This window comes from Pan paniscus, chromosome 8 (assembly GCF_029289425.2).
Source record: "Pan paniscus chromosome 8, NHGRI_mPanPan1-v2.0_pri, whole genome shotgun sequence".
In the NCBI taxonomy this organism is placed as follows: Eukaryota; Metazoa; Chordata; class Mammalia; order Primates; family Hominidae; genus Pan; species Pan paniscus.
In genome coordinates this window covers 83,341,992-83,468,688 of record NC_073257.2, presented here as the reverse complement: position 1 = coordinate 83,468,688, position 126,697 = coordinate 83,341,992, and the positions used below count along the sequence as shown (strand labels likewise).

At 52.2% G+C, this 126,697-nt stretch overlaps 1 protein-coding gene and 2 long non-coding RNA genes across 4 annotated transcripts; 1 reads left to right on the top strand and 2 right to left on the bottom strand.

The window, feature by feature from the left end:
* Positions 1–15,687: 15,687 nt before the first annotated feature.
* On the bottom strand, positions 15,688–106,041 carry UNC5B (unc-5 netrin receptor B). Of its 2 annotated transcripts, XM_003815956.5 has the most exons (17): positions 105,538–106,041; positions 38,471–38,695; positions 33,651–33,794; positions 33,085–33,188; positions 31,649–31,829; positions 30,752–30,919; positions 29,785–29,949; positions 29,527–29,559; positions 27,410–27,604; positions 26,698–27,087; positions 25,965–26,052; positions 24,946–25,114; positions 24,586–24,819; positions 22,552–22,701; positions 21,770–21,934; positions 20,468–20,649; positions 15,688–19,438 (listed from the first exon to the last, which is right to left on the bottom strand). In XM_003815956.5, the coding sequence occupies exons 1-17, from the start codon at positions 105,614–105,616 to the stop codon at positions 19,273–19,275; spliced, it is 2,838 nt and encodes a 945-aa protein (XP_003816004.3). In that variant the 5' UTR covers positions 105,617–106,041; the 3' UTR covers positions 15,688–19,272. The 2 variants fall into 2 exon arrangements, with proteins under 2 accessions (XP_003816004.3, XP_003816005.3); XM_003815957.5 differs by lacking the exon at positions 29,527–29,559.
* On the bottom strand, positions 44,005–48,549 carry LOC129393220 (uncharacterized). Its single transcript, XR_008619951.1, has 3 exons — positions 48,478–48,549; positions 44,924–45,059; positions 44,005–44,052 (listed from the first exon to the last, which is right to left on the bottom strand). It is a non-coding gene; the product is annotated as an uncharacterized LOC129393220 (long non-coding RNA).
* Positions 84,907–101,375, top strand: LOC117974629 (uncharacterized). The gene is made up of 3 exons (XR_004664707.3): positions 84,907–87,897; positions 95,306–100,602; positions 100,964–101,375. It is a non-coding gene; the product is annotated as an uncharacterized LOC117974629 (long non-coding RNA).
* Positions 106,042–126,697: the final 20,656 nt, after the last annotated feature.

The following is a 126,697-nucleotide window of genomic DNA, read 5'->3' as shown; positions in this document are numbered from 1 at the left end:
CGTCTCTACTAAAAATACAAAAGTAGCCGGGCATGGTGGTGCGTGCCAGTGATCCCAGCTATGTGGGAGGCTGAGGCAGGAGAATCGCTTGAACCCGGGAGGCGGAGATTTCAGTGAACCGAGATGGTGCCACTGCACTCCAGCCTGGAGCCTGGGCGACAGAGCAAGACTCCATCTCAAAAAAAAAAAAAAAAAAAGGCGGAAACCTTCCTGACTCCCGGTCCTGGCCCAGTTGGCCTATTCAGAGCAGGGATCTGGATGCTTCGCAGGGCCTGAAGATCTGTGACCATGGATAGTAAATTCTTGCAGTTGCCATCCCAGGGCTCAGGGGTGCCACAGAACCCATTGAGGCTGTCAGTGTGTGGACAGGTTCTCAGAACATCCCCACTCCCTGCCCCAGCCTCTCATTTTATAACCACCATTCCCCAAACACTGGCCTGATCATAAAAGTCTCTTGAGTACACATCCAGATTCTGGGGACCTCTCCCCAGGAGGGTTGCTGCCACTCCCCAATCCCTGAGGGTGGGGCTGTATCTGCTTTGTTTGCTCTTCCCTCATAGTGGGCACATAATTTGTGTTCAATAAATACCTGGATTAATACAACCCATCACTCAGGGGGTGCAGAATGGGGATCCAGAATGGATCTATTTAACAAGCTCCACCAGCAGGCGAGTTTGGAGACTAGCACCCTAAATTGTCAGAAAGCCCCCCGGCCCAGGAGAGGAAGGGGCTTAGCTCCAGGCTTACAAGCTGAGGGATAATGGTAAAATTACTAAACCTCTCTGAAACCCAGGGTCGGCTTACGACTATCGGGAGAATTAAGTCAGGTGATCCATGCCAGGCACTCAATGCAAATTTCCATCACTTCCAAGGAAGACACTCCCCACCCCCAAAATGTGATAGTGTATATGTTAGTTTAGTCATCAGGCCTTATTTTTAGCCTCTTTACGTTGGAAAAAAATCCTCTAATATACAGAGCATTTTCATGAACAGTCTCCCATTTGATCCCCCCCCCACCCCAGTACCCAGTGAAATGGGACTGTTGTCCCCATTTTACAGATGAGGAAAGCCAGGCTCAAAGAGGTAAAGTGGCTTCCCAGGGCACACAGCTGGCAGTGATGGAGTGGCAGAACCCAGAGCCAAGGCTCTTTTTGTCATGCCCGGTTACAGGCAGGCAGGTGAGGCTGAGGGGAGCTGGGACAGCAGGAGGGACAAAGCCGTAGGATTCAGTGAGGGCAGCAGATCAGGGCTATTTCTGGTCCAGCCCCAAGACCATGCCCCATGTCTGTGAAGCTCTGGTGCTTTGTCACTTGATTGCTTTTACTTCATGCAGAGTCCTGAGTTGTTTGTAGTCATTGTTATCTTTATCTTTGGAGAATGTGCATGTATGTGAGTGAGTGAGACAGTTTCAGGACACCTGCTTAGAGAATCAGAGGTGCCAGGAGCCCTCTTCCAGAGCTCTGAGGCTGAGGTCTTTCTCCAAATGGAGGAGGCGCCAGCCACTTGGGGATTTGCTGGTTGCTAGGGCTGAGTTCAGGAAGGGGCTCTGGGGATGGCCTCCATCATGAAAGCAGAAAGCCGTGGGAGGAAACAGTTTGCTAATGCATCCGTGGGGCTGCTTCCCGGACAATGTGGGCTTGTCTTCTCCTCCAGGATCTAGGCGGATGGCGGTGGTAATGTCTAGCTTGGGGACAAGATGAGTCAGGTACTGTTGGGCACACAGCTTCCCAGGGAATGTTTGAGGCTGTGGGGGATCAGGGAAGGAACAGGAGAATGGGGGTCCAGAGCCCTGAGCTCTGAGTCTGCCCTGGCCCCCTGGCCAGCAGGCCGGGCCCTTCAGTGACCAGGTAATAAAAACATTTACCCTGACAGATGATCAGAAAAGAGGGAGATTGGGTCAAGAAAGGGAAGTAGAGAGGAAACAGAATAAAAGTGTTTTCACAACACCCACTTCATAGCAGCGGACTCCAGGGAGGGGAGGGATGGGGAGGCTGGGGTGGGCAGGCCTCAGAAATTGGCGGGGTTCCTGTCCCTTGCCTGAAGTTATCCTGAACATTGTTTTTGATAAGTGCTATAGGAGCGGAAAGGTAATTTTTTCTAGCCTTCATGAGGTAGGGTAGACACCTGAAACAATCTTGAGATTGAGAAGAGAAAAACAAACAGAAGTTTAGTAATGTGTATATGTCATGTGCACTTGGGAAATACTCAGAGAAATAAGTAAATCTCCAAAAAACACGGCTTTGAATTCAGGCTTAAATGCCATCTTCAGCTGAAACAAAGAAAGAAGGCCCAGCTGTGGGGATGTGGGCAGGAAAAGCTTAGTCAACAAGGGGAAGGTTGGTCTTGCAGACTGAAGTCCGTGCCTTCTCCATTGGTGTTTCTAGTGATTAGAGACATCTTTCTCTTCCTGGTGCAGATAGGGAGACACCCTGATGTATGATTTCTTTTAAAGATGTAAGTTTCTCTTTCAAAGGGTAAGTTTTCCTTTTGTTCTTAGAGCTTCTCCTGTGTCTGCAGTTTCTCAAAATAACCAGCTCAGAATTATTCTTATGCCAAGGAGCCATATTTTGGGTGGCCTATTCTGGTCTCCTACAGTCATAAGTTTGGGGTAGTGTGTCCTGAACCCCATCTGTGTCTAGGAATGCAGTGGCCATGCTTTTCTGCCTTGATAGCTCCCAACTCTGTATTTGGCTGGGGCATATGAGGCATTGCAACCGAGTGGATTCAATGACAACAACCATCTATGCTCAAGTATTGTTGGAGAGGGTCAGGGAAAATATTTGTAAATGGTAAAGTACTACATCCATTAGGCATCTTTATTCTTATACATGAGGAGAAAAAGAGGAGGAGGATAAGAAGGAGAAGAGAAGGAAGGAAAACTCCAAATGGCCAAAGCACTTTCCACTGGATCGACATTTTACAATCCTTAATCCTTTGAAAAAGCACCCTGGCCGGGCGCAGTGGCTTGTGCCTGTAATCCCAAGCGCGATTACTTTGGGAGGCCAAGGCGGGCAGATCACGAGGTCAGGAGTTTGAGATCAGTATGGCCAACATGGTGAAACCCCATCTCTACTAAAAATACAAAAAAAAAAAAAAAAAATAGCTGAGCATGGTGGTGGGCACCTGTAATCCCAGCTACTCAGGGTGCTGATGCAGGAGAATTGCTTGAACCCAGGAAGGCAGAGGGTGCAGTGAGCCGAGATTGCGCTACTGCACTCCAGCCTGGGCAACAAGAGCGAGACTCCGTCTCAAAAAAAAAAAAAAAAGATAGAAAAAGAAAAAGAAAAGAAAAAGCACCTTGTTTCTCCTTGGTTTGGAAATGCCCTGAAAGGTTCTGAGTGCTGGCAGAAGTCATCCCAGTATCACAAGAGGACCAGCTCCAGGCCCAGGGAACTGGAGGATGAGATGCCAAGGCTGGCCAGGGTGGCCGATAGGGAAGCCTCTTGGCTTGGTGGTCAGAACTGGGCCCTGGAGCCAGACAGACCTGGGCTAGGATGCTTTTTATGTGGTCCTACAAAGTCAAGCCTCAGTTTTCTCATCTGTAAAGGGGGTGAGAATAACAACCTAACAGCCTTCTAGGAGGCACAGAGTAGGTGTATGGATTGCTGTTAAAGACGGTGAGCCAGAGGACACAGCTCCCGCTCTGCCTCCAGCCCCCCGACGGCCGCCCCCATCCCGTAGAATCCACCACACACCATGAGGTCGGTGCAATTGTCAGCCCCGTTTAGCTTATGCGGAAACTGGGGCACAAAGAGGTTAGTACCTCATTCAGAGTCACACAGCTAGTCAGCGGCAGAGCCAAAATTCACATGGATGCCTTTCTGCCTCCAGAACCCACCCAGGAGACTCCATGAAAAGTGGTTGGGAGTGGGGGTCACACAAGCCCTCATCTTTAAGACTGGAGCCCTACAAGCTCTCCTCTTCTTCTCTTCCCCAGGGTCTGTTGACCTGCAGGCGACATAACAATCAGGAAGAGTCAGAATATTTTTCACAGGCTCCTTTTGGGGGAGGGTGCGGGGCGTTGGGGGGGGGCGGTGCGACGGGGGGAGCGGAGAGCGCCAGGCATAAGGCTCATGGGCCGATGCTGCCATCTCGTGGAACTTCTCTATCACTGCAATGCTCACAGATTGGGGTCACTCACTCACTACGGTCTTTCTTTCCAGGGTTACTGGATACCCATGCGAGGCACGAGGATTCTGAGAGATAGGGTTAGTAGTTATGGTGATAAAGCCATAACTACGGACTCATAACTTCTCTGCTTCCACATCACTAATTTATTTTTTAAGAGCCAGGGTATTGCTCTGTCACCCAGGCTGGAGTGCAGTGGCATGATCGTAGCTCACAGCAGCGTCCAGCTCCTGAGCTCAAGTAATCCTCCCGTCTCAGCCTCCCCGAGTAGCTGGAACTACAGGTGCAGGCCACTACTCCCGGCTAATTAAAAAAAAATTTATTTAGAAATGGGGGTCTCACTATGTTGCCCAGGCTGGTCTCAAACTCTTGGCTTCAAGTGATCCTCCCACCTTAGCCCCCCAAGATGCTGGGATTACAGGCGTGAGCCACCACGGATGGCCCACATCACTGATTCGAATTCCAGTCCCCTTTCTGACTCTAGCCACCTCTCCTTGCTATGTGCTGGTCAGTGGCTCCCTCCAGGAACGTTCTGGACTTCCGGGAGATGCCAGCACTGACTCCTCTGTCTTCCCTTCATCCATCAAGCATGTCCTTCCTTCTATCTTCAGGCAGCTTAGATCCCAAGGTTCACCATGTCAGTAATATCTTCGCAGTACCCTAAACTCCCATGTCCCTCATCTCCCCGTGGCAGCGTGGGCCCACCCTGGGGGAGCCCAGCTACAGCTGACAAATGATCCTCACTGGAGAGTCCCCAGCAGACCAGCGAGTCTGCTTGGAACTCACAGTTATCAACGCCAGATGGGCCTGAGGATTCCCTGCAGTTCTACCACGTGTCTTGGCTCCTGCTTGCTGTAAGAACTGTTGCCATCTTCCTCCTCCACTTGGCCCAGGGCCCTGAACACATCCCTCCCGGAGATGGTCTTTACGGAGAAAACAGAGGCCACCAGTTAGGGATGTTCCCATTTCTCAGCGCCAATCTATCTCTTGCTCCACAGTTACAACAGGGAAATTGCTCCACGTCCCCTCCCCCTTTTTCTTTGGTATCCTTGTTTGAGTTCTTTTTATGGAAGACCACCTACATAGAGACTAGTGTGCAGATCGTAAGTGTAGAGTTCATGAATGATCACAGAATGGTGACGTCTGTTCCACCAGCACCCGGAACAAGAAAGTGAACGCTCTTAAAGCCCCAGAAGCCGCTCTCCTCTGATTACTATGTGTACAAAACAAACGACCCCCAAATGTAGTGGTGCCAAAAAAAATTTGTTATGGCACAGATTCTGTGGGTTGGGAAATGGACAGGGCAGGATGAGCATGCCTTGTCTCTGCGCTGCGCCCCCACTCGCCCCCCATGGCTGTGGCCTCGGCTGGAAGACCCAAAGGTTGGGAGTTGGAATCATCTGAAAGTGTCCTCCCTTTCTTGTGTCTGGCAGTTGATGCTGGTTGTTGGCTGGGCTTCCACTGGGATTACTGTCCACAGCTCCTTCAAGTGGCCTCTTTCTGTGGCTTCTTAGGCTTAAGGAAATACAGGGTGTTTTTAGGATCCAACCTTGGGAGTTATGCATGGCCACTTCTGCTGTACTCTGTTGGTCAAGGAGTCACTGAGGTCCACCCAGGATCCAGGGGGAGGGGACATAGACTTCAACTCTTGATGGAAGAGTGCCAAGGTCAAGTTGGAAGAAGAGCATGTCAAGTGGTACATATTATTGCAGTGATAGTTGGAAAATATAATCTGCTATGATGGTCATATGATCTTTGTCTTTATTCTATTAATGTGGTAAATTTACATTAATTGATTTTCAAATGTTAAATCAGCCTTGCATTTCTGGAATAAACCCAGCTTGATTATGATGTATCGCTTTTTAAAAATATTACTCTGGCCAGGTGCAGTGACTCATGCCTATAATCCCAGTGCTTTGGGAGACTGGAGAAAGAGGATTGCTTGAGGCCAGGAGTTTAAGACTAGCCTGGCAGCATGGTAAGATTTTGTTTCTACAAAATAAATAAATAAATAAACAAACAAATAAATAATTTAAACAATGTGTTGCTTAATTCTACCTGTTAGTATTTTGCTTGGGATTTTTGTATCTTTGTTCATGAGATAGTTTGGTCCATGGCTTTCTTTTCTTGTAATGTGTGTTTTGTTTTTGGTTTTTGCCTTAATGTGTATTTTCCTAATTTTAGTGGAATTACACTAGCTTCATTTTGAATAGTGTTTCTATGATATATCTTTCTTCATTCTTATAATTTTATCAGATATCCTTATATGTAGGGCGTGTTTACGGTAAATGGGGCATATACTTAAGAAAAAATCCACTCTAACTATCTTTACCTTTAACTTGAAGTCTTTTGTCCATTTATATTTAATATAATTACTGGTAGACAGATATATTTGAGTTTAATGCTATTACTTTTTTCCCAATAGCACACCTTGTCTATGTTCCTTTTTTCCCCTCCTTTCTTGTCTCTTTTTGGATTGGTCAATTTAAAAAACTATTTCTTTCTCACTTCTATAAGTTAAATATTCTCTAGAGCTTATATTTATCCATACATGATTTACTAGACTTTAATATCAATTAGTACATTTCCCACTTTCCCAGGTGTTGCAGGTACCTTAGAATACCTTAACTACACTCACCCTGACCCAACTTTTGTGTTACCATTTTAACATAATTTAATTTACATTGTTTTAAAACTCATAAGATATTACTTTTTTTTCTTTTTTACAGTTCATATTAATTTCTATTTACTCACATATTTACCCATTCTCATTGTTTCTCATTCCTTCCTGCATTTGCTTCTTCCTGGAGTCATTTCTGTAAGCCCAAAAGGCTCCCATTAGTATTTCTTTTTAATGTCAGTCTTTTAGCAATGAAGTTTCTCAATTTTTGTTGGCCTGGAAATGCCCTTTGCCCTATTTTCACCAGGTCTGGAATTCTAGATTGATGCTTATTTTCTTTTGGCACTTTAAAGATCATTTCACTGCCTTTTGCATTCCATGGCTTCCATTAAGAAGCTAGCTATGAGTCTTACTGTTCCTTTGAAGGTAAAGTCAGGCCAGGAGAGGATGCTCTGGTGCTGGCCCTGCCGCCCTCCCGCCTCCCTGGAGAGAGAAACACAGTTTGAGGGGCACTGGGAAGGAGGTCGGCATCCGGGACTCTAACCAGCCTGGGGAATTCAGATCCTTCCTGGTCCCAGTCACATCAATTTTCAGATGCCACGTGGTGGCTGCTTTCATATTGTCCCACTGGACCTGTGGCCACACAGCATGGGATCCGATCCTGCTGCAGTGCCCAAAGGGCAAGAGTTCCAGGAGGCTGGTGGGTGACCTCTCTTTCACCCAAAGGTTGACCAGCTGTCTGGACCCTAGACTCTTTCTCCACCTTGTCCCCAGCCCCATATACATATGGTCTCAGATCAGCCAGATTTTGGGTGGAAGTAATGCTCTTGTCTGGGGCTCTGGACTCTGTGTGTCTAGGACTTGGTTCAGGTATGTGTGAGGATTTCATGTCTCAAGTGAGGTGGGTAGGAGGACTCATTCTCTGTCCTCATGGGAGTCTGAACCTGCCAGTTCTTAGACTTTAGAGTCAATCAGGGGTCTAGACTTCCAGGGTCAACCAGATATCCGGTGGGGGTGAGATTCAAGTCTAGGGCTCTAGTCTCTGTGTGGTAAGGATTTATTCTTCATGTGAAAGTGGACTTAGCGTCTGTGACAACAAGGATCTTCTGTCCAGTGTCAGGCTTGGGATATAGTCCCTGTTGTCAAAGATCTGGAATCTCTCTCTCTCTTTCTCTGGTCAGGTGGGGAGAACTGGGTCCTGAGTACACTAGGTGTCTGGACTCAGGGAATAAAAAGATGACCAGAATCAGGGCTCACTCAGATGTATGTATGTGTAGTTTCTATTATCTGTTATTTTTCTTGGTCCTGTCTATTGGGATGTCCAGTAATTTTTTACTGAACGTTAGACATTGTAAATGAAAACTTAGAGGCGTGCTGATCTTCCCACAAGGAGAATTACCTTTAGCTTCTGGTAGGGATTGGAGTGGGGATTAAGAACGGCTGGATTTCAGTCTTTTTAAGGCCTGATCTGCTTCCTGTTTGCTCTTATCCTAGGCTGTGGCCATTCTGAGACCCCAGGCCAAGGGCTGGGTTGTTGGCCAGGGCTCCCCCTTCACTCCCAGCGTTGCGCCCTGTAGTGGTGGGTCTGTCAAAAGCTCTGCTTGGCTTCTCAGCCCCTTAGCTGCTGCTTTCAGTTTGGCACTCACTGGTTAGAAATCAACAAGTGGCTTGGGCAGAGGGGCTGGGGTGGGGGAAGAAGGACAGAATATCAAATTTCTCTGAGCTTCCCTTCTCTCTAAGATACTGGTTTCTCAGTTCCCCTATCTGTTTTGGTAGTGCTGAAGTGATCTTCCCCTGACTTCCCCAGCTATCCTCACTCATAACCTGGCTTTATTTTTTGTGTATCTTTACATATCACGTTTTTAAATTGTCTGTCTTCCTTCCACCAACATGAGAACTGTAAACGTTTGTTTAGTGGAAGCAGGATTGTGTTGAGCTGAGATTGAACCTGGCTAATCATCTACGCTAGCCCAGATGCTCTGGAGTTCTGGTTCTGACCCAGGTGGGCCAGGTACTAATTGTCCTGTGCTTTTCCATCTGTGAGGCCAAGAGGAGGGTCCTGTCCTGACTATCTCCAGTGGTGTGGCAGTGGGATTAATTCTGGTAATCAAGGAGAGCATTGGTATGAAGGTGCTTGGGGAATGCCACAAAGGTACGTCAATGTCAGGGGCAGTACAGATTGTGGAGGAAGGGCTGCAGCTGGCTTGTGTTTCCCACTGTGTGGGGCTGTAGTGGGAGCACTGGACTGGGAGTCAGTGCTCTAGCCACGTGGCTCACTGGCCTTCTCCTAGCTACATAAAAAGAGAAAATGTGGGGCACATGGTGCTTTGTAATCTCAGGTGTCTGCAAATGCAAGGAGCATATTCCTCCCTCTTATCTTCATCTAATGGGAGAGAGGTGATAGTGATCATCCAGTGACACACCTGCAACTGCTATTGATCCCGATGATGACAAAATGGAAAGAGATTCATACTGATTACTCTCTTAATATTTACACATATTACCTCATTTAGTCCTTACAGGAAGTCTATAAGGAAGGGCTTGTCATCCTCATTGCTGGAAAATCTGAGGTTCCAGGAGTTTAGGCAATTGGCTCAAGGTCACATGGAGAGCAGATGGTAGAGTCTGGCCATAAACCAAGGTCAGGCTGACCCCAAAGCTTGTTCCCTTAAACCTGCAGCTGAGCTGGAACTATGGATAATGTTAGCTTCATAATTACCCTGTGGGAATTGAGGAAAGGGAGGCAAGCCACCAGAACCCAGAGGGAGCACCAATGGGCACATGGATGCTGAGCCCAGCCACGCGAGAGACTGGGAGCACTTAGGAGGAGGAGAAGAGGCAGTGTGGGCCAAGAAAGCTGTTTTCAAATATTTGAAAAGGTGGCATGGAGTGGAAGGCTTAGGCTTAACTCCCATTGATTCCTGTGGGTAAAATCAGCCCCTACAGTGAAAATAAGTAGTCATTTATTAAAATGCCAGCTATTATTACAATTAAGAAGTAGAGAGTTCCTCATCTCTGGAAGTATTCAAGGAGAAACTGGGGAAGCCCTTGTCTGAGTCACTGTGGAGGGACTTCTGGAATCAGATGAGGATGGATTAGATAGCAGCCAAGGACCCCCACCTCTGCCATCCTAGAAGCCTATGAAAGAGACCCCAATGAACCCCTGCAGTCCTTGGCCATAGCCTGTGCCCGGTGTACCCCCTTTGGGTAATTGCAGTATTTACTGAGGTGGGTGCTGGGCCTCTGTCCCTAGGTACCTGGTAGCAGGAGAATTGCTGCAACCTGAGGGCCTGGTAGCCAAGCCCTGCCCTGAGTTTCATCAGGCATAGAAGAGGCTCGTGTGGAGAGGACCAGCCTCACCCACCATCCCACAGAGGAATGCAGGAGGGAGGTAGCTGGTGTGGGCATCATGGTCCCCTGATGCAACCCAGGGAAAGCAACACCTGGGCAGGGGCACCTGGTGATCTCTAGAGAGGGCCAGGGGCTCAGGACCATGTCCCAGCTAGCAAACCCCTGAAGCTAAGCCTGACCCTCCGCTGCTTCAAAACCTTCCCATAGCTTCCCATTGCCCAGCAGATCACAAACTGGATGGATCTTGTTTGGCCTGCAGTTTACAAACAATTTGAGCTAACAGTTACAAATAGAATGATTTCACATACGTTTCTGAATCCTGGTTTCTGGTTTCTAAAAGCAGGAGGTTGGAGCAGTCCTGGGCACTCACAGATTTGAGTAGTGAGGGCCTACCCCTTCCAGTGCACTCTGTGGTCACCATTTGGCTGTAGTCCCCACTTCTCCCTATTGCTTCCCTATAGCACTGCAGCCAAATGTGAGAGGCCACTGAACAGGACATCTATCCTCTATTTCACTCAAGTAGAGACCCGTGCTGCTAAGAGAAGTGAGAAATGAATGATATGCTGAGACAGCCTGATGTTTCAAGAAACAGCTGAGCAGGCACATTTCTCTGTGAAGTGAATTGCTGGTTTGGCGGCTTCTCTCATTCACATGACTGAGCGGCCTGGACACATTCGTGTTTTTGACCCTTGGTCTGTGGACAAACTCCTGAGGACCAGCTTCTGTGAGCGGACCCCAATACCCAGAAGCACATCTATGTGAACCTAGAGCAGGTGACCAATAAGGAGCCACACCCCTCTGTCCTTCCCAGACCCCAGGCTGCTCCTGTCCTCTCTCCCCATGCTGGGCTTCTCCACACTGCACCCAGGATAATGCTGTTGCCTGCATCCCTGCCCCAATCTCCACCTGCATACACATCACCATCTCTCGAGGTGGGGCAGCTAGAGGGACCCCTTCCCATCTTCCTGCTCCCACACACTCTGCTGGTACCGTCTCAGGGTGTGTGGTACCAGCTATGTGAATTCAGTTTGTATTCTACTGTGAGCTGCTTGGGGGCTGAGTCCAGGCCTGATGTATCCCCTTCCCCCAGTGCTAGGCCCATCTGGGGATTAGGGCTGTATTGATTGAATTTCTAGGTATTGAGGAGCCTCATGTTGAGGAAGCCTTTTAGGTTGAGAAACTAGGCTGTGCAGATTCGAGCCACCCCCAGTGGGCCTGGATGCCCAGCCCCTCCTGATTGCAGGAAAGCAGGAACTCACTTGTGCCCCTCCCCACATTCCCCAGCTCCTGGGTTGGGGTCACTGAGAGGACATCAACTTACATTCATATAAACAGGCGCGAGTAGGGCCTGTGACCATCTGAGCACCTCCGGCAGACAGCAGCCTTCATGTCTAGCCTACTAAAGGGACATCAGCATCTTTTCTTAGTAAGAAGGGGTTTTTGTTATTTTTTTTAGAGAGAGGGTCTCAGTCTGTCACCCAGGCTGGAGTGCAGTGACCCCCTTATAGCTCACTGTAGCCTTCAACTCCTGGACTCAAGGGATCTTCTTGTCTCAGCTTCCCAAATAGCTGGGATTACAGGTGTGTGACACCTGGCAATTTTTTAAAACTTTTTTTTGTAGAGATGGAGTCTCACTGTGTTGTCCAGGCTGGTCTCCAACTACTGGCCTCAAGCAATCCTCCTGCCTTGGCTTCTCAAAGTGCTGGGATTACAGGTGTAAGCCACCATACCCAGCCAAGAAGTTTCCTGAAAGAAAGCTATTGTAAACTTTTGCCTACAAGTGTCTCCCACAAAATGCATACCTGAGAAGCTATGTCTCAGGGAAATCAACCCCAGTGTTGGAAAATACCGTCTCTTCCAGAAAGGCTTTCTGGACCCCCAGGCTTGGTCAGGAGCCGCTCCGAGTTTCCAAAGCCCCTCACCCTGTTTATGTGTCTCCTCTTTTGATTGTAGGCTCCCAAGGGCATTGTGTGCGACTTTTGTCCTTTACCCCGGAGGTGACCAATGCAATTGGCTGAATGGGTTGTTGAACTGGAGCACGGTTGTCCCCAACACTATTTGTGTTTTGAAAAATCAGGACTTGGGCCAGGCGCGGTGGCTCACGCCTGTAATCCCAGCACTTTGAGAGGCTGAGACGGGCGGATCATGAGGTCAGGAGTTCGAGACCAGCCTCGCCAACATGGTGAAACCCTGTCTCATTTAAATACAAAAATTAGCTGGGCATGGTGGCAGGCACCTGCAATCCCAGTTACTTGGGAGGTGAGGCAGGAAAATTGTTTGAACCTGGGAGGTGGAGGTTGCAGTGAACCCAGATCGTGCCATTGCACTCCAGCCTGGAGGACAGGGCGAGAATCCATCTCAAAAAAAAAAAAAGGAAAAAAAAAGAAAAGAAAAATCAGGACTTGGGAAGTCCTCATCTCCAGGTCTGCCTGTCCCTGGAATGTTCTATGCAGGCCAGGGGTTATGGTAGAAATAGCGTCTTGTTGGCCGGGCGTGGTGGCTCACACCTGTAATCCCAGCACTTTGGGAAGCCGAGGCTAGTGGATCACCTGAGGTCAGGAGTTCGAGACCAGCCTGACCAACATGGTGAAACCCAGTATCTACTAAAAATACAAAAATTAACTGGGCGTGGTGGTGGGCACTTGTAATCCCAGCTACTCAGGAGGCGGAGGCAGGAGAATCACTTGAACCCAGGAGGTGGAGGTTGCAGTGAGCCGAGATCGTGGCACTGCACTCCAGCCCGGGTGACAGAGCAAGACTCCGTCTCAAAAAAAAAAAGAAAAGAAAAGAAAGAAATTAAAAGAAGAAAAGAAACAGTGTCTTGTTGATAACAAACAGTCACTGGATTCTCCAGGGCCTAGTTCTAAGGAGGCTGGGGTCTTGGTGTGAGATGCCTGTGCTGGTGCAGGAGACAGAAGCGTTTTGATGGCAGCTTTTCCTATCAAATGATGAAGGAGGGAGACATCGCTGTTGAGGGAGGGGAGGCAGGCAGCCCCAGCCTTCAGTGGCCTGCACTGGGGCTCTCAGAGAGCTTTAGTTAAAGGTGACGATGGAGTTCCAGGATGGCCTGGTTGAGCCTTAGCAACAAAATGAGACCGTCTTAGTAACAGCAAGCAAGGGAAAAGCCAGGGACCTCCACATGTCCTTAGGGAGCCTGCTAGCCAGTGGGAGGGATGGCGTCGACAAAATGAATTTCCGAGCAGTTATTGGAAAAATAAAACTGTTTCATGTTTATACCTCAAGGGTTTGAGGCTCCTGGATCAAATCCATTATATTTAAATATTTACATGTACAAATACGTGTATGTATATGCACAGATCTTCCTAGGAGGCTACAGAAGAAATGTAGCAATTGCCTCTATGGGAGTGGGGTGGGGACTAGGGACAGGGGTGGAGAGGAAAATGAAGTAGAGACAGAGGAAGGAGGGAAATCTACTTTTCACCGATTCTGTTGTACCTCTTGTTTTTTTTTTTTTTTTTTAACTATAGGCATGTGTCATTTTCAATTAAAATGGACAAAGGTTTTGAAAATTTGCTGGGCAGTACTGTGTCTGACCTCAAGCTGTCAGCTGGAGTTGGAGTGGATTTCCTCTTCTTAGGGTCCCTAGTGGAGAAGGGGGTATACTTTTATGAGTGACAGGCCTGCAGTGTGCTGGCTGTGCCAGGCTGGCCAGTTGGGAGGGTCTTGTGCCACTGGCTCTGACCCCTCACTGGGCACCCGCACAGCCCCAGGCTGCAACCAGCCCCTTTGCTGCCTTCTCCTGGTTGTCCCTCAACCATCCCCTGGGCTTGGCACAGAAAGTAGGGTTCAAGGGGTGTAGCTGTCACACTCCTGCCTAGAGCCAGGACCCCCCACCCCACACCTTGCCAATTACAGAATTACACCAGCCAGAGGGCTCTCACAGGGTAGCAGATCTATGCCCCACATTTCACAGATGGAGAAACTGAGGCTCAGGGAAGGATAGTGACTCCACAGCATCAGGGCTGGGACCCAGGACCCCTACCTTCAGGACCAGAGCTCTTTGCACCCCACCTGCTGCCCAACCTGATTTTAGTTGAGATTCCAAGGGACAGTGGCAGGTAGAGAATGAAGTTTAAATGGGTCGCCTTGACTCCTGGGGGACCCCAGACTGTCTGCCTGCTTGTAGGGGCTACTTGCATGAAATAGCTGCCCCACACCTGGCTCTGCCCACCCCTTAGCTGGGCTGCTGCCCGCCTCCTGTATCCCTCCCTTCACCCCCCATCCTCATGAAGCTGTCCCTTTCCTCTTCTTCTCCCTTATAAATCCTTACCCCCAAATCATCTCTGCTAGGAAGGTCATGCTGAATGTGACCGCTCCAGGTCTTCTGGGTCCCCAGGGAAAGATGATGATCTGAGCCTGGGGGTCTGCATGCAGGTGGGTGCCATTGTGCCCTACCTGCCCCACCTCCTCCGCCAGAGGACAGACATGGGTTTTCTCTTGTCTCGGTAACTTTCAGTCTCAGACCCAGCCCACAGGTGCTCCCCATTCCCAGGAGGACAGCTAGGTGATACAGCCACATAGAACCCAGAGCCACAGGTCCCAGAAAGTCAGGGCTGGCAGGGCCTATAGGCACCACATAGTCAGGCTGTGAAAACAAGTTCCAAGGCCAAATCTATCCGGGATGTCTGTGTTAATATGAGGAGACCAGCTGCTTCCTGCAGGGCTTTTCAGAGCCTTTAACATGCTGATTGGGCAACATGACTGTCCAAGCTGGGGCCAGAGGGTGCTCTCACCCCAAACTTAAGACACCACAGAATCTACTCATGGAGCAGGCAATCCATGCTGGGAAATTCTCAGGCCAGACTCAACTCATACAGGGAAAGACTTGAGGTCCACAGGGCGGAGGGGACCAGCTGAAATGGGACCCTTGCCAGTCTTCTTACAGCACGTCTGTGCACATGAGAACAAGGCACCCTCTCCTCAATAGCAAGGTACTGCTTTTATGAGCACAAGACCCTTTACTGCCATCTGCTGGAAACAGCTCAGCAAATACACAAATCTACAACATACATGGGAATGGAGCCACCCTCCCCTTTAGATATGGTACTCTTGCCCAGTGCGTTACCTGCCCAACCATGCCTGGCAGCCTGGGGCGGAGTCATATGATCCCAACCTGCCCATCACTCCCTTTCAGCCTGCACAGTAGTCATATATCCTAGGTGAGGTTTCTGAACTGACCTCACAGCCTCAGCACCCTTGGGGATACCCCCTTCTGAACTCCTCAGAGACGGACAGGGATGCTGGGGCTTCATCTCTGTGTCATCCCTCTCAACCATTACCTAGCCCCTGGCAGACTCACATGACGAACTCCTGAACAGATCCGGATGCACAAGGACCGGGATCCAGATGCACCACAGGCTCCTCCTTGCTTTGTGACTCTAGGGAAGTCGTTACCCCTCTCTGAACCAGTTTTCCCTTCTATAAAATGAGGCAGTTGGGCTTGCCCATCTCCTGGGGGTCAGATAGCTCTGAACTGACAGTGACACCTCCACCTTCCATGGAATTTTGAGAAGAGCAACGGAGTCATTCCCAATTACCAACAGGAAGACAGCCAAATGCAACCCGGATTTTATTAGACTAGGAAATATAATTTATTTCATAAAAATTAATTTTGTTACAATAGGAATGCTAAAGGTTATTTATAGGTTGTAGTTTACAGAATAAACAGAGGTGGGATTGGGGGCCATCCCTGGGGCCCTGCACCCCCCTCTCCCGGGCATATAACCATGTCCACAGACCTGGCAGGGGTCCAGCCCTTTGCCCCACCAAGAGCTCCCTGCACCAAAGCTCCTGGTCACCTCCCCTAAGGGACCCGGCTCAGCTGCCTAGGAGCTGGGGAATAGGGACCAGAGTGCCCTGGAGGGTCCAGGAGATGAGAAGGATCCCCTGCACCCTCAGGAGAACCCCTACCCCTGAGCTCTGGAGCCGGGGGCACTGTGAGAGAAGGCAGAGGGAGAGGCACGTAGAAGATACATTGACTGACCCTGTGGGCTCAGGGAGGGCAGAAGACAGGCACACCAAACTCTAGACGTCCAAACCTGGGACGCAGAGGAGCACACACACACGCTCGCTCAGGTGGGGACACGTGCACATGCTCTCCGAGGGGCATCCTGATGTGCCCACAGAGAAAAGCATAGGCACGCACACGCGCACGCACACACGCACCCCAGAGAGGAGAGAGAGAGAAATACCTGCGTAAGGGCCCTGCAACCCCCAAGGGTACCTGAGCTGCTTCCCACCAGGTACATGCCCTCGGGGGCTACCTCTTGGGTCTGAATTGGAGGAGAAACCACCCATCCCACCCCGGAGGCAGGCAGCCTCCACAGACGGATGGAGTCGGCAAAGCCTTTCTGGGCATTTCTCATAGAGCTGATGGTTTGAACCCTCCCAGGAGGCTCCAGCCAATGGGTCTGTGCTCTAGGACATGGTGCACATTTCTGGAAGTCAGACTGGAAATGGCACCTGGGTGGCTGGCTGCACCTCATCCGTCAAGCTCCTGTCCTGGGGGCAGAGCAAGCAGCTTCTGAGGGTGGGGCGGGGAGGACAGAAAAGAACAGGGAGGAGGGGCACGGCAGATCACAAGGTCCCCTACAGAAGCCTAGAACAGTGTGTCTGAACCCAAAGAGCCTCAGACCACAGACTTCTAGGTATGAAAAGGACACTGAAGCCCAGAGAAGGCAGTGATATGCCTGAAGTCGCACAGCAGTTTAATGGCAGATTTGCAAGTTGATTCTTGGTCTTTGGACTGCCAGGCTACATGTGGGCACATTAGAGCCTGCGAGGGGAATGGCACCCCCTGTCACGGCATGTGTGGTCTAGCCTGGTCAGACTGCCCTCAAAGCCACGTGACCGAGGCCCACACGTGTTCATGGGCTAACAGTGACCCGTGAGGCCGAGCCCATGGGATGGGCACTTTGGCAGAGAAGGCTCACTGCCTTTGTCTGAGGCAGCATCCACATGGAGGCACCAGGGTCGAGAGCCTTAGTCTCAGCCTCCGGGCCCAGCCAGATCCTAGCCCCTGATGCAGGCCTGGCCCCTCAGCAGCCCTGGTAGAAGGAATCTTCTCTCAAATCTCCAGGCAAGTCCTCCTTTGCCCACAGCCAGGCCGCACCCCAGCGGGGCTGGTGGGTGGTAAGAAGCCCCACGAGCTACTGAGTCCATGGCAGGGAAGCCAGGCTGGGGACGCTGGCTGGAACTGCGGCCCTAAAACCTGCCCTCCTCTCAGGATATCAGACTTTCAAAGGCCAGGATGTGCTGAGACGGGTCCCAGTGGCTGCTCGGAGACCTGCTGGGGCATGCCCTAGGGTCACTGCCTGGAGGTGTTGGGGAAGCGGGCACCTGCCTTGCCTGGAGTGCCAAGAGGGAGAGGCCTTTGAAGAGGCCTCTGTGCTGGCTGCAAGATCCTTGTCTGAGCCACTGCCAGGCAGCTGCACAGGGCAGGGACTCATCCCGTGCCATGCAGGGCCCCTGGAACAGGTTGGGTGGGGGTGGTATGTGCTGTCCCCTCAACCCTGGCAACCCTGCCCACTGGGAAAGGTTATTTCAGATCTCTCAGACCGTAGCGGGGTGGGTGAGATGAGGGTTATAGGAGGTGCCTGTGGAGATCAGAGCTGGGAAACCAGCTTCTCAGCCTCCTTCTCCACTCCTGGGCATATGAAGCACAGCCAGGCCACCTGCCTCCAAGGCTCCCACGTTGCAGAGCTGACTGACACCGGGAAGCTCAGGCTTCTGCAGCTAGAGAGGACTTCTCAGCCATCACTCTGCTTTACAGAAGGAGAAACCAAGGTTGGGGAAGGGCAGATTCTGGATTCCTGGCCATCAAGAGAGCACCATGCTGCTCTAAAGGCTACTGGGCTGAGGAGGGGATGAGGGTGTCAGGGCTGGCCCCACCCTAAGGTAAAGCTATCCAGCCGCCAGGAGAGAGATGCCCGTGGAGGACTCCCCTCCCCTACTTCATCTCTCTGAGTCCCACTTCTGGGCCACATCCCTTTCTAGGAGCCACCAGACCAAAACCAGACTGGAACATTCTCCCTGGCTCACAACTGGCCTGAGCAGTCCTCCTCTTTCATCCCAACTTTCTTAATCCAGATTCCCAGGAGTCCAGATGTATCTCCCTGGGGCTGTGGGAGGGAGGGCCCACCCACTCCAGCCCTCAGCACTCCTTGGCTTTATGGATTCAGCATCTGCTTAAGATTTTAGAGGAAAATCTAACCAGCTAAATCTAGACAGTGAAAACCCTGTCTGACCTACTCCCTGCACAACTGGGGAAACTGAGGCCTTGTCAGAATTTAGTCCAAGATGGATTCGTTAGCAGCAAAGTACTCTCAGTTCAGTCTCTCTCTCCTCAATGCACACGCGTACATGTACACACACACACACACACACACACACACCCCGAGGCACATTCACTCCTGGCCAGAAGTGTGAGCGTGCCCATTCTCATCCACACTCAAGAAAAGAGTTTTCTATTTTTTTTGTGTTGTTTTTCATTTTCTTTTTTTTTTCTTAAAAAGGACTTATCCAAATAATCTGGATAATAAATCGTTTGCGTTTCCTAAGAAACTGGGTTTTTCTTTTCCCTTGTGGTTTTGGTGTTTTTCTTCTTCTTTGAGCCTTACTAGCGGTCTGAAGCTTTCTTTCTTTCCTTTGCCTTTTTGCTTTTGGACAGGAGAAAGCAGTTTGTCTGAATTGTACTTGACTCTTCAAAGAGGAAAAGGGCGTGGAAGCAGAAGGGGGCTTAGGGAGAAAGGAGAAATCAATAACGGAGGAAGAAAACGAAGAACGGAACTAAAACCCATGGAACCCAGAAGTTGCCGGGCTGAGGGTGGGGGGGTGGAGGGAGGGCCTCCTGCCTGCCCGCCCCCAACCAACTGCCTCCAGAGGCTTCAGCCCCATCTTGGTTCCTGCACAGAGATCTCAGGCCAAGAGAGAGAGAGCGGGGGTGGAGAAGGAACTCTGGGCCCTCTAACAACAGAGTACATGGATTTTCTAAGGCTGGTCATGGTCTGGGGGTTGGGGAAGAGGAGGAGGAGAGGCAACTCTGGCTGTGAACTGGGAGGAAGCAGAGGCCAAACATCCCCATCAGGAGGCTGCCCCAGGCCTCCCTGCACCTGCCTCCTGCCAGTCCCTGCCAGCCCGCTGTCCCAGGAGGCTCAGCAGTCCCCGTCGGTGGCCACAGCCACCAGCATCTCACTCTTGCCCATCTCCTCCAAGGCACTCGCCAGGCTGTTGAGGTCCCCATCGTCCTGCTGCAGAGCTTCCCAGAGGTCCAGGATCACACCCGTGGGGCTCGCTTTGGTGGCAAAGTAATTCAGGTACCTGGCAGAGGGAAGGAGGGCACTGAGGTTCCCAAGCACTTAGCCCCTCCCCGGAGCCTGGAGGTGAAGGGGCACAAGGGGAAGTGGGAAGGCTGTGAGCTTTGGTGTCCCACTGTCCTGGGTCTGAATTGCAGCTACTGTGCTGCAGTCTGTGTGGCTCTCGGCAATTCAGAACCTATGGCTCAGAATCTCAGTCTCCTTGTCTCTAAAATGGGAATAATGCCAGTTACCGCTCAGCAAGATCCAAGATCATATAAAGTAAGGGTCTAGCGTTGTCTCTAGCATGTAACCATCTTGTTCATCATCATCATTATTATCATTGAAAGACACTGGCCCCAAGAGAGAATGACCACGTCTAGCATGTGGTCATTCCTCCCACCCGTGTTCCCTCCTGCTCCCATGAACTCCCCTGATAGGAGGAATAAAGCCTTAGCCATCTTTGTAAGTCCTATTCATTTCTAGTAAAATGTCTTATCTAAAGCATATTTTATTTATTTTTTTTTTGAGACTCAATGCAGGTTTATTACACATCTTTCAATAAGTATAATATTTATTATCATTGGCCTTATATTTATCCAGCACTTATCCAGCATTTGAGGTTCTCCAAAGGAGTTTTGACACCAAAGTGTATCTTGGTCAGTCAGCAAGCATCTCGCAGCACATTCTCTGTCCTAGATACCAGGTGCTGACAATGATGGCACCAAGCTGATGCCCTGGCTTTGAGTCTCCTGCTGTTCGGTGAGATGGGCAGGTGGAGCATTATCCCCACACAATGGGAAAAGAGCAGGGTCTGAGAGTCTGCCTGGCTCAAGGACCAGTGCTCTGAGCATGATGCTCCTCAAGGGAGCAGTATTCTTGAACTTTGCATATCCAGTCCTGAGTTGCTGATTTGCCACAAATGGTGGCAAAGGGCAGCTGGTCTGGGAGATGGTCTTGGCTGTCAGGCTGCCTGCCCTGCCTGCCCTGCCTGCCCCTGTGAGACCTTGAGGACGAAGGCAGATGGGGATGGGCTGTGGTCTGGGATACTCACCGGTCCATAGAGAGCTTCTGTGCTAACATCCGCCAGTCATTGCCCCGTGAGTTGGGGGCATCTAGGCTGTTGCATATCTTCTGGCGGATGGACAGTGGGATCTTGAAGGCATAAGGTCCCAGCTGGGTGGTGACAGTGCTGCCAGGGGCAGAGCAGAGAGTGTCCAGGGAGCCAGCAGGTGTCTGCAAGGGTGGGGGCCAAGAGTGAGAGGGGCACAGTGCTGGGCATCTGCCCTCCAGCCTCCCTCCCCTTGGACTGTGAGCTCATTGAGCCTTGAGTCACTCCCACCTCCTCTGGACAGACTCCCACTGTTCAGGCAGGGGCTTCTCCCTTGAAGGGTCGGTTCCCAAGGGCAAGGCCTGCATGGCCACCCTTCAGGCCTCAGGGGGTGCACCATGCTTACCTAAGGCCCCAGGCAAATGCAGATGCAGCCTCATGGTTAGGAAGCCCCAGGGAGCCCCAGCCACAGTCTAATCCACATGCACCCACTTGTACAGGTGGAAAGTGAAGTCTAGAAAAGGGGAGTGGCTTGCTCATGGCCACATGCCAAGTTAGTGGCAGACCTGGGTCCAGACCTGTATCCAGTGCTCTTTACAATGCCCCAAGAGGAGGATCTAGTGTTGTCACCCTGGGTGGCCTGGGTTTTTAAATCCGGATTTTTAACGGTTGAGAACCACAGGCCTGGTCCTTGCATCAACCTGGGTTCGAATCCAGTCTTGCCACTGGTGTACTGTGTGCAAATCCTTGCCCTTCCTAAAACCTACTTTCTCACCTCCCAGGTGGGGATCATATCTGTCATGCATCTCCCGGTGCTTGTGAAGATTTAGTGAGATCATGTAAGTTTTTTGGTATATGCCAAGCATGTGAATGGCACTCAATCAATAAATGACACTTGTTAGAAAAACACGACCAGATACCCGCTCAGACTTGGGAGGTGAGAGGGAACTACAGGGGTCTGTGTGCTGCAGCCCAGCCCCAAACCCTAGAGGTATCCTCTGGCCCTCACCTCCACCAGCGTGGTGTGCAGCTGGAATATCTGGCCGCCCTTCCCTCACCTCTGCCACAGTGGTGTGCAGCCAGAATATCTGGCCACTCTTCCCTCACCTCCACCAGAGTGGTGTGCAGCTGGAATATCTGGCCGCCCTTCCCTCACCTCCACCAGAGTGGTGTGCAGCTGGAATATCTGGCCGCCCTTCCCTCACCTCTGCCAGCGTGGTGTGCAGCTGGAATATCTGCCCCACCCTTCCCTCACCTCCGCCAGTGTGGTGTGCAGCTGGAATATGTGGCCCCGACTTCCCTCACCTCTGCCAGAGTGGTATGCAGCTGGAATATCTGGCCCTCCCCTTCCACTTGCCGCACGCAGATCTTGCAGGTGAGCTCTGTGGAGGCCAAGCTGTGCCTCTCCAGGGTGAAAGTGCAGTGGAGGGCCTTCTGGCTGCCACTCCAAATGTGATAGAAGGGGATATCCTGCAGGAGGAGGGGGTCAGGACCAGGCAGGCAAGGCCAGCCTGCCCTGTCCTCATAGAAATGGAGGCTCAGGGAGGGTTGGGAGCTTTGGGGGGCAGTTCAGGCCTCTCCACCCAGATGGGGAGGGGTCAAGTGCCCTAAGCTAGCCAGCTGAGTTGGTGTCAGGCCCTCAGTTCCAGAAGGGAGCTGAGGGTGGGTAGGTGGGGGAGGGAAAGGCACAGGTGTGTGTGTGTCAGGGGCTAGGGGGCCTTGTGGTCTCAGGTGCTGCTGGGTGGGCAGCGGGCTGTGGCTGTCAGAGATGAGATGGACAGTCTGCCAGGAGGGCATGCCCTGAAGGGTGAGGAGCCTCTGTGAGGATGAAGGGCATAGGCGTCTGTGCGTGTGAGGGTGTGACAGGGCAGAAGTGTGCATGTGGCTGCCCATTGCCCTGAATTTGGGGACGTGCCTGGGGATGGCTGAGAGCCTAGAGACTGGGGTGGGAGGAGACAGAGACAGTGAGAGATCCAGGGAGGGGTAAGGCCACAGGACAGAGCTAGGAGGCAGGGCCCGGGAGGGAGCTGGGCTTCCCGGGCAGCCCTTAAGTGGTGCCCCTCCCCATCCATCAGCCCAGCCCTCACCTGGTATTTGGCCAGCAGCTTGCTCCTCCAATGGGCATGGGGGAGGTCATGGAGGGAGAGGCGCAGGTTGTGGTAACTGTCCTTGAACATTAGCGGTTTCGGCTCCTCCACCAAGTATCCGCCCAGAGTCCGCTCCAGCTCCAGCACCTCCTGTGGGCCAGGGGCATGGGGAAGGGGAACCCATCACACCTGGCCAATGGGCCTCTTCTGTGGCACTGTGCGGGGCAGGGGGCAGGGGCCCATCTGAGTGCATGGCTGGGCATTTGCAAGAGCTCACAGAGGGCTTATGGTGTGAGAAGATGAATGGATGACAGATGGATAGACAGACAGTGGGAAAGATGACTAGATGAATGAATCTATAGATGACCGTATGGCTAGAGGGACTAATAAATGGACAGATGGATGGATAAACGGATTGATGGCTAGAAAGACAGACAGATGAATATACAGATGGATATACAAGGATGGGTGTATGAATAAAAAGATGGAAGAAAAGATAAATGAATGGATAGACGAGCAATGACTGGGTAAACAGATGGGCTGCTGACTGAATGGGTATATGGTCAGATGAACAGAAAGACAGATGGATGGATGAACAGATGGACAGATGGATGGATAATGGGCGGAGGGTTGAATAAACAAAGAATGCCATCAGGCCCAAACCTGGTAACTTCTCTCTTGATTTCTATACCACTCTCTGGCCAAAGCTGGCCATTAGCCAACGCCCCAGGACCAAGAGATCCAGCTGCAGGAGCACTTCCCAGGCACCTTGCACCCATCACAGGGCCACTGGCATCTCAAGCCAAGGTCCTCCCAGCAGGGGACACTCCTTCTCCCATGGGCCTTTCACCTATGTTGTCTGCAGTGTGGGCTTTGGGACAAGTCCCATGAGCCTGGGAGATGAAGGAGCTGGACGGGGCCAGGGAGCAGGAACAGAAAGTGCATGGAGCCATGGGAAAGGACCATGAGGCTCTGAGGAGGGCAGATGGGAGGAGGGAGGGGAAGGGGCTCACACACGGCCAAGTGTCTGTATGCTTCCAGGGTTACATCAGGATGAGCCTGAGCTCCTGAGAATGGGAGGAGAACTTGGGGGAATGCACAAGGGCTCTGAGGCTGGCAGGGGACAGTGGTGCTAACACGGGGCTCCATACCTGCCATCATCAGGCTCTAGGTGCTAAAAGACCCTTCCCTCCCCTTCCCTCCCTCCTGTCCCAACCACCCCTCATCTGCATGACCCTTCCTTCACTTGGGGCACCGCTCTCCATCCTTCTGCATATGCTAGGAGCCTGGCTGTCAGCCTTAACTTCCCTCTCCCACTGCCCATCCCATCAGTCACCGGTTCTGTCCATTTGACTGAGCACACGCAGCATCCAGCCCCGCCTCTCCTGGCTGCTGCCACTCCCTGTGGCCCAGGGTCCAGCCCCAGCTTCCCAACAGGCCTCTCCACCTCTCATCTACCCACCCAAGTATAGCCACAGGGGCTTTCTAAAGAGCACCTGTGAACAGGTGTCTACCAGGTCCATTCCCCTTCCTGCCGGATGGATTCCAAATTCCTTGGCAAGGGGCCCTGAGGCTTCTGGGAAGCTGAGCCCTGCCCATCTCGCCCGCCCTCACATTCACACATTCCTTATGCCTTTTAGTTGGTCATGCTGAAACGCTTATGAAACGCAGTCATTTCTGTCGGTCTGGAATGCCCTTCACTCCTTTCTGCTGAAACTCCTACATGTCAGCCTTCTCAGAGTCCCTCCCCACCAGCCCAAGCCCCTCCCAGTCTGATGCTCCCTCAGTCCTGGGGCAGACCCCATCAGAGCCTTCAGGGATCCCTGGTCTGCCTCCCACCTCTAACCTGGATCTTGGTGAGGCAGGCCCTGTGCCCAAGGCTGTTTCAGTGTGTGAGGGCCGCAAGCGGGACCTAATAAGGCTGGTGGCGGGGAGGGGTTCCTGGGAGGGCCCATGAGCCTGGGGTGGGGGATTCTGGCAGGGATCATGCAGCTGGCCGGCCAGGGCTGTGTGGGCACCTGCAGCTGGCCCTACCTTCAGTGCTACAGGCATGTCCTCCAGGCAGTAGACCCGGAGGCTGTACTCCAGGGAGGTGCAGAGGGCAGGGGCGAAGACGGCCAGCTGGAGCCGCTTGACTGCTGAGCGGGAATAGGACTCGCCCGTGAACACGTAGGTGCCCAGCTGGTCCAGCAGGATGTGACAGGCCCTGGGCTCCAGCTGGCAGTAGCAGGGTGTGTTCAGGGTCTCCTCATCCAGGGTCACCACCTCCTGTAGGGGACAGCAACGGTGGGGTAGTGGTCACAGTTATTCAGGCTGGGCCAGAGGAAAAGGGCTTTCTTTTGCCTCCCTGGGCAGGTTGGGAGAGCTGGGCCAGCCTTCACTGTGGCTCCTCACCTCCCAGTGGCCCTGGTGGGCCTGGGTCTTGAGCTGAAAGATCCAGTCACGGGCACTGACTTCGGCACAGTGGGGCATGGTGAGGATGACGGGGCGGCACAGCAGGAGGCCTGTGGGTCCACAGGTCACTGAGGGGCTCAATACTGTCTGGGTCCCTTCTGAAAGCGGGCTGGAGGAGGACACAGGGTAGGACAGAGGCAGTGAAGAGCTCGGCAAAGGTGCAGGCTCCTGCTGGGCTCCCAAGTCTGCCCAGGGCCCGGGAGGTGGAGGGCAGCTCTTTGCCACTCAGGGCTCTGCATTCCCAGAGGTCATGGGGGCAAAGGAGGCAAAGAAAATGGCATGAACCTTGAGGTTGTTTCCAGATTTTTGCTATTCCACTGCAACATTATCATAGCTCAAAATTCCTGGCTTAAATTTTCCAAGGTTGTGTAATCTTGGAAGGTTTTCAATAGGTCACGCTAAAGTGCCCTCCAGGGAGCTGGTTCCAATCTATACTCCCGGCCACGTGCCACAGAAGGCCATGTTCCCACCCCCTTTCCAGCAAGAGGGTATTATCATTTGGGAAAAGGTCCTTGCAAATTCCTTAATAATAATAATTTAAAAATCCCAGTATACCTTGTGGTGGTTTTCATTAGTTTTCTCTGCAAATTAGACTAAACATTTTCTCATAACCTACTGGCCAGTGTGTTTGTGTGAGACAGTGTGTGTGAATCACGTGTTCATATCCTTTGCCCATTTTCACAGTGAGATGTTTACTTTTTCTTATTGATCTACAAAATCTCTTTACATAGTAAGGATATTCAGCCCTTTGTCACACTTGTAGCCAGCTTGTCGACTGCCTTTGAGTTTTACAATTTACGGTGTTGGTTCTGCAAGTTTTAAATATGGACACAGTAAGATTAATACTTTTCTTGGAGGACTGTTTGGTCTTGGCATCAGGCTTAGAAGGGGAGCCACGTGTGGGCAGGCAGCAAGGGATGGGAGGAAGAAAAAGGAGCAGCGGCTGGGGCTCTACTCACAGGGTACTTTCTGCCTTGTTGATGAGTAGATACATCTCGTAGAACTTGCCCTGGGGAATGGCTCCATTGGGCACCAGCAAGCTGACCCCTAGGGGGAGAGGGAAGTCAGCAGGGAGTCCAGGAGCTTAGGAGAACAAGTGTTTGGGAAGTTGGCCCCAGCTTGGGGCTGGGAGAGAAAGATATCTCCTGAGCTCCAGGTAGTCCCCAGCCAGGGGTGGGAGACAGGGTCTGGGGACTGGATGCAAGCAGAGGCCAGGCCACTGACCAGTGCTGGCTTCTCTAGGAAGAGAGGCGTCTCTGACATTGCTATGGTGTCTGGAGGTCCAAGTGCCAGCTCTACTCCTAGCTTAGTATATGATGCTGGGAAGCTGTTAATTGCTGGCTTTGCAAACTAAAACAGGCGCCCCTGTCCCTCTGCTGCTAGTTCCAGGACAGTGCTTTGTAGGTCTGCTGAACTACGTAGGAATATTCTCTCTCACACAACAGAGACACTGAAGCTTAGAAGGTGGCTGGCCCAAGGTTCCTCTGCCCTAGTGAGGGCATAGGCAGGCTTGAAGCCTAGCTTTTCTAGTCAGACCTCTCTATTTTATACTCACTTCCTGCCTTCAGGCCTCCCTTTCCCCATCTGTGAGATGGGATTAGGGCAGCCCTATCTTCTGCTGGATGGGTGTTGGGGCAGTCCACAGAGGAGGTGCTAAGGCCAGGCTGACGCACAAGCAGGGCAGGGGCTCACCTGTGCCGGGGATGCTGAGCCTCCCACCCAGGCAGCCAAAGGTGCCGCTGACGCTGCTCCCTGGGTCTCGGGGCAGGCCCAAGAGCTGCTGGGAACCGAGGCTGGCGCTGCGCAGGTGCAGGAAGTGGGTGTCCCGGGCGAAATCGCTAGGGTATGTGCCAGGCGGCAAGACTCCCAGCAGGTCAGCCCCGTCTGCCAGGCCTGGCCCAGAGCCCGTGGTGCTGGAGCTGTAGACCTTGACCTTAAGGCTGGGTAAGGGGTCCAGCAGAGGAGAGTTGGTCATGGGGATTTTGTCGGTGGAGTCCTGCAGGGCATACACGGGTCCGCGGTAGATGCCGGCGCTGGCTGTCAGGTCAGGAGGCACAGAGGGGTGTAGGAGCTGCGGGTTGCCTGCAGGAGTAGGGGCTATAGTCAGACCCAGCTGTGCCTCAGCTCACTGGCCCAGCTCCCACTGCAAAATCCCACCCAAATGTCCAGCTGTGAAAGGCCCAATTGCTGCCAGCTGCAGGAAGCTTTGGGAATCCCGCAGCCTGGGTCACTCCCTTCCTTCTCCGTAGTTCTCTAATCCATACCCATCCACATAGTTACCTCTAGAGCAAACTCTGGAAAAACCCTGCGAGGGAGTCAGGAGCCTGGCTCTGGTCTGGGTACCACCAGAGCCCTCTGGGTATACTGCCTCTGCCAACCACCCCAGACATCCTCGGGTTCTTACTGGGCCTTGCCGTCTTAAAGTTGACGGGGTGGAAACCACCAGTCAGGGCAGCAGATGAGTCAGTGATGTCTGTGTCGAAGTCACGGCAGTTGCGGCGGTACACCACCACCCCCACCGCCATGAGGATTGCCACGACCACGAAGACGGCCACCACGAGCCCCGCATACAGCGCCGCATCCCCTGAGGCCTCCAGCACTGCGGGGACAGGAGGACCACATAAGGGGCAGCACAGAGACCAGGCCCTGGGGCAATCAGGGAGGCCCTGGGTCCCTGGAAAGGGCAGGGCCCAGGGCCAACCGGCCCGGTGCTGAGTTCCAGTCTGAGCCCTGCCTACACAGGCTGGCAACCTCGGGCTAGCCTTGAACCTCTCTATCGGTAAAATGGGCTCGAAGTCCCTGCCTTACTGCCCTCCTAGTTGTGGCATGAGAAACAAAAGAGCAAACATGTTCATGCCATGTGTTAACTCATTGCTTGCTGCTGATGAGACAGGGTCTGTGGCTCAGAGTCACTGGGGCTACATAATTTGCCCTGTGAGTGCTGGGGCTGAAACCTCTGAGTCTGTAGCAATTTCCATAGGACCAAAGGTCCTGGCTCTGTTATCTTTGTATGTAGATAAGGTCTTCTGGCTCTGTTATCTTTGTAAGTAGCTGTTCTGAACTCTTGTTCCATTCCATGCTCTGAGGGTGGGAAGTGGAGGGACGGGGAGCTGAAGAAGTGGAATGAGATGCACAACAATGCGGTGGAGAAGAGGTGAGCATGTGGGAAGAAGGATGGGCCCAGGGAGGCAACCCATGGCTACACTTTCCTCCCCCAGGCAAACATGGCCAGGCGGGAAGCCTCAAGGTCAAAGTGGCAGGGTCTGAAGTAGGGCTGTCTGGTGGAGCTTTCTACAGTGGTGGAAAATCCTATGGCTGCACTGTCCCGTATGCAGCCACTAGTCACATATGGCTCCTGAACAACTCAAATGTGGCCAGTACCACTGAGGAACTGAATTTAAAAATTTATTTAATTTTAATTAAGCTAAGTATAAGTTTGAACGGCTTTCACACTGGGCAGTTCAGGGAGAGCAAAAATGGCGGCCAAGATGGCTGCTCTTCCCCTTGCTTCCTTTGGGAGCTCCAGGAAGCACCTGTCCACGCGCTTCCTCCCTGGGGGGCCCTCAGAGAAGTAGCCCTGCTTCCTCTGCCTGGAGTCCTCCACACCCTGCGCTTGGCGTCAGCCTGAGGCTTTCAGCAAGGCAGGGCATGGCTCCCAGCCCCGGATGTCTGCCCACTTCCGACTTCTGTACCCCTGTATCTCTCCTCAGCAGCCTTCACTCTTGGCCTCCCCAGAGGACCCCTCAGGGCTGGGCTCCTGGTTCAGCAGAGAAATGGTTCCCCCAGCTTGGCTCTGCCTCCTAATGCCCTCACTGACACTGGGGCCACTTGCCTGGTGACTTACACTCAAATCATCCCCAGCCCGACCCCCAGTGAGCTCGGCCGAGGGCCTCACTGATTTTATGATTCCAGAACTAACTGGAAATTGTGGTTTAATTACCATGGGCCAATCTGCTCAAGTGGCTTTGCTGCTCTGATATGATTGCAGTGGTGGCGCAGCCTCTGGGGCTGGAAGGTGAGCCCTCCAGAGCTGACGCAGGGCAGCGGGCATCAGAGACAATTTGGGAGGCTTGGCCCAGCTGCTGGGGCAGAGAGGTACAGCAAGGGGCATGAGGGGGGACTGGAGCGGTGATGTCCCGGCCTTGGCCCAGAGAGGAGGGCCAAGGGCATATGGTTAAGAACAACAGCTTTGGCTATAAAAATATTTGGGTTCAAATCTTGGCTCTACTATTTCTTGCCTGTGTCTCTGGCCAAGTCCCTTCCTCTGTGACTCAGTTTCCCCTCTTATGAGAGGAGGCTCAGTAGGGTGCCCTAGGGCCTTTCTTTTCTGTCAGCCAAGGGTTTGCCTGTCTGCCGGTGATGGAGATGCAGACACATGCAGTGTCAGGTTTAGATGATCCCGTCGGGGGTGGGTAGGCACCTTCAGCTCTCCCTGCCCTGCACCCTGATCCCGGGAAAAGCCAGCCAAAGAGAACCAGGGATCCCCCAGAGGAAAGAGGACAGCCATGAAATGGGACTTACGGTGGCTGTTGGGGTCGCTTAGAGTTTTCTTATCTGTCAAGGGAAATAAAGGGAAAGACAATGACATAGGTGACAGGGAAAGGGTGGCAGAGAAGGCAATGGGAAGGATGAGATGAGATGATGGATGTGGTGGGGGGACAGAGGCCCTGAGGACTGCCGTGCTGCAGGCTGGGCACTGAGGCATGGGGCCGGGTTTGGGGGACCCTTACATGGCTCCAGAGTCCCCACCCCCAGGGCCCCACCTTCCCTGTGACTCACTTTGCATGCACAGCCCATCTGTGCAGTTCTTAGAGTCGAGCAGCGTCCCGCTGCAGTCACGGCCTCCGTTCTGGGGTGGGGGCGCCATGCACTCGCGGCTACGCCAGTGGGCACACTCAGTGCTGCAGGCTGACCACTTGCTCCACTCCGTCCACGCCCCATCGACTGTAAGAGCATGGCATACAGGAGCATGTGCACGCAGAGACATGTGCACACACAGTTATGTGTGCAGAACAGAGCAATGTGCCAACACACATGCATGCATACACAACATGGAAGGAAATGAGGAACCCAGAACACATGTGTGCCACACAGAGAAATCCACATGATATCCACATAACCCCATGCCAATGAACAGCCAGATGCACCTGGCAGGTGGACAAAGAGGGTACAGATAGATGTATAAGGTCATCAACACGATATAGCCCAGTGCACGATTTACACACACAGACACAAACCCAGGGTAAAGAAAAACAGTGTAGGCACAAACATACAACCCAAGGGAGAGAACACAGCACATGTGCGGGGGTAGGGGAGCAGAGGGGCTGCACAGAGGATGAGAGGAATAGGAGGACTGTCAGTATGAATAGGGTCTGTGGCCACGGTGTGTCTTAACAGTCAGGAGCAACAGGCTGTCCCTGAGGCCGGGGAGCTCTGAAACCTTGGCCTGGGGCTGACACGCTGACAATGAGAACCCTCAGCTTGGAGGGCAGAAGAGCCCAGGCTAGAGGGTCAGGGAGAAGGGGCTAACCCTCAAAGCCTCTGCCTCCATCTCACCAGCAGCCCAGGGCAGAATAAGAGGTCAGAGATCAGAGCATCTAGTCAGCCTGGGCAGCCGGCTGTGGGCTCGGGACAAGCACCTTCTGCTCCCCATGCTGGGGAGAGAATGACTGTCCTGGCTCTGGCACACAAAACAGAAGGTGGGACAGGGTTCAGGGTGGGGCTGGACATGGACAAGGCTCCTTACCTGGGCAGATGGTGGTGCAGGCGGTCTTCTGGAATGCCTGGCCCTCGCAGAAGGCCCCTCCGTTGAGTGGGGCGGGGTTGGTGCAGGTCCGGGTGCGCTTCTGCCAGCCTCGGCCACAGCGGTTGGAGCAGGGCGACCACTCTGCCCAGCTGGACCAGCCGCCATTCACTGCAAGGCGGCAGCTGTCAACTGGATGGCTTGGCTCTGGAACCCTCTGCCCTCCCCCAAACCCGTCCCTCACCCTGACGAGGCCCCTCTGCTGAAGCCTGGCCTTCCTAGTGAGACCCCTTTTGCCTACAGTGTAGGGACTCAGAACTGGCAGATAGAGCTGGGCTGTAACCGTCAGCACCAGAGGGGATCCAGGAAGTCACTGTCTATGCCCCACCTCATTGTAAGATGGCAAAGAAGGTCCAGAAAGGGCTGCCACTTCCCCAGGGTCACCCTGGGAGTGATGGGGGCCTGGGACTGCCTGCAGCTGGAACCTAGCACAGGGTTCTTTCTAAAACTCTGTAAAGTCACCTCAGCTGTGGCTCCACTCCTCCCACCCATAGGGCCCAAGGGGGCAGCAGAGAATAGCTCACAAGCCTGGGCAATGGTCCTTAACTCTACCAGGACAACAGCTTTCTGGACATACTGACTGGGCCCTGCCTCAGCCCCCAGACTTGGAGAACTCCTTCAGAGTTAGGCAAGGCATCTTGAGAACTGGAGAGTGTTCCTGGCTGGGAACCCAGGAATGCCCAACTTGGCCATGAATTCTGCTGTGTTGTGATCTTGGTCAATTCACTTCCCCTCTCTGGGCTGCATCCTCCCTACCAATCCAGGGGTCCCCCCCTACCCCCAGGCTCTCTCCTCCCTCCCTTGGCTGTGTCTGCCCCTCCCACTCCGAAAGGCCCGCACCGTAGACGATGACGGTGGCAGTGGTGCTCCGGCGTTTGGCCACGATGTTCTTGGCCACGCAGGTATAGTTGGCAGTGTCCGACAGGCGGGCCTGGCGGATGATGAGGTTGTGGTCGATGGTGAGCAGGAAGTTGGTGTCCTGGGTGGGGTCGATGACATCCTCATTCTTGAGCCATTCCACCTGCAAGAGTGGGGGTGAGGGGGCAGTGAGGGCCCAGGACAGGTTTGATCATAGAAGAAGGGCAGTTCTACCTGGGTCCACGCCATAGTCGTGGCAGTGAGGCGGGGCCTCGGTGGGACTATAGCACTGGACACTGTACAGCTCTGGGGTTAAGAGCACCATTTGCCAGCTGGGTGGTCTTGGGAGGGGACTTACCACTCAGGGACTCAATTTCATCAACTGCAAGATGGAATTGAATAGCACCTACCCCATAGGGATCCATCGCGAGGATTACATGAGTTAGCATGTGTAAGGTGCCGAGAACAATGCTCAGAGGAAGTTGAGTTAAACTAACTAAATAGGCGCTAGCCAGGAGTATCTGTCTTCATCATTAACTCCTCCCAGCTCTGCTAGCCAGGATGAAAAGCCTGGGAGGTGATACGAAGAAGGTCCCCGGGTCTGGCAGACCTGGGTCCAAACCCCAGCTCTGCCACTCACCAGCTGCCTCACCCTAGGTGGCCACTGGGCCCCTCCCAGCCCTGCTTCCCTGCTGTGGGATGGAATGGTAACATCCACTTTGCAGGGTTGTTGCAGAGACCAGCGTGCTAAGTGCCTAGCATATATGGGCCAGGGGTATTTGTCTGAGCCCACTACGCAGAGGAGGGTTTGGGCTGGGAGAGGCTGAATGATGAGTGCATGGTTTTGGGATCAGAGAGGGCTGATCCCAGGCTGGAAGTCAGGGTCCTGACTGCCCCAGCCGTCCACTCTGCTGGGCAAAGCTGAGATGCAGCTCTAATCCCTGGACCACCAGTGCAGGGAGTATGTCTGGAACATAGGTAAGGATGGCGAGAGAGGACAGCAATCCAAAGACTGTGGTTTCAGGAAGGGGTGATCAGCTCGTGGGGGAGAACACACTCACACACACGCATGATGGGATCCTTTCGCATCCAGAAAGCTGGGGCCTTGGGTTCTGGGTGGGGCAGGAGATAGAGACTGAGCTGGAGGTCTACCTAAGGAGCCCCTGAGTTCTGGGGATTCCTGCCTTAGCCACCCCATCCCGTGGGGTTATGCCTGTGGCAGACCCAGCTGGGATGTGGCATTGCTGCGTTCGACAGAGGTAACAGTTCTCTTCTCTGTCCTAAGCCTCGATCTCATCTGCGAAAGGGGCAGGGCTCTGGGAGACTAGCACCATGGCTGGTGGTAAATACCATGCCTGCCTGGCTTCTGCAGGCATGGCCACAGGGCCGTGCTCAGTGGTCCCTACGTCCCCGCTCACCTCGGCCACAGGCACCCCCTCCGGCGGGCGGCACTGCAGGAGAACCTCATGGTCCAGGGGCACCTCCTTGCCCAGGGGCTCCTGATCGAAGTTCTTGCGCAGGTCTGGGAGAAGCGAGAGGGTCCCAAGGCAGTCAGGTGCGGGCAGGATCGGAACCTGATGTGCTACACTGTAGCCACTGGGTGGCAGTGCAGACCCAGGGTACTGTTGATGGGCCCACCTGGCCTTTGCCTTGGAAATTTCCTCTTCTCCAAAGGAGGCGCCTCACTAGGCAGACTTGGGGGAACAGGGTTCCCTCCCTGACTCTGGGATCCTAAGCATATAGTGGCTCAGGATGGGGGAGGAAGCTGCCAGCTTCTTTTATACAGAAGTAGATGAAAAGAGGCCTAGGTTCTGGGTCTAGGAGCCCTCTCTGAGCTGGCATCCATGTGCTGGGATGTCTCTGCCGTGGGCATCCTCAGCCAGGGATGCTGGAGGAGGCCCCACAGATGTGAAGTTCCCTCTCCAGCATCCTCAGGGATGGGGAAGGTTCCTGCAGGGACAGGGTGGGGGTCAGGGTGGCGTACAGGCGATGCGGACGTAGGCTCGGCGACTCTTGGTGGTGCCCGCAGAGCTCCAGGCCACGCACTGGCACCAGTAATCCTCCAGCCCAAAGAGCTCCTCCACCTGCTGCCGCGACACCTCGATCTGCACCTCGCGCACCCGCAGGCCTGGGAGGAGAAGAGAGAGCCTTCAGGGGGCAGGGGCAAAGCAAGGATGTGAGGCACAGGACACCCCCGGCCTTCCACCTCGGATCCTGCTGGCTCTCTTGCCCAAGTGCCTTTCCCTCCATTCCTCTTGTCTCCTGTCTCCACCCTGGCTCAAGCTTCATGGCCACTCACCTGCACATTGCAGTGGCTAACACAAGCCCTCTGCCCCTCCAATGCATCTTCTACCTGGCAGCTAGTGTCATCTCCAAAATGCACAAGTGGTGTGTCATTCCCCCCGTTATGAGACCCTTCATGTGGGGTCTCAGTGGCCTGCAGGTGGGTAGGGTCATCCCCAGGAGTGGCTCTGAGCTGCACTGTGCATCCACCATCCCCATCCCACTGCAGCCTCACTGGGTGTCTTCCAGGCCCTCATGTTCCCTGGCTCTGCAGCCACGGGGCCCTTGCACATCAGTCCCCTGCCTGGAATCTTCTGTCTCCTCTGGGACTGGTGGCCTCCCAGTCCCTGCCAGATTTCGGATCAGCCTCACTTCCCGAGGAAAGCCCCCTCCACCCTGCGCCTCCCCCACAGCTCTCCCAGCACTGCTCGGCACTCCCAGCACTGTGCCCGGAAGTTCGTCTATGCAGCAGTCACTCCCCTCCCCAGCTTCGTCTCCTCCCAGCACCCACCATTAGCTGGACTCAGATTATTTATGGACGCATTCATGTGTTAAATGTCTGTCTCCTGCAGGAGAACAAGATGGGGCTTTGTCCTGCTTGCTGCTGTGGCCCAGGGCTTGGCACAGAAAGGGGGCTCAGCACGTGCAGAGGTGGGATGCCTGCTCTCCCTGGTCACTACTCAGGCCCTGTGGGCCTGGAGCTGAGGAAGTCCCTCTCCCAGGGAGCCCCTGATCTCTCAATGGCTCCCCGGTCAGGGCCTGGAAAACTCCCTACATAACAGGACCTACCGGCCTACACAAGGGGGTCACTCGGTTTTCTGTTAACCATCCCTCAACGAAGCCCTCCATGCTCAGGAAAGGGGGGAACCTGCCAGGAATGGGGACGTTCATCTGAAGTTCCTCCCCAAAGGTTACAGAGCCCTCTTCCTCCTCCAGGAAGCCTCCCTGACTGCCTTGTGTCTCAGAATTTCTAAAGCTGCTCCCCCTGCCACGATGTGTCCTATCTCATCCTCTCATTGCACCATGGATTGTTAAGGTATGCACAGCCGGTGGCATGGTGGGTAAGGACAGGGTTGGATGGCTGGACAGGTTTGCGTCCTGGCCCCACCCTCAAACCCCAGCTGGGTGACCTTTGTGAAGTTACTCAGTCTCTCTGAGCCTCAGATCCCTCATCATAGTAAACTCTCAAGGTAAACTCTAGACAAGTTATGGTGACTACTCCGCCACAGCGCCCGGCCCGGGCCAGACACAAATATACTCTGGCAGGTCATCTGGATCTCAACCAGCTTCTTCTGTTACCTTTGAAGAAACTGAGGCTCAGAGAGGGTAGGTGGCAGGCACCAAGTCCGCTAGCAAGCTGTTGCAGAGCAGAGGTCAGCTCCCTGGTGTCTTTCCCAGGTTAGAGCTTGGTCCCCTAACCCACAACTCCTCTCTTCTTTTTTTGAGACGGAGTCTCGCTCTGTTGCCCAGGCTGGAGTGCAGCGGCGCAATCTCGGCTCACTGCAACCTCCGCCTCCTGGGTTCACACAATTCTCCTGTAGTCCCAGCCTCCCGAGTAGCTGGGACTACAGGCGCCTGCCACCACGCCTGGCTAATTTTTTTTTTGTATTTTTTTGTAGAGACACGGTTTCACTGTGTTAGCCAGGATGGTCTCGATCTCCTGACCTCGTGAATTGCCCGCCTCGGCCTCCCAAAGTGCTGGGATTACAGGCGTGAGCCACTGCGCCCGGCCCCACAACTCCTCTCTGGACCTCTCCTGATGAAGTCATTGCTGTAACTCTCCTATTGTTGAGGAGGGTGGGGTCCTTGTGCAGGGAGTCCAGATGGGGGACAGCCCCGTCCTGATGGCCAAGGATGTAAATGGGAGGTGGCTAGGGGTATGCCATCCAGGGAAGAGGCTGCTTCAGGGGTGGGTGACAGTGCCTGCCTGCCATGGCTGCCCGCAGGCTGGCTCCACAGTCAATGATGCATGACCCAGGGAGCAGAGCCCCTGCCCCTTGCTTACCAGACTGTGAACCTGTAAGAGTGTGCCCTTTTAAGGGGGTCATCCATGCAAGAAGGTTTCAGCAGCACCAATAGCTGGATAGAAGGAAACAACCACCAGGGAGGAGGCGTGACACCTCGTCCATGATCACCAGCAAGCAGAGATGCAGGGAGCATAGGACAGGGACCTTCGGTCTCCCAGGCTTGAGACCCAGCATCAGACTGCCCTCCCAAGCATGGCAATGCCTGGCCCAGGACACCCAGGGTCGGGCTGCCTGCCCCAATCTGGCATAAGCTGGTGGGGGGCTGTTCTGCCTCTCCTGGCCCCCAGCTGTCCTCTTCTGTGTTTTCAGGCCTCAGACCAAGGCTAGAGAGTAGGAGGCTGAAGTGGAATCAGGCCCCACCACTGCCAAGGAAGCTCTGCCCATTATTTGCAGCTAATGGGGACAACAGTGCCCCAATTTCTAGGGCTGGCAGGGCCTGTGTGCCTGGTGGCAGGGTTGGTAAGGGCCATGCTGTTACTATTAGTAATAATCACAGGGTTATTATTACTATGCTAACGGCCTGTGAGGGGCCCCAGCAGGCACACTGTTCCCTCGCCTTGCCTGGACCCCGATGGCTGACCTCTGATACAGGCCAGAGGGGCTCAGTGGGCAGAGAGGTAAGGACCGTTTGAGAGAAAGAGGCCAAGGAAAGCCCGGAAAGAGGACAGAGGAAGCAGGTGTTTATCGACTGCCTGCTGGGCCCTGGCATGCTGTTCTGTGCTATGTGTACGCCACCTGGCTCTACCCTCACCAGGACCTTCAGTCAACTTCCCAGTTTACGAAGAGAAGAACTGGGGCTCAGAGAGGTTGAGTGACTTCCCCAGGGTCACTCAGCCAAAGAGTGGGGGCAGCTGGCAAATATGTGTTGTTTTGTTTCCCCTTAAAAATTCCTTTTTCTAGCTGGGTGTGGTGGCTCACGCCTGTAATCCCAGCACTTTGGGAGGCCAAGGCCAGGGGATCACGAGGTCAGGAGATTGAGACCATCCTGGCTAACACGGTGAAATCCCATCTTTACTAAAAATACAAAAAATTAGCCTGGCATGGTGGCACGCGCCTGTAGTCCCAGCTACTTGGGAGGCTAAGGTAGGAGAATTGCTTGAATCTGGGAGGCGGAGGTTGCAGTGAGCTGAGATTGTGCCACTGTACTCTAGCCCGGGTGACAGAGCGAGACTCTGTCTCCAAAAAAAAAAAAAAAAATTCCTTTTTCCATTTTTATATTTTGGGTGAGCATGGGACTCCAAATCTATTGTTTAAAATTATGTTTAAATTGTGATAAAATACACATTCTATAAAACTTAGCATTTTAACCATTTGTAAGCATATGGTTCAGTGACCTCGAGTACATTCTAGAGTATGGTTTTAAGCCTGACTGTTTCTGAAATCTGTGAGCTTTACATGACAAAACAGAAACTAAAGAAGGGGGAAAGAAGGACAGTGAGACAGCATGTCAGGGAGACAGAGAGTGAGACAGAGAGAGGGGGATGAAGAGAAAAAGAAAGAAGCAAAACAGGCACATAGGGAAAAGAGAGTGAGAGAAATGAGCAGGGAGAGGCAGGGAAATAAACAGAGCTGAAGAAGGAGAAAGCAAAGGATCCAGAAAGAGACGGGAAAAACAAAACAAAACCCAGGAAGGCTACTCGGGAGCCCCCTGAGTCTGGGGTAGGCTGGCTCTGTCAGGTGACTGAAGGGGGGGTCCCATCTGCCTGTCTTAAGCCCCAGGAAGGGCTTTTCACCCCGAGGGCTCCTGCACTATCAACAGGGACCTGGTGACAAGTGAGCAAGAGCCCCTCACTTAGACTCGAGGGCATCCTGGGGGCAGGCCCAGTTCTGGGAGATGTGGGGAGCCCCAGGGCTCTGCCTCCTCCTCTGGGAGTACCGAGAGCTCCCCACATATCCGAGAAGGAAGGGACCCCACGCTTCCTCGAGTTTCCCAGTTTCGGCTGCTCTCCTCTTTCCCTCCAGATTTGGTCTACATCCCAGCACCACTTGGATGGTTATTTACTTAATACTATCAACTTTTTCTTTTTAACCTAAAACAATTTATTTCAACACAGGAAATGCCATATCATTATTGTGAATGGAAACCAGTATCACTTTCCACAAACAGAAGGGAACTGTAAAAATAACGATTGCATTGAATTCTGGGTCGGTGCTGTGGGGTGCCAGGGCTGTGAGGCAGAGACCTGCCCTCTTTGTTAAACAGGGAGATTAGCAGGTGTTTGGGAGGGCTCAAGAACCCCCACCTGACGGGAACTTGCTCCCTAACAGAAGCAGAAGGATGGAAAGTGGAAAAGGGAGTGAGGGCTCACAGGGCACTCGGTGCTGTCCAATGCAGTGGAGATGGTCCCAAAGTCAGGCTGGGACACGTGGCCAGCACTTGGGGAAATGCTAATCCAAGGGGGCACCATGGCTGTGTGAAGTCTCACATGGAGCTAGGCCTGTGCCTCTGGGCCTGGGGTGTCCTGGGGTGCCCAGGCAAGTGGGGTGGGCTCACCGGTGGCCTCATCCAGGCCTTCCTGTGTGACGTGGTCGTTCTGGCTGACCCACTCGCCGTTGCACTTGAAGTAGATCTGCGTGGCGGGGAAGGCGCGGCAGCGGAGCTCCACAGGCTTGTTCTTCACAATGTAGGCGTCCTGCGGCTCCTGCAGGAAGTAGGGCAGCGGCTCTGCCGGCGCTGACGGGAAGGAGTCAGGGAGCACCTCGCTGCCAGAATCAGTGCCTGCAGAGTGAGTGGAGACCTCCATGAGGCTGTGTGCTGGGAGGGCCCTGTGGCACACCTCACCCACCCCGGGGGCCCACCGCAGACGAAGAGGACAGAGGAGGCAGAGGTGGGGCAGCCAGAGCCCTCCTGGGGACGTAATCTGCAACCGGGGTCAAGTCTGGCACTCCTGCGGCCTCAGTTTCCCATCTTGCCCTGCTTTTAAGAGGCTGGGCTTTATAAAGAGCCAGTTCCCACTCTGCAATGCTGTGTGACTGTACTTCATTATAGACAGAGAGGCCAAGGAGGTCCCGGGAGGGGAGGCGATCTGTCTGGGTGAGGACACCCCTTGGGCCCCCCCACAGCGTCTGCTCCACTGTCCCTGCCCGGCTTCTATCCAGTTCCTCATGGTGACGCCACCAGATGCAATGGGCTGGAAACGGGGCTGGAGCTCAAACCAGGCCAGCTCTGCCCTGGAGTCACAGCTGCCCTTTGCAGCCCCTGCCAGGCTGGCAAGCGGGACAGGAGCCAGGGCTGCGGGGCAGGGGTGGGACGAGCCGGCTGAAGCAGGCCTGGACTCCACGGTGCTCAGCCCCCTGCAGGTCTCCTCCCCCAGGGGAAGCCCTCCTTCCAGAAGCTTCCCCACAGAGCTCACCTCCCATGGTCTGTGGCTCTCACCCATCCCTTGGCCTCTTCTTCCCAACCCCCACCCCAGCCAGATCCAGCCCTCAGCACAGCAGATGAGGAGACTTCAGAGCAGACGGGGGCTGTGCCTGTGGCAGTCTCCTCCCACAAAGGGGGCCAGATGGAAATCCTGGCCCACCGTCTCCCTGGAAAGAACTGCACCTCAGGAGGTGAGACAAACAGGAAGGGGGGTGTGGCCACCGCCAGTGCCCAGAAGCGGGGGAAACCAGGCCATTGACCTGCTGGTTTACAATCCACCTAGAAAAACGAATTTTCCAGTGCCAAATGCCAAATGATCAGGTGGCTGGGCACAAGCCGTTGGGGGCTTGTCCTCTTCTGCTAACTGCCCAGAGGACACAGTGAATGAAGCTGTGGGGTGGCGCATGGCCGCCCAGCCCCTCCAGCTAGAGGCCCCACCTACAGCAGAGGGAGGGGAGAGGGTGGTGTCCCGGGAGGCCTGTGTGGCCACTGGGATCGTGCACTTGTTCTCTGGTCTAGGAGGCCACATCTGGCCCTAGGGAGTCCCCCCTACAGTCAGAGGGGCCAAGGGGACACCTGGTTTTCCAAGAACAGAATGTCTGACTATGCTTTCTCTTTGTGGACCAGGAGACCATGCTGAGACTGGGGAGCTTAGGAGAAAATGCATGAACTATCACTGGCTTGGGGCCAAGGCCCTGGGCAGTGTGTGTATGGGCGGTGGGGGTGGGGTAGCTAACAAGATGACACATGACTCCAGCTCCATCCAGCATGTTCTGTAGGGCCCAGGGAGAGAACCTTAACTCCTACCTCGTTATGTCTGATGAGCACAAGAGGTGGACACCCTTACCCCGTCTCTGGGCTGCTCTGAGGATGAGATAAACATGCATGAACACCTAGCCGGGGCCTGGCACACAGTAGGTACATGTTGCTGCATCGAACGAACAACTAAGGCTCACCCAGCATCAGGTGCTATGTTTGCAGGAATTTAAATTGTTAACTTATCGAATTCTGGCACCAACCCTGTAAGGTATGTTCTATTAGACCCCATTTTAGAGATGGGTAAATGGGAGGCTCAGGGAGGTTAAGCAACTTGTCCAAGGTCATACAGCTAACAAGAGGCAGATCAAAAGTTTGAACCTGAGAAAAGACTTCAGCGTTTGGGCTGTTGCCCCAGACTCCACACCACCTATCATTGATCTACGTAGCTCTGTAATGGTGTAGGTGTCTCCACACCCAGGAATCCTAATAGCACCCTGACAGGGCCAGAACTCCACAGTCCACAGGGCTCTCTCATCAAGGGACCTGCAAGGCTGGAAATGTCCTCATTTCAAAGCAGAGGAAACTGAAGACCATTCAGATGGTTCCCATGACTTGCCCGAGGTCACCCGGTGAGTGGGTAGCTAATGTGGGAAGAGCAAGGCAGATTCCTGAGGCCAGGCCAGGGCTCCCTGACACCTGCTTCCCACTGCCAGGTACAGGGATACATTCACTATAGGCAAACTGGTAGCCCCCTAGGGCTGCTTGGGGATTTGATGAGGAGATGACACAGTGACTTGATCACAACCCAGGGAGCTGAACATTGGCTTTCAGTGGCCTGAGAGCTGGTTGCTGTGCATGCCCTGAGATGGCCACTGAGGCCTCCCTGCCAGGCCAGACAGCTCTGAGATAGCAGGATGGAGCCAGGAGGGCATCTGGGCAGCAGAGAACCTGCCAGGCTCCATGCCCATCACCCACCACCAGCATCTTGTCTCCGTCTCAGCCCTGAGGGGTGTAGGACAGAGCTCTGCCTTCAGACTCAAGAGGCCCCTGGGTCTGAACCAGCCCCTTGCTGGCCTCAGGCAGCTCATCTTTGAAATGGCAGGATTGAGCCTCCCTCTGGGGGTAGGTCATGGCCACAGGAGAAGGGGCATGGGGGCCCATGGGTGCATGTCACGTGCCTGCCCCCATCTTCTAACCGCACCACCCCCAGCCCCGGGGTGACAGCTGCCTCTGTGCTCTGCAGCACTGCAGGCTGTATTATGACTTTGTTTTATAACTCTAATGCAGACCATTTATTAAGTGGGTGCAGACATGACTGAGGAAAGCAAACATTAGACATCCATTAGTGCAGCAGGCCCTGCGTCTGGCAGCCCCACCGCCCCACTCTTCCTACCCCGCCCCTCCTCTCAGCCCTGGTGCAAAGATTCAGCTCTGGCCTTGGCAGGGGCGCAGGCCAAGTGTCCCCTCTGTGCCTCTCTGTTGCAGCAGCACCGGATGGCTCTTGATGTAGCTGTTGCCCTCTTGCTGTGTCCCTATACCCTAGGTGTCCTGGAGGCAGACACTGCCAGGACATAAGGAAGAATGAGAGACCCACCTGAGGTTCCTGCCTGGAGGGACCATTAGTGGACTCTGCTGGCCAGCACACAGCAGGTGCACAGTGAATGCAACTTCAGTAAGGGAGTAGGCCAGGCGCAGTGGCTCACGCCTGTAATCCCAGCATTTTGGGAGGCCGAGGTGGGTGGACTGCCTGAGCTCAGGAGCTCGAGACCAGCCAGGCCATCGTGGTGGAACCCCATCTCTACTAAAAATACAAAAATTAGCCGGGCATGGTGGTGTGCACCTCTAATCCCAGCTACTCGGGAGACTGAGGTGGGAGAACTGCTTGAACCCGAGAGGCGGAGGTTGCAGTGAGTGGAGATCGCACCAGTGCACTCCAGCCTGGGAGACAAAGTGAGACTCTGTTTCCAAAACAACGAGAGCCCTCACTTCTCCTTGGCCCTGGCTTGGGCCCCAGTGACTGAGGAAGGCTTGAAAGGTGGGCTAGATGAGAGCGACCTATGGCCAGGCTGCACGGATACCAGCTGGGTGGGAGAATAATGGGGTCTCGGGGTTCCTGGATGCTTACCCTGCCAGGCGCCGCTCAGAGGGTGGTTCATATGAACTCAATGAGCTCCACAATAACCCTAGACAGAGATGCACAAACGTTTTGATTTTTAGTGCCTCAGTAATTTTTTTTAAGCTATCCCAAGGCCAAAAAGAAGTCCCTAATAGGAATGTATTAGGTAATTAGATCCAAACAGCTTTGTAAATATTTATACCTAAAATCTTAGGATAAATTGAAAGAAAAAATATATTTTTATACCATTCCTAATAGCCACAAAGACTTACGAACGGGGATGTGTGCACCTGTCGGGCACTGCACAACTTCTCAAACTTTGGAATCCAAGCGGACACCACTACTCTTACTGTTTGTCATGGGTTACTCAAGTGCCACAATCCCAGCTTTGCAAAGATATGGTGCCAAATAAAGGAAAACAGAGTGATATGATGCTGAAACTGAGCTACCTGGAGCTACTTGTTGGTGCAGTGTCTGACAGCTGTCTAGTATTACTGTGTCTCCCACATTAAAAATATCCCACAGCTTCCCTGTGAGTGTGCTGATGAACCCTGGGATAACTTGGCACATAGTTTGGGAACCACAAGCCTATGAGTTGGATATGATTATTATCCCCACAGTGCAGATGAGGAAACTGAGACCAAAAGTGTTTAAGTGACTGGCATAGAGCTATAAAGCTAGTAAGTGGCACCACTAGGGGGCAAATTCAGGTGATCTGATACTAGAATCTGTCTCCGAGCTCTGCTGAACTGGAAATGGGCATTTAGGTCTACTATGTGCTACTCCTTGCAATTCTTCCCATTTTACAAATGAAAACGTGGGGCAACAAGGGACATGAAGGGTCACCTGGTCGATGGCAGGAAGCAAGGCTTGAGCCATGTCTCTCAGCCCTGCCTCCCTGGCCTCTCTGCAGGACTTCCTGCTGCTCCATCTCTACAGAGGAACCACATCTAAGACAGGCTCCCCTAGAAGTCCTTGCCTCAGCCAGGCCGGATCTGGGTTTCCCGCTGGCAGGAAAATTCCCACATAAAGTGTTTTTTCCCAATAGTAGAACTCGTTTGGGCCTAAATTGCAAAAGTGCAGCCTGCCTTTAAAGCTGCATCCAAGAATGGTCCAGATATCCCGCCAAGAAGCTATGAAAGAAGACACATCCCTGCACAGATGTAAGACAAGACAGTCAAATGAAGGACACGAAAGATCGCTGGAGGCAGAGGCCCTGGGTTTGCATCCCAGCTGGGGACTGGCATTGCCGTGTGGCCATTCTCTCCCAGGCCCTGGAGTTTCTGTCTGTAAAATGAGGAGGTTGGCCAAGTCAGTCTCTCAAGCCCTCCTGTGCTTCTAACACTTTGAGGTTTAAAGATCCCTTATGGGGAATCTGTTCATGTGTGAAAATGTCCTGTTGAGTAAATTTTTTTCTTCAGAAAGCAAATTTGCTTAAATTAGGGTCACTTTCCTTGCCATTGCTATACGGTGGTCCTAAAGCAGAGCGTAGGTAGAACCCAGGGAAGGAGGAGGAGGAAACACTGTTGGGCTCGCCTAACCATGCTCCAGCCCACCCATCCCAGGCCTTAGATCAAAATGACCACCAGCACCTCTGGATGGGACCTCCGAGGGGTGCCATCCAAACTCTCACCTCTAATTTGCCTTTACCTGCCTCTTTATGAGGTCTCTTTATGAGGTCTCTATATGAGACCTCTTTATGAAGTCTCTATAGAAGTTACTTAAAGGGCCATCTCATCCAACGTCTCCCATCAACTCCTTAGCCAACCTTGACTCACATACCTGTGGGGATGGGGAATTCATCACTGCTTTTCTCAGCCAGGTTCTTCTTCGGACAGACCTAATAGTTAGAAAAGCCTTCCTTACTCACAGCTGCAATTTGAGATTCAGCCATTGCTAGACTTCTAATTTCTATTTTATTTTATTTTATTTTTTGAGACAGAGTCTCGCTCTGTGGCCCAGCTGGAGCGCAGTGGTGCAATCTCGGCTCACTGCAACCTCCGCCTCCCGGGTTCAAGCAACTCTCTGCCTCAGCCCCCTGAGTAGCTGGGATTACAGGCACCCGCCACCACAACTGGCTAATTTTTGTATTTTTAGTAGAGACAGGGTTTCACTATCTTGGCCAGGCTGGTCTTGAACTCCTGATCTCATGATCCAACTGCCTTGGCCTCCCAAAGTGCTGGGATTACAGGCATGAGCCACCGCACCCAGCCTAGAATTCTAACTTCTAAACTAACTAAACAGCACACTTCTAACTAAACAGTGCACTTCCCAGTCTGGAGGTTGCAGCCTGGTCCCCCAGTCTGTCTTATCCAAATATTCTCTAGAAGACACAGTTTTATACCTCTCACCTCCATGCTGGCTTCCTTATGGACAAGTTCCTCATGTCACCCACCCATTTAAAATGCAGGAGGGTGAGGTGACCAGGCTAGGGTCTAGAGGGCACCTTCCTGCTTCTGGCAAGTCTGTTTTGAGTCAGACAGCTCAAAGCCTCCTTTGCAGTTTTGGTGGCTGCTCCTGGAGGGCAGGGAACACACTATGCTCTTCCTGGTGTCCCCCATGGGCGACAGGGCGCCCATCTAGGAGTGGAGTGGAGCTTGTCCGACAGCAGGCCCTGTGCCCGTCTGTAGGCTTCTTCCCAGGGGCTGGGCCTGTGCAGTGCCTGCTGTGGAGACACAGGCTTGTATAAGAGGTGTCAGAATCTGACTCACCTGGATGAGCAGGAGTGAGGGCCCAGGAGGCGAAGGAATGACTTCAGGACAAATGTAAAGACACTGTACCTCTCAGAGGGTGTTCTCAGAGGAGGGGGTGGCTCCAACATTCCTGAGAGGGAGATTGTCACTATCCCTAGGAGAAGCCAGAGGAGTGCTGTGGCCCTTACCATGACTCTGAGCCTGGGCCCAGGCTGACCCAAGAGCCAGCAGTCCTGGTTCCAAGCCTCACCCTGCACTGTGAGACCTTGAGAGGTTGTTTGACCTCTCAGAGCCTCAGTTTCCCCATCTATAAAGAAGTGATAGCAGTTCCTGCTCTGTCAACTTTGGGGTATTGCTGTGAAAGGTCAACTGAGAAAACAGATGCAAATATCTTTCTTAACAAGCACTGTGGGCCGGGCACGGCGGCTCATGCCTATAATCCCAGCACTTTGGAAGGCCAAGGCGGGCGGATCACCTGAGGTCAGGAGTTCGAGACAAGCCTGGATAACATGGCGAAAGCCTGTCTCTACTAAAAATACAAAAATTAGCTGGGTGTGGTGGCAGATGCCTGTAATCCCAGCTACTCGGGGGGCTGAGGCACAAGAATTGCTTAAACCTGGGAGGTGGAAGTTGCAGTGAGTGAGATCTCACTATTGCATTCCAGCCTGGGCAATGGAGCAAGACTCCATCTCAAAACAAACAAACAAACAAACAAACAAACAAACAGGCAGTGCACGTGCCTGGGAGTGGCAGCAGGCAGGAGCTGTTCTCTAGCTGAACTGTGTGTGGGAGGTCAGAAGCCCCACAGACTGTTTCCTTGGCCTGGCACCATCTGAGCCCAAGTAGACCAGACACAGAAAGTCAACGTTCAGAGAGCCTGGAGCCCCTGGAGCCCCGCGTTCTACCGGATCAGAGAGGGGAAGTGACTAATGCAACACCACACAGCAAATTAACAGCCAAGCTGGACCAGAGCCCAGTTGCTGATTCAGGACTGAGGAGGGACAGGGGGCCCAGAAAGACAGCACAGCCATGGCAGGGTTGTGGGTGAAGGCTTGGGCTCTGTAATTCCCATGCCTGGGATGGAAATTCCTGCTATCCATCTCAGCCGGGTCCACTTCCGGTCAGCCCTGTTGCCCAGGGTGGAGACCTCAGAGGGAGGCTGCTGTGGTCTGGTAGGGAAGGCCTTGAAACCCCCACCGCTGGCTTTTGTCCACAGGCCTGGGACCCCCAGGCTTCCACCAGGGGTGGGCATCTGTAGCCATGCAGGGCTGTGTGTCTCCAGGGCTGACTGGCTCAGGACAGGGAGGGGAGGAGTCAGGCGGGAGGTGAGGACAGAGAAACGCCCCACACTGGGCACATTTATCATCAGCAATCACAGTCTTTCTCTAGCCCCTGGACACCGGCTAATTCTCCCCAGACTTGACCTCCCACTGCATGGAAAATCTCTCCCATTCACTGCGTGGCTGATGTGCTCAGTGGGGAGTGGGGAGAGTTGGGGGAGAGGAGCCAATTTATTATTATGTTTTAAAAACACACAACCTCACATGGATGGACCCCTCTCTGGACACAAAGCCCTTCCTCCATCTGGCCCTGGCTCCTTGCGGCTGTGGGGTTCAGCAGGGGCCCCCCTCGGAGGCGGTCACAATGGCCGTTACCGATGACAAATGGGGGCTGGCGGGCTCGGGGGACGCCAAGTCATTCCTAACAAAGGTGGCTCCTCACGCAGCCCTTTTCCCACACCCTCTGCACCCATCTGTGCCCTGACATCACTTCCTCTGCTGTCACAGGAAGTGGCTTCGCCAAGGTGGCCAGCTGGGGCAGGGGCCTGCATCCTGAAGGGGGTGTCCATCTGCTCCTGTGAAACGTCTCCCTCGAAGGACTGTGAGGCAGGTGAAGTAGTGGATGGGAGGCTGGGGTCGAGGCCCCAGGGCAGGTGCAGTGCTGGGATGAGCCCGGGCCTGGCTATGGGGGCCACACTGCTTACAGAGCTGGAAAGGGCACTAGAGTCACTGGGTCACTGGCCACCCTGACTTCCACCCCCAAGGCCCTCCCTCCAGACCCTTCCTCTGGCTTTGGGCTCCTTTGGCTCAGTCTTGGGGCTAATTTTTGGTTCCTTTTCCAAGTTTCAGGTCCGATGGGGTCACTGTGATGGAGGCCTGGGCCCTGAGGAGGGGATATTCTGTTTCCCCTTCTTTTCCCAGACAAGGAGCTCAAAACCCTTTCATCCATGCTCCTGCAGATAATAAGCATATTCCCACCACCTGGCACTGAAAATCCTGTGTGTTCCAACGAGACAGTGCACATTATTGTCAACACAATGACCTGCGAAGCTGTTCCATTTTACAGATGCGAAAACGAGGCAGAAGAGTGAAAGGGCGTGTTCGAGGTCACAGCCACCAAAACCCAGCAGGGACAGCTATTGTTCTGTCCTCTCAGGAGCTCCCTAGCTTGCTGGAGGGGACGGGGTCTCAGCTTCCTGACTCCAGCACTTGGCTTCCCTTGCTCTGTGGACCTGCCCCTCCCAAACCGAGATCCAGGAGTAAGGCCTGGGGCCAGCCTGGCCCCCCACTCAGTGACAGGTGGCGAGCCCCCTCAGACACACACGCTCACACCAACAGGCCCACACATGCCCAGCCAGGTTACATCCACAGCTATCTCTGGGGACAACCTGAGAGCCCCACCCAGGCTGGGACCGCAGCGCCTTTCTCAGGGTGGGCCTATGTTAATGCTGCTGTCCCCCTAAGGCAATGGCAGGCTCCCCACCTGTGACTCAGACCTGCTATTTTATAGGTCACCTCTCCCTGACCCAGGGTTGGCATGGGGTGAGTTTGAGCTGCAATCTTAGACTCCGCCAAGCACCCAGTTGTTCAGGTCCCACCTGGGAGGGTGCCTGGTGGCTCCCTTTCCTTCACCTCACTTTCAGTCCGTGCTGCTGGAGGGACCTGGTGCTGCCAGATGAACCTGGAAGATGTGCCTCACACTGCATGACCACCCCCACCAACCACTGCAGTCTCCAAGCCCAGGTCTTCCCGCCTGGACCCTTCCTCTCTCTGGGCTCCCTACCTTTCCTTTTGCCCCTAAAATCCACTTTCCTCTTAACACCAGAGTGATCTCATAAGAGAGAAACCCTGCCCTCTAGTGGTGTACAGCCTCCTGCGGCTTCTCTGTGACCCTGGAGAAAGTCCTAAGCTACCCAGAACCCTCTAACTTCATGGACTCACCAGTCTTCCCTCCCTCCCTCCCTGCCTCCCACCCTCCCTTCCTCCCTCCCTCCCTCCCTCCCTTCCTTCCTTCCGCAGAGTCTCATTCTGTCACCCAGGCTGGAGTGCAGCAGCAGGATCTCAGCTCACTGCAACCTCCGCCTCCCGGGTTCTCCTGCCTCAGCCTCCCAAGTATCTGAGATTACAGGCACATACCACCACGCCCAGCTAATTTTTGTGTCTTTAGTAGACACGGGGTTTCACCATGTTGCCCAGGCTGGTCTCGAACTCCTGACCTCAGGTGATCCACCTGCCTCGGCTTCCCAAAGTGTTGGGATTACAGGCGTGAGCCGCTGCACCCGGCCAACTCACCTATCTTTCACTGTGCTCCAAGCCCCACCAGGCGTGTTTTCCTGGGACATGCCTTGCTTGTTCCAGCCTCAGCGCCTCTGCTGGTCTCTTCTTTTGGAGCGCCTCCCCCAACCCCTCCCACAGACACATATTCTCTTGGCTGACTCTTTGTCATTGAGATCCCAGCTCAAATGCCACCTCTCCAGTGAGGCCTTCCCTGACCACCCAGTGAAAATGCACCATTGTCTTTCCTCCCTGTGCTATCTCCCCAATGCCATTTTTTTCTCTTGGCAGGCTCACCTCCCTCTGGAATGACCTGCTTTGTGTATGTGTTTGTAAGCTTGCTGTCTGTTTCTGGACAGAAAGGAACTTGCCTTTCTGGAAGGCAAGTTCCTCGAGGGCCTGGGAATCTTGTTTGCGGTGTAGATGGGCCCACTGAGGACACAGGACAAGCACTGGGGTGGCAGGTGGAGGGGGAGGGAGCAGTCAGAGGGGGTTTGGGCAGCAGGAGCGGGTAGGAGGGCTGACCTGGGCTACAGGAGCCCATCCCTTGGGAAATTCCATGCTGCAGGACTCCACTAACTGATGGAACTTCACAGACCATCTAATCACTGCCCTCAAGGATGGAGACCAGAGAGGGTGTGGTCTGGCTCCAGATCACACAGCACCTGAGCAGCAGAGCCAGAAACAGAAACTGCGCACCAGACACCCAGGAAAGGAGAAGTTGGGGGGGGAGGGGACTTCATTTTTCTAAACTCCTTTTTTTAATTCGAAACAGATTTTTGGGTTTATTCTGATTACAAAGGTAGTAGCCTCACTGTATACAATCTAGAAAAAAAAAAGATGAAAATAAAAGCCGCCCCATTCCCACCCCAGCTGAGTTACACTGGATGTTGATCCTCTCTGACTTTTTTAGATGCATGAATATTTAGTTACCTAAATCTGGTCTCACCATGTAAGTTGCATATCCCGTGCTTTCCCTTAAAGGCTATTGACTGAGGACTTTTGAATCATAAGCAGAACACGCTGGGCATCTCTCTCCGTCTCCCCCCACCAGCCCCCGCACGGTCACACGTGTCAGACGGGTGAGGGCCAGCTGGGCTGCCTGCTCCTGCCACGCGTTTCAGGTTGCTGGAGGAGCTGAAGGACGCAGAGTTGGCACGGGGAGTGAGCCTGGCAATGCTGTCAAGTTGGCTGTGTGTTTGGGTTCTGGGCAGGAAGATGCCCAGTGTCCTGTCACTTTCTCCCAGAAAAGTCCAAAATGCCTTGGTACAGTCTTGGGTCTAGGGGCTGCCCGGACGAGGCCAGACAGGACAGTGCTTACATCCCCATGCCGCCCTGAAAGCCCAGGGTTAAGGCTGTTCTTAGAGCACCCAGGGCACACAAATTTCCCGTCTCCCTCAGCGCCACGCTCTAGAACCGAACAACCCTTCCTTGCAAAGGGGAGGCAACTGCCAAACACATTTCCAAGTGGAAAAACTGCTGCAGTCCTTGCCTGTTGCCTGCTGTCAGCACCACCACCAGGAGGCAGCTCAGATCCTGGACTATGGGGCCTTCAAAACTGCATCCAAGCCCTTCACCTCCAGTCGGGGACCCTTCACCTCCAGCTGGGGACCCTTCATCTCCAGCTGGGGACCCTGAGGCCAGACAGGGGCAATGACTTGTGCAAGGGCAAACAAACAGTCTGTGGCTGCAGCGTCACTCCTATCTTGGCATCACACTGGCATAAAAGAAGTCACAGAAGGGACAGAGAAAAAGGAGTGGCCAGACTCTGGCCTTTGCCAATCTGTGAAATGGGCATGAGAAGGAGAGGGCAAATGGGCGAGATAAACAGAGGTAGAGATGGTGCCATGAGGAGAGGGAGAAAGAGCCCCTGAGAGCGCCTGGCAGTATAGGGGTGAATAGAAGGGGTCCTTGGAACTGGGTAGGGGTTTCCCCTTGGATTTTTCTGAATGTGGAAGCCACTTGGATTCCTGCTCAGTCCCCAGGGGTGAGGGAGGAAGGCAGCCATCTCTGGCCTCCATTCCCAAGGCAGGACTGGGGCTCAGGTTCCATGGGCCCCGGGGAGGGCAGACCTTGTAGACTCAGAGTCCCAGGAACATCCTGGGGACCTCAGAGGAGTAGTAACTTGCCTCAGATCACACAGCAGTTAGGAGGCCAAGCCAGGACTGGAATGTGGGCATCCTGGCATGCAGGCCATGGTTCCTGTGTTTGCCTCTCTGGTCCCAGTGCTGGGAAAGACCCCGGCCCTGGGTTTGGGTGAGCAGCTGAGTTGTCAGCTGGTGAGATATGGGGAGACAGGTGGCACTGGCCAAGGGGAAGGCCAGTGTGGCTGCACAGATGCACTTCAAGGGAGGCAGATGGTGAGCAAGCACTCACTCCCATTCATTCATTCATTCATTCACTCATTCATCAAACACTTCCTGGGGGCCTCCTCTTGACCATGCCTGTGGTGAGGCTCAGAGAGCAATAACCAAGCTTCAGTTCCACAAGTGGGAAGCTCACAGCAAAGTTTCAAGGTTAAGAATCCAGACATCGAGACTTCTTAGACCAGTGCCCAGTCTGCCTCCAGCCTACCCCCATAGCCATGTAATGGTCCCTTTGCCTGCCCACCCACCATCAGTGCAGAAATCACTCCATAGCTCTTTCAGTAGCTGTCTCCTCCTCGGCCAAGGAACCAGCTCACTTTCTCTAGGAAGCAGGCTTTAACTACTTCCAACTTGATGACTATAGGGATTTTTCAATCTCCAGGCTCTTATAATCCCATGCGCTTCTTGAGGTGAAATGCGTTGGTGCTGTCAGTGACTCACAAGACAACCCCTGGGCAGCCACTTCCCTCTGGGCCTCAATTTTCCTTTCTGGGAAATGGGACCACTTTTACTTGCTTTGACTGACAGGGCTGTTGGAAACACCAAAGTCAGAAGTACAAAAATATTTTGCCAGCTGGGCAGCCCTATGCACTAGCTAATTTCTATAACAGGAGTCCCCGTATCTGTGGGGGATACGTTCCAAGATCCCCCGTGGATGCCTGAAAACTTGAATAGTACCAAGCTCTAGACAGATGATTTTTTTTTTCGATCTGATCATGGAGACAGCCACTGAGTGACTAAGTGACGGATGGTGTATACAGTGTGGACACCCTGGACAAAGGGATGGTTCACATCCTGGGCAGGATGGAGTGAGACAGTGGGAGATTCCATCATGCTACTCAGGATCACACACAATTTAAAATGTGTGAACTGCTGATTTCTGGAATGTTCTCTTTAATATTTTGGTGTCACAGTTGGCCATGGGTAACTGAAACTGTGGACAGGGAGACCTCGAGTAAGGGGGGAATATTGTACTCCATTCTCAGGAAAAAACAGTGAGTGGACCTTCCAGGCTGCCAGGGTCCCGGCGAGCCCCACACCTCACCTCCACCCCTGCCCCAGCCTCCCAGCTGCTGCCTTGGCCCACTCTGTGATGACACAGAGCTGCAAAAGGCTGATGCAAGCTAGAAGGAGGGAATGAAACAGACTCGTGTGGGGCGGATGGAGTGCCATCTCCAGCCCCGAGGGACGCGCGTCCCTGCTCCCGCCTGCTTGTTTGCACCTGCTGATGTAATCGCCGGGCCGCCTTGGCTCAGGGCTCGGCCCGCTCCCCATGTCCTCTGAGTGAGCAGCAGAGGGAGGGCGCAAGGGCCAGAGGGCAGGCATCCAGCTGAGGACACCGTGAGAGGGCTCCTCCAGGAGGGGCACCAGGAAGCGGGGAGGGTGAAGGGGAGCAAAAAGCCCAAAACCTGCAGGAGGTTAGCCAAGGAGAAGGCGCTCTGGAGTGCGTGGGACCTGCTTCAATCCCATCCTGCCCCCATTTGCTGGGGGAATCACCCCCTGCCTCTGAGCCTGGTTCCCCTCACAGCTGCAGGATCTCATGAAATGAGCCTGGTACATGCCAGGCACTAAGTTTGTCAGTTCCCTTCTAGGGATTTCTTGAGGAGGGATAAGGAAGTATGAGGTAGGGGTGAAAAAAGAAAGGATAGAAGCACGGCCTAGTGACAGGAAATACCAGAACACTTTTGGGCCACCAGTTCAGTGGGTGACTCTGGGCCCTAGTCTTAGCTCCTGGGACCTCGGTTTGTTTCTCTGTAGAATAGGTGCACCTTCACCATTCCCACCTCACAGAGATAGCTAGAGGCCAGAGGTGTGAAAGAAAGTGTGGCATCACACTAAGGCATGTGGCCAGCATGGGGGACCTGGGGACAGCCAGCAGTCAGGGTGGGGTGGTGCCTCACCAAGAGCCTGGGGTTCCCAGAGGCTGGGCAGGCCCTTACCAAGCAGTGGAAGCACAGGGAAGGTGGAGCCCGTCCACTGTGCTCGCTGCCCGGCTGGCCCAGAGCCTCTCCTTAGGGAGGAAGAGGAGCGCACGGCTCCCCTGAGGCCTCCAATCACCGTTGAAAACACACGGGTGGAGGGGAAGAGAGCAAAGACATGTCCCTGGAAGCTTCCAGGCCACAGCATGCAGCTGAGGCCCCCATGAGCCCAGGGTCTGGGGATCGCCACATCACAGTCATTTTCAGAGCTGGTTTCCCTGAGAAAGCGGCGGAGAAAAGTTCTTAGTTCACGCGTCTCTCTGGTTGGCATCATAAGCTCAGGGAAGACAGGGAGCCCCTGCTAGACAGGGCAGGCCAGGTGGGGAGGAAATGTCCATCCCAGACACCCCTGATGCCCTCAGCCTGCAAGGGTTACCTCTGTTACCCGGGCCCCTAGTCCCGCCAGGTTGCCCTAGAGGGGAAGCTTCACCCCAGCTGGGATTAAACGGCTTCCCTGGCCACAAAGAACCACCTTTCCCTTTAGTACCTCTTCAGCGCTAGCAGGTAATTCAGGTAATGAGTTAACAGCTACCATTTACAGTGCTAACTAGCTCTCAGGTTCTGCGCCAAGTACTTGGAATAATTATCTAACTGAACCCTCCCTGCAACTCTTTCTGGTAGGTATTCTTATCATTAGCCCCAGTTTGCAGGCACAGGGAGATTAAGTTACTTGCCTAATGTCACAGAGCAGGGTTGTCAGCATTTGAATCTGGGTCTCTGACTTTAAGCCCATACTCTTTTTTTTTTTTTTTTTTTTTTTATAGAGACAGGGGTCTCACTATGTTGCCCAGGCTGGTCCCAAACTCCTGGGCTCCAGCAATCCTCCTATTTCGGCTTCCCAAAGTGCTGGGATTACAGGTACGAGCCATGGCGCCCGGCCAAGTCCATCCTCTTTAACCTTGGTGCCAGTGGTACTCAAACCATGGCCTGCACCAGGACCACCTGGAGTGCTCGCTAAAACCCAGGCTCCCGCCCCCAGGTTCTGATTCAGTCGGTGTGGGGTGGGTCTTGAGAATGTACATTTCTAAGAAATGTCTAGGTGCTGCCGCCAGTCCACACACGGCTCTATGCTCTCTTGCCTCCCGACAGAAATATCAAACGCTTAGTGCACATAATGGTGCTTAACATATGTCAGCTTCCTTTTCCTTAACACTTCTATGATTCAGCTGGAGACTTTTCAAAAGGAGCTGAAGGAATTACACAGCAGCATGGTGCCAGGCTTTCGCTATCTGAGCCGGAATCAGGACCTGCTGTGTGGCAATAACAATAAATGATGGCCATCACCTGTGTTCCTGCAAATTCGCCTCTCTGGGCCTCCATTTCCTTCTCTGCAGAATGGGGTAATAGTATTTCTAGCATGGATTAGACACGTTAATACACGCAATGAGCTTAGAGGAGTGCTGGGCATGTTAAAAAGACTTAATGAACAAAAGCGGCATTCTTGTTTTTATTATTACCATTGCTAATACCTATATCTTCTACATTATTTCATTTAATTGTTGCAGCAATCTTATGAGGTTGGTATCAATAGCCATCTCTATTGTTTATCTAAAGTTGTGCAAAGTCAGACAGTTACTAAGTGGCAGAGGAAAGATTCTAAGCCAGGTTTGCCACCCCAATGGCAGGAACTATCCACCATTAGCAAATAGGGATGCCCATTCTGACTGCTTCCTCTGGAAAGGATAAAGAGTTATTTTCTTATATTTCCAGCAATTTCTTCTAGTTCAACCTTCCCCATTCCCTGCCACCCATTTAGCTCAGAGTACATCAATATCACTGGTGAAGGAAGAATGTCTCAAATGGGGCAACCAGAAGCTGTGTCAGCCACCAATGCTTGGTGACTTTGGGAAGCTAGACTCCCTCCCTGTCTGTCCGTTTGTCCCCTGGTACCTTACTGGGCACCCCTGTGGCTCAAGGACTGTCTTGGTGTTGGCTAGCCCAGCCCCTGGGAGAGGGGATGGTCATTTGCTTCTCCTGAGAAGCCCTGCCCCCAAGTCCTCTGGGATTCCAAGTTCAAAACAATAGAGGCTTCAGGTTGCCCTTGATGTAAAGGTTTAGTAGGTGGCTAATTTTAGCTGAGAAATACTCGGCATTTTCCCAGCCGCCGTCACTGCCGCACTCCGTGTTGGACAAATGGCCTTGGTTTTCCTCTCTGATTGTTCTCGGCTGGGGGCTGGGGGCTGACTCTATCTAGCTCAGGACAATTCTCTTTGTGTCTGCTTCCGGGTGGCTCTTAATAACTCAGAGAAGGGGATGGGATGTCTGGAGCTCTCAGCTCGAGCTCTCTGGCCCCCTCCCCCGTGCCCTGGCTGCCTTTCAGTCATCAGGGGCATCCCGAAAAGTGGCATTTGAACAGAACTTGCTGGACTCCTCAAAACCTCAGGCTTGGGGAGGGAGGGCTTGTGGCCTGAAGGGGCCTCCCTTTGGACAGATGAGGAAACTGAGGCCCACAGAGGTTGTGACTAGCCTGAGGCCACACAGTTCCTGGCAGAGCTGGGCCTGAGCACCAAGTCTACAGACTTAGTCCAGTGCTCTTTGTATGACATGCAGGAGAAACCCCACTGCCTCCACCCCGGTGTGGGGACACCTCAGAACGTAGGATGCCCAGGCTGCAAGCCTCCATGGAGACACCTGGAATGCTGCCTTCCCACCCCTACCTGGCTAAACCCTGTTCCTTCTCCAGGTATCACCTTAAAGTTCACTTCCCCAGAGAGCCCTGACTGCACCACTCCCACCTAAACCAGGGCCCTGGCTCTTCGTCTGGCATCTCTTTTCCTTATTGCCCTCATTACCTTTTCAAGTTATATACTTATTTGTGTATTTCCTTTAATGTCTGTGCCCCCATCGACTCTGTGGTCCCAGGGCAGAGGCTCAGTGACAGCCACACATTTAACCTGCGTGGGCAGCCAACAGTCTGACAGGGTTCTGGGGGAGGGTCCTGGGGCCCTGCTGTGCCAAGTGAGGCCCAGGGGGTTCAGGGGAGTGACTGGGGTGACTAGAGGGTAATCAAGGCTCATGATGGTGGCCATTTGCCATCAATGTGGACTTCTTCAGATATTTCCAGCAGCAAGATGGCTTTAATGTGCTTTCTCCTTGAACATCATTTCTGGCTGGATGGCACCTGTTTACCCACTGCTGTAACCCAGTGCCAGCCTGGCACACAGTAGATGCTTAATAAATCCTTCGTGCATGAATGAATGAGTCTCCCAGGCGGGCTCCTCTGGGTCCTGTTCTCCCCAAGGAAGTGGCCTGGATTCGATCTATGCCCCATCCCTCCCAACGATGACTCTGAAAGCAAGACAAATGAGGAGCCAAGGACAGCCCCCCCCCCACAATCCTGGCCCTGCCCCATCCCCCCAGCCAGCTCAGAGTCTCTCTCTGCCTACACAGGCCTCCACTGTGGTCTCCCTCCCCCAACCCACTCCAGCCCGGACCCAGTATGCTATAATTAGAGTCCTCCTTCCAGGCTCCGGTAATGAGGGGGTGTCGGGTGCCAGCCGTAATTACAGCCTGGTTAGAACGAACAGGAGCCACCTCCAAGCCAAATTACAAAGTCTACAGCCAGACTCCCTCCTGCCCCACTCCCTTTTTATGGGGCTGGTTAAAGGAAGGGACCAGGAGTTTATGGAGAAGCCAGCTCAGGCTGGGGCTGCGGTCTCGGGAGAGTTGAGAGCAAACAGTCTGGGCCTGTGTTGCTTTGAAACTATCTTCCCACCTCCCCCCTACCCCATCCCACCCCCATCCAAATTCCCATCCAAAGCCAAGGTCAGAATAGGCAAAGAAGTCAACTGAGGCCTCTCTTGTAACCCTTCCCGTCAGAACCCCCATCTAAGGGCTGGGTGTTCTGTGCCAGGCCTGGGGTCACAGGCTTTACGTAGTTGTATTCAAATGGGCACAGCAACCCTGTGGACAGGTACCATTACCCCTATTTTACTAACCAAGGTTCAGTGCTTAAAATAACTTGCCCCCAGTCACACAGCCAGTAAGAGGCAGATGCAGGGCTCCAGCCAGGCCTGCACAGGGCAAGACTCTAGAGTGTAGGTACACTCCATCTTGCACCCCTCACTGCACTGGGCACAAGGAGGGGCACAAGGAAGGACTCGGTTAATACTAAGAATGATGTGTTTTGCAGGTCGAGGCAGGTCAGAGGTCCAGCTGAGTCCTTCTCTCCCTTTGAAAGATGAAGAAATTGAGGCTCAGATTTCCACTGACGTCTCAGGGAAGGATGTCCTCTGGGGAAGTCAGGGCCAGCATTTGGGAGGTCTTTTGCATGCCAGCCTGGGCTTTGTCAGCCTCAGAATCTCAGGATATTAGAGTGTGCAAGGGCTATAGAGTCAATCTAGTCTAGGGGCAAATGCACGGCCACCTGGCCAATCCTGAGGCTGTGGCAAGCATCACTAATAAATTGTGGCACATCTGGACAAGGCCTCCTTCTCAGCACAGGACTATACTCAGCCACAACCAATCAAGTGATGAAGATATTCCACCCCCTCCCCATCTGATTAATCCCTATTCACCCTCACTCAACCCAAGGGAAAAACAGGGTCCAGAGAGTTGGGGTGACTTGCCTAAAGAACTGAGGGGCCCTTATTCCATAATGACAGCCTCTAGGTACTGCCAGCTTGCCACCCTCGGTGCAGCCCTGTCAATTATGGGCTTCCCGAATGGAAAGATTTGGACTCAAGGTCCCATCCTCTCCCCATTCCCACGCTGGCCCCTAATAGCGAACCAGCCGGCTGCTCTGCTGCCCTCACCAGAAGGTGGCTTTCGTAAGGGCTGCGGGGGAGCAGGCTTGCTCAGCAGCGGAGGTGTCCCAGCGCAACAGCAGCAACCTCTCCGCAGGGCTCCCAGCTGCCTGCCCGCCCCTTCCTGGGCCTCTTGGCTGGGCTTTCCTCCCAGCCCGAAAACCTGGCTCCAGCCACCCACTGCCCACTCATCACAATTGGCCTGCAGTGACTCAGTCTCCTTGCTACCTCCTCCTCCCGTCTTCTGGCCCTGGCGTCCCCTAGCTCTTAGGAGCCTCTTCAATAGTGCCTTTGATCCTGGCTGCCGAGGCTCTTTAATGAGGACGGCCTGCTGCCTTCAGCAATGGGATGGCAGAGAGCAGCTTCTGGGAGCACAGTGACGATAACAGGGTGAACATAGCCCTGATGCCCCCCAGCCTCCCCCAGATGACCAAAGGCCCTGAGCCCAGAGGCCCTGCAGGGAAGACAGGAAAGCTGCTGAGATTTTTTGGGAGGTGCCTGCCTCACCCAGCAGCGCTGGGCCTGGACCGGAGGGCATTTTCAGAAGGGCGCTTTAATTAGGAAACAAGGCAGCTAGCCAGCGGGACTATGGGCCACACCCGGTGCCATTAGAGGCCTCCGTGCTCCCGGGCCCAGCCCGCCTCTCTCGCCTCCACCCACTCCACCTCCTCCCTAGGGTTGTGGGGAAAGGCGGTCCCCGAGCACCCCTGCTTGCCTCCCCTATCCTGAGGCCCCTGGCAAGGAATGGAATGCTGGATTTCTCAGGTGTGGTTTCTCAAGCTGAGTTTTGGATCTCAGGCTGGAGACAGCTGGCAAAAGCAGAGAAGCCACCCCCTTGGGCAGTGGCCAGAGCGGTGGCCACCCCCATGCTGGGCCACAGGAAGGAGAGGGCATCAGTGCCTCTGCTCCTGATGCTTCATGCCCCGCTACCTCTCTCCACCAGGAGCTACCATGATGAAGCTCCTGCCTGGCAGTTGGCTTGTTTGTCCCCTAGAGGCTCCAGCTTAAACCCAAACTGTGCTGTTCCAGGCACTGTCCCCAGCAGGCAGTGTTCCCACAGCCACGATGGGCAGACTCCGAGCTGCCCCTATCCAGTCCCCTCGGCTATCTACCCCAAACTCAGGAGGTGGGCAGAATGCACCCTTGAGACCCTCAGCAAGTTGGGCAGGGACCCACGCCCACTGACCTGGCTGAGCCTGGCTATGGCTGAGCTACCGAACTCCACACTCCCTCCCTGTGGGGCCTGGGCAAGTCACGGGTCTATATTTCCTCCTCTATAAAATGGGACAATCCACAGGAATCTCCCAGGGCTGTCGTTATGGTAAACAGAGTCATGTATGTGAATGTATCAAGCACAGGGCCTGACTGCAGCGTTCAGTAAACTCACGCTGACCTTGTGTAGGCTGAAGTCCTCCCCACAGTCTAACTGGCTGTGTGACTGGGCTAGCCACTTTGCCTCTCTGAGCCTCGGTTTCTTAGTCTTTGAATGGGTGAACAGAACACATTCTCTTATGGATGCAGAAGTGCTTCATAAACTATGAAGGGCTGCCCAAGTCCAAGATTAGTCATTATTATTTTTCTCTTTTCCTTTTTTTTTTTTTTTTGAGATGGAGTCTCACTATATCACCCAGGCTATAGGGCAGTGGCATGATATCGGCTCACTACAACCTCTGCCTCCCGGGTTCAAATGATTCTCCTGCCTCAGCCTCCTGAGTAGCTGGAATTACAGGCACGCACCACCACGCCTGGCTAGTTTTTGTATTTTTAGTAGAGAAGGGTTTTGCCATGTTGGCCAGGCTGGTCTTGAACTCCTGACCTCAGGCAATCCTATTGCCTTGGCCTCCCAAAGTGCTGGGATTATGGGTGTGAGCCACTGCACCCGGCCCAGTCATTACTTTTCTAATGAATGGCCATACTTCACCTCCCTCCACCCTGCCCATGAGGAAAGGCTGGGCCATTCTATCCCAGTTCACCCGATGGGACCCTGGTGACATTGGGCTCACGTGGCCTCACACGGGCTGCCTGCCCTGAGGCTCAGCTCTTCCCTGTTGCCTGTCAGCTGCCTCCTGGACAGGGCAGTACCTGGCTGGCCACTGGGCGGGGAGGACAAGAGGGGATTGGGATGCTCAGTTCTTCAGCAGGAGGGTCTTTACCCATCTGGCAGCTCCTCTGCTGGGCTGGGAATCAACTCCTCGGGAAAAGGCAATGTTGGGGCAGGGTGGGGACCTTGGTGACTCTGGAGGCAAGTGGGTGCCAGCTTGGCCAAGCTCACCCTTGGCTCCTCCTGTCCTTTCTCTGAAGAGCTCCAGCAGGGCTGCTTGGGATGTCGCTAGCTGTGTGACCTTGGACAAGTCTCTTCCCCTCTCTGGACCTTCCTCCTCTGAAAGGACGCTGCCCAAGGCCACGGCTTGTCCTGCTGCTCTCAGGTGCTCTGGAGTGGAGGTTCCAGAAGAAGCATAGAGAGCTGGCCACACAGCTCAGGAAGGGGCCAGGCTTCCTGGAGGAGCTACACGGCTGGGCTTGGAGTAGGAATGGGTGGTCTTGGAACCCTCAAGAAACAAACATGGCTGAGACCACCAGGTCTTCAGCCCAGAGTCTCCCAATTTGTGAGCCCTCTCTTTCTGTCCTGGACTTGGCCAGCAGATGGGCAGAGACAAGCCTGAAGCAATACAGATTCCTGTATCCTAGGAGGGGAGTGGGGGGCCCTGCATCTGCCCTGCCCTGGCCCAGGCTGAGGGCACCCCATGTGGCACTAGAGAGTGAGGGAACCTTACTCAGTGGAAAGAGCCCAACATCCGCAGGATAGAGTCTCGGCATCAATAGCTGTGGGGCCTTCAGGCAGGTGATTTGGTCTCCCTGGCCTTAGTTTCTCCGCCTGTAAAATGGGCTAACAGTCCCTAGCCTAGAGGATAAGTAATGCCTTAGCTCCTGTGCACCTGGCATCAGGTGAACTCTCAAAAACAGTTCCCAGTGAAAGCACGTGTTTCTTGGGCATGGCACTTCAAGCCTCTGGCCTCTGTTTTCCCACCTGTAAAGAGGGTATCAGAACATGGCCTACCTCCAGGAGCTCACATATATCAAACGGCTTTAGCACAGGCAGGTGCCTATGCATAGCACGGATTCTAGGTGTTTGTGGAAGCCACTGAGCCAGATGACCTGAAAGAGTTCCCTGCACACCTGGCCACAGCCTGCAGTGATTCCAGGGAGGGGACAGAGGTTCCTCTTTGCCCTACAACAGGCGCGGTTGTTTCCTCACTCCTTGTCAGGCCCCAGATGGCTGCTGGGCCCCAAGCCATGGAAAACATCTTCCAAACCCACACAGCACCTCCAAGGAGCACCTGGCATGTACATCTCTCCACGGTGAGAATTCAGTCCAGGCTGGTGCAGCTCACCACCGAGGCGCTCCTCGAAGATGCTGTGTGGGCTTGGCATGCAGGAGGAAGCTCACCACCCAGTCAGGGATATGCCTTCTTGCCAGGGGCTGGGAGGGGAGCCCATTTCACAGATGGGATACACTGAGGCACTAGCAACCTATGTGACTCGCCTGGGTGGGCCTGGAGGGGGAAGGGGGCAAGAGAGGTGCCAGGGGTCCTGAGACATCTGAACTGAGGTGGGCGTCTCTTCTTCCCTTCGGCTTTCTCTCAACCTGAACTTCCCTATTCACTTACCTCCCACTTACCCTTTGAGGTAGGCATAACGGTCCCATTTAAGAAGACACAGAGAGAGGCTCAGGAGAGCTGAGTGGTGGGCCATGCTGGCTGGAGGACATCAGTGGAAAGGAGCTAGGTGGGATCCGGGGGTGCTCACCCCTCAGGGCCCGGCAGAGCCCCAGGAAGCACCTGCTGGCTCACAGAGGGAACCCAATGGGGCTGTGGGTTTCCAGGTCCCCCTTAACCCTCCCTTACCAGGAGGGTTGATGCCAGCTGCTGCACCCCTTCCTCTGGGCCCCGCTGTTGGGGCTGTACCAGCCTCCTCCTTAGCATCCTCTTTAATCCCTGACCATGACTGTCGTCTTCCTGCACCTTCCCTGCTCTGTGCTCACCCTCCTGCCCACCCTGCCCAAGGTCTTCCTCTCCACTCCACACCGGCTGCCGTGTTCTTGTGACATCCCAGGGCTCTTGTCTCAGCTCAGTAACTAACATGCTGTGTGACCCTGGACAAGTCCCTAACCCTTTTTGGGCCCCTGCTTCCCCATCTATCATTGAGGGGGTTAGGTGAGAAGCTTGGATGTTCTAAGAATATCAAAACCCACACACCAAATGCACAGGCAGGTGTGCTGCTAGGCATCTGGGGCCTTGGGCTCCTGGCCCACCTCTTGGCTCCCTTCTGGGGGCCCTGGAGAAGCCAGTCTGGGGACTGGGCTGCCAGGAAGTGCCACCCTCTGCACGCCCGAGTCCCCACCTGGGCTCCATCTGCTCTCAGAGCCTTCAGCGCCTCTGTCTCTGGCCTCTGCCCAAGTCCCCTCTGTTCCCGAACCTATCCTTGCCCTGAGGCAATGGTGGTTGCCCCTGTCACTGGAGCCAGCTCCTGGCAGAATTATCTCCCTCCATTCGAGCTTCCATTAGTCCATAAGTACACTGGGCCCAGGCAGGGCACTGGGGAGACGCGGCAGCCATAAATCACCATGGCTCTCCTGAGCCCAGCTGCCAATGGCCTGAGAGCTCTGCTGGCTCAGCAGAGGGAGGCTCCCTTCCTGGAGGAGCTGGGGCCAGGGCTGGGAGTGGCTGTGTGAGTGGCAGCAGCATAGGGGTGTGGCGGGTACTCGTCCACTCACCTGGTCACCTCTGGGGTATGACATTGTGACAGCAGTGCCCCAGCTCCATGTGCAATGTCACCTGGAGATCTTCCAAAGAAGGGGCTATGGTAGGGACCTTGACAAGTCATTGCAACTCAGAGCTTACAGATAAGTTTCCTTATCTGTAAAATGGGTGCTCATACCAATCTCACAGGGTTCACAGAAGGATCACTGAGAACATGCCCCCGCCCAACCGAACAAATGTCCAGCACGGAGCCTGCCAGGGAGTATGACTCAATACATAGTCGATTTCCTCCCCACCGTGGGGGCTCAGAGCAGGCAGTGGCAGCTGCTTGCCTATGTTTAAAGCCACAGCTTTTACACTATGCTCTTGCCTTTTGTTGTTGGACAGAGACAGCCCTTTGGCTTCGGATGCAAGCTGCTGGAGGCCAGACAAATCTCAGCAGAGCTTGCAGAAGTCCAGAGCCACTGTTTGGAAAGGGTGAGAATTCAGTCCGGGCTGGTGGAGTGCTTTTGGCTTCCTCTGTGAATGAAGTTTGGTTGAGAAAATTAAATGAGATCACAGGGGTGATATTAAAAGAGCAAATTACTTTAAAGGGCTTCTGCTCATTCCAGATCTGACTGGGGGTGGATGGCGCTAATTACGAACAAGGAGTGGCCTCTCAGTAAAGCCTGTCCCTAAAGCCCGGGGGTGTTTCTAAGTTAGGGACCCTGGAAGTGAGAGCCCCAAGCTCCTTTTGTGTCAATTCACATTCCCTTCCCCCATAATCAGTGACAGCCGGTGACATTTGGAAGTCTGGGCTGTCTAGGAAATACTTCTTACCACCCTGTGGGCCCATGAACAACTGCTGGGACTTCTGAGAATGACAACTTGGTGATGACACTTGCATCAAATCCACAAAGCAATCTAGCAGCGTGTATGAATGAGGGCGTGTCTTTTTACCTAGAATTCTACTTTTGGGAATCTCTCCCAAGGAACCCAACCAAGCTGTGAGCATGGAGATGTTCAACGCAGTGTTATTTACCAGAGTAAGATACCCAACAAAGGGAGAACTGGTTGAGTAAATTAAAGTATATCCTCACTGTGGGTTCTTCTCGGGTATTAATGGCTAATTATGAAGTCTATGTAATTATACGAGAAAGATTCATGGAATAATGTTAAGTGTAGAGGCCTGAGCATGAAATGAAACCTGTAAGTATATGATGACATCATAAAACAAACCTGGGCATGAGCATGAAAGGAAACACACGAATATGCAAGTAGTAGTTGTGTCTGGGTGGGATTAAGGGTGATTATTCTTCAGAACTTAGTTCCCACCATTTGGGGAAATATGGCAACATTATCTGGACTGTAGAAACAAACAAACAAGCCACTTCCTGGACCCAGAAATAGTGGAGAAAGGGTCAGTGCCTGGTGTTGTTTCTAAGGGCGCCAGGCTGCTGTTCTGGAAGCAGGACCAATGGTGGAGGCTCGCCACGTGCACAGCTGGAACCTATGGGGGCCTGGGTGGTGGTCATCCACCCTGCTCAGTGCACCTGTTGCCACAGGAAGGCCTCTCTGGGGATGTCCCATTGTTCTCCAGCCAGGAGGAAGGTGGGAGGCGGGAGAATGGCTAGTTTTAAAGCCAGGAAATAAATCTCCCTCCCCCCAACCCAGCCTCTCCATTCAGGCCAGCTTATTGATGGGGACCCAGGGGGCCTGGAGACAGTGAGCCGACTTCCCAGGACTCGTGAGAAAACCTCCCCAAGCCAGGCCCACACTGTCGTGTGGACTCTAGGGGCCTATCCAGAGGCTTCCTCTGGCCATTTCCTGGCATTGTCAGCCCTATGCCCCCCACGACAGCAGGACGCCAGGTACCCATGGTCCCAGAGCCATTTGTGCTCCTCCTGATCACCACAGAAGGTTGGGGCCCAGGCCCTGAGTCAGATAGTGGGTAAAACAATTACCACGAGCCCTTTCAGAACTGATAGTCTTGTGACGGGAGAAGACTCCCGCCAGCCCCAGTAGGGCACAAAATCCCCTCTGCTAGGCGTAGGTAGGAAGCCACAGACATTTGCATATAATTTACATTACTTTGCATAACCACCTGCTATAGGGGAAAGAGCATTGAACCAAGAGTCAGACTTCGGAGTCCAGTCCCAACAATACTGCTGACTTGATGTGACGTTGAGCTCATTTTTATCCTCTCTACTAGGCATCCGTTTCCCCCTGTGCTGAGTTGGGAAACTGGACTGCTGGTTGGCGAGCGTGGACCTGGCTAAAGGTTGATGGAGTTGACATGATATAGTGAGCAGGAAGGACACACCTGGAACCAGAAGGGGGTCCCTGGGACCCTCCACCTTGCAGCGATCCCCATCTTAACAAATGCTCCCTGAACACCTCCTGGGAGACATGCGTGAACCAGCTTTCCTAGTGTCCTGCGGACCCCTGCTCCCCTACTGACCAGGGGTACAGTGTCCACCTCTCACTCCCAGGCTATGGGGATCTCTGGGGAGGAGGACCCTCACACCCCCACCCAACTCTCCTGCCCCTCCTCCCCTTGGCAGCCCTGGCGATGCCAACAGCTTCTGACACCCTGGAAATGCTTTCAGCCAGGAACCAGGGAGCTTGGCAGGGGAGAGGGAGACAAAGCCCCAGCTTGCCCTGGGACTGAGTGGACTTAGCACACAGACATACACCCCACCCCCACTGTGGTCAGAACCAAAACAATGCTGGAGAGCAGTGACATCAGATGCGCCTGGCCTTCCCTGCCAGCCTGCCCACCTGCTACAGGTATTTCCAGGGCAATGGACGAGGAGAAGGTGGAAAGAAAGCCTCATTCCCAGGAAGCTGCACTGCTGCTGCTCCTCCTTGGGCATGGTGTCGGGGGAAGGGAAGGACACCCAAACTCGGGTACTGTCTACTCCTGGGCCTGGGCCTTGCAGTAGGGTGGCCAGCATCACTAAGACCAAGCTATGGGGAAAGGAGGTGGTGGCCCCCTTTAATGGCAGGGCTGTGGCACTTCTGATACTCAGTGCTGGGGAGGGTTGGGCCTTTGGGGTTCCCCCTGAGGCTGGAGTCTGCAGCAAGGAAGTGTGAGAAGCAGAGGGTGCAGACCCAGAGTCCACAGGTGAGGAGGTGAAGTGTGGAAATGAGGGGAGGATTTTAGAGGTCTGAGCTGCAAGGAAGCAAAGAGCTAAGAGGGATGGAGGGAAATGCCTGGGGTCCTGAGAAATGACCAATGTCCTGGACACAGGTCCTGGGGCTTGTGCTCTGTCTCTCTTCTCTCCTCCTGTCCCTTGAGCTCTCTAAGAAAACCCCCTCTTCTCTGTCCTAACCGTCAAGCCTCACCTCCCCATCCACCGTCTACTCTCCTGGGGAGACCCGAACAGACTGCCAGGCTGAGTCAGGTCCTGGGGGTCTCTGGGGCTCCTGCTGTCACTCCCTGCCCGCTCTCTGGAATGGACTTCACTGCTACCAATGCCTTCCCTCTCCTTGCAGGTGCCGTCTCACAAGGCAGGTCTCCGTGAAGGGGTCTGGCCTTGGGTAAATCACTTCACCTCTCTGAGTCTGTTTCCTTCACAATAAGATGGGAGAAATGATGCCTACCTCATAGGGTTAGGGTTGCTCTGAAGAATAAATGAGGCAATGCATTCAACAAGCTCGCGCAGTGCCTGGCACCTAATAAAAGCTGAAAAACTGCTAGTGGTTGTCATTATTAGCAACCTCTCCAAGCCCAGGTTTCTTTCCTCTTTTATACAATGCAATACCAGTCCCGCCTTCACAGGGTAATTGTGAGATGAGAGGAATGAGAGATTTGAAAGCGCTCTCACAGAAGCAGGCAGTGAGGTGGAGGGCGTGGCTGCTATTAACTGCAGGGCTCTGGGACTCATGGCAGGACACTTGGTAGGCAGCAGGTCAAACTCTATCCTGCTCAATGCAGAGACACAAAAGGGAGCCACCCTCACAGCCTGGTGCTCTATCACGCTTCCTGCTGCTCAGGCCCAAAGTTAGCCCATTTGATAGATGGCAAAACAGGCCCAGAGAGGGCAAGAGATCAGCCTAGAGTCACTGTGAATGATCAACTATGTAGGGACTAGACCTGGAAAAATAAAATTCAAGATTCAGATACCACTGAAGAGTGTGTTAACTGTCCCTTCACCCATTTTTAAAGCACAGGCATTTGGGAAAATATTGTAATATATATGTGACACTTATTTTTAACCCAGATTTCAAATCACTTTTTTGTTGGAGGAGGTGAAGGGGAACATTACATAGCACTTCATTTACTTACAAAGATGTCACACCTGGTACACTTAAAGAGGCAAAGTCCTAGAAAAGCAAGGTCAATTTGAGAGGAAATAAAATCAATGACTTGAGGTATACATCTCCAGCCTGTGGGTTTTTTTCCTGGGGGAAAACAACTTAAAGAAAAATAAATATCCTCAATTCTTCCCTGTGTGTGCTTCAGCCTGTGGCACTGAGACTCTCACAGGAGAGGAATTATCTTGGTTCATTCATTCCCCTATGTGGCAAGGGTTTCAGATATGGACCGAGTTCAGGGTCTTTGCAGGAACCATGTATACTCTGCAACTTTAATCACTTTGTCTGCAGGCATGAGCGAAACGATCTCCAGAGACAGCCAGCATTTAAAAGCAAATTTATTAAAGTAGACACCACCTTCCTGACACAATGGCACATGATGGATTCTTATTTCCCATTGTGGAGCAAATGGAAAATCGCTCTTGCAGATGGGGAGATAAACTGTGCTCTGGGGCCTGCAAGTCTGAAGTCCAGGGTGGCTGCCAGAAGAAAATCCAATTTGCCTTTAAATGCCATGTACAGTGTTTCTATTGTACCTACCACCTACTATATCAAAAGGTGAAAGTTTAAAAGTTTAAAAACCGCATGAAGACATACAAAGACTACAGCTGTAGGAACCAGTCTCAGAAAGACACATCATCAGTTTGTCTATCCAGGCTTTGAAGATTCTACCTTCCTTACCCTGACCTCTGACAGGGAAACTCCTTTGGAAGGAGTGAGGATTCTCTAACCATCCAAGCAAGCAGCGGGGTAACCTCTGACAGATTACCCACTCTGAGTCCTAGTTTCCATATCAATATATTTGGAAGACTGAAATAAAACAGGGATAGCAATACCTTGGTACAACTACTACCATGGCTGAGCCCATGACAGACATCACTAATCGACCCAACTGAGCCTGATCTGAGTCTCTGAATCAGCACATCTCCTGAAAGTCATCATTGTTTGTTCAGGGTTGGTAGCAAGAGGAAACCTCTTTGCCATCCCTGAACTCAGTGATCTCTAGAATTCCTTCCACCTCTAGCATGCTGTAAGTATTCCCCTCTTCAGTGTCTACTATGTATCTAGATCTATATTAGAATCTGTAGGAGACAGAAGTATACTCCCATAGATTATAAATTAGAAAAGTTATAATCTCTACCCCAAAGTGCTGGGAGCTAGGAGGGGGATAACCCTTCAGGAAGCCACTGCAGCGCAGCAACAACACTTTAGAATTTAGCCCTGGATCTGTTTTGGCATGTGCCCAGCCTGAGAGCCACCACCTCCCCATCCCACACCACAGCAGACATCACTAATTAATGCTGACTTCTGCAAATGAGTCCAGATGTGGCCCTAGATTTCTCAACACTACACCCTGGGCAGTCACCCTCAAACTTTCAAAACAGCCACCTGAGATAAACCGTTTGCCACTGCTGCCCTAGATTTTGAGGTACAGGCTATACAGGTCTGGGGAGGTTGGAGCTATCGGGAAAAGATTCCTCAGAAAGTCAGGAATTAAGCTGGGACTTGAGGAAGCATCCACACACCCAAGCCAGGCCAGACAGACGAAGAAGAGAGGCCAAGGCTGGGAGAAGGGCAATGATGGGGACTTCCAGGAGGGGCCTAGCTCATGCAACCCGGTAGGAAGTATCCCATTTGGACCCAGCAGAATGGCCGGGGGCTCGGGGTCATCCCTAGGGCCGGGGGGAAAGGAGTTCTGATGTCTCCCCCACCAGCACTGCCCCTTCATTCAAGGCATCCTGGGGAGCAGGGCCTGGGGCACCACCTGGTAAGAGGTCTTCAGCAGGCAGGTGGCTCAGGCCCAGCGGGGTTTGCCATGGGCTCCCAGCACCTCTGCCCTGCTCAAGAGTGGTGAGATGCCTGGTGTCATGGCAGTCTCCTGAAGAGGCACAGAGATGGGCACCTGTGGCCACACACTTTCCGCTTAGCTCCTCTGGGCTGTTCTCCTGAGCCTAAACATATGCTTGGGGAGAGGAACCACGTCCCCACCCCATCCCAACCAGAACCACAGCCTGAGCACTGGAGTGGGAAGAGGGAAATCTGGGCTCCAAAAGCCCTCATGGCACTGGGATACGTGGCCAGTGCCCCTAAGAGGGACCCTTCCAGAAGATTCTCTAAGTAACCTATCTGTTCCATGCCCTAACCTCCTGCAGCCTTGGTTTTTCCTTCTGTATAATGGACTACCCCACCAATCAGATATCTGCACTGCCCACTGCGTTACCTGCCTTCTACCTGCTCTGTGCTTTGTGGCTGTGGGAGAGAGATGAGGGTGGTAGGAGGAGCCAGGAACCATGCCAGGGGACTCTCCTGGAGTTAGAAATGACAGCTGGAAAGCCACATTCTCAGAGATGGCTCTGGATCCCAAGGGCCTCACCTGTACAGCATGGTCTCGGCACAGAGGTGCAAGGTGCGTTCCACAGGACCAGGGGCCCAACCCAGCTTAACAAGCTTGGAATATACACTCACACATAGGGTTATCACTCTCTGTCACTTTTGTCCCCACCCCCTGGGGAGCCCTCAATCCTTGCAAGCTGGTGCTGGGGCAGCTGGGCCAAGTTTCGAGGGGCAGCCAGGAACTGGCAATCCCAAATGGGGTCCCTTTGGCAGCCTAGCTATGTCAGGGCAATAGCTTAGGCCATGCCAGGTTACTGGTGCCCAGGCTGCAGGCTCTGGTGGGCAGCATGCCTGAGAAGCCCGGAGGACTTTGTAGCTGGTGCCAGCCCACAGCATGTGAGCACACTGGAGCTGTGGCCGTGGTCACGTTCTCATGAGTGCGTTCAACCCTGGGGTGAGGTGCCTGTGTGGGGCTGTGCAAAAAGGGACTGAAAGCTTGGACACAGAATGGGACATCTGAATGTCATGCTGGGGCCCAGTAGCCTCTTTGCCAGAGGGAGCTATGTTTGGGATCACCTGGCCAACAGATGCAAATACAAGCATATGTGTACATACTGCCCACAGGAAGGAGTGGGGTGCAGGTGGGAGTGGAGATGGCTGGTCTGACAGGGTGTGTGTTTTACATCTATGTGTGTGTGTGTGTGTGTGTGTGAGAGAGAGAGAGAGACAGAGAGAGGGAGGAGCCTGTACCCACTGCTTCAGTGTGCCTGCCTGTAAGTGGGTGCATGTCAATGTTCTCTATGAGTTCAGGCATCCTCTGCTGTGTACCCCTGAGCATGTACACAGGTCTGTGTAAAGGTGCATGCCTAGGAGCCACTTTGAAAACAAAGACCTTGGGCTGCAAAGAAAAATGATGAGATTCTTAAGAACGGTGAGTGCAGCAGATATTAGCCGGTCTACTGGGGGTTGTTACACTAACCGTGTGTCCATTCTGCCTAATACATAAATTACTAATGTAAATTAAAGGATAATTGAAGCCCTTTAGGCCCAAATATTTAAATTATTCAACAGGCAGTCAGGAATAGGAGAAAAAGGAAGAGCTGAGTTTAACACTCAAAGAGAAAAGTGCCAACTCAGGGGAAGAAGGGGAAAGTGGGCCCCCCTTCTCCCTGCCTCCCGCTAGCTCATTCTGCTCTGGAGGTGCGGGGGGCTTTTCTCCAGGGCGCTGTGTGTATTGCCTCCCTCCTGGCCGTATAGGCTCCCAGGGCGTCCCTGCTTGGGAAAGTGCTGCCAAGGCCAGAGGCAAGGCTGCCTACCTGAGAGGTGGGAGCAAGTAGGGGGAGCTCAACTCCTCTTCTGCTCCTCAGAGACAGGACCCAGGGAGGCCCCAAGATTGCTATCAAGAGCTGAGAGCTGGTACCAGGGACCTGGGTGCTTGGATGGTTCCCAGGGTGAAACCAGTATCTCCTTCCCTGAGATACCACAAGCCTGGAAAGGCAGTGCTAGAAGTCAGAGGCTTTGGCAAAGGGGAGAGAGAAGGGGGCAATTGAGTCCACTCCTACCCATTATACAGAGTAGGAAAGTAAAGGCCACATAGGAGGAGGTGAATCAGCAGCTTGCCAAAGGCAGATGCGGCATTCCCATCCTTTCTCCTTTTCCCTGAGGCCTTGAGAGGGTTTTCCAGGTCTCAAGGACACAAGTAAGACCCCCAAATCACTAGGGAGCCTTACTTCACTTGGGTCCTACATCCCAGGGCAAAGCAAAAAAGGAAGCATGTCTTCCCTTAGCCCCCGGTCTGATTTCTATAGAACTCACTGCCTGGTTTCTCTTTGTTCTATGGCACAGAACTCCCAACCATGCAAAGGTCCCAGTGTGGGCGCTGTGGCTCGCTCACATCCATGCTGGGGCCTGGGGACTGGGGGTGTACAGCTGAGGAAGGCCCAGACTCAGACTCCTGAAACAGTCCAACTCAGCTGGGGCCAGGGTGCCAGGTTAAAGTGCAGAGGGTCAGGTCTGGGAGCTCAGAAGGTGAGGCCTCCAGCTGACTGCAACGTCTGGGAGCCTGTCCAACAGCGAGGCCTCAGTGGGCAAGAAAGAAACAAGCCAGGCCTGCTGATTCACCTCTCCTCTCCGCATGTTAGCCAGGTAGGGGCAGGGGTGGAGGGGACTGCTGCAAGGCTGGGTAGATGGAACAGTGCCTTCCCTACAGCCATGGCCCTCTCTGTACACCCAGTGCCAATGGCACCTGCTCCAGGGAGCCTTCCCTGATGTTCTGGATGTTCACTCTGCAGCCCAAGATGCTGTCACCTCTGAGTGACCTCTCTGTTCTGACTCCATAGGCACCTTCAGGGCAGGGATAGGCCTTTATTATCCTATTGTCTCAAGGAACCTCTGTGAATAAGCTGGTGGTCTATTATTGCTCAGTAGTGAGCTTCCTGGACAATGCTGCTGGGCCTGCACACGGCCCCAGTGAACAACCTGGGTCATGCACTTCCTCATTTGGTTTGCACTGGAATCTGGGCAAAGGCTGGAGGCTGAAAGCTCCTGGCGCTGACATTCTCCAGGTAGCAGGGGCGTGATCAGACAGGTCCTGGACGGCTTCAGGGTGGGGCTCTGGTCACACAGGGAGTGGGCAAGGGAGTGTGAATGACTCAGTGCCAAGCCCTCCCTGCTTCAGGGAGCACCGTGAACCCGGAGTGTTTAAAGAAGTGATCGCCCCAGAGGGAGCCTGCTGGCTGGTCAGCCGCCCTCTGCTCCCCTCTCTGGCCTGGGTCTTAGTCTTATTGACACTACGAATATAGTCTCAGCTTTATCTCCTTCAAAGGATGGGTGTGGGATCAAAAGAATGTGGCTGGCTCTGAAAGGGTTTTGACAGATGTGGAGCGCTGGGGTGATTATATTCATTGTTCATCCTTCCTCCTTTCCTTCCATCTACTTATCCAGCCACGCATCCAACTGTCAGTTTGTCCCTCCCTCCCTCACTTCCCTCCCTTCTCCTTCCCTCAAACCAGTCACTCACCAATCCTGTACCCACTGATTATTGGTGAATAGATATTGAATATGTAGGACTCTGACCCACAGCTTGGTCCCTGTGCAGAGAGGGAGCTCAGAGAGCCCACAGGGTGCTTCCCTGATTCAGCCCCACCTCCCTCAGGTGGGCTCCCCTACCATCCTGGCCCCCCACCCCACTGTGATCTCACCTGCCCCTGGGTGTGGAGAGCCACAAAGCCATCCTTCTGGAAGGAACCTCTCGGATCCTCTCCCCTTGGGGTCCTCCGCCTTTCTGGGACCTCCATGCCTCCTCAGCGTCATACCTCTCCCAGCGTACAGTATGCAGCCCCCCAAGCCACGCCAGTCTTGTTGACGAATGAACTCCTACCAGGTCTCCCTTACTGAGAGCAGCCTTCACCAACTGCTGGGCTTCTGAACTGGGGGCTGGTTTCTCCTTAGGCTTCCACAGGCGGGAGTCTTGTTTCCCAGCTAAGCCACCAGCTGCCTGAGGACAGCCTGAGCCTCAGTTCTCTCGGGGCCGCCCCCACCTCCACCTCCAGCCAGGTGTGCCAGGCCTTCCGCACACCCTCGCTCAGATACAGAGAGGAGGAAGCCATGAAGCCCAGACATGAGGAGGGTGCTGGCGGTGTATCACCAGTAAGTCATAGCCCCGTGTCCTTGGGACTGCCCTGAGACCAACAGAGCTGATACGATTTGCTCTATTTTCACAGGAGGCAGGATGACAAGCCGGGTCACAATGGAACGGGAGGACACCAGCTTGTGGCACCCCACCTGAGCACCCAGAGTGCCTACAGAATAGACAGGGAGGGCCAGACCCATCTCCAGAGGGCAGCTGTGGGTGGAGCAGGGACTCACAGGAGCCCACAGAGCAGATCTAGGACTGGCCCAAACCTAGTGGCCATGTGGCACGGCGAGGCTGGCATGGGACCCAGTCTGTGGCCATGCTGGCTACCAGGGATGAGGTGGCATATTCTCTGGATGAATCCACCCCTTTGCCTCCCCACATCAGAGACTAGCTGGGCTGCCTCTCCCCGCCAGCCCACCCAGAAGGACAGTTCAGACCCCAAGCTCTGAGGGCTCAGGGCCTCTCAGTCTGTACCACCAGGCCCTACTGGGCCTGCTAAGGAAGACCTGATAGAAGGGTCCCCCCTGCCAGACTCAGCCTCCATTACCCCATCAATAAGACAGAGCTAGGCTCACGGTAAACGCGAATGTAGGTGCGAATACCTTGGGATCTTGTCAAAACGCAGACTGATTGTGGTCTGGGACAGTGCTGAGGCCTCGAATTCCTAACAAGCTTCCAGGTGATGCTGGTAGCAAAGCTCTAAGGGGCTCCCAGCTCTAAGCCCTAGCTCCCAGAGAGATGGTGTTATGGAGAGAGCACACGTCATGTAGGATAAAAAGAAATCTTTTCAAAAGTGGTCCCCAGGGTTGGGGGGAGAGGAGGTCAGCAAAGGGAGCCCGGGGACAATAGTGAATAGAATTGGGATTATTTCCTGAACTCTGATTCCTCGTGGGAACGAGGTTATGAAAAGCTTTTCTTAAAATGGTTATTATTTAGTGGCCTGTCCAAAATAAACACACTCATGCACTGCACGAAGCCAGGCAGGAAGTGAGGAACATCTGGGAGACATCTGGCTGCTGGAGAACTGAGAAGTGGGTTGGGGAGGGCCAGCGGGAGCTGGAGACGGTCTGCGTGCCATGGTCGCCCACAGTCACACAAGCACGCCAGCACGCCCCCGCCGCCAACCAGTTCGGAGCACACAGGCATGCATGCATGCACACAGGGTGTCCCTAGGACCTGCAGGACCTTGCTGGCAGCGGCTGCAGATCGCGGGTTCTCGGAAGCGGACATCCTTGCTCTCAGGATCCGCCTTCCCTCCTCCCTCCTCTCCTCTTGGAGGTTGTGATATTTATGACTTGCCTCTCTACGTATGCAAGCTGAGTGTTTTCCTTCCACCTGCTCCCCGGCTAGCCTCAGAAAGAAGCAGGGGCCTGAGTAGGGGCAAACTTAGGGCAAGTCTCCAGGTTCCTCCAGATCTGTGCCCTCTGTAAGAAGGATATGACTCTTCTGCCTGGCTCACTGGAACACTAGAGGCCATTCACCCAACTGATATTTACTGTAAACCTTCTGCAGTGCCAGGCAACGTCCCAGGGGCTAGGTGTCATCTTAGGAGATTATAACCAAACCTTAACACCCAAGTTTAGGGTGTCGTCATAATGCCTGAGTGGCCCTGGGGTGGGGGGCCACCCTTACCGAGCAGGCACTGGCCCAGGCTGTAGGGATGAACCTGCCACCACCCTATGAAGGCCAGGGCTCAGAGTCTCATGCTGATTATGCCTGGGGGCACCCTGCATCATTTCTGTTGTGCACGTGTTGTGCAGGGAGTTCCTCCAAGGAGACTAAGAGGGCAGGAACCTTGTGTTGCACAATTCTCTGTCCCTAAAGATGCCTGGCCCAGTACTAGATACAGCAGAATAGGTGATGGCTAAATAAATGGAGAGACCTGGGCTTGTACAAAGGGCACAGTCTCTGCAGACAGACACACCCAGGTGCAGATCCTGGCACTACCACACACCAGCTGTGTGACCTCAGGCAAGTAGCTTCATCTCTCTGGGCCTCGGTGTACTCAATTATAAACTATGGAGAACAATGGTTAGCTCCAAGGGTTAAGCAGCCTGATACATAAGGTCCTTCAAGCAGTGCCTGGTATTTGGTTAGAACTCAACCAATGTTATTATCACGAGGCACAGAAGAGATTTTAAACGTAGTATTCACCCAGTGACCTTAGGTGATCCCTGTAGCTGTGGTTCTGATTTTCCTCCATGTTCCTTCCAGCCCACCCTGGACTGTCTAGTCTCTCCAACCTTGGCCATCCAGGTGGGGTGGCCTCTGAGGAGGGGGTGGCAAAGGCTTCCCAAGCCCCCCGGGGAACAGGGAAGGGAACTAACCCTGGCTGAGAACCTTGGTGTTGGGCACTTGATGGATGGCATCTTCCCAGAAGCCTTCAGAGCTGTGCCATCCAATACAGTGGCCACTAGCCATATGTGGCTGTTTAAACTTTAATTAAAATTAAAAGTTCAGTTCCTTCATCACCCTGGCCATATTTCCAGTGCTCAATAGCCACGTGTGGCTAGTGGCTACCAGACTGGGCCGTGCAGGCAGAAGACGTCCCCATCCCTGCAAGAAGTTTCACTGCACAGTGCTGCTGCAGGGAAGGTGTGACAGCCCCCACTGCACAGATGGGGAAACTGATCTGAAGCCCAGGCTCTTTCTGCTTGGCCCTAAAGCAGCCCCCAGACTCTTTTTCTTTTTTTTTTTCTTTTGAGACTGAGTCTCCCTCTGTCGCCCAGGCTGGAGTGCCGTGATGAGATCTGAGTTCACTGCAACCTCCGCCTCCTGGGTTCAAGCAATTCTCCTGCCTCAGCCTCCCAAGTAGCTGGGATTATAGGCACGTGCCACCACGCCCGGCTAATTTTTGTATTTTTAATAGAAAATACAAAATACAGCCTGTTGGCCAGGCTGGTCTTGAACTCCTGACCTCAGGTGATCCGCCCGCTTCAGCCTCCCAAAGTGCTGGGATTACAGGCCTGAGCCACCGCGCCCGGCTCCCCAGACTCTTGAATGGGTGGGCTGAGGTCCTCATTGGGTGTTCCATGGCCCCACCTGCTGGAAGGCTGGGACACACCCAGTGCTCTGCTGCTGGCAGGGCCAAGCCCAGGACAGAGAGAGTGACACCGTGGCCCCGTCTCCCTCACCCAGGCATCATAAAGACACCTCCAACACGTGTGTGTGAGATTCTGGGGGCCGCCGACCAAGAGCCCAGACCCAATCATCTACAGGAACGGATGTGGCAGGAGAGGGCACTGGGCACTCCTGGCCTGCCATGCCAGACCACCAACCCTCTGCAGGGACAGCCAGGGTCTCACAGGGACAATGGCTATACAAGGGCCTGAACTGCAGGGTGACCACATTCCAGCTACAAAGTGGATCCCCCTGGAATCTCGGTGACCACAGGCTGTGTTGATGTCTCTAGAGGGTGGACAGGCCCTGCCCAGGGAGAGGGGGGCAGACCTGACTGTATTGGTGCAGGGCCCAGATGAAGAGGAAGCTGCCCACTCAGCTGCTGGAAAGAAGCCCACGCCAGGCTCTCCTCTCCCTCAGCAGTCTTTCCTCTCTGCTGAACTAGCTTGGGGGACCTCAAAGTACCTCACAATGAGCACTACCACTTTCTGGCCATGTCGTTTTGGGCACTGTGGGCCTCAGCTTCCTCATCCCTACAAAGGAGATCATCTCACCCAGGGGGAGGTGGGGCGAGGTCACATGTCATAGTAACAGACACAGGGTCTGGGCCACGGCCGCCGACGAACGCCATGCAGGAAGGGAGTCACAGGGAGGGCCTGAGACAGACTGTGAGGGAATGCCATGCCCCCCCATGTCCCCTCCCCACTCCACTCCAGGGGGCTGGGGTTGGCCTAGGAAGAAGGGCCTCAGGCCTCCACAAAGCCCATCAGCAAGCTGGGCCTCTGTGCAGCCTCTCTGAGCACCAGGCCGTGTGTGAGCATCTCACTAGCAGCCAGGGACTGCTAGGCAAGTCTCACCTCCTTCTGTGGTGACTCTAGGCCAGCCCCACATTCCCTCCAGGCTGTAATCACATAGGAGGTGATACACAAGATAACTAACAGGCTGCTATTATCTCTATTGTTAGAAGTTTATTATTACTATTAGCCTGGCCTTAACCCACTCTAATGCCCAGGTGCACCATGATGATCCTGCGTCCTTGGGCGGCACTTAGAAGCACTGGGCCTCCACTTGGGCAATGGTAATGGGAGGCTCTTTCCAGTTCCGACAGCCTGTGATTTAAAGATAGAGATCTCCTGGGGAGATGCCAGGCCAAGGAGAAGACGGGCCTTCTGTCGTGGTGCCAGTTACTACTGTTATTGTTCAAGTACAGCTCAACCTCCCAGGGACAGAGCTAGATGTGCCCGATAAGCACATTTCCCCTCTCTCTGCAGCCTCCCCCTGCTCAGATAATACATGTGTTCACCAGGGCCTCTGGCTCACTCCCGGAGCAGACCAGAGCCCTGGAGACAGCACTAACCCAGGACACGAGCTAGTTCTCTGACTGGAGAGGGCTACGCGGCAGTGGGGATATGGGGCATTTGAGGAGGTCTTCATGTGTCTTTACAAGCCAGGTGCCTGTAGGATGTTTCTGCGTGGCTCTTGCTGAAGCTACTCAGTTACAGACTCTCTGGGGGAGCCTTTGGCACTGGCAACCCACCAAGCTTCTCAGGCCTGCTTAGGCAACCTCTCCTCTAGCTAAAGTGAATCACAGCTAACTGAGTCTCAAGACAGGAGCCTTGGGAGGTCTGGAGCCAGGACATGAAACCCAGCTGGTTGCTTGACTTCTCTAAGCCTCAGTTTTCTCCTCTGTAAAATGGGGGCCTAGTTCTTGCCTAAGGAGGCTTTGAAGATGAATGGGGTCAATACAAGTAGAGTGATCTGACCAGTTCCTGGCATACATGTAGGCTACCATGATGATGGACTCTCAGACACATCAAGTCCAAAAACAACAACAACAACAAAATTATAGAATCTTGGATTCGCAGGCTGCTAATTACAAGAAGCTCAGCAGGCCATCCTGAACTTGCCCTTCAGGCAGGGATTCCTATTAAAGTCTTCTTCTTGGCCCTTGGGGACTGGTACCAAGGGGCCTGCCCCATCTTCTTCTAAGGGCCGTCAAAGGAACCTTCTGGTTTCTCAGCCACAGGCATTCTCAAGCTAGACAGATGGACAGCCAGAAATATCAGCTACGCCTCTGCTGTTCCTGCCCCCATCCTCCCCTCAGGTCTTTTAGAAATGAGACCGAGCAGTGGAGCGACAGTGGGGGAGGAGGAGCAGGCGGCGGGCAGCTGCTGGGCCGGGAGGAAATCATTGCTGGTAGCCTCTGCTCAGCCGTGACCCTAACAGGAAGCGATCGTGAGGGCCCCTTGGGAGGCTGGAGTCTGAAGACAGGGCGAGGGATGGGGTTTGGACCTTCCAGGCCTTACCACCCGTGTCCACCCTGCTGGCCCTGTGCCCACGGCCTGTGCCTATCAGAGGCAGGCCACGGGCATCACCACTATGGCTAGTCCACCCTGAGAGCCTGCCTTCCTTCCTGGGGTTACTGGGGTCCCCCTTACTGGGAGAAGGGGAATCACGCTCAAGAGTTTACATGAGAAGAGGAATTGAAGTATCCTTGGTGGTGAGTGGCTGGCCTGGGCCAGTGGGCAGAAGCCAGAGGATGCAGACTTGGGCCGGACACCAACAGCTGCCCAAGTCATCCAAAAAAATGCAGCAGGCCGCATGGCAGGAGAGTGAGCATGCCCATGGGGGAGGGGGCACAGGTTGGCACATGAGAAGCGCGGCTCATAATCTCCGGGGCTCCCTCCTGCAGCAGGGCTTCTGAGGTGGAGAATGGAGAGACCGTGAGGGTGGGTGGGGTAGGTGGGGAGGGAAGGAAGGCTCAGCAGGAACAGCAGCTAACATGCCACCTTCCCTCACCCGCCTGGAGCCCCAGCCCAGCCTTTCCTGCCTCCAGGCACCCCACACTGGGCACCTGTTTATTTCTCCATGAGCCCAAGGCCAGTCCCCTCACAGAATGGGCAGTCTCCCGAGGGCAGGCCCAGGGGTTTAGTATATATACAGGGTCTGCCAAATCCAGATGTCTGTGTGCTCACATGCAGATAACAGGAGGGAACCCTGTGAAGATGACCGGAGGAATCTGGGCTTCAGGGTCACCCAGGGGCCCTCTGGCACCAGCCACCATATGCTCTGCTTATAATCTCTGGGGCTCCCACCCATCCAGCAGGGGTGTGTGCCCACTGCCCGCCCCCGTGGATGCCCTGCTCTTGCACTGCTGAACAGAGGACTGGGGGTGGAGTGGGCTCTCCAGACTGGGCCACTGCAGCTAAGCACCAGAAGCTAACCTCAGCGCTGGGCAGGGCCTGGCATGGACCTTCTGACTAACATGCACAGCCTCCCATGAGGCTGGAACTATTAGTGATGGGGAAACAGGGCCCAAGAGGTTAAGTGATCAGCCAGTGACATGCATGAGGAGCCCCTAACTGCTCAGTCAGGACGGGAGACCCTCATCCCACCCACCCGAACTCGATGGCCACCCTCAGGCCCATTCCCTCCCTGTGCCTGGGGCCTCCTGCCACCTCAGGCACCCCCTCTTCATAACAAGGTTCTCCTGGGGGTGGGGCATCACCTCTGTTGATGTTTCTTTATAGAAAATGTTTCCCCTTCCCAAGGCCGCTGCTAAAACCTGCCCCACTACCCCCAATGCCATCCCAACGCCAGTAAGCCCTGGACACTAAGGTATCTACTAGCTGAGAGGTTTTCTGGCACATTGAGGGAGATGATAAGTCAGTCTTCCCTGGGTCACTGGCACTGTGGGGGCAGAGGTTGGCTTAGGGTGGCTGGGAGACACGCCACTCAAATCTGAACCCACCCTCTCTTCCACCATCCCAGGACAGCTCAAGGGCAGGGAAATGAACAAGGTGTTACCAGGCCTCCATTTCTAAGTCTGAGCAGGCAGAAGCCTTAACTCCCTCGTCTAAAGCCTCTAGGGATTAGCCAGGCATGATGGTGCACACCTGTAGTCCTAGCTACTAGGGAGGCTGGGGCGGGAGATCATTTGAGCCCAGGAGGTCGAGGCTGCAGTGAACTATGATCGCGCCATTGCACTCAAGCCTGGATAACAGAACAAGACCCTGTCTTTAAAATAGTAATAATAATTAAGCTTCTGAGGATATGTATAAGAGAGTGAAAATGCTGTCCAGGTGTGTAATCCCAGCACTTTGGGAGGCCTGAGGCAGACAGATCACCTGAGGTCAGGAGTTCAAGACCAGCCTGGCCAAGATGGTGAAACCCCATCTCTACTAAAAATACAAAAAGTAGCCGGGCCTGGTGGCTCATGCCTGTAATCCCAACTACTTGGGAAGCTGAACCCAGGAGGTGGAGGTGGCAATGAGCTGAGATCACAACTCTGCGCTCCAGCCTGGGTGACAGAGTGAGACTAAAAAAAAATAAATGCAAATGTAAGCATGGAGTCGAGGCCTCACACGTCCAGCAGGGCCTATCACTAATCAGAAACCACAAGACATTCTGAGTGACAGGATTGAGAACAGGAGTGAGTGTGAGCAACAAAGCTTGTGGTCACTGGAAACTTTGGGAAGAAAAGAGCCACTCTGGAGAAGTGAGCCCTGGGCAGGGTGGGCGTTGTGGGGATTTTGCCTGACTTTCAGGACCCTTTGCACCCTCCAGAACAGTTTACCCCTGAGGTCTTCGAGCAACCCCTTCCTGTGGCTCCAAATGGTAGGGAGACTGGTGTTTCCAACAGGAAACGGGCTTTCCACCCAGGGCAGGGGGGCTCCCAGCACCTCTAGTTTTTAATGATCACACTCCTATTTATTTAGCTTCTGAACAGCCCCAGATTTCTGCCTGAGGGAGTTACAGGCTGTTGGGCTGTTTGTGGCGAAGTTAATGAGGCGACTCAGTGGAAGCTGCCTTGTCTCCCGCCCCCTTCTGTGGGAAGACACAGGAAGCCCTTTGATCCCCAATTACCTGCCTGACAGGAGCCTCTCCCCACCTTCCTCATCTTCCCCAGGTCCAGGTACCACACCTCTTCCCCCAGGCTCACCTGGCTCATCACCAATGAGGGAAATGGACTGGCTGAGGTTTTACCGTTTCCACTTGCCTTAAGGTGAGCATCAAATATTTCTTAAGACAGAATAAAGGACTTACAAAGTCCTAGTAAAGACCACTTCTGCTCCCAGTAAAACTACCTCCTTCCCGATCCTATAGAGGCCACAGGCTGAAGATGGAGGCAGGAGGCTTCCAATACGAACTTCACCGCACCTCCTTCACACCAGGTGCTGCAGGAACACCTTGCATAATAATAGTTAATGCACTCAGGATTGCCAGCTTCGTGCTGAGGACTTCCCGTGTATTTACTCATTGACGTCTCACTGCTCTTACCCCCACTTTACAGATGAGAGAACTGAGGTCTTAAGAGGTGACCCCAAGGGCACATGGTCAGTAAGAGGCAGAACCGAGTTTCAGACCCAGGCTATCCAACCCCAAAAATGCCCAAGCACTGAGTGAGACGGCTCTCTCTCTAAAATCTCATTTAAACCTCATGGAGACGTTATGGGGTAGATTGCTATTAATTCCACTTTGTGGTTGAAGACGAGGCTCACATGGGCTAAACTGTCCAGGAACACGTGGTTTGGAAGCAGGGAGGGTAGTATTTGAACCCATGCTGTTGCCAGAGCTTTTCCACATAAACACGAGTCTTGGTGACCAGGCAAACAGGGGTCATTAGGGAACGTGCACTTGATCCCCAGAGTGGGCCTCTGCTCACAGGCTCTGTGGCCTTTGCTATTCCACACCCAGCCTGGGATCCTAGCTACCCTCCGCCCAGGCAGGCCTGTTTGCCCACCACCTGCGCTTCCTGCCTCTTCTCCAAACCTCTGAATCCCCTGGAGCCCCCATCTACACCTCCACCTCCTCCAGGAAGCCTTCCACATCCCAGCCGTGGAGCTCACTCCTCTGAGCTGGAGAAAATGTGGGCGTTCTCTTCAGGGGCATGCATCTTCTCTCATTCCTAAGTGGAATTTTGTGAGCTCCTTGGGGGTAGGTTCTGGGTCCCCTTGGAGCGAGGCACAGAGAAGGGAATGATAAATATGGGGGTTCACTGTTCTCAGGACCAGGGTCTCTCTGGCCTCTTGAGGGCTTCACTGGACCTCCCCATCCATTCTCCCAGAGGAGAAGCAGAGCAGACTTCCTTTGCACAGAGAGGAAACCAAGGCACAGCTAATGGCAAGAGCCAGGGAGTCTCCAGTGGGGGCTCGGGCAGGGAAGCCCAGCACCCATGAATGAGGAGGCCACTGCCGGTCAGTGTGGGGCGGGAGGGCCCTGGGTCCCAGCTCTGAGGAGCTCTGAGAAACGCTTTACGACTTTCTAAGTGGGCCTCTGCTGACAGCTTAACAGCCAGCTCCTCCCTGCCCCGGCTTCATATTTACGAGCTGGCTCTGAAGGGGGGCTCAGGAATCCGGCCCACACCACCCGATCCTCAGCCCTCTGGCTCCAGGGCCAGGAAGCCATAAAAAATGATCTTGCATTGCTTCCCTTCCCCCACATGTTTTAGGTGAGGCAGGGCGGGCATGGCAAGGGATGCTGGGGGCAGGGAAGGTGTAGGGTCTTTCTCTAAGGCTACACAAGCACATTCTCACAGAGGGGAACTCAACTGCCCAGGCTTTGCCCAGTCCTGGGGTCCCTAGTCTGAGCTGTCAAGGGCTGGACATACTCATACTTATGGGGCACCTACTGTAAGCCAAGGTGTCACCTTCAATATCTCATTGAATCTTACAACAACCCTGAGGAGTTTGACAAAGTTTGGAAAGGTCTTTGGACTCAGATCTCCACTGTTCCCTCCTGCCCCCACCAGAAGGCCCCTTCAGTTTACAGTTGACGAGTGAGACCCAGAGAGGGAAAGGAACTTGCCTAACGTCACACAGCATATTAGTGGCAGAGTGTGGACCTGAACTAGGGCTCCCAGCTCCCAGGGCAGTAGGACCCATGCTGCAGGCTCCTGACATGCCAGTGGGCGAGGTGGGGATGATCCCTTTGCCTTCCACATGGGTCCCTCTGTCTATAGATGGCCCAGATGCGACCAGGTGCTCTCTAGGGCTCTCAGCAGCTTGGGCACTCTAAGGCTGGAATTCCACAATGGTGCCTGGTCTGAAGCCCAGTTGGTGGGGAGCTGCCCTTCCTTTTCAGGTTGAGGCCAAGAGGCCACACCAGCCCTGGCCATTCTCTAAGCTCAGTCCTCAGGGCTGGAGGCTGGGCTCCGGGAACCCCCTAGGACCCCCCTACCAGTCCCTAAGTGTCCTCCCACTGTCTGGCCTGGGAAGGGCCAATGTCTCCCACAGGATGTGGCCGTCTGGCTGGCTGAAGCCTCTACCACATCCCCTCTGGGTGCTCTCCAGGCCCAAGGCTGAGGAACGCTGACCACGGAAGGAACCCCACCCTCTGTCCCCATCCCAGCCCACGCTGGCACAACCTCCAGTCCACATACCCTCTTCTTCCCGCTGAAGTGGGTCAGTCCCACCCAGGGAAACCAGTCCTCAGCTCTCTGCTGAGTTCAGGGCTCTGGCTACAGTGGGGGCTCAGCAAATGACCATCAAGCCCCCAGAGGGGTTCAGAAGGGCTGGTGCTAGAGGGAGGGCTGGTGGCTGCAGGCCTGTTAGTCCCACCCCTCCTGTCTTTCTCTGTGGTCTGGGCCCCTTCCCTGGTGGCTCCCCTAGCGAGGGGCTGTCTGCAGATAATCAGGGAACAGATTCGGAAAGAAGGAGGAAAAAAAGCACTCCGGCGCCAGACAGGATCCTTATCTTCTGGGGCGGGATGTCTGTCAGAGGCAGAGGCAGAGGCAGAGTCAGAGGCAGCGGCAGCGGCAGCAGGGCAGGGAGTCCTGCAATAGGGGCCCGGCATTGCAGCCAGGCTGGGGGAGGAGGGGCCCCCCTGGGCGCTGGGGGTGGGAAGGGCTGGCCTCTCCTTCTGGGCCAGGAGACCAGTGGGAATCTATCTGGCCTGCTGGGGAGGGGATCTGGATGCCAAATCCTGTCCCCTCAACCCAGCTTTTAGGATGAGTCTCCCTGATGTGTTCAGAATGACCCTGGGACCTCTGCAAATAGAGCAGAGGAAGAGAGGCCCAGGTTTCCAAGTCTCCCAAGTTCCTAACAAGGCAGCAGGGCCCCCAGACCCAGCAGCCTGGAACTGGCTGGGGGACTGTCTTAGCCACAAGACTCTGGCCAAGTATTCTAGCTGCATCTAGGTGCTCTCACCCGTAGAATGAGGATGAAACCCCACACGCCTCTTGCACTGAGCTATTAGGCTTCTCCCCAGGGATTCCATCTAGAAAGTGCCTTGCAAAGGGAAGGTGTGTTCTGCCTGGGGCTTTGAGCTTCCCACCCCAGGGGCTCCCTGCTGGTTCTCACACAGCTTGACAGACCAAAGGAAGGTCATACAAGGGGCTTTGCTTCTTATGCTGGTCCCCAGAATACTTTTCAGTGAAACCCCACAACATGGTGAAGGTCCTTTTCATAGAGCAGAGAGCAGGTTTTCCGATGGGGTACTGTTTCCCCAGGGCAGTCCATAAACCTTGGGACCAAGAAGCTTCGATTCCCTGGCTTGGACTTCTCTGGGCCAGGCCTGAATCTCAAGAATGAAGCCTCATCTCCGTGAGGGCCCCAGCAAAAGCCCCTGGAGGGGGCGGTGTCAAGTGCGGGCCAAGGGCACAGGCCCTAATCAGGCTCCAAATCCAGGCTCTTTTGCTGCTTCCTGGCTGTGTGACCCTGGGCAAGTGTCCTTATCTCCGCCCCCCACCCCCGAGGTTAATTTCCTCATCTATAAAATGAGGAAGATCTCTCTTCAGTGCTAACATTTTGTTAACTTCACACTTGACCTAACAGGCTCTGCCCCTGAGAAACTTGAACCGTAAAAAGAAGGGAGCCATATAACACATATAACTGTACTTGCACACTCATCAGGCAGAGAAGCATCAAATCAAGTGTGCCTGTGTGGCCTGGAGCACCCTGGGACCAGGTTCCTTTGTGGACCCTGTTTCTAATCTCCTGGCGGCCTCAGCCAAGAGCAGTTAGAGTGGGCTGGCCTCCTGCAGGAGTTGGACCAGTTCATCTCCCAGGGATGGGCTGCAGGAGGAAATGCCAGCAAGGGTCCTGACAAAGAAGGAAAGGCTTCTGTCTGGTGCTGGGGATTAAAGGCACACTCCCCTGTGCCCCACCTCCAGGTCCCTGTGCCCCACCCCAGCCCCACCAGAACCTGGCTGGCCTGTCTCCCAGCTGCCATCTGTAGGGGCTGGTCCTCATTAGCTGCTGTGGCAGCTGAGGGGCTGGGAGAGGGAGATGCAGGCTGCAGAGCTAGAAACTAAAGCCAGGCTGGGACGGTGGCCACCTCTGGAGCTAGAGTGATGGACCCTGGAGTGGGGAGGCAGAGGGAAGGGGGAGACAAGGGAGTATAGGGACGGGTGACAGGCTTGGCCAGTGGGAGAGGCAAAGGTGAGAGCTGGCTGAAGCCGCCAGCATCTTCCGGGCTGTTATTCTGGGCAACATTTTATTTATTCAGAGGCTAGGGATGCGGCTCAGCATTGGTTGGCTCAATATTTATTACAAGTGCATTGACCTTGTACTGTGGACCCCGTGATGGGGCCACCTCAGGACCCCGGGATGGGGCCACCTCAGGATCCTCATCTCCTCGGTGCCAGGACACACTTGAAAACCTGCAACGAAAAGCCGAGGGGTCCTACCTTCCTGGAAGACCACCCAGTCCAACTCTTGCTTTACCTTTGGGAAAACTGAGGTCTGAGGCAGAAACAGCCTTGCTCAAGGTCACAGGGCACACTGGTCCTTGATCCCTGTTCTCTTGGCATTTAGGCCATCAGAACGGACAAGTGCTGTGGAAGTAGAAATACTCCAGACCACATTCAGAGGGACAGCGACCTGCCCACAAGTCCCCCATCAGGTGCAGACACAGCTGGCAGAAATCCTGGAGTAAGGTCGCAGCTTTGTGTACAAGGCACTCAAGCTCCCTGAGCTTCAGTTTCTTCCTCTCCACGAGCAAGGTAATCATGCCCATCTCACAGAGTGGTTGGGAGGACTGCATGAGAACACCCTGGAAACTGTCAAGCCCCATCCTACTGGAATTGGTTTATTCACTGACATGCTGCATGGCAGGCTGTGCTGGGAAGTAAGGCAGCATGGCCATGGGGGACTGGCATCCATCCATGGCCCCTAAACCCCTTCCTTATCACAGCTACCAAGGCTAGGCAGGCGGCAACTAATAAATCGGCAGTAAGAGCTCCTTCTTAACCAACTGAAGACACGTAAATGACCCAAAGCAAGGCCAGGGCTGCCAACTGGCGGAGCTCACAGTGACATCACATGCCCATTTGCTCCAAGCCTTCCAGCAGCTGAGGTCAGCTTGCAAAGTGGCAGCCCCTCCCCCTCCAGCCCCGTGCTGAGCCAAGAGGAGCATGGCACTGCCAGGGCTGGGGCTGGGGCCGGGGCTGGGCCACCAGCTCAGGTTCCATGAGTTCCTCCCTCCTTGTGCACTCCCTCTGCAATCGGCTCTCCTCCACCCTCCCTGACTGCATTTCCCTCATGAACACAAGATTGCTACTTCTCATATAACACATACGCGGTGGTGTGAACTTCTGGTAAATGAAGATCTTATTTAAAACTGTGTGCTATCAGAGGAGGAGATGAGATAGGTTTTGACACAGCTCAGCTGGCTTGCCAGGAAAAGGAGGTGCTGGGGGGCTGTGCACAGAGCCACAGGCCATTCCTGGGAGTTCCTGGGCAGTCATCGGAGATGGGCCACAAGGCTTCTGGCAATGCTTTCAACTCATCTATGAGGGTCAAAAAGGGTATCCCTTTCTTCATCTTTGCAGGAGGGTTCAACAAGGAGGTTTCCCCATTTGAGAATTCAGTTTGCTGTGTGGAACAAGTGGCCTAACCTTGCAGGGCTTTCCAAGAATGCAGAATTTTGGATCAGAGAGGCCTTGGAGATCCTCAGGTTCCAGGGTCCTCTACCTCAGCTACACAAGAGGACCACCTGGGGGACTTTTAAAGATCCTGACGCCCAGGCCAGAACCCAAGACCAATTAAGTCAGGATCTCTGGGTGGGACCTAGGTGCCAGGTGATCCCATTGTCCAGCTAAGGTTGAGAATGACCAAGCTAGTCTCTTTTTAACATAAGTGTGCCGCAGAATCACCTGGGGTGTTTTGTCAAAATTCATATGCCCAAACCTGGCCCACAGTCCCTAAACCAGAACCTTTAGGGTAAAGGCCAGGCATGTGCATTAAAAAAAAAAAAAAACTCTTAAGATTTTTACGTGCAATTGTGGTTTTTCGTTTGCTGAGCACCTGTTCACAAGGGCCCACTGTGTGCTGGGCACTGTTCTGGGCATCGAGGGTACATTGCTGAGCGTACACAGCCCTGCGCTCCCAGGCTGGGGAGTCAACACATAAGTCTGTATTCAAACAACCATTCCAGATGGCAAGAAGTGCTGGAAGAAGAGTAAAAGAGGCAGGGGGCCAGGAAAGGACTCTCTGGAGAGGGGCCATTGGAGCCGAGACCTGGATGACAAGGAGCCAGCCACGCCAAGCTCAGTGCGAGAGCACTCCCTCCAGAGGCACGTTTGCTGATGTGTGAAATGACGACTCTATCAACGGCCGAGCCCATACTCTCGCCAACCCCCACCTCACCCCTACTGTATTTTTAGGGTGCCCAGCAGGAAATGCTTGGAAGAGGCCAGCGGGTGTCACAATGGCACCTTCTGCCCCTCAGGAAATTCTATAGGCTGCTGGGCTAAGGGGACTTTACGATGCACAGCTGAAAGCTATAAGGAATCCTATGGTTCACTAGTCCAACCCCCTCATTTAACAGACAGGGAAACTGAGGCTCAGAGAGAGGAAGTGATTTGCCTTGCTGTAGCATCTCTGCTCTGACAGGGTTAAATGGGACAATGACTTCACCATGGAGGTGGCTTGCTGCTGTCAAGCCCATTGTCTTTACCCCCAGCCACACCCCAAATCCCTGTTCCTGGCTGCTCTCCATATAAACAACCTGTGTGTTCCAGCCATGGTACAAGTCTGTGACACATCCAGGGAGCTTGAGTGGTGGGAAGGTGGGGAACCCCCACTTCCCTGCTTCCCTGCCCCATAATCTTTCTGTGGGCGGGAGGTCCTTCCTCCCACACAAGGAAACCCATGAAAGGCCAGACAGAATGGTGCCAGATAAGGCCATGGAATTTGGAATTTGGTGGGATCTAGAATTTCCCTTATGGGGAAGGCTGGTCCCAGCTGTCCACCCATGGTGAGTATCCAAAGGGAGGCTGTGCCAGGCTCCAGGGATGCGGGGGGAGGCCCACATACCCAGGGCCGGAGGCCTGATGAGGTGGGGAGGGCAAAGAGAAGGTGGCTGGTTGTCTTTGGAATGTCCCTCCCCAGAGAGGCAGGCTAGGTCCACAGGTCACTTGGTGGACAGGACATTGAAAGCAATTTTGACCTTGGCCACTGGCCTGCTCTGCTCAGTCTGATGTCCACGTTTGTGGTATAGCCAGGAGGGCTAGAGGCTAGGGGCTGCCTGTCTTCAACCTGCTTGGCCTTGGCTTCTCTGTGTGTTCAGGGGTCAGCAGCTTCCCTCGCTGAGCCATGGAGTGGAGGTAAGTTCCTGGCTCCCAAACAGGCCTGCACCCCTCCTCACTCTGACCAATCAGAGTGAGGGCCCTCAGGTTCCTCCTAATCACAGCTGAGTTCCCCTAGGGAAAACATGGAGGTAAGACAGGGTGTCCTTGAAGGACTATCTAGAATGGTCTACAATGCTTCTTTTCTTAATCTTTCTCAGCCACCAAACCAAGGCAAGAGCAGAGAGGAGGAGGTAGGGGTGAAAAGTCAGATGATAACAGTGTAGGTCAGGAGGTAGCTCTGTCTCAGTTTGCCCAGCCATAAAAGGGCAGTGAAAACACTCCCCCTGATGACTTCGTGGGGCTCTTGAGAAGCTCAGAGTCAATAAGAGGGTGTTTCTGCATGCAGTGCTCTGTGCCTGGGAGCAACAGGCATCACCCTGACCCGCGACGGTGGGACAGCCAGAGATGGCATGGGGCTGATTCTCACCACCAGCTCTTACTCAAGCCAAGGGACACGGGGCCCTCATGCACCCCTTTATAGGGTCTGCAAGACTGCGGTTCCTAAGAAGCTCTGAGAACTACACGCCCTGCCCCAGAAGCACAACAACTCCCTAGAAGGAGCCTTGGAAAGGAAGTCCAGGGAAGTGAGAGGGAGATGCCCCAAGGTCCCGGGGAATTTCTGTTTAGCCTGCCCTTCCAGCAGAGATCAGGGCCTCTGGGGGCTTGGGCAAGCGCTCTGGTCCAGTGGGCCGTGATGGGAAGGAGGGTGGATGGCTTGATCCACGCTTCCAGCGACCCCTTTCCCTTGAGAGGTCAGACCCTCAGCAGGCCCTGCCCCGCCCTCTGCAGGCTCCTCAGGATCCAGGGGCAGGGGCGGAGGAGGACACTGTCAAGGGTGTAATAAACAACTTACTGACTGGTAAGCAGAATTCTCAGGCTTGGAGCAGGACCTTCCGGCAATCATGCCCCCACCATCCTCCCAGGGTCTCCTCTGCTCTCTATAGGAGCTGAGGTCTGGCTCAGCCTCTTTTCCAGCAGACCAGCTGATCTGCCCCTGGGGCTTGTTGCTCCCCATGCACCCACAAACACCCACTCTCTCTGACCAATCCTTAAAATGGGAAAGGGGCTGACTGAGGCTGGCTGACTGGCCTGTGGGAAAGTGCCAGTTCCGTCCATCAATCAACAGCTCTTTAGCGAGACAACAATCACGTTGGTGGAGGAGTCTGCATTTTATAAAGCAGCTCCAAGTTCGATTCCCTCACCACCCAGTCACTCCACAGGCAACTCCAGAGCATCCAGCACTCCCTGGGCATTGAGGGAGGTGCGCAGGGGATAAGGCCCAGTCCCTGCCTTGGGGAGTGGGTGTAGGCTGGGCTCATGGAAGGAGCACCGAATCTGGAGTCCAAAGGCTAGGGTTGAACCCAGATGAGGCCCTGACACTAAAAGCTAGATTAGGGTGGGTCGCTTCACTTTCCCGAGCCCCAGTTTGCTCTTCTGCTAAGACCTTCCTCCCAGAGTCATCGCAAGGACTGAGTGAGACAATGCATACACAATGGCCAAGGTGGGCACAGAGGAGGCCCCGTGGGTGCCCCTCGGGTGCTCAAGCCCCCTCCACAACTGAATGTGAGGCCACAGTGTTTAATGTTTTCCCGTCTGGTAAATGAGAAATGGTATCTTGTAGTTGTTTTACAATATGTGTTTATCTAATTCTGAGTAAGTCTGTTTGAGGGTCATTGTTCTATTTTATTTTGTGCATTGTCTGTTCGTGTCTTTTTTTTCCCACCTTTCTGTTAGGGCTTGATCCTTTGTTCCTTGATATTTAAAAGCACTTTACATACCATAAATATCAGCCCTTCGTCTGTGGCATATGTTAGGAATATTTCTCTCAGTTTGTCAAGTACTTTGTCTTCTGACTTTGTTTAAGGTGTTCTGTTATTTTTTTTTTGTCGAAAATTTAAAAATGTTCATGTAATAAAACTGATCAGTTTTTTTATTTTATTGCCTCTAGATCTTAAGTCATAGTTAGAAAGCCTTTCCCACCCACAAGTTTAAAAAGGAATTTACCCATGTTTTCATTTAGTAGTTGTATCATTGTTTACATCTAGATCCCAAATCCACTTGGAGTTCATCTCTCTGTATGGTGTGAGACTTGAATCAAATTTCACCTTTTCCCACATAGCTACCCAGTAGTCCGAGCACCATTTACTAAAAAGTCTGTCTTAACCCCAGTGACCTGTGATACCACCTTTGTTATGTACTGTATTTCCATAGACATTTGGGTCTAATTCTGAACTTACTATTATCTTTGGTCTATTTGCCAATTCACACACCAGTAAGCACACTGTTTTAATTACAGAGGCTTTCCAGTATGTTTTACTATCTGGCAGGAATAGTTTTACTTCTTCTTTACCCCTTTCTAATGCTTCTAATTGACTTCTCTCATGTAATCACATTTGCTAATACCTCTAGCGGTGAATACAGGCAGAGGTGAATACCAGCAGGGTATCTATTACTGATCTTACTGAAAGTACCTTTAGTGTTTCCCCATTAAATAAGATACCAGCTTTAGGACTAGGGTATGTGTATGTGTGTGTGTGTGTGTGTGTGTGTGTGTGTGTGTATATATATGTGTATATATGTGTATATATATATGTATATATATGTGTATATATATATGTATATATATGTATATATGTATATATATGTATACAAAATTTATTTTTATTTTTATTTTGTTTCAATAGTTTTTGGGAACAGGTGGTATTTGGTTACATGGATAATAAGTTATTTAGTGGTGATTTCTGAGATTTTGATGCACCCATCACGTAAGCAATGCACACTGTACCCAATGTGTAGTCTTTTATCCCTCACCCCTTCCCACATTTCCCCCATCTCCCTAAAGTCCATTATATCATTCTTATGCTTTTGCATCCTCATAGCTTAGCTCCCACTTACAAGTGAGAACATATGATTTTTAGTTTTCCATTCCTGAGTTACTTCACTTAGAATAATGGTCTCTGGCTGGGTGCGATGGCTCACACCTGTAATCCCAGCACTTTGAGAGGCTGAGGCGGGCAGATCACCTGAGGTCAGGAGTTCGAGACCAGCCTGGCCAACATGGTGAAACCCCGTCTCTACTAAAAATACAAAAATTAGCCGGGCATGGTGGCACACACCTGTAATTCCAGCTACTCGGGAGGCTGAGGCAGGAGAATTGCTTGAACCCAGGAGGCGGAGGTTGTAGTGAGCCAATTTTGTGCCATTGCACTCCAGCCTGGGCAACAGAGCAAGACTCTGTTTCAAGGAAAAAAAAAAAGAAGAAGAAGAATGGTCTCCAACTCCATCCAGGTTGCTGTGAATGCCATTATTTCATTCCTTTTTATGACTGAGTAGTATTCCATGGTATATATATCTATCTATCTCATCTGAAAAGTATCCCTTAATTCCTATTTCTTTTAGTGTAGTATTTTATCCAAGCTTTGTTCAGCATCTATGAAGATAATAATATGATTTTGTTTCCTCAGATTCATTAATATGGAACATGATATTAATTTGGCATGTTATTAATATTAGCGAATTCATTTGGAACCACTCTTGCATTCCTGCGATAAATCAGATCTGGTCATGATGTTAAAAAGAGAGAATGGAATTGGATGCTGCTGATCAGAGCTACCATCACTAAATACTTTCTCCATCCTCTCCAAGTATTATCTGATTCCATCCTTAAGGCAGCTCTGGGAAGCAGGCTTCATGATTCCCACTTCACTGATGAGGAAACCGGGACTAACAAGAGTGAAGTTGCCTGGCAAACATCATGCAGCCAGCAAATGAAGGAGACAGGATGGGATCTTGGGTCTCAGTGATTCCAAAGACCCTAATGATACATGGGTGGTGTTATCTGGCTGTTATTCAGTTATTAAAAATGCTTATGGGCTGGGCGAGGTGGCTCATGCCCGTAATCCCAGCACTTTGGGAGGCCGAGGCAAGCGGATCACTTGAGGTCAGGAGTTTGAGAGCAGCCTGGCCAACTTGGTGAAACCCCATCTCTACTAAAAATACAAAAATTAGCCGAGTGTGGTGGCGGGCGCCTGTAATCCCAGCTACTTGAGAGGCTGAGGCATGAGAATCACTTGAACCCGGGAGGCAGAGATTGCAGTGAGCCAAGATGGTGCCACTGCACTCCAGCCTGGGTGATAGAGCAAGACTCAGTCTCAAAAATAAAAAATAAAATAAATAAAAATAAATAAAAATGCTTATGATCTGATAAGATTTTGGAAAGATAATATCTCTGTAGGAACTAGGGGGTGGGGAGGAGGAGACTCTATTTGTCCTAGAAGCTTGAGTGGTCCTCCTCAACCCACCACAGGCTCAGCAGAGGAGCCGTGTGAGGGGCTGGCAAGGTGTGGCCAGCCAGGTGTGCTGCCAGCAGGTAGTGTCTGCAGGGTGTCCTCAAGTCTGTGTGGCACGGTGGCAAGCAGTCCTCAAGACCCATGTCCCCTTCCAACTTGAGCTTCTCTCTGCCTTGGCATTTACGTCTCAGGCTCTGAACAGTGTGGGAGCAACTCAGAGAGTGAAGACTGGTCCAGGGATGTGGTGGGCTGGGAGGGAACAAAATGCAGAGAAGAAAACTCTAACTCTCTACTCCCTGCTGGTCCTGCCTGCCCCGTTTTCTAAGAATGGGCAGCCGGCCGAGGGATTATGTAACTTCTGGTGGGCATGGCAGATGGTGTGCTGGCTCAGACAGTATCAAACCCAGCACTGACACTAACCTTCTCTGACGTGGCACCCGGGCCTCCTCCGCTCTGGGATGTGGGGTGTGCAATGGGGTCAGGGTATGAGGGCACAAAGATGGATGAGAAGTGGCTAAAACTCTTGTCACTTAGCTCAACAGCTGTGGCCAGCCAGGCATGGGAGAAGCCAGGGAAATGGGCACGTGGGCCCTCTCATCCCTGCCACACAGGCAGCAGTTCCCAGGATGCACCGCATAGTCCAGGGACTGTTCTGCAGGCCTCCTGCTGCCTCAGATCAGCGACCCCTGTGGGTTTGGAGAACAGTTTCTGAAGCACCTCTCTGGGTGTTTTCTCACTTGGCCCCACCTGGCATTCAGCTTCTTTTGTTCCTTTTGCTGATGGGTAAACTGAGGCTCAAAGAAGGTGGGTGAGATTTGCGTATCACACAGAGACAGATTTGGCCTTAGAGCTGGAGATTCCAGACTCCTAGTCCAGTGCTCTTTCCAAATGTGTATAACAAGGCAGGCTCTCCCAAATGTGTATAACAAGGCAGGCTCTCCCCTCGCTGATAACCCTCAGACGATTACCAAGTCACCCCACAGGCCTTCCTGAACTGTATCCATGGTGCTTTACAGCGATGGGCTTTGAAGGCTGGAAGGCATCTCAGAAGTCTGTAGGATAACCCTACTGTACCTTATGTCTAATATGCCCATGTCAAGAAGGGAATATCAGAAAGAAAGAAGGCGGGCTCTGTGGATTTGGGATCCAGCAATCCAAAATCCCACTAGAAGGCAGGATCCAGCAATTTGTGGATTTCCTTCTGGGTGGAAAGGAAAGAAAACCGACCTTCACTGACCATGCCCATTTCCTTTAATGTCCCCACAACCAATCGGGGGCCCAGTTTATAGTGAGGAGATGCAGGCTCATGAAATTGCAGTTAGTGATGGGGCCAGGACTTGAACCCAGGTTTTCTGATTCCAGGGCAGAACCTCTTCATTTGGACAGAGGAAGCTCAGAGAGGGAAAAGGACTGGCCCAATGTCACAAAGCAGATTAGCTACATGGCTAGGATTAGAATCCAGTTTTTTATTTCCAAAAAAAGAAAAAAAAGAATCCAGTTTTCCCAATCCTCAACTTGGGGCTTTTTCTGCTGTCATTTCGTGTGTGTGTGTGTGTGTGTGTGTGGCTTTTTCTGCTGTCATTTCATGTGTGTGTGTGTGTGTGTGTGTGTGTGTGTGTGTGTGTGTGTGTGTGTCTACATATAGAAGTGGGATGGACCAGGAGGAAAATGTGGGGCTGGATCAAATTTGCAGCAGGGGTCACTGTGCCCAGCAGCCCCGGCTTTCCTGGTGTGTGTGTGTGTGTGTGTGTGTATGTCGGTGTGTGTGTGTCTGTGTCTGTGTCTACATACAGAAGTGGGATGGACCAGGAGGAAAATGTGGGGCTGGATCAAATTTGCAGCAGGGGTCACTGTGCCCAGCAGCCCCGGCTTTCCTGGGCTGCCAGGGAGGAATTCCAGATCAGCCTCTGGCAGGGACTCCTGACAAGGACCAGTGAGCCACCAGCTGAGGATGGTCACTGGGCCAGGCTTGTTGCTGTCTGGGGGATGTTTAATCTCCCAAAGATGTCAGTACTGGACATGGTGCCACCCAGAGTCTGTATCAGCCAGACCCCATGGCCAGAACTGCTCTCCTGCACCAAGCCCAGCTCCTGCTAAGAAGCTGGTAGCAGTTGCTATAGAGGGCTGAGGCCTGGAGTCAGATCTGGCCATGGCCTTTAGATACACCTGCTCAGCCCACACTTGCTCTCAGGCCTCACGGCCAGTTGTCCATGCGGTGAGCATTCTCTTGAGCCACAAGAAGGCAAGGTGGGGAGAAGTGATAATGGGCTTGTGGCTACAAGTAGGAAACAAACATTTTAAAGTGGCCTGGACCAACTGTGCCTTACAAGGGCCACCTTGCAGATAAGTACAAAATTTACCAGCCCAGCAAGTGTCTGCCAGTCTACTTTCTCTATGTAAAGGGGTCCAGGGCACTTGACTGCAAAACTTGGTTAATTCTCTGTGGCTCTGCTGGATTTAGTGAATAAATTCCTTCCTACCTAGGGGCTCTGATCACTGAAGACTTGGCTCTGGCTTCCACCATGTTGGGTACACAGTAAGTGCTCAAAGAAAGCAAGCAGCAGATAATGAAGGGAGGGAAGCAGGCAGGCAGGAGTGGAAGGCTGGAAGCAAAGGAAAGAAAAAATCTTCTAATTCTTTGGTTACTCATCCACAGCAGCAGGTCCACGCACAGCTGGGACAAAATCACAGCTACTTCTCGGGTGAGTAAGGCCTGACCATGAGTTCTCATTCATCCATTCTACAGAGATTTATTCAGTACCTTCTGGGTGCCAGGAATCCACACGAGTGAGCCAAATCAGGCCCAGCCTCCCTAGTCACCTAGTGCCATGGCTGCTCTGCCATCACCTAGTCGTTTCAATCCATGCTGCCTGCCCCTGCTGAACCTGTCTCCCCAACCCTGGAGCCCTGGCTTGGTGACAAGGAAAAGGAAAGAACGCAGGCTGCCCCATCCGACAGACTCCCACCCCACCACAGGTCACTGCTCACTCCGAATGTCACTCTGCTCTGCTGTGTCACAGAATGACCAAAGGTAGGACAGGGATGGGGGAGGGGGTCAGGGACAACTTTCCTGGAATTCCTGACTCAATTTCTTGTAAGCTCTGCATCCTGCATGGGTGTCCAGGTCCCCAGCCAGGCAGGCGGACGCCTCTGATCGCATTACAGAGCTGCTTTCCTTTGGGCTTTGTCTCCTGAAGGCAGTAATGCCTCCAGATGCCGCTTGGGGCCTCTGGGGGTTGCAGGCTCCTGGGTGATCTCAGCAGAAGACTCCCTGGGGATGCCTCCTGGGTCAGGGCAGGCCCAGGTGAACACCAGCGACCAGAAAAAGCAGCTTCTCTCTTCCTGCCCCTCTCCTTGGCTCTCTGGCCAACCTGGAAACTGCCACTTTGGGACTCTCTGTCCCACTGTTCTGCCCAGAGATGCACAGGGAGAGAATCAGGGCCCAGGCCCAGCCCTAGCCCTATCCAGAGGTCAGCCAGATCGGGGGGGGGGGGGTGGGGTGGAGGAGGGGCAGGAAGAGAAGGGAAGGCAATGGAAATCCACAGAGCACCCACTCTGCCAAGACTGTATATGTGTGTGTTCACATCACATCAGCACCTGGTGAAGGTGGTGGAATCATGCCTATCTCATGAATTGGGAAGCTGAGGCACAGAGGGTGAGCCACCTCTGGAAGATTCAAATCCTAAAGGCTGGGGCTCTTTCCACTGTACTAAGAGACCTCTGGCCCTAGAAGTCTTGAGTTGCTAGATGATCAGACACGAGTCAGAAGCTGAATGTAGAATTTGTCTCCTGGGTAGATGTGCCAGACATTCACACCCATACCTTCACGTACACATCCCCTACCAGGGCCACACTCTCCATTTACCCAAAGTCTCTCATCTTTCAAGGGCCAGTCAAGTGCAAACCTTCCCTCTTCCAGGAAGCCTTTTCTGACTGCCCAGACCACAAGAGCTTCTTCCTCTCAACATCCAGACATTTCCCTTCGTTCCACGCAACACATGGTGCCCATATGATGATGATGATGATGATGATGATGATGATGATGACAGTAGTGAATGTCACTGAGCACTTCAGAATATGCAACACACTTTTAAGCATGATCTCATTTATCCCCAAATCTAATGAGATTGGTGCTGTTACTACTCCCATTTTACAAATGAAGGAACTAAGCTCAGAACTAAGCTCAGAGAGGGTAAGCAACTTGCTCTAAGACACACAGCCAGATGGTGGCACTGCCAGGATTTGAACCCAAGTAATGTGACTGCACAGCCTGCCCTCTAAACATCGCGCAAGACCCCTCCCAAGACACACACATCTTGGCTCATGCTTGAATGATTCATATCTGTTGCATCACCCTAATCCCCCTTGCACCCCAGCATCACAGGCCAGGCACTTGGCCCATGCTTCAAGAAGCAGCACAAAGCCCATCAGTTCTTCAAGAGTCAGGCCCATGGTTTTTAAGCTTCTGACCGTGGAGCTCAGCACTTGCTCAGGCTGAATGAATGGGCATGTGCATCAGGTTTTAGGGTGGGCTGGTGTTCCGATACCCTACATGGAGACAGGAGTCCTCATTCCCCAACCCCCAAGATTGGCCTCCCCCTGCCTCTGAGAAATGAAGCTATGCATGACACGGGGGCCAGGCCTGCGAAGTCTGTCCCTAACACCCTCAACAGGGCGCACTTGAGCTTCGGAGTGGGTGACAAGGGGGGGGGACCATGGGCCCCTTCTCGCACATGCCCAGGCTGCCTCTGCCAGTGGAGCCCTTCTCTACCTCCTGGGCCCTGCTTGGCATCTGGGGTTCTCAGTTTCTGAAGCAGGAGATGCTTATGGAGCAGGAAAAAGGGACCGAGTTCCCAGAGGGTGATTTATGGCTTCGGTGAGAGAGACACCCAGGGCTGCATAATGCGTGCAAGGGCATTCCAGTCAATATATTGACTTTCCAGAGGGGCCTCTGTAAACACAAGTGGTTCTGGACCTCGGCTACCTCTGTTTCTTTCTGACTGCTGGAGCCTCTTCAGATAGAACCAGACAAAAACCCCACATCCTGTATGGATCATCCTTCCACCTCTGCCCCACTCCGGACTTACAGATGGGAAGAGAAACCAAACAATCAGAACCCAGAGAGGGAAAGGCACTTGCCCAGGGTCTCACAGCAAATGAAAATCAAGAGCCAGAGTCTACTAACTCCTCGGCCAGGAGCAGCTGAGACTCCTGGTCCTGACCTCCCAGCTTTCACTCCCGTGGAGGAAGATGATGATGCATTGCTGGGCTCTCTCCGGGGCAGGCTGCATGCCAACAGGCCCTGAGTGATCGCTGTGTGCCGGGCACTGTGCTAAGGGCTTTACCATACATCAGCTCATGAGACTCTCAAGGCAATTCTGAGGATGATGTTATTATTACCCCCATTTTACAGATGAGAAAATGGAGGTACAGTCCAGTTAGGTGAGCTGCCCAACGTCACCAAGTTAGTCAGTGACAATGCTGGGAGGCCGTGTTAACCTCCTTAGAATTCCAATTGGCAATGCCATGCACTCTTCTGCACCCGCAGCTAAGGCCCCGGGGAGAGGTGTGTGTGGAAAGAGAGCAGCTGGGGGTTCCCAGAGGTGGTGATGACAAAGGATCTCCCCACCCCTACCCCTGCCAAATGGCTCACAGAAGTGCTAGGTGGATTCCATCCTTCCCCTTCTTACCCACTTTGTGTTCTCTGGTGGGGGCAGGGCAGAAAGTAGGGAGATACCTCCCCATGTCTCCATCCCCAATATGATCCCTACCAGTGCTTAGAAAGTATTTTCTGGGCTTGTTCCACCTTTGGGAGCCATACAGAGAGATCCAAGAAGAAGGCCTTTTGCCTCCAGGGCCTGCCATGGTCCTAGCCCACAGAGTCAGAAGCAGCTGAGAGGGTTCGTGACCCAAGCGCACACATTCAGTAGAACCTGGGATGCTGGGAGGTGGAATGGGGCCAGAGGGTTTGTTCTCCAAGGATTGGTGTCCACCTCAAGATAGTGAACACAGCAGATGCTAACAGGGGCAAATTTCCCAAGAGTAAGGAGAGGTCGGCTGGCACCCCCGCCCACATACCCAGCTAGCTAGCCCCCATCCCATCCTCTCTTCAGGACATGCTCTCAGAAGGACTGGAAAAGGACAGTCAAGGTCTGGCACTCATCACCCGCCCCAGGAAGCCCCATGCCTTACAACCTTGGCTCTGCTATGCTCTTCCCTGCATATCATCTGTCACCCTCACATGGCATCTGCAATGCTCTGAATGCCACTTAACATTTCTAGAGTGGACATCAGCAACACTTACAGACAGCACCTCCTCGAGGGCTGTGGCCAGGGCTGCTTAGGAGTTCTGACCTTGTGATGGTTAATACTGAGTGTCAACTTGATTGGATGGAAGGATGCAAAGTATTGATCCTGGGTGTGTCTGTGAGGGTGTTGCCAAAGGAGATTAACATTTGAGTCAGTGGGCTGGGAAAGGCAGGCCCACCCTTAATCTGGGTGGGCACAATGTAACCAGCTGCCAGCACAGCTAGAATATAAGCAGACAGAAACATGTGAAAAGAGAGACTGGCCTAGCCTCCCAGCCTACATCTTTCTTCCGTGCTGGATGCTTTCTGCCCTCGAATATCAGACTAGAAGTTCTTCGGTTTTGGAACTCCGACTGGCTCTCCTTGCTCCTCAGCCAGCAGAAGGCCTATTGTAGGACCTTGTGATCGTGTGAGTTAATACTTACTAAACTCTCCTTTATATATATATTAGTTCTTTCCCTCTAGAGAACCCTGACTAATATAAACCTGGGTCCCAGTCCTGTCTCTTCAGCCTTCTAAGTGAGAGCTTCCACCTTCTCGGTGAGTTCTTACAAGGACAAAGTGAGACTGCACATATAAAAGGGTTTTGTAAACTGTAAAGCAACATGCACACCAGGGTGGGGCGAGGGACTGTGATTTTCCTGTAGGCCTCCCTGCTCCAGAACAGTCCATCTTATCCTAGAGTTGAAGTGATGGAAGTCCTTCCTGTGGACAGCCCTGGGAAAGCAGGTAAGCGCTTCTGTGACCAAGAAAGTGGTAACGACAGTGGAGTCCAGCATGTGTGTGGGTGTGTCTGTCCTCTTTCAATTGCTACCGCTGAGAGTCCCAGGCCCCAGCCACGTCAGCCTGAGATGGGGTTCTCCATTGGGGATCCCACCCACTCAAGCTCTGCTGGCCCCTTCTCCAGCAAACTCTAGAGGAGAACTCACTCCCTTTGGGGGAGACAGGCTGAAGCATAAGCTGACCCAGGTCAGAGAGCAGATCTCCAAACCACAGCCACTCCCATGCTCTGGGGAAGCTGGGAGTTGACTGCAGAAGACTCCAGGTCTGGGACTCCGATCTTCCTGGGGGCAGCAGCCCAAGCTGCTGGGCTGGCTTAGGGTCCATCTCTGCCAACCTTCCTCCCGCTGGAGCACCAGGACCCACCTGCAGGCAGGCCTATCCCATCCGCACTCAGCAGGGGAAGCTGTCCTCTGCCCTTCCAACAGCAGAACCTGGCACTCAGGCCAAACCCTGCTCACAGTGCAGGTGTGGGGCAAAATGAGGTCTCTTAAGTGCTGATGGGCAAATGGCCTGGGTCCCATCCTGAAGTGGAATCCCCAACGGAATACAATGGATGGAGCTTCCCATGCCCCGTGGTGACTCACTGTCTCCACATTACACATACCTATTTATACACAAACACACCACAAGTGTGCCCATGTGACATTGCCCACCCCCCACACACCCAAACACACACACAGCCTATACATCACACCTCCTGAGTTACAAAAGGCACAACCCTCCTCAAACACACATCCATCCTCCGGCACACACCCAGTCCATGCCTCGCCCCCACGCACACCTGACATCCCAGTGCAACACCACACCCACCCTCCCCTCCCTGCAAACTCCCACCTCCGCCCACCTGCTTAATACACATTCTCACCCCCCACACACTCCCTAATACATACTCTCACACCCACAAGCCTGCCTTCTTGGAGAAGTGAGCCGAGCCGTGCAGCGCCGCGAAGGGGTAAGTTGCAAGCACTGGGGGCAGCCTGTTCTGGGAGGTGAGAAGGAGGGCGGCTCCGTGCACTCACTCGCTAGGCGGTGGCGTTAGAGCTCCCGGGGCTCCAGCAGACCGATTTAGCTCGGCTGGGGAGGGAGGTGGAGATGGGGACTGGGGGTGGGGGACGCAGGAGAGGGTAGAATCCAGCCCCACAAGCGGCGGCGATGCTAATCAGGCCACTAAGTTGGAAAAGGTAAATTCGGGCGCTCCCAGCAGTCCAGCGCTTTTGGAGAGAAGGAAGAGGAAACAAAAGGGGTGGGGGTGGGGGAGCGGGGAGGCGGCTGATTTATGCCTGCACTTCAGCAAATATTTTCGCTGCCATTAGCATCCCCGAAGACCGGGAGGAACGCCGCGGGGACCTGTGGCTTAGCGCGCTCCGCCCGGGCTTGTCTGCCCGCGGGGGCGCAGCGGCTGAGGCGGCTCCGGGCCGGAGTTCCAGTCAAGCGCCACCCAACTCCCAGTCGGGGGCCGAGGCCAGCGCCGGGATTCCAGCTTCTCCCAAAAAGATCCTGCCTCAGGGAAATGCATGGAGCCGGCGGAAAAGCCCGCGGCGCCCCCGGCGGATCGCAGACCCTAAGGGGGCGGGAGGTGGCGCCCCAGTCCCAACCTCTTGAGCCAACCCAGTGGGTGGGAAGTGCCCGTACCCTAGGCCTTCCGGAAAGTGTTCTCTCCTTGTATTATTCTAATTACGGTATTTTTAATTTCCTTAAAAAAATAAGAAACAGAAAAGCACAGAACGCACTTGTTTGGTTTCATTTTGCCTTCACAGCTTTAATGACTCTATTTGTGGAAGCTGTTTAGGAAACTGGTGAGGAGGAGAAGGAGGAGGACGCCAAGAGAAGCGCCAGCTCTGGCCTGAGCGCCGGCTTTCTCCTCCCTACCCTCTGGGGGCCATCTGCCCAGGCAGCAGTTTCCCTGGGCCCAGGCTCCCACCCCCAAGTCCCAGCCTATGACCCAGCCCCCTCTGCCCTTTCCTGAAGGCGGCAGTGGCCTCCAAACTGTGTCCTTTCCACCCAACCCCAACTCTGAGGGTCAAAAGACGGGCTGCCTGCAGGCCCTGGGGGAGGGAGGTACCAGCACTGTCTATTCAGAATCACTAACCTGGTCCGAGAGCACTTGGAATGGAAATGATCCATCTCCCCCCAGCCCATCCCCAAAGTCTTAGGCAGCCCACAAACCTCCTTAGAAAACCTCTGTGGCTCAGGGAATGGGGCGTAGGAGGCAGACCTCGTCTTAAGCCTGACACCCAGGAAAAGGGTCACTAGACCTGCGGTCCAGGAGAAACTCAACAACAAAGAGAGGTGGGGGAGGGCACTGGCTCCTAAAGCTTTGAATATAAGTAAAAAGTAAAAACATATTCTGTCCCCAACTCTACAAATGGGTGCAGAGCTCTAAAATGCTAATGTTTATTTGGCCATGCAGCCCAAGGGAGCTTGGCTTGTGACCTGTCTCCCTTCCCCAGGTCAGGGCAGTTGCTCAGGAGGCCAATGCTGGGGGTTGGGGGAGCCACCTTTGGGCACTTGCCTGGTCTCAGAGCTTCACTCCTGACCTTTGGCTCTGCCCTGTTCCCCCTCTCCTGGAACACCTCTTCACCCTCCCAACTCTCAACCTCTTTCCTCCATCCTGCCATGAGTTCCAGTCTAAAGCAGCCATCAAAGCGATCTTATCTTTAGCTGCCTGCCTTAAGTGGTGCCTCAATTTCAGAGTCTCAAGCCCACACCCATGATGGTGGGTCTCCAGTCCAGATGGAATGAAGGAGCTAGAAGCACTAGATTGAGGTTGTGAGGCCTCAGTTCAAGTCCTGGTGCTACCGGTGAGTCCCAGTGTGACCTTGGGCAAGTTGGCCTGTCCCAAAGTGTCAACAGTTAAATAAATGGATTGGAAAAGAGGGGAACTGTTTTATCCTACAGAATTCCCTGTTTGTGGGGGAGGGGAGAGAGGTGGAGGAGAGAGATTACAGGAGAAATTCCTCCCCTGCAGTGGTACTTTCACTTTAATGAGAAAACCCATTAAGACACTTGATTTTCCATTTGTTTAAGTGAGATGGGTGTTTGCTACAGTGAGTGCAGAGGGAGACAAGGACAGGCTATCATTGTGTGTGCACAGGCGCACGCACGCGAGCACACACACACACACACACACACCAAGCAGAGACACTACAAAAACTGTGATTTTAATTGCACCTTAAAAAGAAGTATTATCTTGACACCTCGACTCCTTCTCAACCATCCCAGCCAGAGGCCATGGAAAGGCTCATTAAAAGCTCCAGGAAGGGCTGAAAGGTGGGGTGGGAGGAGATTTCCAGGGCCAACCAGAGCTTTTGAAGTGGCCTTTTCTGGCTAGTCACTTGCTGACATTACCTTCTAAGGGTCTGGGGTTTTATGGTTCCAGTTTTGATTTCTCCAGCATCAGACTTTACAGCTTAAAAATATTCTCAGTGCTGTAAAGGGAGCTCATTCCCATATTCACCAGGGATGGGGTGGGGTGGGGAGGAGAAAGAGGTGCCTGCCACTTGAGGGGAGCTTGGACACCCCCAGTAAAGATCCCTCTTTGCAGAGAGAGCCTCGCCTGCCTCAGTCTGTTATGAGTCTCATGGCAGAGGGGTGGGTGGATAAGAATAGGAGGGAGGGTCTGCTGGGCTTGAATCAGTCTGGCTATTGGACAGGAGCCCTTCACACGTCTTCAATCTGTGGCCAAGTGAAGGCAAGATTTGGAGAAAGCCAACACTCTGGCCTTGATTTTCCCCATCAGTGAAATGGAGCTTGTGAAGGATCCACTGGAAAAACCCAAAGAACATTCTGAAAGAATGATGCTCTGTGCCTGTGGCATTAGAGAAAAACAAGATTGTGTGGGAGGAAGGGACATGGTCTCCCTCCTGAAGGCAGGTTTCTAAGGGCCACACATTCTGGGCAATGAGAAGGCTGCAGGCCGACCCCACCAGTTGGCCCCTCTCCAGGCTGGTGGGCAGGCAGCTCCTGCCGCGCTAAGTAATGAGCACAATTCCAACACCGCTTCTGCTCGCTGGTGAGAAATCAAAGCCGGGTATTAGAGGCCATTTCTGACTGGGCACCATTCGTGCCCAAATCCATCAAAGCCCTGGGCCTGGGGTTTCTTCTGGGGAAGGTGGGGGCTGGATGCTTTGTTAAGCAGGAAATGCAGGCCACCCCCAGCCTTCCTGGCCAAGCCCACCCACCCAGAGAACTATAGGCCAACCAGTCTTGTCTTTCTCCTACAGCAGCCCCTCATTCCTGGTAACCTAAGTATTTATTCCTGATCCCACTGTCCTGCTGGTACAAAAGCAGCTTCCCAAGACACAACCCTGCCCATGTGCCATTTACAGAGACTTCACCCTACCCTTCAATCATCTCCTCAAACCCCCTCCAACCAGAAACCAACACCCCAACCAAGCACCTCCCACGTCTAACTGCACCCTTTAAAACAAGGTTGGACATTCAGCAGCCTGCCTTCCCCATCCCCATCATTACCTTCCAACTTCAAAACACTGCTTTAAATACCAGAGTCTGCCCAAATCATAATTAACTTGGATCAAATGGTTGAGTGTTGTAACTCTACTGCACAGGACTTGCACCAGAAAAAAAAAAAAAAAAGTGGGGAATGTGCTAAAGCCAAGCCCTCACTCCTGGCCGTGGGAATCACTAATTCCAGAATGAGGAATCTTTGGCTATGGAGGGGGGAAGGGCGGATGTCAACTTCGCAGCAGGAGGTAGGAGGTGGGGAGGGCTGCGTCATGTCGTCCACTTTCTGCTCCAGTTTTCCTGCTCCATTCTCAGCCTCAACTCAGAGAGGACTCCGTGCAGGAGGCCCCGTCCCCACCTGGCTCCGGAGCCGAGGCGCCCGGCAGCCGTGGCCAGCCCACTTGCTTGGGTTCGGGTACCAGAGAGAGGCTGGCTCCATTCAGTCCACAGCCTCCCCGAGAAGACGCAGCCCAGCCAGCGACGCCGGGTCCAGCTACAGGACGAGCGAGAAACGTATTCATCCACGGCGAGAGAGGCGGGTTAGGGACTTTATTTCGGAGCCCACCAGTTCGCTGAAGTCATCTTGGTGGGTCCAGAGCGGGCGCTGTACCAAGGAGAGCGCACCTAGTCTGTTCCCCGGACAGCGAGAATGTCAGTGACCCATTTAAAAGGAAACTCCGCAGGATCGCTAAGAACCCCTACCCGCATCCAACACACACACACACACACACACACACACACACACACACACACTCCAACACTCAGAAAATAATAATAATAATAATAATAATAATAATAATAATAATAATAATTCTTCCAGACCTGCGGGCCCAGCGATCTCGGGGAAAGCCATGTGTGCAAGACTTAGCCCTCCCCGCTTCAGGAGCCCTGCAAGCCGGCCTGCCGAGGCTGCCGGAGCGCTTCCTGTGTTCAGCAGGTCTTTTCGCTCTCTCCCTCTAGTCTGCAGATTCCTGTCCCTATAGCGCCTAAGAGCCTAGGCGAGCCGGGACCAGACTAGTAAGTTACCGGCGTACGGCAGCGAGCGCACACCTTGCTTATGTAGCCAATGTTCTTTTACGGGGCGGATGCCAGGCGCGCGGAGAGCCGGGCGTCCCCAGGAGGCGGATCCTCCCGGAGACTCAGACCCTGACTCCTACACCCCTTCCAGGGAGAAGAAGGGATCCCTTTCAGGAGCGAGCAGGGAGCTTTCAGCTTACTGTGAACCCCCTTCCCTGCTCCCCCCTCCCGCGATGTGGATGCGCCATTGCCCACTTTGGGAGGCAGTAAAATCTACCTTCTAACTTGGGCGCCCTTGCCGCTTTTCCTGCGCGCATCGATGCGACGAAAGACCACCTCAACTTCAGGACAGAGTGAGGCGCAAGGGTCCCCTAGCCCCGCGCCCCCAGGCCCGATCGCTTCCTACCTGCTTGGCTCAGCCTCGGGTCCCAGCAGAGCAGCAGTGCCAGCAGCAGCGCGCCCCGAGCTCCGCTCCGGGCCCACATGCTCCCGCGGCCCGGTTCGGGCGCCTCTCCCCCAGGGCTGTCTCCCTGGCCCCAGTCTCGCCGCCGCCGTCTCCGCCGCCGCCGCCTCCTCCTCGCCGTCCTCCCCGGCGCCCGGCAGCGCCAGCCCGTGCCTTCCGTGGGGGCAGCGGAAGCCACGCTGCGCGGAGGGCCGCCTGGCACTCGGAGCGCGGTGGGTGCCTGGCGCCGGCTCTCGAACCAGGCTCCGGCGCGCCCCTCTGGCTCCGGGTCTCTGAGCGCTCGCCTGGCTCCGGCGCTGTGCCTCCGAAGTTGCGCGACCGCTCAGTGGCGCTCGCAGCGGCGGCGCCGCGCAGTCCCAGCCCCAGTGCGCGCCTCTCGGAGCCCCGCGGCTGCGTGCGGCTCCGGCGCCCTAGCCGGCCCCAGCCGCCTGCCACAATGCCGAGCGCCGCCGCTCGCTCGCCGGAGTGAGTTCGCCAACCGAGGGGACCGCGCGCGGCCGGGGCGGGGCCTGGGCGGCCGAGGGCGGAGCCGGCAGGGGGACCTTGAGGGGGGATCCGACGGCCATCTGGGCGCGGCCGCGGCAGAGCTGGGGGACCCGGGGGGAGGGTCCTCGCGAGACGCTGGGCGCAGCGTTTTGAAAAACCCGGCCGCTGGAGAATGGCTGGACGTGGAGGCGGCCCAATTTTCGCTCCCCCAAATTAAGGAAATCTGGCTTTGCGCCTTCATTTGGCTTGGCCATGTCAGCTTTCTCCTCTGATTAAACATAGGACTCTCACTTTTGGCTCCCCTGTCTGTAGTATGCGCTCTGCCTTCCACATGTGGGGGTCTTTCCAAAAAAAGGCTCCCAAAATGAGAACACCCAAGTCCTGGTTACGCGGGGGCTTACAGCGATATGAAGCTGGGTATAGATTAGGATCATCCTGGCTGGCTCTGCTTGTCTGTATGATCTCCGGCAGAACTGTTAACCCCTGGAAACCCTCCAGCACTCTGATCCTGCGTTGTTGTAAACTAGCCTCCTACCTGACAGTGGGACAGCCATTTTTGGCTCAGTGTAAACTTGGACTCTGCCCCTTATTTACTGTGTGACCTTGAACAAGTTACTTAACAATTCTGTTGCTCCCTTCATCATCATCTGTAAAATGGAGGAAAAGGATAACTATTTCATAAGGGGGTATAGAATTAAATTTTAAAACTTGTGTGGAAATTGCAGTGCAAGTGTCAATAATCTCTTTCCAAGATTCTCCCCTCCCAGCCAGTCTGATTCCAGGGGGAAAGTCCTGACCACCCAAAGGTGGTCCAAGGAGCACGTGGGGACAGGTGAGGTTTGAAGGATGGGCAGTGTCTTGGGATTGAAACCCACAGAGATCAGAACGAGCGGATCAGCTAACATAGGCAAAGACCTTCCCTGTGCCAGGCACAGGGCTAAGCACTCTGTATGCATCATGTCAGTTAATTCTCACAACCCTCTGAAGTAAGCACCATTTACATCCCATTTTACAGATGAAGGACCTGAGGCACAGAGGTGTAAAGCCACCTGCCGGAGATCACACTGCTCGGAGTGACTGAGTGACTGAGCAAAGGGGATGGGGGAGATGGGATTGGAAAGAAACCCTCTAAACGGGGGAGCCTCACTTGAACACCTTCCCTGGGGCTGGATTGGGCTGTGCGAAGGGGACTGTCCTAGCTGTTTCCCCAGAGGTGAGGTGAAGGCAGGACTAGTACCCTCTCCACACACACTCCCCTCACAAGCCGGGGTCTGGAGTATCTAGGGGAGGTTGTGCATGCCATCAGCACATCTCCCTAACCCTCTCTGACTGGGCACCCAGCATCAGGAGGGTGGCAACAGGTGGACTGGGACTCCCTGGGGGAAGAACTTCCATCAATTGAGAAAGGCTGCTGTGGGCAAAGGTAGGTTGCTTAGCTTGGCCTCTGACAGCCCTAGCAAGGGCAGTGGATGAGACAGTCAACAGCTCAGCACACCCAAACCAACTCCACCTTGCAAATACACATGCACACACACAACTACCCACCCATACACACCTGCAAAGGTACACACACGAAAACATACAACAAAGACAACAGGTGCAATGTTTCACCTCCCATAAACATCACACCTACAAATAGGCACCCGACTCCAGAGATACCCACATACCAAAGATGTATGCCTAAAAAAAGCAAACACACAGGCGCACACAACTAAAAACACAAATAGGCAGATGACTCCCAAGACAAATAGATATTTGGATACTTAACTACTGCCAGGAAACACATACAGGCACGCCTGTGCCAAGACCCACATCTGACGGTCATCCCCTGGATGCAGGCACATGGTCAAGGTTGTGCCTGTGCTGGAGAGCTCAGCAGGGACCTCAGCAGAGACGGGCAGCATGCAGAGACCACAGCATGTTCTCTCTGTCCCCTCAACCTCTTTCTCTCTCTCCTTCAGGCCAGTGGGGTATTGGAGATTTTTCTAAAAAGTTCCAGCCCTTGGAACTTTGCTGTTTAGGTGGTAAAGTATACCCAGCAGGCCCTTCTAGTCCAAGTATCAGGTTTCACGGCTTTAATTCCTGGGTGGAGAGAAGGGGGACTGGAGATGGGGGCAAGCAAAAGGAAGACATTACCCCCTCTCCTGCCAGTCCCTGCCCCACTTCCCTTCTCAGCCTAACCACTCTCTCAACTCTGGAAATATACTCTTGGGAGGTCCCGGGCCCTGCTCTCCCTCCAGGACTCCAGCATCAGGGTATGGGATTTTGCATGTTGGGAATCTCTCTGTAACTGCTCTGTGCCCCTGCTCCTGTACCAAGTCTCTGAGCCTTCTCTAGCCACCTGCAGCTGAGCAGTTGCAGATGTGGTTCCTCTCCAGCCCTGGCATCTCAAGAGTGCAGGCTGTCAGTTGAGGCCAGGCAAGGGGCTTCAGAGGGAGTCAGACTCCCCCTGAGCCATACCTTTCCCCGGGATGGGTGAAGAATGGGCAGGGTCCCTGCCTGGGGGATGACACATTAGGATAGCAGGATTAAGATTTGCCAGGGTGTTCCCAAACCGAGTGCCATGGGCCTCACAGCAAAGGCATCCTGCTGGGAGTTAAGCATGAGGACGAGGCAGTGAGTTGCTTGAAGTCAGGTGCCCTGTGTTCCCTGTTCCCCATGATATATCTAGCACTGAAGACAGTTTCTGGCATAGCAGGGATGCAAGCAACCTTGGTTGAGTGGGTACATTAATAAGGCTGGGGGGAAAGGGGTTGATGGTCAAAGGGCCTAAGAGTTGCTATGTGAGCCCCACCCTCCCCTCCCCTCTATTTCCTGGGGTCTGGGGGTTCTGAGGCTGAAAGTAGGGCAGGCTTTGTGGCATAGATCTGCTTTGAAATCAGTCCCAGAGCCAGTTCTCACCCTTGGTGGGGACTGCAGATGCTTCCAGCGGCTACCATCACTTGTCTCAAACCACAGGAGTGTGTAGGAAAGAGTTCTGGATCTGGAGGGCTGTGGCCCTAAACCTGGGGGCTGCTCTTAACCTGCTGGGGGATCTTAAGCCAGTTACTGAAACTTTCCCAGCGTCAGTTTCCTCAATTGTAAAACAGGAATAATAATTACTTCACAGTATTAAGAAGAATAATAAGGCCAATAATCTGGCTGTATAAAAACTGCCTATTTGATAACAATTACGATTTAAAAGCAGCTGTAGGGGCTCCCGGCAGGAGTGGCTGCCGGCTTGGGGTTGACGCCTCCCGCTCCGTCGGGACCGTGTGCGCGAAGGTGCCACCAGGCGGCGCGCTGCCGCTTACGCCTCCCCGTGGCCGCCAGTCTCCCTCCTCCGGCGATGGGAGAATTGTCCTGGCCCCACCCCGCCTGGGGCCGCCCTGACAGGGTCCTTGTCCCGGGTTGTCAGGGGAAGTGGCACTCAGACGACTCCGTTTGCAGGATCTTGAGTGGGAAGGCTTGGGAATGAGTTCACGATGCCTCCCCTGAGTCGTTCGGTCCAGAACGGACCCCAAAAACCTGGACCCTGGAGAAGGGAAGCGCCTAAAGCTGAAGTCCTTAACGCTTTACCATCTCTTTGTAATAATATTATCAGAGCTAAGGTTGAGTGCTTACTATATGCCAGGTACTATTCTAAATCCTTCGGCCGGGCACAGTGGCTCCCGCCTGTAATGCCAGCACTTTGGGAGGCGGAGGCGGGCGGATCACTTGAGGTCAGGAGTTCAAGACCAGCCTGGCCAACATGGCGAAACTCCATCCCTACTAGCGATACAAAAATTAGCTAGACATGGTATCGTGCTCTGTTAATCCCAACTACTCGGGAGGCTGAGGCACGAGAATCGCTTGAACCCAGAAGGCAGAGGTTTTCTGTGAGCCGAGATCGTGCCACTGCACTCCAGCCTGGGCGACAGAGTGATACTCTGTCTCAAAAAAAAAAAAAAAAAAAGTACCGCTTTAAACATTTTAAAGTGCACAATCCAGTGGTTTTTAGTATATTCCCAATGTTGTGCAGCCATCACCACTACCTAATTGGAGAACATTTTTATCACCTCCAAAAGAAATCCCATACCATTAACCCCATTCTCCCCTCCCCCAGCCCCTGGCACCCACTAATCTACTTTCTATCCTATTCTGGACATTTCATATAAATGGAATCATACTATATGTGGCCTGGGTCATTAAACTTGGACTCTTAACCTCTACTAAGTACTGTGACAACCTTCTTCCTTCCATCCTTCTTACCCAGTCTTTTCCACCAACCCCTCCAGGGTCTTCTCACTGCTGTTCAGGCAATGCAAGCCGTTGGTCACAAAAGCCTTGGGCTCAGGCAGATCCGGGTTCAAATCTCGATTCTGTCTTGGACATTATAACTTATTTATCGCCTCTGCTGTCACCTTCTCAAAATTCTTTTATTGTTGTGAATGTTTAAAAGGCCATCTTTTCATTTTAGAAGAGTTTTAGTTTTACAGAAAAATTGCAAATATAGTACAGAAAGTTCCCATATGCCCCTCACCCAGTCTCCTTAATTATTAACCTCTTACATTAGCATGGTACCTTTACTACAGTTAATGAACCACTGATACATTATTATGTGCTAAAGTTCATTCAGATCTCCTTAGTTTTTACCTAATGTCCTTCTGTTTTCTGTTCCAGGATCCCATTCAGGATCCCACATGGCATACAGTCATTGTGACTCCTCAGGCTCCCCTTGGCTGTGACAGTTTCTCAGTCTTTCCTTGTTTTTGATGACCTTGACACTTTTGAGAATTATTCATTGGGTATTTTGTAGAATGTCCCTCAACTAGGATTTATCCATTTCATAATTCTTAATAATTTGGAAAAAAGGGCTCTGATTTCCACTTTATACTGGGCCCTGGAGATTATGTATCCAGTCCTGCTTATGCTTTATGGGGCAGAGAAAAGGCAGGCTGAGCCAGAGCTGGCACATGCAGCAGGCTGTAGCTAGCATGCCCTGGCATTGCCGGGGGTGGGGATTGGGGGGCTTATCTGAGTGGGGGATGCTGGAAGCTAGACCTAGGAGTGAGAAGGAAACCTTAAACATGGAGAACTCAGGAGGGAGTCCAGGCAGAGCAAACCACTTGAGCAAAGGCCTAGAGTTAGGTATGTGATGGTATGGTCAGGAGGTGGCCACATCCTCATACTGCCCCTCAAACAGCACACCAGAAGGCCAAGAAGGGAAAAATCTCTACACAAGGGCAAGGCCTGCAGTGCTAGAGATGAGATTTGATTCTGTAAGAAACAGGAGTCATGGGTGCTGATTGAGCTGGAGAGAGGCCTCATTGGAGCTGTGCCATGGGAGCTTCCTTGCGGCTGGGTGTCAGGGCAGACTGAGCAGGAGCCAACAAGGTGGCCACTGCATGCTCCTGGGACAATGGGGCCTTGGCCCAGGGATTCAGGTGGCAGAAACTAGGGACTCTGCAGAGGGAGAGAGTTCCCCAGATTTGGTGCCTGAGGGAGGGTGGGTACTTAGGGATGGAGGAAGGGAGGGGAGCTGGGTCGAGTGGCAGAGGTTGCAAGGAGAGACATGGTGAAAGGAGGAGGATGGCTGGGCTGGGGAGAGGGTGGTGGATTTGGGTTTGGACTTGGTGAGTTAAAGGTCCCTGTGGACTTCCCAGCACATAGCAGTGAGCACAGGACTGACTGATGCTACAGGAGTGGTCAGTATCTTAAGAAATAAGCATGCTAGCTAGTGTATGCTGGGTGTATTAGTCAGGGTTCTCCAGAGGGACGGAACCCATAGGATATATGTATGTATATAGGGAGAATAGGCTCACATGCTCACAAGATGAAGTCCCACGATAGGCCGTCTGCAAGCTGGGGAAGAGAGAAGCTGGTAGCAGCTCAGTCCGAGTCCGAAAGCCTCAAAACCAGGGAAGCAGATGATGCAGCCTTCAGTCTGTGGCCAAAGGTGTGAGAGCCCCCGGCAAGCCACTGGTGCAAGTCCCACAGTCCAAAGGTTGAAGAATCTGGAGTCTGATGTCCGAGGGCAGCAGGAGCCGAGGGAAGCATCCAGCACAGGGGAAAAAGAAGGGAGCTAGAAGACTCAGCAAGTAAGGTTATCCCACCTCCTTCCTCCTGCTTTGTTTTGGCCACACTGGCAGCTGATTGGATGGTGCTCACCCACATCGAGAGTGGGTCTTCCTCTTCCAGTCCACTGTCTCAGATGTTAATCTCCTCTGGCAACACCCTCACAGATACCCCCAGAAACAATGCTATATCAGTCTTCTAGGCATCCCTCAATCCAATCAAGTTGGCACCTAATATTAACCATCACACAGGCAACTATAGCAAGCTAGAAACCCTGCCAAGAGCTCCGTCTGAGTTAGCTCCTTCATTCTCCATGATTACCCATGAGGAGATGTTATGATTTTCCCCATTAAAAAGTAGTTCTCATTGCTGGTATCTTTTAAGCAGGACTAGAAGCCATTAGTATGTACAGAAGTTCCCCACCCTTATCTGCGGTTTTCCTTTCCATGGTTTCAGTTATCCACAGTCGAATGAAGTCCAAAAATATTAAATGAAAAATTCCAAAAGCAAAACAATTCATAAGTCTTAAATTCTGTGACTTTCTGAGTGATGAAATCATCCCTTTGTCCACCCTTTTAAAAATGGGAAAACAGACTTGGTTTCCCTGCTTAGCTAGAAACTGAGGCTAGAATCAAACCTAGGCTGTTGGCTTCTAAGCTTATATGTTAAACAAACACAAGATGCTGCCTCTTTAAATCCCCTGTGTGTAGTTCTTTTATCTTAATGACATGATTTCCCACTGATCATCTCAATTGTTCCTAGAGGCTGGTGTTAATCATGGCCTATGACAAAGGAAACCACAGCTCCAAAAGGGAAAATGACTTGTCTAAGGTCAGCTGGTAAGTACTGACCTGAGCTTTTAGACGCACATTCTTATGACTAGTCCACATTACCAACCTTTTCAAGGTTCTGCCTGGACTTACGGATGGGGAGTTATCTGTGTAGGGGGATGAGGAAGGGCAGAGGCTACATATAGTCTAACAGGGCTTAAAATAATGAGATAGTCCTATTAAACTTTCTCACTCTCAATTGTTTTAAACATTCCAATTTAAATGTATTCAGGTAAATATCAAGTTACTTTGTCTAATAAAAACATCAGGCCACTTCACATTTGTCTTAAAACTACAATGAAACACCTTTTGACATATAAAAATGTCTTTTGCCATTTCAAATATATTCAATTTCAGCATTGTGCATGTGATACTTCCAGTATTGTTCATGTGTCATGGACCCTTAATCAAATTAAACACAATATTTATACTATCCAGAGAGTACAAGATAAAGTAAATAATTCACTCAATGGGATTAATATGTAAATCAGCTTTATTTACAAAACACTAGCTCAAGAATTATAATACTGTGAAGCTTTCATTTAGGCAGAAGTGTAATCACTGAAGGTATAGCACTTCCTTAAACTAAAAATGAGAGATAATTAAAAATAAATTTGGAAGAGAGACAAAATTCCCACGTTTCTTGTTGTGGTTCTGGATTTTCAGTAGCAGGCTCTTTTGAAAGCTGAGTCAGCACTGAAGATAATTCACTATTATTTTCAGGATAAATGCCAAAGATGTCTTCCAGTGGCAAGTATGCTGAAGGTGATTCACAGATGCTTTCTGAAAGACCAGGAGGAAGAGGAGGTCCCCGTGCTGTGGACTGTCCTCCTGGATACATTGGCTATAAAGATCTTTACTGAAGGAAGAGGCAGAGGAAAGAAACGCTATAGCAAAGTGGAGTATGCGTGTGTGCGGGAGGAGAGGTAGGTGAAAAACTCTTTTCTGTTGTCTTCTGACTCCTTGATGAATGGCCGTATGGGGAGTGCCCCTTGTCAGATATCCCATCCTTCTTGAAATTTCAGCAGCCAACCTCTGGTTTAGAATATTTAGATTTCTCTTTGTTCAACTCTTTTGTTATCAAATCGATTTCTTCTGAACTAAAAGTTGGATCTGGTTAGCTTTTTATTAATTGCTTCTAGATCTGCTGTTCCTAATGACTCTTCATCATTGCTGGCATCGTGTAAGCAGGACTCAAAGCTGTCACTATGTGCAGAAGTCCCCCCTTATCCAAAGTTTCACGTACCCACAGTCAGCTGAAGTCCAAAAATATTAAATAGAAAATTCCAGAAACAATTCAAGTCTTTTGTTTTTGAGATAGGGTCTCTGTCACCCAGGCTGGAATGCAGTTATGTGAACAAGGCTTACTGCAGCTTCGACCTTCTGGGCTCAAATGATCCTCCCATCTCAGCTAAGCCTCCTGAGCAGCTGAGACCACAGGCATATGCCACCACACCTGGCGATTTTAATTTTTTTTTTGTAGTGACATGGTTTCACCATGTCACTCTGTGACACCATGTCAGTCTGTGGCCAAAGGCCTGAGACCGGTCTCGAGCTCCTAGACTCAAGCAATGCTCCTGCCTCAGCCTCCCACGGTGCTGGGATTACAGGCATGAGCCACCGCACCTGGCTTTCAAAAGTCTTAAACTGCGACTTTCTGAGTACAGTGATGAAATTTCACACCATCCCACTCTGTCCCACCTAGGACATGAATCATCCATTTGCCTAGTGTATGGACACTGTCTACCTTACCTGCCTGTTAGTAACTCAGTAGCCATCTTTATTATCAGATCCACTGTGGTGGTAATTCTTGTGTTCAAGTAATTCTTATTTGACATAATAATGGCCCCAAAACACAAGAGTAGCAATGCTGGCTAATTGGTATAATTGCTGTATTTTATTATTCATTATTATTCATCTCTTACTGTGCCTAATTTATAAATTAAACTTTTTCATAGGTGTGTATGTATAGGAAAAAACAGTATATAATAGGGTTTGGGACTATCCAAGGTTTCAGGCATCCACCAGGGTCTAGGAATGTAGACTCCAGGTTAAGTGGGGGGACTACCATATGCGTTTGTAGAGATAAGAGTTCTCTCTTAATATGGTGAAACTTTTCAAGAATTCTACGTTTTCTTTAAATTAATTTTGTAAGTTGTATGTTGAGTTATTTTTAAACAAGTGACAACTTTTGCTCCAAATTGAGAAAGCTGTGAAAAATTCAGTGATTGTTGCCCAGAACATTATCACCCAAGGACATGTAGGAAACAGGACCTAGGCTGATGCTGGCTGGGGAGTGTTGACTGTTGGAATGAGGGGAACCCAGTGGTGGAGAAGGTCAAGGACAGGAAAGTTAAAGAACTAGCATACCCATGTTCTTGCTCTGTTTCCTCTTCTCTCTCTTTTTAAAAAGTTGAATGAGGTGTGATTTACATACAATGAGATACACAGGTCTAAAGTGTAAGATTCTATGAAATTTGACAAGTAAAGACATCTAGTAACCACAATCCTAACCAAGATAGGAACATTTCCATCATCTCAGAAAATTCCCTTGAGCTCCTTCCCAGGTAATCGTCATCCTGCAGAGGCAGCCACTATTCTGATTTCTAACATCATAGGTGAGTTTTGCTAATTCCAGAACGTCACATAAATGGAAACAGATAATATGTACAGTAGTCCTACCTTATCTACTGGAGATGTATTCCATGACCCCCAGTGGACACCTGAAATTGGATAGTATCAAGCCCTCTATATATAGTTGGCCCCCTGTATCTGTGGGTTCCTAATCCATGGGTTCAACCATCTGCAGATCAAAAGTATTTTTTTTAAAAAAGCAATAGAAAGTAACAATAACAAACTACAAATTTTAAAAATACAGTCTAACAACGGTTTATATAGCATATACATTGTGTTAGGTATTATAAATAATATAGAGATGTTTAAAGTATATGGGAGGATGTGCATAGATTATTTGTGTTAACTTTAAAAATCATGAGATCTGTAAATATAGAAAAGGTGACTTTATTTCCTGTAAAAGGTTACAGCCTGTGAAGTGGCCATCCTGCAGGCTGGAACGCATAGCCTCAGGCGAAGACCAGAGTCTGGCACTTTGAAGGAGGAGGGGTTGGGGTAGCAGCTTTGTATAGAAAGGGTTGGCTAAATATACATATTCAACAGGTTACAGGGGAAATTATGAATATTCATGAGGGTAGTCCTGAATGCAGGTATATAGAACATGCATGTAACATACAACCCATGTTCACCTTGGGGTGGAGACTTAATATTTAAATGTATTACAGTAAGGCCCTATAAGTCAAAAGGCAGGCAGAGACACAAAGGCACTCAACGCACAGCCTCTGTAACTGGGCCAGAACCAGTCCACGGTCAGTGGTCTCCTTAATCAGAAGGTTACTGGAATCAGCAGTCCAATCAAAGCTATAGTTGTGGTGGAACAGGGGCTGGGGTCATTTACTCAGCATCTGATGGAGCTACAAATTGTGTTAATCTTGCTTATCTCCAGGCCAGTGCTTGTTTAGCTGCTAGAGAGAAAGAAAAGCCTGTGGCAGTTATAACACAGCTTCTCCTTTAAGTGTAGGGGGTATGCAACTTAACATATTTCTGGCATGGCCTAAGGTCCTGTTTATAATTTGTTATCTTATTGCCACAAAGAGTCTGTTCTGTCAGTCTTACAGTCTCTATTTTAATATCAATGGTGGTCAGTTGTTGTGTCTAAACTCTAAAAGGGAGGAGGTATAATGAGGAGTGTCTGACCTCCTGTCCTGTCATTTCCAGGAACTCAGTTTTTAAGGCTTTTCCAGGGTCCCCTTGGGCAAGAGGCAGTCCATTCAGTTGGTAGGGGACTTAGGATTTTATTTTTAGTTTACATATGCAAATACTATGCCATTTTATATAAGGGACTTGAGCAACCATAGATTTTGGTATCCATGGGGGCTGGGGAGGGGGCTGTCCTAGAACCAATCCTCTGAGAATACCAAGAGACAACTTTCCTATAGATACATATCCACGAAAAAGTTTAATTTATAAATTAGTTACAGTAAGACATTAACAACAACAAATAATAAGATGGAACAATAATAACAACATGCCAGCATCACTGCTCCTGTGTCTTGGGACCATTATTAAGTCAGAGAAGGGCCGCTTGAACCCATGCACTGCAATGTAGTACAGTGGATCTGATAACCAAGATGGCTATGAAGTTAGTAATGGGTTCGTCACATATATAGGATGGGTATGCTGGACAAATGGATGACTGAGATTTCATTATGCTACTCAGAAAGGTGTGTGTGCAATTTAAAACTTGCTTGTTGTTTATTTCTGGAAATTTTTCTTTTTTCTTTTTTGAGACAGTCTCTTGCTCTGTCTCCCAGGCTGGAGTGCAGTGGTGCGATATCAGCTCACTGCAACCTCTCCCTCCTGGGTTCAAGCAATTCTCCTGCCTCAGCCTCCCGAGTAGCTGGGATTACAGGCGTGTGCCACCACACCCAGCTAATTTTTGTATTTTTAGTAGAGATGAGGTTTCGCCATGTTGGCCAGGCCGGTCTCTCTTCTGATCTCAGGTGATCCGCCCCCCTCGGCCTCCCAAAGCTTTGGGATTACAGGCGTGAGCCACCATGCCCGGCCTGGAATTTTTCATTTAATATTTTTGGACCCCAGGTAACTGAAACTGTGGACATTAAAACTGTGAATAAGAGGGGGCTACTGTGTACTTTTCATTTTCGTCTTTCCAAGTTCAATTTGGGTCTTTTTAATGTCTTTCATGTCTCTGACTTTTTAACAAACAGAATACATTTATAAGAACTGTTTAAGTTGACAATATAAGAACTGGTAAATTTTTTATTGACTGATTACTCCATGAATCGTATTTCCCACTTCTCTTCAGCATGGTAAATTTTGATTGTCTAGCAGACATTATGAATTATCCTTTTAGGGTGCTGAAAATTTTGTTTTTCTATAAATATTCTTGAACTTTGTTTTGGGACACAATTAAGTTACTTGGAAAGTTATTCAGGTCTTGTTTTTGAGATATTTTTAGACAGGACCAGCAGTGTTTAGTTGAGAGCTAGTTATGTCCTGTCACTAGGGTAAGACCCTTCTCAGTGCTCTACCCAATGTCCATAACTGTGAGGTTTTCCAGTCTGGCTGGTGGAAGCAGGCACTGTTCCCAGCCCTGTGTGGGCTTTAGACACTGTTCCCTTGAATCATCTCAAGTGGTTCCTTGCCGATCAGTACCCTGCTGGCTAGTCTATGGGTGCTCTCTGCAGATCTCTTGAGTCCCTCCTCTGTGCCATCTTCTCCTCTCTGGTGCTCTGTCTTGCAAACTCTAGATGCCTCAGTCTCCCTGGACTCTCATCTCTATCTCCTCAACTCAGGGTGTCTACCAGGCTCTACCTGAAACCCCCCTCTTGCCCCAGTACCCTGGAAACTCTAAAACAGTATGCTGGGGCAATCATAGGTCTCCCTCATTTGTTCCCATATCTCAGGAATCACTGTTCTTCACTTTTTGATGTCCAGTGTCTTGAAAAGCATATTTCATATATTTTGTCATTTTTTGTTACTGTTTCACATGGCAGGGTATATGCAGCCCCCGTTACTGCATCTTGTCTAAAAGCAGAATTTATTTTCTCTTATTAGAAAATTTACAAATTTACAAGGCCAGGCACAGTGGCTCATGCCTGTAATCCCAGCATTTTGGGAGGCTGAGGCAGGTGGATCACGAGGTCGAGTTCAAGACCTGCCTGGCCAACATGGTGAAACCCCATCTCTACTAAAAATACAAAAATTAGCTGGGCATGGTGGCTAATCCCATTACAGTGCCTGTAATCCCAGCTACTCCGGAGGCTGAGGCAGGAGAATTGCTTGAACCAGGACTCAGGAGGCAGAGGTAGCAGTGAGTGAGATCGTGCCATTGCACTCCAGCCTGGGCTACAGTGCAAGACTCTGTCTCAAAAAAAAAAAAAAAAAAAATTACAAATTTACAGAATTTACAAATTTCTCTTGATTTATTTAAAAAGAAAAAGAGTATTTTATAGTTATAGCTATCTTCATTCCTTTCTATAGATGTGAGTTTCCTTCAGCCATAATTTCCCATTAGTCTGATGAGCATCCTCTATCATGTCTTTTAATGTGACTATAATGGCAATAAATTCTTTCGTATTCTACTTATCTGAAAAATGCTTTATTTTGATGTTATTTTTAAAGCCTACTTTTGCAGCATATAGAATTGTAAGTTGACAGGTTTGTTTGTTTTTTTAAACCATGGTAAAAATCTTATTATATTCTAGTTTGCATTGTTTTTTTTTGGAAGTAATGTTATTTCTTACTGTTGTTCCTCTGAATATAATGAGTCATTTTCCCCTATTTGCTTTCAGGTTTTCTCTTTGCATTAGGTATCTATTGCTGTGTAACAAATTATCCTCCAAACTTAGTGATTTACAAATTAAACAACTATTTTATAGTATCTGTGGGTCAGGAATTTGGGAGCAGCTTAGTTTCATGGCACTTGCTTAGGATCTTTCATGAGACTGTAATCAAGATGTTGGCTGGAACTACCAACATCTAAAGGTTGAATTGAGATTGGAGGATCCACCTCTGGATGGCTCACTCATAAGGCCATTGGCAGGAGGCATTAGTTCTTTGCTAATTGTTGGCAAGAACCCTCATTGTTTTCTTTTACTATGTGGACCTCACCATGGGTCTGCTTGAGTCTCCTCACTATATGACATCTGACTTCTCCTAGGGTGAGTAATCTAAGGGTGAGCACAGAGGCAGCCACAGCACCTTTTATGACCTTGTCTTAACTTACACACTGTCTCTTTTGCCACCTGCTTTACCAGAAGGAAGTCACTAAGTTAGACCTACACTTACGGGGAGAAGAATTAGGCATCACTTCTTGAAGGGATAGGTATCAAAGAATTTGTAGATATGTTATAAAACCACCATACTCTACATTTTTTTAATCAAGTTGACTATGATATGCCTAGGATGTTTTGTCTATTTTTGTTTTTGACTTATCCTTCTTAGGGTTCACTGAACATCTTAGATCTACAAGTTAATATTTCTCTTCGTGCAACATTATTTCTTCAAATATGTTTTTTTCTGCCACATTATCTATCCTTTCCTTCTGGGACTCCAAATAGTGTACACATCGGATAGTTTAGTATTAACCCACAGGTTACTGATGCTCTATTCATTATTTTTCAATTATTTTTCTTTATCTGCTTTTGTTTGCGTAATTGGCATTGATCTAGCTTCAAGTTTCACTCATCCTTTCTTCTGTAGTGTCTAAGACCATAAATGAATCCTTTATTTCAGATAATAAAATTTTTATTTCTATTATATCCACTTAGTTCACTTTAGAGTTACTATTTCTCTTCTGAAAAACTCCATCTCTTCACCCTTTGTGCCCATATTTTTCTGTATATTCCCTAAAATATTTATAATAGCTACTTTAAAGTCCCTTTCTGCTTAATAACTAGGCCATCTATTGATCTGCTTCTAGTGACTGTTTTTTCTCTTGATTGTAGGTCATATTTTCATTGGTATGTATAAATGTTTAACAATCAGCTCTCTGAAGAGGCAGCAGCAGCAAGTCAACAATGCAGCAGCCCTGATTTGTAGCATTTGCCAATTATCATTGTATAAATACCCTCACTATAGCTGAGTTCAAGCTACCAGCACAATTTAACATGACAGAACAGACAATTAGGAAAAGATATGCACAATTGGCTTTTGTGAACAGAACTGGCTCCAGTACACCACTATGTATTTTCCTACTTCCTCATACATAAGAATATTTTTTAAAACTTTATCTGAATATAGTCTATAAAAAAGAAATATAATTTTTCCTTTATTTGCTTGTTTCTCTCACATAGCATATAAGGATTTTTCTCTGTTGGGTGGTATTTTAGTCTGTTTTCATACTGCTATAAAGAACTGCCTGAGACTGGGTAATTTATAAAGGAAAGAGGTTTAACTGACTCACAGTTCAGCATGGCTGGGGAGGATTCAGAAAACTTACAATCATGGTAGAAGGCAAAGGGGAAGACAGGCACCTACTTTACAAGGTGGCAGGAAGGAGAAATGCCAAGTGAAGGGGGAAGAGCCCCTTATAAAACCATCAGATCTTGTGCAAACTCACAATCATGAGAGCAGCATGGGGGAACCGCCCCCATGATTAAATTACCTCCACCTGGTCTCTCCCTTGACGTGTGAGGATTTATGGGGATTACAATTCAAGATGAGATTTGGGGACACAGAGCCTAACTATATTAGGTGGTTAGGGTGAGGGGCAGATCAACCAGATTCTTCTTGGGTTGAGTTGATTTGTTCTGGGCTTCAGTTGTAATTAGACTGAGTTCACCTATGCTTAACCAACCTCAAGGGCCATGAGCAGCTTTTTGATCTTGTTATGTGAACTGGGGAAAGGTTTGGCTGCAGTCTCAGATGATCTTTTGGCTTCCCTTTGAATTCAAGTCCTAGAGGAATGCCTAGCACCGTATGATTTATTCATTCATTCTGTCTCTCTCTCTCAAAGGCAAGGTGGTGAAACTCAGAGGCTGTGGAGTCAGATTGCTTGGACTGGGATCAAGCTCCTCTCTTTGACAGTTGTGTGAATTTCAACAAGACACAGCCTGTCCCAGCCTCAGTTTCCCATGTGGGAAATGAGGGTGATGCCTGCCTGGTGGGGTTGCTGTGAGGAGGAAATGAGCCAAGCACTGTGATGTGACTAGCGCAGTGCCTGGCTGTAGGGTAAATGCCCCTGACAGCAATAACAAGCATACCCTTAGAATGACCCTGTATGGCAGATGCACCTGAGTGTGTGTTCCGAACTAGGGGATCCCAACGTGGCCAACCAGGAGATTGGTTCCTTGTCTATGAGGAACATTTGAGCCCCTGGCCTGTCCTGTGGAACACGGGCCATACAGGAGATTGAGGCCCTGAGTTTGGGGTTAAATGAAGGTCACTAGGTGGAGGCTGTTAAGAGGAAGGTGTTAAGTGAAAATGCGATGTAAACTGCACGCTGTTTGCAAGCTGTTGTAGTTTTCCTGTCCAGCTGCTGCTGGGCTGTGCAGCTATGCTGTCCAGCCTGCTGCCACTGGGCTGTGGGAAGGTGGATCTCTTTTCCAGCTTGCCGCCGCTGGACTGTAGATGTAAGGCGGTTCCCCTGTCCAGTCCACCACCTCTGGCCTCTCTGTATGTGGGCCCCTAATAACACCCCATGCCTCCTTTGCTGGCTCCAGGTCTCTTCTTCGGCCTTCTTCTTCTTCTCAAACCTTATACCTTCCCTATTGAGGCTAACAGGGTTTCACCACAGCACTGACATGCAGTGGCCTCCCATTAAATGGTGAGTAATCCAGTCCTCTGAGGTCAGAGTACTCCTCTCTTATGGAGGGGCTGCCTTAGGCCCATCTCTTGCCAGTGGCAACACCAAAAGGGGGCCCTGTATGGGGCTTTAATCCCCCCATAATTTCTACCTGCCCTTCGCCAAAGCCATCACCCAAAATAATACTGCTTGATATGGACAACTGGTATTTTTTTCTGAAACTTATATAAAAGCATGATGAAGAGCCCTGGAATGGGTTGAATTGTCTCCCCCAATTGTCTCCTTGTTGATCGTGTGTCTTTGTCTGGGGCTGGAGGCTTTGTCTGTCCTCTCATGGCTGAATCTCCAGCCCAGAGAATAGCACCTGCACACAGTAGGTGCTTGGTCAGTTGTTGTTGTTGGAGTTGAATGGGAACAGCATGCTGGCTGGGTTAGGAGTCAGGGATGGGGTGGGGGTGGGAGGTGAGTTTGTAGGGGAAGCTTGGCTGCACTGGGTGAATCTTGCCCGTGTCAGTTGCAGAAAGTTATGAAGTTGGTAAAGTTGGTCTTTGATTCTTAGGCTGTTGACTCTCTAGACTGGCATCCCAATCCCATATCTGCCAGATGGCAGCTCATGCTCACTAAGGTCTTATCTGATGAGCTGTCTCTGCCTCTTACAGATACACACCTGTAGTTTAACAAGATCCAAGGGGAATATAAAGTACTGAGGATCCAAAGGGAAGTGCTAATGGAATTTCAGACATTGTGAAACACTATGGGAGACATATTTTGGGGTGATTAGTGTGTAAGCAGGTGCACAAAGCCCTCCAGGTGTGCAGTGACTCACTCCAGAGGAGGACAGCTACCTGACGTTCAGACTCACCCATCTCGACCTTCTCATTTGACCAAAATGGTCCTAAAGCCCAGAGAGGGGAGTGACTTGCCTGAAGTCAATGGCAAGACAATGGCCTGTGCTATTTGGCCCAATCCTTCTGGCTCCCAGTCATTTCTGCGCCTCAGTTATTTTTCAATCTGTGCTGCCCAGAGAGGGCTGCGGGGAGGGGTGTTGAGTAGGAGGATTCTAGACACCCCACCTCCCTCCTTCAGAGGAGCTGGTTTACACATTGGGATCTGTTTAAAGAAAGGGTCCCACTACTAAATGTTTGGAAACCACAGTGAGCCTGGGTAAGGGGAGTGCGTGGGTGGGGACTTTGGAAAGGTGGAGGGGGCAGGAGGCTGGTCTCTTTGTGAGGCTGTAGCATCCCTGAGATGGTTTGGACCAGGGAGGAAATATTTAGTGGGTGACATCTCAGGGAAGACCTTGGTCTATGGAGGAAGAATATGCTCAGAATCTGGTGTAGAGGAAAAATTAGAGCGTGCTTTAGGAATTGTAAAACTTTGAAAAATTGCGTTTTTCATCACAGATGTGTTTGACTGAATGTATTAGCAAGATAGGTCTATTCCTGTAGACAGACAGATGAGGTGCCCCAAGTGTTCAAAGAGAGAGGAGTCTTTGAAGAGAAACGGGAAGCAGAATGTTAGCAACGTTCCCTTACCATCTTGATTTGCAAACCCAGCTTGCCACAGGACAGCTGTCTTCTTTTCTTTTCTTTTCTTTTTTTTTTTTGAGACAGAGTCTTGTTCTGTTGCCCAGGCTGGAGTACAGTGGCGTGATCTTGGCTCACTGCAACCTCTGCCCCCGGGTTCAAGCAATTCTCCTGCCTCAGCCTCCTGAGTAGCTGGGATTACAGATGTGCACCACCATGCCTGGCTAACTTTTGTATTTTTAGTGGAGATGGGGTTTCGCCATGTTGGCCAGACTGGTCTCAAACTCCTCACCTCAGGTGATCTACCCACCTTGGCTTCCCAAAGTGCTAGCATTACAGGCATGAGCCACCATGCCCAGCCAGGACAGCCATTTTCTTACTGGGTCTGGGATCCAGCTGCCAGGTACTGAGAGCTCCTATCTCTGCATGCTTGCACACACACAGGACTTTTTTTTTTTTTCCCCAGCTTGCTTTCCCTCTGTAAAGGTGTGGGACATAAGAGGGGATTCCAGGAGAGTTTTCCTACTTGGTAAAGCAGGCACAGAGAAGCTAAGTGACTCTCCCAAGGCCACCCAGCAATTCCAGTCCAGCTCTCCAGCCCCTAGAAACTGCCTTGTTTAGAATTTCCCCCTTTAGATTCTCTCCTTGTGACAAGGACCAGGTCAAAGATGATTTCAAGGACTGATTAAAATCCTGTGCCATGAAAAGGATCCACAGAGACTGGGGACAGAGAGAAATGTAACAGGCCAGGGAAGCTGATCTGGTTCCTCCCTAGACCTGGGGAAGGGGGATGTGGCCCTAGCTTCATCTTCCCTTGGGCAAATCTGTGTTGGGCTGGGGAGCTTTGAGCAGAGCTGGGAGCCTGAGGTGGGCTCTACATGCAGGTGGCCAAGTCCAGACATTTTGAGACAGGAACTGGGGTCATATTTTACTGGCCTGTGTCTTCCTTCTGTGGCTTCAGATCTAACAGGTCTGATGGGTGTCACCTTTGAGGAGCTATCCCCAGCTTTGTGCTCCCCTGGGCACCCCCTGCCCGCACCAGCCGCAGGAAGCTTGTAGAGGCCTAGGCCCATGATGCCTGCCCTGGGCCTGCCTGAGCTGAGATTAGGCCAGGGGAAGGGAGGTGGGAAGGGTGGGCGATGTCTGCTTTCCATGCCTGGCTGGACCAAGGACTTCTCTGGGTACCATAGGGTGGGGGTGGGGGACACTGCAGCCTAGAAACAGAACTCCAACTCACACATCTTAGTCACAGACTCTAGGCATCTTGAATAAAATAGACTTAAAGACTTAAAATCATAGCACCTTTTTTTCTAATGTTGAGGTGAACCTGGGGTACTCCGATAGCACACAGAAGGAGTCCTATTTACTCTTGGGGAGCAGGAAGACCTCCCAGGGCACTTACATCTGAGTCACTTAAGGGCTCGTACAGATTCTAATGCTAAATTCAGGCCAGCATTCAAGACCTTCCACACTGTCAGTAGAAACATAATGCAAGTCACATATGTGATGTTTTTAATCTGAAGGTATTAATACATACTTTAGTGAGGAAATAGTTTCAATATGTGACAAATCTTCCAAAGCATAAAGAAGACACGAGCACGCTGCACACATTTTATCAGGCTAGCGGGACATTGACCACAAAATCTGTCAAGGACAATAGGAGAAACAAAATTCATGGATGAATCTTAATTATAAGCATACATGTGAAACCTTAGGAAAAGATGAACAAAGTAAACCTAAGTTAAAAAGAAGGCGTAAAATAATAAAGGGTAGAACCAAACAAAATCAGAACCAGACAAACAAAACAGAAAATTCACAAAGTCAAACGGAAAATATCAATTGAATAAACACGTAACTATACTGATTAGCAAAAAAGAGAACACATACCACCAAAGTTAGAATTTAAAGAGGTATTATCAATGTGGGTTTCACAGATACTAAAATGAATTAGACATGTAATATTACATTTTCTAGTTGCTACATTAAAAAAGCAAAAAGAGTTAAGGTGGAAATAATTTTGGTATATTTAACTCAATATGGTCCATATATTAATATTTCAACATGTAATTGATATAAACATTATTCATCATTATAACGTTCTTTTTATACTAAGTCTTTGAAATTGCATGTATATTTTCACTCTTAGGGCACATCTCAATTTGGAGGCTAAATTTTCTTAATACTTTTTTTTTTTTTTTTTTTGAGACAAGATCTCTCTCTGTTGCCGAGGCTGGAGGTCAGTGGTGTGATCCTGGCTCACTGCAGCCTCAAACTCCTGTGCTCAAGGGATCCTCCCACCTCAGCCCCCTAGAGTAGCTGGGACCACAGGCACACACCACCAAGCCCAGCTAATTAAAAAATTTTTTTTTGTAGAGACAGGTCTCGCTATGTTGCCCAGGCTGGTGTCAAACTCCTGGACTCAAACAAGCCTCCTGCCTTGGCCTCCCAAAGTGCTAGAATCACAGGCATGAGCCACCACATCTGGCTGGATGCTAAATTTTCATTAGAAATTCTTGATGAGTGTTTAGATTTCATAAAATTTATAGCAAAAAATAGTACGCACATCGTTCCAAACATATTAAAAAATTTTCTAGTAACTGACTCAGGTACCGGTTTTAAAACTTAAATGAATTCAAATTAAATAAAAGTAAAATTTCAGGCCCTCAGTGACTAGCCTCACGGCAAGGGCTCAGCAGCCACCGTGGCCCCGGCAACTGCATTGGACAGTGCAGATATCACCGGGATCTTAAATTTGCCTCCAGCTGTATGTTCACTCGTCCCCTCTCCTCCTGCCTCTGTGGAGCTCCCTGGTCACCACCTTCCTGTCTCTTCATAGACCATTCCCCAGGATGCCTTGTCCTCATCCGCACCTCTAGGCTCCG

Excerpts from the sequence above, each read along its gene's own strand:
- UNC5B (XM_003815956.5), bottom strand. The coding sequence starts at position 105,616 with ATGTGGGCCCGGAGCGGAGCTCGGGGCGCGCTGCTGCTGGCACTGCTG. Across the intron at positions 38,696-105,537 it reads CCCGAGGCTGAGCCAAGCAG|GCACTGATTCTGGCAGCGAG; the intron begins GTAGGAAGCGAT and ends CTCACTCTGCAG. Across the intron at positions 24,820-24,945 it reads CCCACCAGGGCCACTGGGAG|GAGGTGGTGACCCTGGATGA; the intron begins GTGAGGAGCCAC and ends TGTCCCCTACAG.